This window comes from Salvia hispanica, chromosome 5 (assembly GCF_029641045.1).
Source record: "Salvia hispanica isolate PSC_SH4W2 chromosome 5, Shi_PSC_v1, whole genome shotgun sequence".
Lineage (NCBI taxonomy): Eukaryota > Viridiplantae > Streptophyta > Magnoliopsida > Lamiales > Lamiaceae > Salvia > Salvia hispanica.
This window is the reverse complement of record NC_142696.1, coordinates 11,930,876-12,056,987: the sequence shown is the minus strand read 5'-3', so window position 1 is coordinate 12,056,987 and position 126,112 is coordinate 11,930,876. Positions and strand designations below refer to the sequence as shown.

The window sequence follows — 126,112 nt, the reverse complement described above, 5'->3', positions numbered from 1 at the left end:
GCACCGGTGTTAACAATAGACGGGACTCACCTCCGAGGAAGATTTAAAGGTAAGTTGCTTGTTGCTTGTGGTTTTGATGCTAACAAGACATGCTTGCCTATTGCATATGTTGTGGTGGATGAAGAAACCAATGACAGTTGGTCGTGGTTTTTGGATCATGTAAGAACTCATGTGGTGAAATACGGGAGGAAGGTGTGCATTATATCAGATAGGCATAAAGGAATCTTCAAAGCAATGGAGTCTGAAATCATGACAAGGTCCCCGCAGATACACCACAAATTTTGTTTGGTCCATATGAGGGAAAATGTGTTGAAGAAGCACAAGGGCCCCAGTTTGAAGGCCATGATCTGGAAGTTGGGGGTCAGTACTCAGGTACGTAAATTTGACAGAAGAAGTCGAGCACTATCTGATGTCAGCCGTGGTGCGATGCGAATGCTTGATAGAATTACAAAAGAATGTTGGTCACTATGCTACGATGGCACACTTCGATGGGGGGTGGCCACAACAAACATGTTGGTCACAAAGGAATGACTCAAAGGAGCGAAAACATTATGCATAGCCTTCCCAATCTTACTTGATGAACTCTTCACTGTTGGTCGTGATGATCCCTCGGTGGGTGGTCGAGATATTACTACTTCATCATCTTCCTCACTCCCTGATTCCCCACCCTCTTCTTCCTCGCCCTCACCCTCTTCGTCCTCGCCTTCTTCTTCCCTAACCGGATCCACGAATTGATAATTCTGGAAGTATGGATCACGTCCTGCTAGCGCTGCGTTCCAATCAGACCCACCGCCAAAGAATGAGTCACATGATGATCGTGCTCCCCATTGCGAGTGCTCGTGGCTTGCAACACTCAATTGAGACTGTGACCCTGGGTAGACAGCCCAACCTGGTGGATCGTATTCTGGATGCAGTGGCGATGGTACCGTATACTCGGGCTGCGGCTGCGACAACCTATGCTGTAGTGTCCACCCGTGTCCACCCGTCCGAACACCCGACAATCCATGACGAAGAGATGTTGGTGGGCGTGGCGGCATGGCCACATTTCGCCGTTGCGAAGCTGGATACTCCATCACATCAGTGTGGTTCGTCGCACGAAGGGCCTCAGCAGCAATTTCTCGGATCTGCCGTAACCGAGGGTCGTTGTCATGTTCAGAGGTCAAATGCCATATCCCCTGAAGGGCCTCAACCTAGATAATACAAATATATAATCATTACAATCAATCTATACAATCAATCTATACAAACATCAAACTAAATAAATTTTTATATACAAAAACATAACATACCGTCAACTTCAACGAAGAGGCTGACTCGTTCATCCCAACTGTTGACTGCGTCCCAGGTTGAACTAGGTGCGACACTGTGATCCTATTGTACCAAGCCATATAGCCCGGATGACAGGAACCTTCCATGGACGCCGTTGCATGGTGAAAAGTTGATTGGGACCTGGCGTGTCTCAAATCCCATTCATCTATGTAGAATTTATGTATCTTTGCCCAATCAGCACCCTTCCTCCCACGGCGGTGACTTTTAGACAAATGTCCCGCATTACCTAGCATCCTATCACGATACTCAGGAATACCTTGGTAGCGGTTAAATTGTCGGCAAACTCGTCCAGCCTCGTGTGCCTCGACAAATGACCAACACACCAAGTAAGTGTCGCACAAGAAGGATGCAGTCGAATCAATGCAGTAATCAGGCAGGATACAATCTGTATACGGTGTCCACACAAACTACAAAAAAATAATATAAATATCAAAATTAATTTCATAGTTTAGAAAATAGTAAATTCATTAACTAACCCAACAAAAATAAATTTCACCTGACCGGGACGAATCAGTGATAACCGATCACGATAATGAGCTACTGAATATCGGGGAGCATTTCCAATTTCAGTAACTCCGTGCCACCTATACAAAACATTTATGTCAAAAGTTAACAAAGAAACATAGTTAAGTGAGTTAATGTAAAAAAATTCATTACTTGGCTCCAGACGGGGTATACGGCGTGTGCATAGGCGATATCAAAAAGGATGGCCTCAATGTGGGCATTCTTTCCCACGCCCATAGCTGCAAAAGAACCATAGGTCCACCCACATCTCTTTTCTGTCTGCCTATAGATGCCTCGCATAAATAATGATACAGAAACGCTAAGGCAGCGCTACCCCAACTGATACTAGACACGTCAAAGGCATCGTCAAAGGCATTCAACCACATAAAGGGGACCTTGCACCCTATGGTGTCCGGTATAATAAGACCCCCTAACAAGATCAGCGCATGAATACGTGCCCTTTGCATGTATACATAATCATACAACCCATCTTCCAAAGGTATCGTCGTTTGGTGGATAAGAGATGTCATTAACAAACCGCCCTGCTTCGTTTCATTTTCTACGCCAGGTATCCATCCTAACATATCTCGACACTTGCTGGGCCAATCGTCATATCCGATAGGGTAGTCACGGCCAGTGAAAACACGACCGTCTGCTCTCAAGCCCCACAAGCTTTGCACATCCTGTAAGGTTACAGTAACCTCTCCAACTGGTAGGTGGAAACAGTGTGTCTCAGGCCTCCAGCGCTCGATCAAGGCAGTGATAAGCTCGTTGTCTATCCTCATCGGCCTTCCACATTCCAACAAGCCTTTGAAACCCCATACATCAAGCCAATGTTTCACAGTTGGATGTATTTGCACTGTCCAGACCTTACTTTCCGTCCGACGAACTCTAAACACATTTGATGTACCATTCGCCAACAAGGAGGCTGAAATGTGTTCGTTTTGATGAAAGAGTAATGATGGATCCTCAGGTCCATAACATAACTGTTCTTCAGAACTTGAAGATGCCATCTGCTTCAAAATAATAACCCAAATTGAATCAACATTCCAACATAATCATAAACTCTAAACCCAGATTGAATCAACATTCCAACATTCTTAAGTTCAAAATAATCACCCAAAATAATCACCCAACTTAATCAACATTCAATTTTAATCATAAAAACTCAACAATCCAACTTAAATTGCAACTACAACTGAAAAACACACTTCAATTCAACTTAATCAAAAAATTCAACTTCATCAATCCAACTTCATAAAAAATTGAATCACTTCCTAATTATATACATGTGAAACACACAAATAGGCAACAAAACAACAAAAATCGTCCGAAATTTCATCCATTTCATCCTAAACCCTAACTTTGTTAAATTAGGGAAAACATACAAAAATTAAGCAATAAGGGATAAATGTAACCAAATTGAAGAACAAATACCGAAATATGTTTGAAATTCGTCGGAAAAGATGGACAATTGCGCCGGAGAAGATGGAAAATCGCGACTTTGCTCGCTGCCTGCCTCTGTTCTGCCGATTCTGTGTTTAAATCGCGACTGGAAGACGCATAACCCTTATGTGTCACTAATGAAAGACGCATAATGGTTATGCGTCACTAACTATAGACGCATAATGCTTATGCGTCACTAAATAAAGACGCATAATTGTTGTGTGTCACTCCAAAACGCTAATTTTTTGTGCGTTTTTACTCGACGACGCATAGCCCTTATGCGTCATTAAATAAAGACGCATAACAGATATGCGTTTTACTTATAAAGACGCATAACCTTTATGCGTCACTCCCTAACTGGGAACAAATCTATTGTTCTTCATTAAAATGGAATGCTATTACCAAGCTAGAACAAAAGAAGAATTATCCCAACGGTATGCTCTTATCTATCATGTGGTTGTGATTTTAGTAATCTCATTACTCTATTGATACCAATATCTTATTATTAAATACAGTGGAAAACTAAAAGGAGAATATAATAAGTTGAAGCATAAATTGATAGTTTCATTTCTAAGTAGATGAAAAGAGTAATGCATGAAATTTCATGCTAAAAAATAAATGTTTTATTTTCAATAGAACGAAGAGATTATATTTCTTCCATAAAAAGATAGTTTCTAAAATTGAATCTGGACCACACATTTTTGGATTGTTCAGTCCAAATTGAATTAAATGGTTATCTCCCAAATTCTAGTTGTGTTTATACCTCCTATCTTAATTTTTTATTCTTATTTGTTCTTTTATTTTTATACCATAATTCATACTTATTGATTATTTTTATATCTTATTCATAGGTATTTCCTCAGTCCCATAAAAATAAGGACAATGAAGCTACCTCTCGGTTGTGACAGTACAAGTGTGGTGTGTGTGCAGTGTTGCGATATTCAAATAAGGCAGGTTCCCCAGATCCAGCAAGTCCACTAGATCACTTGGTCTAGGAACTCGTAGGTTGCGTGGAATCCCGGTCGTCGGACACACAAGTACTTCCCCGCTTCAAAAACCCTCAACCACTTTACTAAACCTAGTATAGGGAAGTAGGGATCGATCCCACAGAGAAGGATGCGTAAGAATCGTAATCAAGGATTTGGGAGTATTTTTTTGGTGTTGGCTGCTGCCACGCATTTTCTTGGGTTGAGGAAAAATTAAAATTAACTTGACTTGGGAATATTAGAAAGAAACTTAACCTAACAGCTAGACCTAGGAAATAATTCTACGATGGGACCACATCTAAGAAAAAGCAGAGTACGACTGGAAAGTGGCAGAATAACTAACTCTAGTACTAACTGACAGTGACATCGTCTTCTACAACCAAATTCGCATAAAACTTCTTGAGAAAAAACACATAAGCAAATAAAAAACAGAGCTACTAACTTGGAATCAAATCTATGCATAAATAACGAAGAACTTACAGATCTGCATACCTAGACGAAGGGAAATAGAAAACAAGGGAAATAAAACAAGTCTATCCACTACTGTTTCTTTCACACGCCAAAACCAACTTCAGACGCTAAATCCACTCCGGATCCAAGCGTCCGACACGGACTCCAAACAGAAGAAATTCTCCATCACGTCAGATTTACAAATTTAAGCTCCAAACACTCAATCAACCACAGATCTGTCACCCAATTCCACATCAAACACCTCAATAACGAAATAAACAGAGATCGACATAGCAATTTAAGAATTACGCTAACAGTAGAGAGATCTAAGCAAAAGTAACTTGAAATTAAACAGCTAAACTCAGATCCATGAGCGATAAACAATTAAACATCATCAACATCAAAGTCGACTCCCAAAAGTGAAGTTCGACGGTGGAAACTAGCAAAAACAGCTGAAATTAAAACAAATGTATCTTCGCCCTCACTGGGACGGTGTTACCAAACTCGAGATATTTAGAAAGTACCTCCCTATTACGATTATCCCCCAGAATGTTTCCCAAGTGTGTGTAAAATGTATGAGCTAAGAAGAGTGAAAAACTATATCCATTACGCTAGGCACTTTAGTGGGTCCAGCGAGGTATTGATAATGACTTTGTTGCCCTCAGCTGTAGACTCCCCCGTCACGCCAATTTTCCTTGTAAATCCTGCTCATTTCGTCCTTTTCTTTCGCTAGACCATCTCCTTCCTTACTTCCTTGATCTAGCGATTTTCTTCACACACCTGGCTTAGGAAACGTGTTAGACCCAGCAATTTATAACATTTTTTTGCACATTACCGATGCATGAAATTAGCCTTATCAGACAATTTTTCATCATCCCATAAAAATATCTCATTTCCATTTAAAGAAAGGAGTATTACCCATCTGCTAATTTATTTTCTCCCATTTCTTGTCTCTCGATCGCATGTAAACCCTACTGCCATTCTTACATTTACTTTCGACAATGTCAACACCAAAAAATATCCCATAACTATTAACAGAATTTTTGGCCCCCCAACGTCCGATTCCCGGCTTCATCTCTCCAAGCTATAGATCGATGGTTCGAGTCATATTGTGTGCATGAGTATGTAAATACATATAACAAAAAAAGATTAGTGATAAAATGCAAACTTATATATTGTACAAACTCAAAACTCCTCAACATAGATCCAACACAGTTTCAATACAATATCAATATAGTGTAAAATTTCAAGATTTTAATGTCAACACAATATCAACACAACATCAATCATTGACTACCATTGAAATTCTGTTGACATTTTCCTGTTGATGCTTTTTTTTAATCTGTTGACATTTTTCAATGGTCTAGATCATAGTTTTGAGTTTGTACAATATTTAGAGTTTTCATTTGATTACTTCCCTGTATAAAGTATATATATTGGTGGATAAAATGAAATGCAAGAAACAATTAATATGAGTGAGGAGCTTAGCATAAAAATCTATGAGGGAAAATCTTTTTTGGTCCATGAACTTTGCCAAAGTATCATTTTAGGTCCGTAAACTTTGAAAATATCATTTCAGGTCCATCAACTATGGGTTAATATCATTTCAAGTACTTTTTTACTATTTCCAAGTTTTTTTAGACAAAAATACCCTTGATACCTTAAAGGGTATATATTTTTAATAAATTTATCCTATACTCATATTTTTTATAAATATTTTTACTATATATTTTTGATGAATTTTCTAAATATAATTTGACCTTCAATATTATCACTTAATTTTGTGACATGCAAGAATAGATCCTTATTTAATATTTTATTATTAAAGAAAAGTTCTTTATTCAATTTTAAAATTCTTTAATATAAAAAGTTGAAGAAAAACAATTTTACTTGCATGTCACATAATTAAGTGATAATATTGAAGGTCAAATTATATTTAGAAAATTTGTCAAAAATATATTGTAAAGATATTTATAAAAAATATGAGTATATGATAAGTTTATTAAAAATATATACCCTTTAAGTTATCGAGGGTATTTTCATCCTATAAAACTTGGAAGTAGTAAAAAAGTACTTCAAATGATATTAACCCATAGTTGATAGACCTGAAATGATATTTTCAAAGTTCACGGACCTAAAATGATACTTTGGCAAAGTTCGTAGACTAAAAAAGATATTCCCTCAAAATCTATTAGTAAACACAAACTGATGTGCAAGTCCCTTATAATCCACAGACAACATTAGCAAACTGAGTCACACAAAGCTCTACACAAGTGAAGCATTACCACCTTCGTGGTCAGATATCAAGCCACATCACAAGCTATGATTTCTCAGTTTTAACGAATACATCAAAACGCAGACGAAATGAAGTGATATGAACACTTAACCAGCTCCCAACACAAAAAAAAATGACAAACCTACAACACTAAGGGCCCTTCGGACTGCTGATTAAAACAACATGTTAATTCGAAAGAACGAAAAAATAATGAAAAAATGTGGACTGCTGATGATTCTGGATGTTAATCGCGGTGTCAGTCTATGAACAAGTAAACAAACAGATTTCTGGACCTTGGTGTGACAAAAAATAACCTGAAATCAGAATGTACTGCTGCTTTCACTTGCGGATATAGAGGGCCCTTCCGACTTCACATGAGTGCTCCCGTTGCTGATATCAAGACCTTGAAAACGCCCAAGAGGGTCTTGGTGCATTGAGTCGGAAAGCATGGGATGCTGCTGGTGATTTGACATGCCAGCTTGAAGTGTATGAAACTGCTGCATTTGCACGTTCAAGGATTCGTTTGAGCCAGCTTGAGGCTGGTTAGAAAAGAATGTCGTTTGGTTGTAGGGAAGATGCTGTGTAGTTAAATTGAACGTATCAGATGTGGTCGACATTTCTCCAGTTGCCACTCTGAGTCTTTCCACTTCCTGCCTCAGTGCTTCATTGAGTGCTGCATTTTAAAAGACAATTGTTCGAAAGTATTAATGACCGATGGCACAAATAGCTGGAAGGCGTTTGTACGGATTAAAAACTTCCTAAGTCAATGTATCACAGAAGATTTCGATTGTTTTACATTGATGAACCATTTAAGTTACTTGACACTAAAACATACCATCGCGCAGTTGAGCTTGCTGTTCCATGGCTTGCAACCGAAGCTTAAGCTCTGTATTCTCGTTACTGAGTCCAGTTGTGTCTCTCTGAAAGACGCGATATGTGTATCAGAAACATCAGGAGACTATGTTAACATAATTTGCTGGAGAAGTCTCAATGGATATACCTGGAACAGAGTCAGTTGCGCGGAGAGAGTAGTTGCTTCAGTTTGGAGGGTCTGAACTTTTCTCTCCAGTTCAGATATATACCGGGCCTTCCTTTCCTTCGATCGAGCAGCAGACTGCCGATTTGCCAGAATCCTGTATGACATACAGGTTGTGATTGCTAATAAAAGGAAATCACTGCCAAAATGCTGTCATGTCATCACATACTACAAAACAGGATAAGTAACTTCAAGCATACTAGAACATATAAAGAGCAAAAATCGAAAATTTTCAGACGAGCAGAGTAGATGCACGAGAAAATCGCAGAAAAGGCTGTTTATGTCATGGTACCCCCTCCGTTCCACCATAGTTGAGAGTCATTTTTCTATTTTGGGAATTTCCATCATAGTTGAGTCGGTTCCCTATCTGGTAGTAATAATTAACTTACTTTCTTTCCTACTCCATTCACTTTTCTACTTTATTCTGTATACTTTTTTTTCTCTCCGACTTTTCTCTTCCTCCATCACAATAAACATTTTTCTCTTAAATTCCGTGCGAAAAAGAAACGCTTCAACTATAGAGGAAAGAAGGGAGTAATAAGTAAAGCTCATACACAATATAGACATTGGCAGTAATAAGTAAAGCTCATACACAATATAGCCAACACCAAGAAACGATATCCAAAACCGAGAAAAAGTCAGGGAATATGATAAGAGAGTTCATTTAGTCTATATACCACACACCCACCAGTTGTTCTCACATCCGATGTTGGACATTGAGTCCGTAACAAAATATCTCAATCATCAACTAAATCCCAAATCAAGATCTTCACATCACAATGCTTGCCATCAAAGAACAACACAAACTAGTTGTGAATAAATGTCCGAGTTCACAGATCAATCCAGCTCAATCCTTACATAATTTCATCACAAATTCACCCATCAAAACTCAAGATCCATAGAGATGGATCAATCTCAAGATCCAATCTAAAAGTAACCTAGAAAACTCAGATCAAATTTGGAAACACAAGAGTTAAAAAAAGAAAAAGAAAAAAAGTAGTACCTTTTGGCGCGCTTGGGATCAATAGTCCAGAGCTCAGCGAGCTTATCCGGCGGCATAGCCTTCTTAGCTTCGATGGTGTTGTCATTGAAGAAGAAGCTGGAGCTGTCGACGGAATTGCTGTGGCGATGGCGAGGCCTGGTTTTGTCTGAGTCTTCGTCGGGAGGGGCAGATCCAGGGGCGGCGCTGAGCTTCTCTATGTCGATGTAGGTGGAGAAGGGATCGTCTTCCGATCCCATGTCGTCGGCCAGATCTAGGTCGTCGGGGAGGCGGAAATTGACCTCGGAGTGGGCGCGACGGTGGACTGCATTTGCGGTGGAGATTTGGGTGGACTTGGGATCTTGCATCCTGAATCACACACTCTCTCTCGCACACAATTGTTGTTGTGAGTGTGAGTTGAAATTAGAGGAAAGGAGGAGATGAGGGTGTTTGGAGTTGGGAGTGTGGTATATTGCAGTTGGGATGATGGCGAGTGGAATTAACTCTATCTGGTTGACGAGGAAAGAAAAAGGGAAATGTGGGAGGGAGTTGGGTGGACTTTTTACCGTTCAATCATTTCTTGGTGTGGGGTTGTGTGTAAGGGGATCAAGATCCAACACCTTCCATTGCTCATGCACTATATATTTTAGACAAAATTCGGAATAAGGGATTAATTTCACTGATCTTTCGAAATAAGGGATTAATTTCGCTGACCTTTCGTAATTTGGGATCGTGGCATGCATATTTTTCAGAATAAGGGATTTCTATTTTTTTCTTTTTTTTCTATTCTATTTTAGTACTCCCTCCGTCCCAAGATAAGTGACTTACTTCTTTTGGGCACGGGATTTAAGGAATGGTATTTAAATAAGTTAAAGTGGAGAGAGTAAAGTATGAGAGGGGAAAAAGTAGAGGAGAGAAGAGAGAATAAAGTAGGTGGAGAATAAAGTAAGAGAGATGACTTTTTGCTAAAAATGGAAATAGATCACTTATAGTGGAACACCCAAAAAGGAATACAAGTCACTTATCTGGGGACGGAGAGAGTATTATTTCCCTCCAATCATTTATCAATTGCCTAAATCACCCCTTTCAGATATTTTACTCCTAATTTCTACAAAATCACCGACCTTAATCACCCCCCTCTCCGTACGCTCCATCTCTCTTATCACGTCCTCATCTGGCAGTTGACGGCCCAGATGGTGCGGGTGTAGGTGGCGGCACCGAGGTGGGTGGTGTTATAAGCAAAAGTAGTATTTTGAGCAACTACTTGCTCCAATTGCTGAGCACCGTAATAATCAAAGTTTGGAAGAAAGCTAAAGGAAAGGAATAAGCACTTGATTGGAAAGTTTTCTGATGTCCTCCATTAAAGTTACATAAACTACTAACTGACAGAAACTACTTCAAACATAATCCTTTAAGTATGATGGTGTGCGAGTGGAGCGGTTGGACGCGGAGTGGTTGGAGCGATGAGTGGTAGTCTGGTTTTGGGTGGTGATAAGTCGTATTCTAAGCCTTGGTTACTGGTCAGTATGTCGTGAAATGCATGTATTATCTGCAAAACAGTTGCTTAAGTGTGCAGGATTAAAGTATCCAAGTCAGCAGGAGACGATTCAGGTGACGCAAGTGAAAAGGGCGCCAGAAGGGTGCGATACTGACCAGGATGCATGCCAGAGAAAAGGCTCGAGATGGAGAAGGAGGATAGCTGGGATGATCATTGACAAGGGCAAAAAGGTCAAAACGCGGGAGAAGTCTACCCTAAAAGCAAGGGCAAGCCTCCCTATAAAAGAAGCCACTTGGAGAGAGAGAAAGGGTTCGGATAGACGCCTCCTAAGAGTTCAGTTCGTAGTTTGACAATCACACTTAGTAGAATTCTCTCTAGAAGATCGATCCTTCAGCATTATCTTACCTCTCGTTCCTCGCCACAGCCATGGTTACTTGACGTCCAAGAGTCTGCCGGAGAAGTCATCAGTCCGCCGTTCCAGCCAGTTATCGTAGCAGTGTAGTAGTATCATCGCCCGGAGTGGCACAAACAATCTTAATCGCTTTCTTAGTTTAAAGTTTACTTTTGTTCGTCGCTAGTTATTTGCAAACACTCATCGCTGTTGCTCTTTTGAAGTACCTTGTTATTTTCCAACATTTACGTTATGAAGTTTCTATTTCGCATGTCACTTTGGTTTGAGTTCGCTTCATTCTGCCTAGGAAAGTCAGATTTAGTTATTGCATTTAATTTCTGAGTGCTTTCTTATCGGGAGTTGTTGATTCAAAAGTTGTAGCTATGTTTAGTCAAGTTTTCATGCATGAGTTTCCTTTCTGCGCCGTGATTACCACCTTGCATGTCAGTCAGTAGGAGTAAAGTTACAGTTTTACCGTTTAATTTGAGTTTAAGCATTTTAATCGATGGATCTTGAGTTTGAATTCATGAATCTGAAGTTTAGTTATGGTGTCTGTGTTCATATGATTTTTGTCAATACTTGGTGAGGAAGAAAACGTCAAAATCAACTTTATTTGGGCCACTTTTACTTTTAAGTTACTTTTACTTTTGTTCCCTACTTTTCAGATGTACTATCCAGACCTGTCAGAGAGCCCCAGCCAACAGATATACCTTGTAGCCTAAATTTCCTCTTTTAGTAACTGTCCACTTTCCATATGTCTCTGATACACCTTGTCCCCTATTTTCACGAACACTCCCACATGTCTGTTATTTTCCCGCCTACTAGTCAGTAGAGTACCACCTTTATTTCCCGTCTAGGTAAAATCTCAACCCAAGCGTGGTAGCTAACCAAAACACCCAGGAAAGTCACCACAGTTATCAAAACGTGTCCATCCTCGTGGGATTCGACCCTTACCTCCATTATACTAGCCAGTAGAAATGGGTTGAGGAAATTTGTTTGAAGCCAGGTCCCGGTTATCGTACCAACGACTCAGCTGGGTCGGGAATCACTTCCTGATCAGTTGGATACACTCAAATTTACATACGAAAACCACTAGGACAAAGAACCTGCACTTCAAACTGGCGCCGTTGCCGGGGATGGATGGCGTTCATACCTGTTATTGTGTGTGATCTTTTTGGTGTACATACTGTTTATAATTTTTCTTTTCTTTTTGTTTTCAGTTTATGAGAAGTGGCTCGGCTCCTGGCCAGTGGAGACCAAGGATACTTCCCCGAGGAACAATACTCGTTCCCACTCGTTCTGGCCTGTCGACGGCACTGTCTGACCTAGGCACGAGTAGCGACGAAGAGAAAGAGGAGCCAGAATACCAACTCCCGGAGCTTCCACCCCAACCAGTAAGAACACTAGTGAGAATGGCTGACCAAGGTGAGGACGATCCCGAGCTCGCAACGCTTACCGCGCACGCCGACGGAGATCCCCCACAAGCCATAGTAGTCACCCCAGGCCAGACCGCCTGTGATGTGAAACCCCACGTGATCGCAATCTTACCGACGTACTGTGGGAAGAGCTACGAGGGACCATACGAATTCTTAAATGAGTTCTGCAAAATCTGTAAGGCACAGAGGCGGCCAGCAGGAGCGAGCGAGGATGATTACAGATTGAAAGCCCTGCCTTTTGTCCTAAAGGGAGAGGCCAACACTTGGTTCATGCGCCTGCCAGCCGACTCTATCAATACATGGGCCGATTTCAAGTCAGTTTTCCTAGCCGAGTTTTTCCCGTCTTCAAAGACAAGTGCATTGAAGAGTAAAATATCGTGCATAAGGCAAGAATATGATGAAACTTTGAGCGAGTACTGGGAGAAGTACATGAGCCTTCTGGAGTCATGCCCCAACCATCGCATGAAGGAGATAGAGGTGCACCACACCTTCTATGAGGGGATGAACAGGCGAATTCATCATCTGGAGGCGATTTCACCCAGTTGAGAGTAAGTGAAGCCAAGAAGGTGTTACGTAAGCTGTTGAATGCAAAAAAGACATACGACAATGCTAGAGATGGGTACAGCAGAGAAAGGGTAGCGAGTGCTTCGGCTACTGACCAGGAGGAACGGATGGACTTGAAGATGGAGGAATTAAAGAAGGAATTGCTGACTGCAATCAAGCAGAACACTCCAACACCTTCTCCAACTGGAGGCCAAGAAGCCCCAGCACTACCATATGATCAGGCGGACAACTCGCTGGATGTGGAGCAAGCAAATGCCGCAGGATACTACAATTCCAACGGCAATTGGATTCCGGGGAAACAAAGAGATGCACCGTGGAGGGACCACCAAAATTTTCGATGGGGAGATGGAAATCAGAATCATAACCAAAATCAGGCTCCAAATCAACCCAACCCCCAACCTAACCAATATCCCAACCGCGGACCAACAAACCCTGACTACCAATCTAACTGGGTAGGAAGGAACCAGCATCCTCAGAACCAAAACTCTCAAAACCAGAACCCGAACCTTACTTATGTGCCACCCCATCAGCGAAACTCCCAAAACCAAAATCAAACCCAAATTAACCCAGGGCCGCAACATAACACCCACCACCAGAGCCAAAGTCAGTACCAGCACAATCACGACCAGTATAACCCTCCTGCCCAGTATAACCAGTATCCACAAAACCAAAACCAACAAAGTTTCTGAGGCTACCAGTCAAATCCACCACCCCAGTATAACAATCACCAAGGACCGAACCAGTTCCATCACCCGAACAGGCCAAGGAGGTCAATGGAGGACATGATGGGAGAGATGCTTGCCTCGCAGCAAAGCATTAAAAATGACTTGCAGTCCAGTAATGAAACAATGCAAGAAATGCAAAGTGCCCAGAAGGAACATAGGGCAAATATGGATATGATGACCAGGTAGCTGGCCCAGCTCGCTAACTCAGTGGGCGAAATGAAAGGGAACTCAGGAAAACTCCCATCTACAGTCCATGTACCTGAGAAGGCAAATGTGAGCAAGATTACACTGCGGTCCGGGACAGCCTATAATGGACCTCAGCTCAGAACCCTGTTGGGGAGTCTAATAGAGAAAGGGTGCTGAGCGACGTCATTCCAGCAGAAGAGCTCAAGAGGCCTCTGCCTCAGATGGAGGATCCGTTTTTTCTAAACGAGAAGCCTACCGTGGAGGGAAAGGAGGAAGAAACACAACCTGGGAATGAGCAACCGGAAGGAGTAATGCCCACATCGGAACCTCAAGCCCAGGAGGAGCCAAAGGGAATTCCACAAGGACTGACTGGAGAGGCTAAGGGAGAAAAACCGTTCCCATATCGGTTTGTGACGAAGAGGAAGAAAGAAAATCCGGTGGATTTCATGTCGATCTTTGGGAAGCTGGATGTCACTATACCATTCCTCCAAGCCGTGAGACTGCCCCCTCTGGGGAAGTTTATAAAGGAGTTCATAGCCGGGAAGGCCCAGGAAGATGGAAAGATCATGGTGGAGGGAATAGCATCGGCCATTGTACATGAGAAGCTACCACCCAAGAGAGCCGACCCAGGTATGTTTACCCTACCCATAACGATTGGAGATGTGAAAGTCGAGCATGCAATGTGTGATTTAGGAGCATCTATCAATGTTATGCCGTTATCCATTTATAATCGGTTAAAAGGGGTAAAATTGTCAAATACTAGGGTGTTAATCCAACTGGCTGATAGGTCATGTATCAATCCTGAGGGTGTGTTAGAAAATGTGTTGGTTAGGATACAGAACTTTACTTATCCCGCGGATTTTTATGTCATTAAAATGAGTGAACCAGAAGTTAGGGAGTCTAGCGGGATATTGTTAGGAAGACCATTTTTAAGAACGGCTAAGACAATTGTGGATATGGCCGAAGGGACAATATGCATTGACTTTAATGGCGAGAAATTTGTCTTTGACATCAATGAAGCCATGAAAAGACCAATAGATTATGAAAATCTATGTTATGTTGATGTAATTGACCCCCTAGTCCAAGAATTTCTTGAGACCGAATTATTGCAGGAAAAGCTCCAAGCCTTGGATGTGTATGCCCAGGCTGATGTGGAAGCAGCCGCATGGTGTGATCTGATCAGTAGCCGAGGGTTGACTGACGAAGAGATCGAAGAAGCAATTATGGAATTCTGTCAGAAGTCAGAACTAGCAGGATCCGTAGGGGCCGTGGTACCGGCCAGTATGGAGGAAAAATCAGATGCTGAACAAGAACAAGAGGAGGATTCAAAGAGAAACCCTCTACCTACAGACACACTACCCCCGCAAGTGGAGTTGAAAAAGTTACCAGCAACACTTAAGTATGCCTACCTAGGGGAGGAAGACTCATTCCCCGTAATCATCAACAGCGGGTTGACTGAAGAACAAGAGGCAAGACTACTGACCGTGCTGAGCAAAAACAAGAAGGCTATTGGATGGAGCCTTACGGACCTGGTAGGTATAAGCCCGGACGTCTGCATGCACCACATTAGGCTAGAGGATGGAGCCAAGGTGCATAGGGACTCTCAAAGAAAGGTGAACCCAAACATGCGAGAAGAGATACTGAAGGAAATCTTGAAGTTGCTCTCACTGGGCATTATATACTCGGTGCCAGACAGTGAATGGGTTAGCCCAATCCATATGGTCCCCAAGAAGTCAGGGATCCAGGTGATTAAGAATGAGAGGAATGAACTAGTGCCCACCAGACTAGTTACTGGTTGGCGAATGTGTATAGATTACCGAAAGCTGAACGCTGCAACCAGGAAGGACCACTTCCCCCTGCCATTCATCGATCAAATGCTGGAGCGACTGGCTGGGAGGAAGTACTTCTGCTTTTTAGATGGGTACAGTGGATACTTTCAAATTTATGTGAACCCGGAGGACCAGGATAAGACCACGTTCATGTGCCCGTTTGGAACCTATGCGTATAGGCGTATGCCATTTGGCCTATGCAACGCCCCCGGTACTTTCCAACGGTGCATGATGAGCATATTCTCGGACTTGATTGAAGATTGTATAGAGGTCTTTATGGATGATTTCACTGTCTATGGAGACTCTTTCGACTCGTGCTTGCAACATTTGGATATGGTGCTAGGAAGGTGTCAAGCAAAGAGTCTGGTCTTGAACTTTGAGAAATGCCACTTTATGGTTACAGAAGGAATTGTTCTAGGACACGTGGTGTCAGAAAAGGGAATCCAGGTGGATCAAGCTAAAGTGGATGTCATATCCAAACTACCCTTCCCTACTGATCAGAAAGGAATAAGAGGTTTCCTTGGCCATGCTGGATTTTATCGAAGATTTATCAAGGATTTCGCCAAGATTGCCCAACCTCTTACCAGGCTTCTCCAGAACGAAGTGGAGTTCGTCTTCGATGAGCATTGCAAGGCTGCTTTCAACCTCCTTAAGGAAAAATTGATTTCTGCACCGATCATTCAGGCTCCTGACTGGGATCACCCCTTCGAGGTAATGTGCGATGCTAGTGACTATGCAGTGGGGGCCGTACTGGGTCAGAAGATAGATGGGAAAAGGTATGTGATATTCTATGCATCAAAAACCCTGAATCAAGCCCAACGGAATTATGACACCACCGAGAAGGAGATGTTGGCGGTTGTCTATTCATTCGAGAAGTTCAGGCAGTACCTACTGGGATCCAGAGTCATCGTCTATACTGATCATGCGGCGATCAAGTATCTCATTGCGAAGAAGGAGTCAAAGCCCCGACTAATCAGATGGGTGCTGCTTTTACAAGAATTCGTCTGGGAGGTAGAAGACAAGAAGGGAGTTGAGAACAAGGTAGCGGACCACTTGAGCAGAATAATACAAGAAGGGAACAGTGAAGATGTAAGGGATCGATTCCCGGAAGAGCATTTATGTGAAGTAATTTTCTCCGCAAGGAAGATCAATTGGGAAGAAGTGATGAGACTTACTGGTCAGGACGCAACAACCAAGGGTAAGGAGAAAGTGGGACAGGAACCCTAGTATGCGGACTTGGCAAACTACTTAGTGACAGGAGAACTGCCAATGGTGCCAAACGTAACAAAGGCTCAGAGGATGAAGATCAAGAGCGAAGCAAGGTATTATTTCTGGGACGATCCATACTTGTGGAAGGCAGGAGCAGACCAGGTCATTAGAAGATGTGTTCCTGACTGGGAGCAACGGGATGTACTGACGCACTGCCACTCCTTGGCATGTGGAGGACATTTCGGGCCAAGAAAGACTGCCAGGAAGGTGCTAGATAGCGGATTCTACTAGCCAACCCTGAATAGAGATGCATACGAGTTCTGCAAGGGCTGTGACCGTTGCCAACTGACCGGTAGAATCTCCGCAAGAGATGAAATGCCGCAAGTTCCAGTAATAGTTTGTGAGGTGTTCGACATCTGGGGTATGGACTTCACGGGTCCTTTTCCCTCATCTTATGGGAACTCCTACATCTTAGTGGCAGTTGACTACGTGTCGAAATGGATAGAAGCCAAGGCCACAAGCACTTGTGAATCTAAAGAAGTCACCAAGTTCCTCAAGAGTCATATATTCAACCGATTTGGGATACCAAGAGCAATCATCTCCGATCAAGGGACTCACTTCTGCAACCGAACGGTCGAGGCATTGATGAAGAAGTACGGAGTTCATCACCGCCTATCCAGTCCTTACCACCCCCAAGCCAACGGGCAGGCGGAGATCTCAAACAGGGAAATAAAGAGCATTTTAGAGAAAACAGTCAACCCCTCCAGAAAAGATTGGAGCATAAGGTTGGAAGATGCTCTGTGGGCATATCGGACAACATACAAAACTCCTATAGGGATGTCCCCCTATCGCATCGTCTTTGGGAAAATGTGTCACTTGCCAGTGGGAATTGAGCACCGAGCATACTGGGCAGTACAACAGGTTAATGTGGATGCTAAGGCCTGCGAAGAGGAAAGGAAGCTACAACTACAAGAGCTGGAAGAACTCAGATTGGAGTCGTTCGACTCAGCCATGTGGTATAAAGAGAAAACAAAGATGTGGCACGACAAAAATCTGAGAACCAAGAATCTCCAAGTTGGTCAGAAAGTACTACTCTTCCAGTCAAGATTGAAGCTGATGCCTGGGAAGCTCAAATCCAAATGGGCAGGACCTTATATTATCACTGCATTACGTGCTAATGGAGCGGTCGAGATTTCAGGGAGTATCCCTAACTCTGAACCTTTTGTCGTTAATGGACATAGATTTAAAATATATAGGGAAAATGAAGAAGTGTGTGTAGTGTAAGAAATTCCACTACACTTTAAGAGCATCTAAATGACCAGTAGGAAAGGGATTTGAAGTTCCACCTGGTCAACGTCATATGTAATGTACTTACTGACCAGGTAAAACTTCAAATACCCTTAGTAATGATGTAAATATTGTAAATATTTGGTAATTTAATTTAAGTCAAGAAAGAAAAACAACAAAAAGATTAAAGAGCCATTTATTTACTTTTTCTATTTCTAGCTAATTGAGAGGAGGGAGTTGAGTAAAGTTTGAATTTTGGGTGTGTTGCAGCTTTGCAGGCGAGTGCAGAGACTGGGAGGCGCGTGAGGCAAGGACGTGACAAGCAACGTCCAATCGGCTGCCAGCAAGCACAACCACCTCCCACACGAAGCGTCTCAACCGAGCGACCACCTGCAACCGGTCAAAACCCTCAACTGCCCACCTCCCTATAAAACACCCCACCGCCTACTCCCCTTCACTTTACAAACCCTCACCTGCACTCTCTCTCCCACAACCGCAACCCCCACTCCGAAAAAACTACCACGCACTAAAGAAACCGCCGCAAACCACCACCGGTACAGCCATGGCAAAGAAGAAGGCAACCATCGACCGAGCATCTACTGCCGGCGGGGCCTCGTCTGAACCCCAGCCAGCAACCGAATCGAGGCCGCCAAGCCCACAACGATCACAACCACCGCCGACGACACAAATTCCGGCGATGGTTCCTTTAGACACACTGGCGGCGTTTCTAAGCCAACAGGACCCCAATAGAGACTGGACAGCAACCCTAGCCGGATTTGGCTTAACCGGAGGAGTGCCGGCGACATCAAACCCTACCCCAACCACAACCACAGAAAATCCACCCACCACCACCCCAAAAACCTCAATTCCAACGTCCGAAAATATTTCCCCAACAATTGCTGCACAAGCAGAACCCTCCCACCCTTTTCCCATACACCAACAAACAGAGCCGCTGGACGTCAGCCCTCTTTCCGCCTATCAAGATCCCAACTGGGGAGAAACAGAAGATAAGGAAGGTGGAGGGAGAGCAAGCGAGAGCAAGAAGGGTGAAGCAGAGGAGATTAGGGCCACTGAAGCAGAAATCGATGCAGCGGAGGAGGAGATAGATCTGAACGAAACGGCCAGGAAGCAAAGGTTAATGACGGGTGAAGAATTTCAAGCGGTTTTGGGCAAGGGGGATCAAATCGTGGTAAACCCTGAAGGGGTGGCTGAGGTACTGGACCTCGCATCCCAGGCAGTAGGGAATGAGGAAGCAACAAAGAAAGCAGAAAGGTCGGAAGGGGTAGCCCACCAGTCAGTGGAGGAGAAGACAGACGAACAACTAAAAGGGGCCGAACAACTTGAAGAGGAGAGACAAGACCCAGAAACACATCAAGAGGAAGCCTCAGTGATGACTAAACCCAAACCAGTAAAGAGGAGGCTAGTGTTAAAAAACAACCCCAAGGCGGAAAAGCAGAAACCCCAAAGAGTGTCACAGAGATGTTTAGGAAAGTGGACGTCCAACAAGGCAGGAGCAAACACTGCAGCAGATGCAGTGGAGGTTTCGAGTGATGACGAGAAGACTACTCCTACAAAACCTGGGGAGGAGCCCTCGAATGCTAGCCAGGAGGACACCCAATTGGCAACAGGGACAGTATCAGCAACGCCGACTGACCAGGAGGAGAATACTGACAAGGTGGCTGAGGGTCTGGACCTCGCATCAGAGTCAGTAGGTCGGGAGGAGGCAGCAAGAAGTAATACTAGTGCCCGCATGGTGGCCGAGCCTACCGCCCAGGAGGACACTTCAACACAAGCCGACGAGGAAGCAGAGACAATGGATGTCGAAGAGACTAAGTACATTCAAGAAAGGAAGAGGAAGGGGAAAGCCCCTGTCAAGAAGAAATAAGTAAAGAAGAAGCAGCGCACTGCCAATGCAAGCATAGTGATCAGAAAGCCAGAAGAGAAAGAGAGATCAAGTGACACAGACTACACTTCCAACGAGGATTCTGACTCAGAGAGTGATATCTCTCTGGAAGGAGAAGACTATCACGAGCAGCAGCTCCCAGACAACCACTTTGAACTAGTCCACCCTCCGGTAGAAAGGATCGTGTACCGGCGGTGGAGGGTAACGCTCAAAAGCTTCAAGATGCATTTGACGACAAGGATGACAGTAGCAAGCAAGTCAAGTGCGGAAAGGTACTCCATATACCCTCTTTGGATGAGTTGTCTGTTCGTGAATCATTCCTGGCTAGTATGGAAGCATTGGGTTTTGAATGGCTGCTAGAGAATAGGTGACAGGTCCCAAAGAGTGCAGTGCAGGTTTGTACTGTGATATGTGTCACTCGATCTAACAGGTCCAGAGGATTCGACTAGACTTCAGAGGCTAGAAGATCGTGAAACTTATCAGAAAGGGGTCGTTGGGTGCACTCTGTCCTTTCAAAAACCTCAACCCACTATACTATAACTTAGCACAGGGAAGTAAAGGATCGATCCCACGAGGAAGTAGGTGTTACGAAACTGCATTTGAGGATGTTTTGGAAAGGAAAGGGGTTGGCTGCTGCCACGCAATTTTTGTGGGTCGAGAACTTAAAACTACTGGGTCTTAGAGATAAGCGAAATTTTACTCTACCTATTGGGTCTAATAGATCAGAAGAACTTTACTCTACCTACTCGGTCTAACAAAACAAAAGCGTACGGAACATACACGACTCAGAGAAAAATGAGATATTTTAAAGTTCTAAGACAACTGGAGTAAACTTAACTAGAAGACTTTCCTAATTTGGACAGACAAGCATAAAGTGAAAAGCAAGAGACAAAGTAGATCGTACTGACAGGTCTAGCAGATATGCAGAAAAAAGTAAAGTACATGCAGAAAAGTACTGACATAAAGCAGATCTGTTCTAACTACCAACAACTTCATCTTCTTCAGGAATCAAACGAGAATAGCAGATAAAACAGAGTTTTAAAAACCATGAAAACAGAGCAAACTTTAGATCTAGACTTAAAACGAGAAATTAAAGCCTAAACTAACAGATCTACGCTACTGGACCTAAAGGATGCAGAAACAGAAAGTAAATAGCCATAATCATGCATAACGTAAACATCAAGCACCAAATATGCGAAACTCCAACTCCGAAACACCAAGATTCAACAAATCCAAACATCTTCATATGCAAATTCCCAACCTCCAACAACAAACACAGATATCAGCTCCAAACATCCAACAACAAACAAAAACGAGAGCTAAAAAACAAGAGATGAACATAAACTCAGAGATATTTAACCAAAAGCAAACATAAACTTCCATAATAACTTGAAATAGGTCTGAATCCAGTAGATCAAAGTGAGAAACTAGAGTGGTGAAACTTAGAAATCAACAAGTTTTAAACGAAAGCAGATAAGATTGTTTCTTCGCCTCCACAAGGCGGTGTTACACAGCAAAATAACAACGATGATGATGAGAACCACGGTGGCCAGAATCCTCCATGTCCAAGTGCGCAGCAGTCGAAGATAAAAATTTGAAGTAGAGAACTAGAATTAGAGCTAGGAGAGCGTAGAAGTGGCTGTTCACGGATTCCCTTGTTCTTCAAGGTTGAGCTCTTTATATATGTGAGGCTCTGATCACTAGGGTATCCCCTCTGGTGATTTTACGCTCCTGCTCTTGAGTAAGACTCTTTAAAATAATTTGCTCTCGCTCCATTCTGCTCCTGTCGCCAACTTTTGATTCTCCCAGGTTTGAACGACGACTTCTGATTTTTGCTTCAATTTCATCTCTTTTGCATCTGCCAGGTCAGGTAACAACAACTCCTGGGTCCGACAAATTTACTACGCACCTGAACTCAATAACGCACATTAGCGCCCCAAATGCACAGAATTTTAACCCTAAACCGATGCATGAAACGAGCCTTATCAAACTGCTCACACTTAAACCATACTTGCCCTCAAGTATGAAGACAAGAAAAAGGAATAAGGCACGTTTCAATGCATGGTTTCCCTTTAACCGACTCTACCAAAAGAAAAAGACTCAAAATACTAGACCTAGACGCTAAGGACTTAGACAAAGAAAACAGATAAAAACACATATCAACACATAAACATATAATTGCATAAACTGGTTTATTTTCTAGCAGCCATCCCCACAAGATTAAGGTCAATTCAAGAACCTACAGTCTCCGAATCCTCCGAATCTTCCCCTTCCCTTCTTCTATCTAATCGGTTTGTCAGTTTGTCAAGATAGCCCCTAACTTCACTAACTGTTGGATTCGCTCGATCACTCATTCCTCACCAGGGATGTTAGGATCGTTCGCTCTTTATATGCCATACCACTGATGCCTCGGGTCAGATAGTTCCCCTGTCTTAGCTCTTATTATAATTTTCTCCTTCCCTCCTGGACTTCGTCCAGCTTATACCTCCCTGGACTTCGTCCAGCTTATAACTCCAAATATATATATATATATATATATATATATATATATATATATATATATATATATATATATATTTTTATCTGGACCTTGTTCCAGTTTATTCCTCCCTTTTTTGACCCTGGACTTCGTCCAGCTTATACCTCCAGTACCCTTCCCCTAGGCCCGAGAGGTTACTTCTATCACCAAAAATTTTCTCCTTCTAAGTTCTTTCCCTAAGCATCAAGTGGCAGCCCTCTCATTTTGTGTTAGTATGAAGTGTTTAACGCTTATTACTCACTTTTGTGGAGGGCTTCACGGCTAGATTAGTCGAGGCATATTCTTTCGTCCTTACTTCATCCAAACCGATTTTGATTTATTAAGGAAAAGGGCATCAAAGTTGACATGCATTCTCTCTTTAATCACTCTCACTAAGGGGCTTTGCTTTCTATTCACCAGTTATGCATAAACACATAATTTCCTACTAACTGACTACTACTAACTCCTAGACCTAGTAAACAGACACATATAATTGACACTAACTTGCACTAACTCCCTCTCCCCTCCCACTTCACCATGCTTGTCCCCAAGCATTTTTTTGTGAAGTGGAAAACAGGGCTAAGTTAGTGCGACACCTAACAAACTCACAAAACACATATTATAAAAAAAACAAACTTCTCACACTTAGACCGAGCATCGGGCTAAGTGGGAGAAGATAGCTAACACATATATACATAGAGATAACACAAGTATTCACAGACACATAAAAAAACGGCATGCTTTGTAAAAAAAAACGAACTAAAACATAAAAAGATATAAAAAAAAACAGAAATTTAAAATTACTTGGTCTTGGGGGGAGGTCAATTCTGGCTCTGGTCCCCCGTGGCACCAGACTACTTGGGCATCGTCTTTGCTTTCTTCTAGCTGGGCTTGTTCATCATCCTTCTTGGCCTTCTGTTCCCCTGGCCTGGGGGTATCCTTCTTCACTGGTACGCTGGTGGTAGTCTCGCTGTCCTTTCTCTTCTTCTCTGGTGGCATTCCTTGGGTGCTGGGGGCTGGCTTTTCTGGGATAGCTCCTGGGGTCAGCTGCCTAGATTCTGTGGGCAACTTGGGAGGCATGCGCTACTGCTGGGCCCGAAGGATCTTTTGGTCAACCACAGTGACCATTTTCATCATTGTCTCCACGGCCTGGGCCATCTTGTCAGCTTGCGCGGCAATCATCTCCCTCTGAGCCACCGCCTCTTGGTGCAGCTTCAGCAAGATCTCTTGTTGCTAGCCAGGAGGACACCCAATTGGCAACAGGGACAGTATCAGCAACGCCGACTGAGGGTCTGGACCTCGCATCAGAGTCAGTAGGTCGGGAGGAGGCAGCAAGAAGTAATACTAGTGCCCACATGGTGGCCGAGCCTACCGCCCAGGAGGACACTTCAACACAAGCCGACGAGGAAGCAGAGGCAATGGATGTCGAAGAGACTAAGTACATTCAAGAAAGGAAGAGGAAGGGGAAAGCCCCTGTCCAGAAGAAACAAGTAAAGAAGAAGCAGCGCACTGCCAATGCAAGCATAGTGATCAGAGAGCCAGAAGAGAAAGAGAGATCAAGTGACACAGACTACACTTCCAGCGAGGATTCTGACTCAGAGAGTGATATCTCTCTGGAAGGAGAAGACTATCACGAGCAGCAGCTCCCAGACAACCACTTTGAACTAGTCCACCCTCCGGTAGAAAGGATCGTGTACCGGCGGTGGAGGGTAACGCTCAAAAGCTTCAAGATGCATTTGACGACAAGGATGACAGTAGCAAGCAAGTCAAGTGCGGAAAGGTACTCCATATACCCTCTTTGGATGAGTTGTCTGTTCGTGAATCATTCCTGGCTAGTATGGAAGCATTGGGTTTTGAATGGCTGCTAGAGAATAGGTGACAGGTCCCAAAGAGTGCAGTGCAGGTTTGTACTGTGATATGTGTCACTCGATCTAACAGGTCCAGAGGATTCGACTAGACTTCAGAGGCTAGAAGATCGTGAAACTTATCAGAAAGGGGTCGTTGGGTGCACTCTGTCCTTTCAAAAACCTCAACCCACTATACTATAACTTAGCACAGGGAAGTAAAGGATCGATCCCACGAGGAAGTAGGTGTTAGGAAACTGCATTTGAGGATGTTTTGGAAAGGAAAGGGGTTGGCTGCTGCCACGCAATTTTTGTGGGTCGAGAACTTAAAACTACTGGGTCTGAGAGATAAGCGAAATTTTACTCTACCTATTGGGTCTAATAGATCAGAAGAACTTTACTCTACCTACTCGGTCTAAGAAACAAAAGCGTACGGAACATACACGACTCAGAGAAAAATGAGATATTTTAAAGTTCTAAGACAACTGGAGTAAACTTAACTAGAAGACTTTCCTAATTTGGACAGACAAGCATAAAGTGAAAAGCAAGAGACAAAGTAGATCGTACTGACAGGTCTAGCAGATATGCAGAAAAAAGTAAAGTACATGCAGAAAAGTACTGACATAAAGCAGATCTGTTCTAACTACCAACAACTTCATCTTCTTCAGGAATCAAACGAGAATAGCAGATAAAACAGAGTTTTAAACACCATGAAAACAGAGCAAACTTTAGATCTAGACTTAAAATGAGAAATTAAAGCCTAAACTAACAGATCTACGCTACTGGACCTAAAGGATGCAGAAACAGAAAGTAAATAGCCATAATCATGCATAACGTAAACATCAAGCACCAAATATGCGAAACTCCAACTCCGAAACACCAAGATTCAACAAATCCAAACATCTTCATAGGCAGTCCAGTACCCGAGGTGGACCTTCACATTGTTCAGCATGCACCACATGAAATACAGCTCTAGAGTAGTGAGGGTTGCACCCACTTGACCCAAGAGATTGTACCCGATATATACTTGTGCTAATCGGAGTACAGGGTCAGTGATGTTCATCCCCTTCGATGCGCTTGTCTTGAACTTGGCCACCTTCTTGTGGGAAACCATCCTCCAGGCCTCCTCAGCATCGAAGCCAGCTGTATTCTTGGGCGCGCCGATCTCTCTCTCATTCCACGCTCCTTCTTCCTCCTCCTCAGGTGTCAGCAGTCCCAGTCTCAACGACCACTCCCTTATACTCATTTCCATCTCCTCGTTGAATATCCTGAAGGAGATTGTGTCCGCATCGAGATCCGTAGATTGTTTGAACTTGAATGACGTGAAGAACTCCTTGGCCAAAGCCACCGGCACCTCCGCATTGCTGTGGTTGAGAAGCCACTCATACCCGATGCTTTTGAAGTAGGAGATGAACTTCTTCTCCACTCCTAGTTCCTCCAGGTCCGAGAGGCACAACTTCTTTCCGGACTTCGCCGATTTTCCATTCGTGGCTCGGCCATCACATGCCTTCTGCAGCTTTGGGTCCTCAAACTGGACCATGGCTTCCAACAACCTCTTGGTCACAAGGACCTCCATCGTCTCAAATGGGCTCTCATCCACGGCTGGTATCTCAGCCTCCTCTTTGTCTGTTGGATGGGCAAACGACACACGGATCGCCTCTGGCTCGCTAATCACCACAGTGGTGTTCGCGGGGCGAGATTTCTTCTGCTGGGGCTTAGCAGTGTGCTTCCCCTTCCTTTTCCTCTCAGCCTCGTATCTCGTCTCCATAGCCTCTGGAGAGATCTCCTTCTCAGCTGCCACAGTCTCCTGGACCGGGGGAATACCTTCCTCAGTCTCCTCTATGTCTTCCAGCCTCAGGCGCTTGGATCTGCCCGCCTCTGCCTCATCCACTTGCTTTCTGTTCAGACGGAATTGCCTCCTCGTCATCCTCTCATCCGTCGGAGTCACTTGTTCATCAGTAGTCGTATCATCCACCACGACGATGTCAGTCTCGATTTCTTCACAAACATTATCGGCATCTTGCTCATCGCCTTCTCTTCCTTCCTCCTCATTTTCAACTTCCTTTTCGGTCTCCTCAACAGCAACTTCCTCATCAACACCTTCACCTTCTTTCTCAGCCTCCTTGTCAACACCCGTCTCACCTTCTTCACCTACGCTACCTTCACTACCCTTCCCATCATCCTCAGTCTCCTCCATACCCTGTTCTTCACTCGCTTCCACCTCCCCTGTTTCTTCTTGACCCACTTCCTCTGTTCTATCACTCTCCCCACCATCTCTACCCTCCTCCTGTTCCCTTCCATCCCCTGACCCAGCGGCCTCTAAATCCGGTGTATCTTCTTGCTCACCTAGACTACCCCCTCCCTCTTCTTTCTCCGATTCCTCCGTCTCCATCTTATCACCCTCCTCCTTTCCAGTTTCTTCTTTATTTACAGAGGGTTCGGCATGGGGCTCAGTTTCTTTTTGAGGACTTGTATGTGGGGGGTTTGTCTCTTGGGTTAGGGTTTCCGGTAAAATTTGGGGGTCTTCGGTGTGCGTGGGTAAGGCTTGTGCGGTGGGTGCTTCGATTAATGTGTGTGGTCTTGGTGGGATTGTAAGTGGGGTTAGGGCAGGAATTACCTCTTCTTGTTTTTGGCATGCCTCCGACATTTTTGCGAAGAATTTGCTCGCCTTCGGCCCCTTCCCGAACTTCCTCATGAATTCTTCTATAACTTCCTCGGGATCCGGTTCCACTTCTTCGGATTTTGCCTCGGCGGGGTTTTCTTGTCCCGTGTTTTGCTGTGGTTGCACTACAGTCGGTATGGGCTGCGGTGGCAGTTCCGGTGGGGTGGGGTTTTCTTCTGGTGGCGGCGTGGGTGTTTTCTCTACCATGGGAGCCGAACTCGTCGCCTCCGTCACCTTCTTTGTGGTCTTTTTCTTTGGTGGGTTTTTCCCGCGGGCTGTGCGCACCGATGGATTTCCCTGCATCTTTATCTACCGTGGTGGTTTACGGCGGTGTCTTTGTGGTGGTTGCTAACGGCGGTGATTAATGGCGGTGGGTTTGATGTTTCTCGGATCTGCAGAGAGAGAAAAAAAAAATTGGGAATGGTGAGTTATGAGAAAATAATTTTTTGGGGGGGGAAGGTTAATTAGTTTTCTTAGGGAAGTTATTTTAGGAAAAAGAAAATAAAAGGAAAATAAGATAATTAAAAGGAAAAGAAAAGGAAAAGGAAATAAAATAGAAAAAAGGAATATTATGATTGGCTGCAGGCGAACGGTCGCGTCTCTGACGCGAGCAACCGTACGCCTCGCCAGCTTTTTAAAATTCAAAATTCAAACTTCCCCCTGATTTTCCTCACTTCCCTCTGACCTGGTAATCCGAAACACTTAGTAAAAAAATAACGAAATTTGCTGAACGTCTGGGTCAAAGAGACGAGCCTTTCACACTTGTGCATTTCCACAGACGATCAGAATTTTCAAAAATCTTTTTGGGTTTTAGAAGTATATAATTTTTTTTGTATTTTCATAAAAAAAACTTATTCATGTTATTTACACCTAAATGTTTAAATATTCTTGGGAATTAACTGGTCCAGTCAGCTGATCGAAAACTTTACCCTATCTACCTGACCCAGTAATTCCCGAAGAATATTTAAACATGGCTTACTAGGCAATAGTGGAAGGTGTGTGGAGTGGAATTTCTTCCACTTCACACAACTCCGAACTATCCCTAAACACTTTCACTCTATGACCATTAACAAGGAACGGAACAGAGTTAGCATTGACTCCCTGAATTTCCACTGCTCCATGCGGTCGAATGCCAACGATTGTGTAAGGCCCTATCCATTTTGACTTCAGCTTCCCGAGCATGAGCTTGAGCTTTGATTGAAAAAGGAGTACTTTCTGCCCAACCTGCAGCTCCTTGACCCGGAGGTTTTTATCGTGCCAGAGTTTGGTCCTCTCCTTATACCACATGGCTGAGTCATATGACTCCATCCTCAATTCCTCCAGTTCCTGCAGTTGCATCTTCCTCTCTTCCTCACAGGCATGAGCCTTCATGTTCATTTCCTTGAATGCCCAGTATGCTTTGTGCTCTATCTCCACGGGCAGGTGGCACATTTTTCCAAATACCAATCTGTAGGGTGACATTCCTATTGGTGTCTCGTAAGCGGTTTCTGTAGGCCCAGAGAGCATCGTCTAGATGTTTTCTCCAGTCCTTTCTCGAGGTATTCATTGTCTTCTCTAGGATGCCCTTTATTTCTCGATTCGAGATTTCAACCTGCCCATTGGACTGGGGATGATACGGAGTAGATAACCGATGGTGGACTCCATACTTTCTCATCAGCGCTTCAATCGTCCTATTACAGAAGTGAGTCCCTTGATCGCTCGGGGCACGCCATACCGGTTGAATATATTGGCCTTTAGGAATCTTGAGACTTCCTTCGCGTCGCTTGAACTTGTAGCTTTGGCCTCGATCCACTTGGACACATAATCTACAGCAACCAATATGTACGTATTTCCATACGAAGATGGGAATGGGCCCATGAAGTCCATGCCCCAAACATCAAAGATCTCGCAAACTATTATTGGAGTCTGTGGCATCTCATCTCTCATAGAAATCCCTCCGGTCAGTTGGCACCTACTGCAGTTCTGGCAGAACTCATAAACATCTCTATTCAGCGAAGGCCAGTAGAAACCGCTATCCAGAACTTTTCTCGCCGTTTTTCTTGGGCCGAAATGTCCACCACACGCTAGTGCATGGCAATGGTTTAGCACGTCTCTTTGTTCCCACTCTGGAATACACCTTCTTATTACTTGATCTGGACCCATTTTCTAGAGGTATGGGTCATCCCAAAAGTAGTACTTGGAATCGCTTTTAATCTTCATCCTCTGGGCCCTAGTGATTTCTTGTGCGGTAGGTAATTCTCCAGTGACCAAATAATTCGCCAGGTCAGCGAACCAAGGCTCGTCATTCAGCTTGCCTTTCCGTTTCTCTGACTCCTCGGGCCCAGTTAATGCTAACACTGCTACCCATCTGATTGGTCTAGTGGATTCCCCTAAGTAGTACAAGTGCTACTCTGGAAAAGCATCAGGGACGGCTTCCTCATCTTCTCCCTGGGTAATTCTGCTTAAGTGGTCAGCCACTCTATTCTCGGTCCCTCTCTTATCTCTGACTTCCCAGTCGAACTCTTGCAATAGCAGCACCCATCGGATTAGCCTTGGCTTTGATTCCTTCTTGGCTAGAAGATACTTAATGGCTGCATGGTCAGTGAACACTATGGCCCTTGACCCCAGTAGATATGGTCGGAATTTTTCAAATGAGTACACCACAGCCAGCATCTCCTTCTCAGTGGTGTCATAGTTCTTCTGGGCCTGGTTGAGAGTCTTCGAGGCGTAAAATATGACATAACTTTTTCCTTCGATTCTCTGGCCTAAAACTGCTTCTATGGCAAAGTCACTCGCATCGCACATTACCTCAAAGGGGTAATCCCAGTTGGGCGAGCGGATTATCGGGGCTGTGACCAAACGATCCTTGAGTAGCTGGAAGGCTTCTTCACATTTATCATCAAATTTAAACTCCACCCTGCATGTCCCAAGAATCCACGAATTTCCTTCTGATTCGTTGGGTATGGAAGCTTAGAGATTACTTCCACCTTTACTTGATCTACCTCGATTCCCCTCTCTGATACAACATGTCCCAGCACTATCCCCTCCTTGACCATGAAGTGGCACTTCTCGTAGTTTAGCACCAGGTTCTTCTTCCTGCATCTCTCCAAAACAACATCTAGGTGCCCCAGGCAAGCCTCGAAAGAATCTCCATAGACGGTGAAATCATCCATAAAAATTTCTATGCAATCTTCCAGCAAATATGAGAAAATGCTCATCATGCATCTCTGAAATGTCCCAGGTGCGTTGCATAGACCAAAAGGCATTCTCCGGTAGGCATACGTTCCAAAGGGGCAGGTAAATGTGGTCTTCTCCTGATCCTCTGGGTTGACATAGATTTGAAAATACCCACTGTAACCATCTAGAAAGCAGAAGTATTGTTTTCCCGCCAACCTCTCCAGCATTTGGTCGATGAAGGGTAGTGGGAAATGATCCTTGCGTGTGGCTGCATTGAGTTTCCTGTAGTCTATGCACATTCTCCATCCCGTGACTAACCTTGTGGGCACAAGCTCGTTGCAGTCATTCTTGACTACTTGTATTCCTGATTTCTTCGGCACCATGTGGACAGGACTCACCCATTCACTATCGGGAATAGAGTAAATGATCCCCAGGGCTAGCAGCTTCAATATTTGCTTCAAGACTTCCTCCCTCATATTGGGGTTGAGTTTTCTTTGTGGATCTCGGTATGCTTTGGCTCCTTCTTCCAAACGGATGTGATGCATACATAAGTCGGGGCTGATCCCCACTAGGTCAGACAGAGTCCATCCTATTGCTTTCTGGTTCCTCCCCAGCACTTCTAATAGTTTAACTTCCTGCTCCTGGGTCAGAAGGCTGTTGATTATGACAGGCAGAGATTCGCCTTCTCCTAGGTAAGCATACTTCAGACCCGGAGGAAGATTCTTCAATTCCTTCTTTGGAGGGGGTACTTCAGGGGGTAATGGATTTTTCTCCATACCTTTCTTGACCAGCTCGTCCAACTCTGGCAACTTTTCCATACTGGCCAGTTGAACTGATTCCTTTGACCCAGGGGATCTTGCCTCACCACAGAAATCCATTATTGCCTTTGTGATTTCTCCGTCAGATAGCCCTTGTCCCATAATTGCTTCACACCATCCTGCAACTTCTTTCCTCATGGATTCAGTCATTTCCGAGGTGTCCACCTGTTCCTGCAATAGTTCGGTCTCAAGAAACTCCTGGACCAGGGGGTTAATGACATCAACAAAATGGAGGTTTTCCACGTCTAGTGGTTTCCTCATAGCTTCATCAATGCTGAAAGTGAATTTCTCCCCATTGTAATCCAAACAGATGGTGCCATCAAAAACATCGATTATAGTCTTAGCGGTCCTCATAAATGGTCTCCCTAAAAGAACGCCACTAGACTCAGCTGTTTCGTTGTCACTCATCTTTATCACATGAAAATCAGCAGGGTATAAAAAATTATGAACTTTTACTATCACATTTTCTAACACTCCTTCAGGGCTAATGCATGATCTATCAGCTAGTTGGATTACCACTTTCGTATCAGTCATTCTCGCTCCTACCAGTTTTTTGTATATGGAAAGCGGTAACACATTAATAGATGCACCTAAATCACACATTGCATGCTCGATTCTGACACCTCCTATAGTGATAGGTAAGGTAAACATACCTGGGTCAGTTTGCTTTGAAGGCATTATCATTTTCTGAATTACTGCAGATACATTCTCCCCGATCACGATCTTCCCGTCAGATTTTGCCTTGCCTGCAATGAATTCCTTAATGAATTTGCTGAACGGGGGAAGCTTCAAAGCCTCCAGGAACGGGAGGTTGATCTCCAGCTTTCCAAAGATCTCCATGAAATCCACGGGGTTGTCCTTTTTCTTCTTGGCATCTCCTCTGTAGGGAAAAGGTTTCACCCTCTTTATCGTGTTGGTAGGATCTTCCTTAGAGGGTTCTTCCGCCTCTCCTTCTTCTATTTTTTCAATTTCTACCTCAGGCTCTGGGTCTAAAAAAAATGGGTCTGCCATCCGAGGTAATGATCCTCCCAAGTCACCGGCTTGAAGATCATCCTCTGCTTCAACTTCTTCTTTTTGCTGGACCGGGTGGATAACATCCTCGCTCCTTGGCACTGACATTTCATCATTTTCCTTCAGCTTGGGTCCTTCATATGCTTTCCCAGATCTCAGGATAACCTGGCTGATGTTTGCCCTTTCTGGTGGCTTTACTGAGGCTGGAATCCTTCCCTCATTCCCTCGCATGTCGCTCAGGGACGTTGCGATCTGAGATAATTGCTTCGACATCAGATCCATCGCGGCCTTGTGTTCCTGCTGGGCATCCTGGAGTTTGTGAACCACGTCATTGTTTGCCACCAAGTTGTTTTGCATGTGTTGTTAAGAATTCACTAGGTCATGGACCATATCATCCAGATTCCTCTGGGTCCGAGTGTTCTGTTGACTTCCACTTGGCCCTTGACCATGATTTGGTCCACCCCCTTGATGCGGGCGAAAGTTTCCTTGACCTCCTTGGTTATTGTTGTACTGATTCCCTGGCCCTTAATAGTTGTTGTTCCTCTGGTGTGGGGGTACATATGAGCTTCCCTGGTTATTTTGGTTCCTATTGTTCCAGCTGGATTGATTTCCTTGACCTCCTTGGCTCCAATTACCTTGTACTCCTTGATTCCAGTTGCCTTGCCCCTCTTGACTCCTTCCGGACCAGTTGGGTTGGTTCCCTTGGTTTCCTTGGTTTCCTTCCGAGTTAGTAATCTGGAGTTGAGGGTTTTGATTCCCCTCGGACCACCTGAAGCATGGATTGTCCCTCCATGGAGCGTCTTTGATTCTCCACTGGTTCCAATTGTTGCCTTGATTATTTTGGTTCCAATTTCCTACTGCATTTATATGGGCTGGATAATCCATCCCTCCTTGAGGTCCGCAATAATTGTAACCATCCTCTGGACCCAGTGCTTGTTTTTCTTTCTCTGTTGGACCCGGTGAATCGTTCTTCCCCAGGGCAGTTAGGATAGTTTTCTCGAGCTGCTCCATTCTGACATCCATCCTTGCATCCACTCGGGCATCCACCCTTTCTTCATTTTGCACTGTGACTGCATCCGCATTCCCTCTCCTTAGAATGGTACGAGGTGAATCGTATGCCTTTTTTGCATCAATTAATCTTCCCAGTATCTCTCGGGCCTCGCTCACCTTCCTCTTGGTGAAATTTCCTCCACTAGCGGTGTTCATCAGATCTTTGGACTCAGGTTTCGCCCCTTCATAGAATAGATAGTAGGTTTCGGCTTCCATCATCCGGTGGTTTGGGCAAGCGTCGAGCAACCCCTTGAACCTGGACCAATACTGACTCAACGATTCATCATATTCTTGCTTACATTCTTGGATCTCCTTCTTGAGAGCATTCGTTTTGTTAGAAGGGAAGAAGTAATCCAAGAACTCCAACTTGAAGTCTTTCCACGTATTGATTGAGTCGGGTGGCAGCCTTAACAACCACGTGTTAGCCTCCCCCTTTAGCGCGAACGGGATCGCGCGTAATCGATAATCCTCCTCTGTTGCATCGTTGGGCCTCTTCTGAATGCTGCAAAGCTTACTGAATTCATTGAGGAACTCATAGGGGCACTCATTCCTCCGACCCGAGAAAGTGGGGAGAATGCCCAGCACATTAGTTTTGATGTCGATCGCCCTCTGGCGCTGGGTAGAGACGATGGCCTGGGCAGGCTCGCCATCTAAATGGGCAGTGAGCCAGCCGATCTCTGGGTCGTCGTCGCCTGCGTTAGCCATGCTCTCAACGCTTTCCTCCTCTGTTTTTGACTTTGGTTCCTTCTTAACTGACGAAGTTGACTCCTCGTCACTCTCCGAACTCAGGTGAACTGGATCCCCTGTTGTAAGCCCCGATCTGGTGGTAACTGGGAATATAGTTTCCTTGACCCGCCAACTAGTCTGGGCGCTTCTCCAACCAGGTGAGTTGTTCCAGTGTCCGAACCGGTAGCTCCTGTTCATAAACTGAAAAAAGAAATAAAAGAAAACATGTTAAACAAATTATTTACACCAAAACATTCGCAAGCACACTAATAACACCATGCATCCCCGGCAACGGCGCCATTTTGACAGGTCCCAAAGAGTGCAGTGCAGGTTTGTACTGTGATATGTGTCACTCGATCTAACAGGTCCAGAGGATTCGACTAGACTTCAGAGGCTAGAAGATCGTGAAACTTATCAGAAAGGGGTCGTTGGGTGCACTCTGTCCTTACAAAAACCTCAACCCACTATACTATAACTTAGCACAGGGAAGTAAAGGATCGATCCCACGAGGAAGTAGGTGTTACGAAACTGCATTTGAGGATGTTTTGGAAAGGAAAGGGGTTGGCTGCTGCCACGCAATTTTTGTGGGTCGAGAACTTAAAACTACTGGGTCTGAGAGATAAGCGAAATTTTACTCTACCTATTGGGTCTAATAGATCAGAAGAACTTTACTCTACCTACTCGGTCTAAGAAACGAAAGCGTACGGAACATACATGACTCAGAGAAAAATGAGATATTTTAAAGTTCTAAGACAACTGGAGTAAACTTAACTAGAAGACTTTTCTAATTTGGACAGACAAGCATAAAGTGAAAAGCAAGAGACAAAGTAGATCGTACTGACAGGTCTAGCAGATATGCAGAAAAAAGTAAAGTACATGTAGAAAAGTACTGACATAAAGCAGATCTGTTCTAACTACCAACAACTTCATCTTCTTCAGGAATCAAACGAGAATAGCAGATAAAACAGAGTTTTAAACACCATGAAAACAGAGCAAACTTTAGATCTAGACTTAAAACGAGAAATTAAAGCCTAAACTAACAGATCTACGCTACTGGACCTAAAGGATGCAGAAACAGAAAGTAAATAGCCATAATCATGCATAACGTAAACATCAAGCACCAAATATGCGAAACTCCAACTCCGAAACACCAAGATTCCCCTAGGGTATCCCCTCTGGTGATTTTACGCTCCTGCCCTTGAGTAAGACTCTTTAAAATAATTTGCTCTCGCTCCATTCTGCTCCTGTCGCCAACTTTTGATTCTCCCAGGTCTGAACGACGACTTCTGATTTTTGCTTCAATTTCATCTCTTTTGCATCTGCCAGGTCAGGTAACAACAACTCCTGGGTCCGACAGATTTACTACGCACCTGAACTCAATAACGCACATTAGCGCCCCAAATGCACAGAATTTTAACCCTAAACCGATGCATGAAACGAGCCTTATCAATAGGGACCCAGAGATATCTGTGAGATTAGCGAAGGAGTTCTTCACCACATTTAGGTTCCAACTCACTACGGACCTAGACGAGGTGTCAATCTCCTTTAGGATATTCGGTGGAGAACTATCGATGAGTCTGATAGAGTGGACTGTGCGATTGGGTATGTGTAGCCTGGAGGAGGCTATAGGTCCGGACTGGAGAAGCCGTGAGAGGGGGGTACCGAGGCGTCATATAGAATTTGAGCCCCAGGAAGCCTGGGAGGAGTTAACCCACCCCAATGCTGGCCAGTTCGCCTCAACAAAATCCAGATCCACCCACTTCAACAACTCCATGCTACGGTTGGTGCAGCTCTACTTAGGCTATAACCTACTGGGGCAGAGCAACTCCGCTGCAAGAACGTCCATGACCGAATTGTACTTGGTATGGTGCGCTAAGCATGGAAGGAAACTGCACCTAGGGTTTTGGACAGCCTACCAATGCCACCTGATAGCCACCTACCCAGCCAGAAACTTGTCGCTCTGCCACGTACTAGGAGCCTTCGTACGCAACAACATCATCATAACAGAGGCAGAGGACCTGTCTCCAATGTACATGGTCGACGCTCCTGGCCTATTTGATGTACCCTTCTTTGTCCGAACCAACTTGGTATACTACAGAGAAGGAGTACCCCAGTTCTACCCAATGGGAGAAGCCCCTGGGGGAAGGGCACAATAAGGCCAGGAGGTGCAAGCTGCCCCGATCGACCAAGCGCTGAGGCTGAGGCAAGAAAATCTGGAGCGGGCAGTGAATGAGCTGGCTGAGGAGAACAGACAATCGAGGGCAGAGATGGCGAAATTGACAGCCCTAATGGAGAGCGTACTAAAGGAGTTGGCAAGAGGAAAAGCAAGCAATGAAGCTGGACCAAGCGGACATGGAGGACAGGAAGCTAGAACCACCGGACCTGAGGAAGAGGAAGATGATGAGCAAGAGGAGGATGATGACAACCAAACCGGACCTACTGAAGAAGAACCAACGGACCCACCTGCACAGAACCCTGCCCCAAGAAGGAGCAGGAGGAACATCTGACCGAACCACCCCCAACTGACTAGTTAGTTTTCTTTTTAATTTTTTTTTAAGTCTTTCTTTTGTTTATGTTTTCGTACTTTTATTAAATAGGTAGATTTATGTGTTTTAATTGTATGCAAACCTCATTCATAACACTTAGCCCATTTAATAGTCTAAGTGTGAGAAGTAAAGGGTTTGCTACTTTTGGTGCATGTATGTTTAATTGTTTTTCTTTGTGTTTTGTCGTGAGCATGATACCTCACACTTAGCCTACTGCGTAGTCTAAGTGTGAGGAGTTATATGTTTTACTTCATGTTTGTAAATATATTGCTCTGTTTTGTTTATAGATCTAGGTATATATCTGGAACTATCCCACTTAGCCTATTGCATAGTCTAAGTGTGAGAAGTTTTTTAGATATAATATGTGTTTGTTATAAATATGTGACTGTCATACTAGCCATTCCCAATTTTCACTTCACATCCCGTATCTGGGGCAGACACTTGTGAAGTGAGGGGGGGGGGGGCAATGGCCAGTATGACATGTATATATGTGTTATTTGAGTCAGTGCATGTTAGTTTTTTTTTAGGTTTGTTTAGGTCTAGAAATTATGTGTTATGTTTTATGAATGGGCTTAAAACTCAACTGCCTCGAACTGACGGTGAGGGGAATTGAGGGAGATAAGGCATGCCGGAAAACAGAAACCACCCCCTCCAGTAACCCCTAGTCAGTGTAGATGATGCAAGTATGAAGGAAAAACCCATCCCTTAGGTTAGACACGAAAGTCCTCTTAAAAGGTGAGTTAGAAACCCTAAAGTGGAACTACTTTCCACTAAATACTGAAAAAAAAGAAGAGAGGCTACCACATGATGTCGGGGGCAAGGTGACCGCGTGTAGCAAACCCCGAAGGCAATAGGAAACCCCCCCTCCCATAAAAAAAAAAAAAAAAAAAAAAAAAAAAAAAAAAAAACTACCCTTAGAACCCCATTTTCTAGCCTAACTTATACCCCGAAATAACCCATCAGCCACTGGAACTGTGTACGTGCAAGGCATGAGGCAACTGCCCAGGAGGACATACAAAAGGAACCAGCTGAAGAAAAGAAAAACAAGAAAAAAGGAGAAAATCGATCTGAGGTTTCTAGATCCAAAAAAAATAGAAGAATGAATAAGGGTGGCAAAGCCACAAAAAGGAAAATTGAAGAAAATGGTCGCAGATACTTGACCACAAAAAGAGAAAGGAGGAAGAAGGAATAAGGGTGGCGAAGCCACAAAGAAGCTACTGACCAGTTGGAAGCCAATGTCAGAAATTGTCCAGCCGAAGAAGAAGCCCTAGCAAGAAGCCTGAATGCACACAGTTCTCCCTCATCAAATAAGTAGTTATTTTTGGACCTTAGAGCCTTAGAGACAACTACCCCAAACGCTACAAGCCACTAGCCCCATTACAAGCCTTAAAGACCTTCAGGAGCTGCATGTGAGATTTAAGTCCGAAACATCTGTGGTTTAGCATTGAGAGAAAAATCTCAACCCAAGCGTGGTAGCTAACCAAAACACCCAGGAAAGTCACCACAGTTATCAAAACGTGTCCATCCTCGTGGGAGTCGACCCTTACCTCCATTATACTAGCCAGTAGAAATGGGTTGAGGAAATTTGTTTGAAGCCAGGTCCCGGTTATTGTACCAACGACTCAGCTGGGTCGGGAATCACTTCCTGATCAGTTGGATACACTCAAATTTACATACGAAAACCACTAGGACAAAGAACCTGCACTTCAGGTGGTTACATCAGTCGTGGGTGGAGTTGTATCAGGTGGCGTCGGCGGGGGAGCTGCAGCGGTCGAGGGCGGAGGGGGAGAGGATGGAGATGGGAGGGTGAAGAGGATGAGGGAGGTGAGGATGGCGTTGGAGATCCAGCCAAGGATTCGTTTCTAGCTGAAGCATTTATTTTGCTGGCCGTGTTGTAGAGGGCAGGAAACTGTGTCGGTGATTTTGTAGAAATTAGGTAAAATATTTGAGAGGGGTGATTTAGGCAATTGATAAATGATTGGAGTGAAATAATATTAAAATAGAATAGAAAAAAGAGAAAAAATTAGAAATTCCTTATTCTGAAAAATACGCATTCCACGATCCCAAATTACGAAAGGTCGGCGAAATTAATCCCTCATTTCGAAAGGTCAGAAATTAATCCCTTATTCCGAATTCTCTCATATATTTTATGGCTAAAGGTCACAGCTCAGATATCGAACACGGTAAATTGGTTTTTGGGTAGGATTAGAGATGTCAAATGGGTCGGGCTGACCTAGGCCCGGTATGGGCCGGCCTTGGGCTGGGCCGCGTATATTAATTGGGCTCCAATTGGACCTTTTTACCAATCCAGGCCCTGGTCACTCAAATCCCGGTCCAGGCCCAGGACCGGCCCAAGCCCGGCGGAATCTGACTTATGCTGTTAATCCTGTAATGCATTTTGTTTCATATATTAGCTCTTTCAATACTATATTAGCTCTTTCAATAGTTGTTTATGCATGTATTATGTATATATATGAGTGAAGAATGAATACTCCATTATTCATTCTATAACATAATAACATTCGTATCTCATATTAATTTATTAGTATTAGATGTATGATTATACTATACTTATTAATAGTTAATAGCATTATATGTTACGCAAAATATTCGATCAATCAACTTAAATCAAAACATATAATGAATTTATTTCCATAATTATAGAGATTAGTTATTGACTAATTTTTTTTCAAAAATGGAGGATCCTACAATTGATTGTGTTATGATAATTTTGATTTGTATAATTATAGAGATTAGTTATTAAAGATTTATCTCTATCAAATATAGTTCTATAAATATAGTGATTGATTAGATGTGTAATAAGTATGCAGATTGTATTATGCTTAAGTATAGATATGTACTCCCTCCGGTCTATAGTAATGGAGGCAAAACTTTTCGGCACGGAGATTAAGAAAAATTGTGTTAGGTGAGTTAAGTAAAGAGAGAATAAAGTGGAAAATGAAAAAGGTAGAGAGATGAAGAGAGGAAAAAGTAAGAGAGAGTAAAGTAGGTGTGGAAAAATGTGTTGACTTTTACTAAAAAAGGAAATGACTCTATTACTATGGAACGGACGGAAATGGAAAAACGCCCCTATTACTATGGAACGGAGGGAGTATATGAGAATGAAGCTTGAGGGTTGTGCTAGCGTGCTAACTAATTTACAGTAATAACTAATAACTTTCAATTCAGTGTATTAAAATTATCAACACAAAGACATAATTATATCAATACAACATGTAAATTTAAATAATAACACAAAGACATAAGTTTATCAACACAAGAACATTTTAACATACAAAATTGAAATTAGTTATTAGTTATTACCGTAACTTAGTTAGTATTTGATCACACACCTGAAGCTTGATATTATTTCATACATACCTATATCTTTTCTATTAATATATTAATAAATGCATGATAATATTTTATTTATATGTTTCCAAGATAATCGTATCTTTTGTTAATGAAATTATGCAAAAAAATAATAATAAATCAATTCAATTACTCTACCTAAATAAAAGCTTATAACAAATTTGATTTCCTTAATTACATTTGTTTAGGATAATTATTGATATTGATTGTTTATATTTGCATGATTATAGATACCAGTTGTTAATTGATTTGTCTCTATTAAAAATAGTTCCATAATTATAGTATATTATGATTCCTAATTTTGTGGGATTATAAAATAAATATACGTGTGTAATCCATAACTAAAATACACAAATTTTGTGGGAATATATCTTCCCGTCTACAAAATCTTGTTTATACATTATTATACACTATACTATTCCAATATTGATCAATTAATGTTTAATTAGGACAATAAATATTTTGAACTTGGTCCAGGCGCCCTGGCCCGGCCCACTTACCATCTGGGCCCGGGCCCGGGTTGGGCTCATTATTTATGCCAAAACCCAGGCCCGGCCTGGCCCGGCACAGATATGGGTCTGGGCCGGGCTGGGCTCAAATCTCGCCGGGTCTCACTGGGCCCGGGCCCGGGCCCGGGCTGGGCCCATTATTTATGCCAAAACCCAGGCCCGGCCTGGCCCGGCATAGATATGGGTCTGGGCCGGGCTGGGCTCAAATCTCGCCGGGTCTCACTGGCCCGGGCTGGCCCAGGGTTGACACCTCTAGGTAGGATTTTGACACCTCTAGGTAGGATTAATTATAACTAATTACTCCATCTGTCTCTCTTTAGGAGTCTCATTTGATTTCGGCACGAGTTTTAAAAATGTAAATGAAAGTTGATAAAAAAAATAGTAGAATGTGAGTTTCATTTTTATATATTAAATTACTCCTTAAATGGGACGAACTTAAATGGAAAATAGAGACTCCTAAAATAGGACTATGAGAGTAGTAAGTAAAGTTACATGAAATAGTTAACAAAAAGCAAGTAAATAATGGTTTTAGAATTCAGAAGAACAAGAGAATTCTAGTTATATGATTTCATAGCTTAAGTTTATTTATGATATCTAAATAGCGACTACATGGTTAATAAGACAAGTCGCCTAGTTATTCTCATTGATTGGTGAACATAGATTACTAACTTAAGGTCGTCAATCAAAAGATAGTAACTCCAAACTGATTGTAATATGGATCTTCATGTTGAAATTCTTCCGTATTTACCTAAGCTGTACCAATTATGTTGATCTACAATAAACCAATCCATCTCACTTTAAGTGGAGCATTTCTATTTCGGCACGGAATATTATGTAGTCTTGGTTTGTGAGTAAAGTGGAGATAATAAAGTAAGAGAGAGAGAGAGAAAGCAGAGAGGCTAATGTTTCTACTTTTAGAAATGTGTCATTTAGAGCGGGGCATCCCAAACAAGAAAATGGTTCACTTAGGGTGGTATGGAGGGAGTAATAAATAGTACTCATTCGGTCCCACTCTAAGTGGGGCATTTATATTTCAGCACGCGATTTTATGTAGTGTTGTTTTGTTAGTTAAATGAATAGAGTAAAGTAAGTGAGAGAGAAAAAGTAGAGAGAATAATGTTTCTATTTTTAGAATGTCATTTTTAGAGTGGGACATTGAAGAGAGTTTGATTCTGACTAGACTCGTGTGTGAATACTTCCAACTGGCTAGGAGGGTACCTAGACCTAGTTGTGTTGGTTAGGTCTGTGTCTATCTTCTCTATTAAAAGCCTCAACCCACTTCTACTGGCTAGTATAGTAGTGTAAATAACGGTTGTGATGACATTCCGGAAGAGTTGGTTTGCTACCACGCTTTAGGATTGAGTTTTAACTATGCGTAAATTAAATTGGGACCTTGACCTATCCTAACCAGTAAGACACGGAATGATTCATACTGCGGAATGTGTACGTGAAAGTGAACGTTGTACTGCTAATGTGCATGTGAAAAGTGGGAACTTACTTAAAATGGATAGAAAAAAGTAAAGGGAATAACAGACAGGCTAACTAACTACCTAAAACTGCAGAAAGCTGAAAAGGCGGAACGACAAAAGCTTAAAGCAATAAAGTGGTCCCAACTTAGATTGTAACATTGTCTTCTTACCAAGAAATGATGATGGTCAGAAAATCAAAACTCCATTAATGAATAATTGGAATCAAACTCAAACAATTCAGATGTAACACAATTCAAGTCCCGAAATTCAGATTTAAGTTAGAAATTTAACTGCAACAACTAAATTAGGTAGAAAGCAGCAGTTGCCTAACTAACTAACATGCAAAGTGGTGAAATTGAGACAAATGTCAGATCCATGCATCTAAAAGAATGACCGATTGAAACATAGAGAAACTCGAAGGAATTCCAGATCTGAGCATGTAAACAATAGAATCAACGTAAAGCTACTAGATCTATCAACTAGGCGGAATAAAAAATATGATTGAGCTGGAACACGAAATAGAACCAAAACAAACTTCATTACATTCGAGATTATCAACCAAAAGATGCTCATACTAAGATACCTAATGGAATCTAAATCAAATGCAACAAAACAAGCACGCAAACTAGAAATTCTTAAAGACAAATCAAGTAAGATTGTTTGGCTCCTTAGAGCGATGAAACTAATAATACTTCTAAGACTACGGGGGTAAATGGCTGTGACGGACGCCAACTTCCCTTCGGTAGGCGGCCGAAGATTCTTAGTGAAATCTGGACCAAAGAGCGAGCTATGAGAGTGGATGTAGCTAGTGTCCAATTGTTCCTTCCTTCTTCATTTGATCTTCTATTTATATGGTGGATTGCTTAGGGTTTCTCTTCTTCTGAAATAACAGCTCTGCCCTTCCTAATAGTTGATCGTTTCCTAGCAAACCTTTCACTCTCCTGCTCAAGCTCTGTGGCGTCCATATTGGTCAGTATTGCACCCTTCTGACATCATTTTCACTTGAACCTTCTTCGACTCCCTCCTGGCTGACTTGAACCCTAACCTGCACACTTCAACAACTTTCTTGCTCATAATATTCGTTAAAGCGCATCATCCTGACCAGTAACCAAAGCTTAAAACACGACTTATCAGACATCCCAAAAAAAATGATTCACTTAGATTAATCAAAGTCATTAGCAGACTTAATGAATAAATCGAAATTGTAATATTAAACACATGAAATAAATTACACCAGTAAGGAAGCTTAAAGTCCAATAGATGCGCCCAATCTCCTTGAATCTCTGATATGACTCAAAATAAACTTTATAAATACTCCCCCGGTCCCACAATAAGAGTTTGTTTTGTCATTTTAGTTCGTCCCACAATAAGAGTCATATTTCACTTTTACCATAAATGGTAAGTAGGCCCTACACTCCACCAACTTATTCCACTCACATTTTTCTATAAAACCTAATATATATAAGTGGGACTCATTCCACTAACTTATTCAACTCACTTTTCTTTACACTTCTTAAAATCAGTGCCATAACTAAATAGGACTCATATTCTTGGACGGGTGGAGTAAGAGACTAGACAAGACACATATACATAGCCATCATAAAAGGGATTTTAAAAACTCTAGTTCTCCAACAATGAATTTTTAAAACCTCCCTATATACACTCTCAATTTTTGTCTCTTCTCTAGATAAAGTCCTATATGTGTGATCAGTTTTGTCTGCACAAAAGATCATACTATGAGTTTCAGAATATAACTATACAAGAAGATTCATGGTTGAGTACAAAATATTGTCACATGAAGAAACACAAGCAATCGTCGTTTCTCTGAAAAATCAAAACTATAAGTTATCTAGAATTTAAATTTTTTAGGTTGGTTAATTGCGCTCTTAGCATGCAGTTATTTGAATAATCATGAAAGCAGTTAAGTCTTCTGTTGCAAAACATAACGATTCGTTTGAGATACAGATTATTGTTTCATATCATAACCCATCATTGATCAAGCCATTTCAAGAAGTAATAGGATTGAATTCCTACTACTGGCAAGTAGTCCGAAAACTGTTCACGCAGATATTCACTTCGACGGTCAGATCATAGGCACTTGATAGTGCAAGTCTTACCATGAATATTCTCCACAAATGCCCTCAATTTCATAAAGAATTTTGACTAGTGACACATTGAATAGACATATCTAAATTTAGCGGAGTCGTTAATGAAAGAGATAAAGTACACTTTAGCATCTCTAGTTTGAGTTGACATTCGACAACATGCATTAGTATGAATGAACTCTAGTACTTCATTGGCTCTATTCCGCTTTTCCTTAAAAGGTTTCTTGATCATCTTTCCTTCCAAATAGGATTCACATCTATTTCTAGATTGATATTTTAATGAACCGTTTGTAAGCCATATCTCAACTTTAATGATTTCGATAATGAAATCTAATTCTAGATTTGAATTAATTCAACCACAACAATTATACTATAAAGTGGAGATAAAATCACCAACCTCCATCCATGCTTTCTTCATTTTGATGTAGAGGTTGAAATCCACCATTTGATGTTTATCCTGTCTTTCGACTGGATTCTCTAATTGATGTTATCCCCTCTTTCAACTCAAGCTTTAATGATTCTTTTAATGGACAAAGAATCAATAACTATATACATATAAATACCATAAATATATATATGTATATACATGTATTTTACTGCCGAGAACATACAATCTATTATTTTGTGAACGTCTCTTTCAGTTGCATGCATATAGCCTTTTATAGACTAAGAAGTCTGTTCATGAAAGAAGCTGACGGTTCACTTTTAACTAGAAAATAAATCAACCGACTCTACAACCAAAAGATACGTCGATTGGTAAATTAAAATGATGCATTGCTATTATATTATAATAGAAGTTACAACTTCTAATACAAATGCAAATGCCACCATTTCATATTAATTCTCGGCACCTATACACATACATATATAAATCCATTACTAATATATATTTAATGGGATCTATTCATATACTTTTTCTATCTTTTATGCTTTTTCCTTTTTAATCTCCACCATTCAATATTAAGATCTAAGGGCCGAAATTAAGGCCTGATCTAATCAATTTTATTCATTAAAAAAAATAGAAAAGGGCGTTTAAGGGAATTACATTAACGTCGGTTATGGTAAGTCCATGATTCTCTCCTTCACAAAATATTCTAGCGGTTTTATTCAACACATTACAGAATTCTTTCTTCTCTTACACGATTAATCTCTCATCATTCTCCATAGAACAAAATTCTGGTTTAAAAAAATCGTGCGGAAGTTTCATTTCGTAATTATCGTTTATAGAATATTTTTTGGGAGAGTACCGGGAATATTTTCTGTACAAGTAATTACTTCTAAAATGGAAGAAGGTTGTTCTGCAACAATGGACGAATCTTATGCTTCAACTATGGAAGAAGGTAAATTGTTTAGAACATTCTCTGATTATTGTTCTCTGAATATTATCGTTGGGCTTGGATTTTCTGTAACTGTAAATTGTTTAACGCAACCCTTTTCGATTTTCTGTAACTGTTAATTGTTTCTAGTTCTATAACCGACGTTAACAAGGAGCATTAGTTTACTTATGGGCTCGGCTAGGGTTTGGAATTGAGGCCGGCAGGGATGTCTTTATTGGATAAACTTAATGTACAATTTTTAAGTTTATAATGTAAAGTATTAAATAAATAATGCACATTTTATTTTGCATGGGCTAGGGTTTAGAAACGTGGCGGCTAGAGTGTTGTTTTATTTGATAATCTTAATGTACATTCATTAATGGATAATGTACAGTTGTGAATAAATAATTCAAGTTTTATTTTGTCATGGTTAGGGTTTAGACACGTGGCGGCTAGGGCTAGTGCACGTTTTATAATTTATAATGTTTATGTTAGCTGAGATTTTGTTTTTGTGATTGTGTACAATGGTTGTTTTACCTGATTGTTCGAAAGATTTGAAGCCTGTGGTTGGGCAGAAGTTCAAATCACTAGATTTTGATTTCGCGTTCTACGATGTGTATGCTCGTGTTGTTGGTTTTGATACGCGCAAATCACAAATGAGGAAAACCGATGGTGTAATTACTTGGTATAATGTGGTATGCAATAGGGAAGACAGCAAGAAGTCGAGCGAGGATGACCAAGCGAATGCACGGTCTGGTTTTTCGATAAAACGTCGACGGTTATCCAAGCGGTGTGGTTGTAAAACGAGTATCTCATTCAAGTTCTTCTCCGAAGGAGGAGTTTCAGGTTATACTATCGAGGATTTCAATGAGGTTCATAACCATTATATGGTTGAGACAGAGCATCAGCAGTTTATGTCAATCAATCGAAAGTTGGACGATGAACATCACCAATTTATTCTTGATTGTTCGAAGGCTAATATAGGCCCCACGCTTACGTTTAATGCGCTGAAGGAAATTCTCGGTGGTTTTCAGCTCCTTGGTGGCAATGTTGGGGTATAAGGAATGCTTCACGAGACATCAAAGCATACGCACATGGTATTGACGTACAAATGGTTTTGGATGATATGGCTAAGAAGAAGGAGATGTCCGAGGCATTCACATATGAGTACGAGGTTAATGCTAGCAACCAGCTGGTTGCTCTGTTCTGGTGTGATGGTTTGATGAAGAGGAATTACCACATGTTCGGTGATATTGTGGCTTTTGACACCACCTACAACACCAATAGGTATACCTGACGTGCATTATAACATTTTAATATGTGCATTATTGTATGCATTACAATTTACTTTATATGCATTATATCTGTCGTTTGATTGAATTATGTTGGCTTATGCTACGCAGGTATTGTATGATCTTCGCGCCATTCACGGGAAAGGACAATCATAGACGACCAGTAACTTTCGCTGCTCATTTGGTAAGCAACGAGAAGACAGGCGCTTTTGCATGGTTGTTTAGACATTTTGTCCAATGTATGGGGGTTGCTCCGAAGATGATCGTTACAGGTCAAGATTTGGGGATGAGATCGGCTATTGAAGAGATTCTTGTCGGGACTCTCCACAGATGGTGTATGTGGCATATCATGCATAAGTTGGCCAATAAAGTTCCTAGTCGGTTATTGAGGGACGAAGATTTCAAGAAAGAGTTCAATGCATGTGTCTGGTCGGACCTGCTTGAACCCGACGAGTTCGAAGAAGAGTGGAATGGAGTAATTGAGCATTATGGCCTGGATGTACGAGTATAGGCAATTATGGATAACTGCGTACTTCAGAGATTTCCCACTGGGCTCGATGATTAGGACCACCTCGATATCTGAGTCGGAGAACAGCTTCTATAAAAACTTTCTGAAGCCACGCAACAACCTTGTCGAATTCTACTTGAATTTCAAGCAAGCTATGGAATTTCAGCGGAATAGTAGAACAAAGCTGGACTACCAAGACGCTACTGCTCTGCCTATATTGGCCACTACTTTGCCTTTCGAGAAACATGCTTCTACTATGTACACAGATAGTATGTTCAAGAAAATATAAGAGGAGATTGTTGAGGGAAATGACAGATGCCGCGTTTTGGGGTTCTCATCTACAGACAGTGTTGACACCTACAAACTTGGAGACAGCCTTCGCAATTCCTACTTTATGAGACATGATAGGACTGACGAGTCATATTCTTGCGATTGCAAATTATTCAGTAGGTAGGGGTATCTGTGCAGCCATATCTTCTTTTTGTTCCGGAACAATGAAGTTAAAAAGATTCCGGATAGCTACTGCGCAAGTAGATGGATGAAGACTCCGCTAGCTAAGGTTGTCCATAGACATTTTGATGAGACTTTACTTACACAGTCTGTTGTTGATGAAAGGAAAAACGTTTCAAAGCAAGGGATCTCACTGTTCTAAGGTTTTCTTCGTGGATTTGAGACGGACATTGATGTGCTTCGTGCATTCGTAGGTGGACTGGAGGAACTTGGTAATTCAATTCAAGCTAGAACTGCTACAACATCCGCCTCTGAGAAGAGGCGAATGATTGAACAGTTTTATGGAATGGAAAGGCCGGAAGTCGTTGAGGTCCACCCTCCGGATGTGGTAAAGACGAAGGGGCACGCGAGCAGCTCCGCTAGTCATCTGATTTCCAAGAGAGAAAAGGCTATCAAGGATGCTACTAGGCCTCGTGTAAGGCGTGCGACGAGTTGTGACATCACGACTCTAGAAATTGTCCAATGCTTAAAGAGGTTGAAACGAAGAATGAGCTGCGTAAGGAAAAGAGGAAATGTTGATGTATTTTGATTATAACAACATTATTAGTTTTTGTTTTGCGTTTTATGTTGAGTATTGAGGTCGATGTCTTCCCACTGTAAACAAGGTTTTGGAAATAATTGCTCATTTTAAATTGGTTTTTGTGCATTATTGTTATCTATATGTTACATTATTTGTATTTAGTACTTAATACTTTTTCAGAATTATTACAGAAGACGGGCATTTTGGAGAAACAATATTTACCTTAATGTGAATAACCGTGCATTACATACATAGTTTCATACATTATAAATGTGGATTTATTACATTATTTTGTTATACACACTGGTATGTCACTGCATTAGTATCCCGGAAAAATGCATTATAAATGAATTTACTTACATTATTTGTTTACTTACATGCATTGATTATCGAGCTTGTTGTGAAACATTATTATATTCAATGGTTGTGTTCTACATTATCCCTATATATTTTACATTATTAAGCAATAAATTGTCATTATTAAGTTATTTGTAGTCATTATAAGTTTTATGCAGCAAAAATTTAGTACCAACATATCTAAAACATCCCAACCCACAAATTCGATGTTCACCCTTCCAGCATGAGTTATCATAAAAAACCATCTAGTTCATATCCAAATTAAAAAACATCTAGTTCACTCGATCCCATAATTCTCGACCCACTTTTCGAAGCTGAATTTAGGCAGCCAATCCATCCAATGCTTCGTGGCTTGTGTTTGGTTGGTCACAGTCTTCGAGTTATGTGGAGAAGTTAGCAGAGCCGTTGCAAACTTCATTCGCAATATTTCCAGGCTCTTTGTTCCTTTGGCAGTTAGTCCGCAGTCCCAATCTTTCTCCCTCTCTCCAAAGTACGTCTCCATATGCCTCATCACATACACCCCCGTGTCCACGGTGCCACTGTTGTTCCTCCACGGCATTGTCACGACATGCGCATTACATTTTTTGACCTGTGCCGCCATTTTTGAAACCTTGGACTTCGTAAGTGCTGCTGCAAAGAACTCTTTCTACATCCAAAGAAAAGAAAACTTTAACAATTGCATATAATGTACAATTTGTGGTATATAATGCATAATTGATGGAGTTGAATGTATAGTACCAGCACGGAGGGTGTGTCCCCATATTTTTCTCCGAATGACCCGTGTGTTTCAGCCAAGGTGTGGTCAATGATGTTCATCTTGGAATCTGGAAGATCAAAACAGACCACATACTGATGGGTCGTCCCCCAAACTGGGAAGAAGAACTGCACAACGAAAGGAGCATTACAACACATAATATTATGTCCACTACAACTAAAAATCAACTACATTATTTTACTATAACTCACCATTTCATATTTCTCCCACTGATAGCTGCCCGTTCCAATTGTTTACTCCAAAACCCTGGTCCAGAACGTATCAAACTGGAATTCTTCTGTCCATTCACGCATTGACTGAATCTGTAGTTTGTTTGTGTTAGCAGTTACAAACTTTAAGTTATTATAGTAACTTGACAGAAACATGGAGAGAACGGTGTACACTCACGCATGGTCTTGTAGAGAAGAAAAGCCTGGAAATCGTCTCTGGCGCCTTGTTCTTTTATCCTCTCTTTGACCTCAAGCTTTAACGATTCTTTAAATGGACAAAGAATCAATAACTTTATATACATATAAATACCGTAAATATATACATGTATATACATGTATTTTTCTGCCGAGAACATACAATCTATTATTTTGTGAACGTCTCTTTCAGTTGCATGCATATAGCCTTTTATAGACTAAAAAGTCTGTTCATGAAAGAAGCTAACGATTCACTTTTAACTAGAAAATAAATCAACCGACTCTACAACCAAAATATACGTCGATTGGTAAATTAAAATGATGCATTGCTATTATATTATAATAGAAGTTACAACTTCTAATACAAATGCAAATGCCACCATTTCATATTAATTCTCGGCACCTATACACATCCATATATACATCCATTACTAATATATATATTTAATACATACATGCGCCGCTTTACATATGTATATATGCACTGATGCATATATATATATAGAACATGTATTAAACTTATGAGGCAAGAGGGGAGGGTTATCAATACACCCGATTCTAATTCTTTAATCGAAACTGATCCATCACAGTGTCGTCTTTTATATTAGAATCCTTAACATTTAATATGAACTTAATCTTTAATATTAGACCAATAGATACATAGGTCACGTAAGAATAAAATATTCTTACACCGTTCACCAATCCTTTTTGGGTCAGCATAACCAAGTCTAAGGGCATGGTCAGTACATATATTCCTTCTTTCATGGCCACATTATAAGATTTCGTATTGCTATTGATTTAGCATCACGATTTTGCGTTTCAAATAGCTAATCAAGATTCTGTATAATGTTAGTGGCAGTCTGTATAACTTGATGACATTGAAGATAAAATGTAGCACTTTGTCATCTTATTAGTTTTGCTCCACTTGTTATATGAATCATAACCGCATTTGATACATTATTGAGAGTCAAAAAGAGTAGATTTAAATTCATTTTATTTGGGTTTGAGAAGAAATAAATGTAAATATCACGTAACATGCTCAAACCATAGTAAGACCAAAACTATTAAAAATCAATTGCACATCTTTCACATTGGTCAGATAGTCTATAGACCACTTAGTGACATGATTGACATTAACATAATACTCCCTCCGTCCAAAAAAAATAGGGCAATTGATGTATGACACGGGTTTTAATGTAGAATTGGTAAAGTAAGATAGAATGGAAAAAAGTAAGAGAGAAGGAGAAAAAGTAAGTAGAAATAGTGTTAGTGGAATGATGTATAGGGTTATTATTTGTTGAAAACTTTCCATAAATGAATGTGCTTTATTTTTTGTGAATGGCCAAAACTGATAAATGTGTCTTATTTTTTTTGGACGGGGGGAGTATATTTTACTAGTAGAATAATCGACATATAGTCTAGAAATTATTTGGATGACATAGAATACCTTTGAAGTAAAAATTTTATCGAGTTCAAATCTATAGAATATATAAAAGGGGAGTTTTGGGGGAGTTTTAGAGAATTTATTTGCTATTAAATTTAAATAATTATATTAAATTAAAAATGTTGAATTATAAAAGTCTACATGGAGTGAGTGGGAAGTTTTACAATGAAGGTGAGTGAGTGGGAGGTTATAAACATTAGATTAAAAGCTAAAATAAATAAATCTTACTTCAATCCAACTCCACAGAGTAAATAACAATTGTTTCCCCTCCAAACTCAGCCCCAATAAATCAATTGAGAAATATTGATAATATATGATTTTTGTTGTTATAGGTATATTTTATGCGAACTCACGACTTCAGTAAGACAGATGGGGTCGTCATCATCGTTGACGTTGGTGTCCCAATTACCAACTGCTAAGGAATTGAGGTATGAAATCTACTGGTTGTAAAAAATAATTTACTTTGATTTGTGGATCCATTGGAGTCTGAAACCTGCTGGTTGTAAATGATTTTTTACTTTGATTTGTGGATCCATTGGAGTACTTATTGTCAAATAAATATGCAATTGTAGTACTTCAAATTCCTCTCGGAATGACTTGATATTTGCATAATAGGTTGAGGAATCGATTACATGCATAATATTTTAGCCTATAAATATGTCATTTAAAGACTGGATATCCACACATATTCAAACATTCCATTTTTGCTCTTACCATAGGAGGAAAGCTTGACGCCATGAAACCATTCCACACCATGCTCAGTAAGCTCGAGACTTCCTCAATTTCTTTGATTGACTAATTTTATTCTTTTTAATTATGCTTTCGTTCCTTTTCATTTTATTAATTATATTTTTCTTTTTCTTAACATTATATTAATTATATATTTTTTTTTTTTCATTCATTTTTATATATAAAGTTTGATATAACATCGTATTTGTTTTATATATTATATGACTGTATCGGTATTTTTTTTCTTTTTAGTTATATTATTTGTTTCTTTCTGTTCATTTTTATCCATTACTATGTTTTTTTTAGATTGTTGTTGCCACCATTTTCTTTCTTTTGATTAAATTTTTAGTCCATTTATATTCCTGTATAGTTGAGCCATGTTAAAAAAATTATGTTGAAATTATAATTGGCTAATATTTTTTATACATATCTATAAGTATGTTGAGTCATATGAAAGGATTATTCTATAGGTAAATTTAATGTATAATTTAATTTGTCTTTAATTTTATTGAAAATTATAAAAATTGTTAGACGAAAGTAGCTATACATATTGATTATTGATTTTGTGCATTGGAAATTGATTTTGTTCCTTATTTTATTGTAGTTTTAGGTGAGGCGGACAACTTAATGATGACAAACTTTAATGATGACAAACGAGTTATTTTACCTATGAGTTCTGTTGAAGAGTGTGAAAATTGAAGGTTTTAGTTTATAATGATGAGGTTGATTTTAATTTTAAAGTTAATGTAGTGTATAAATTTTTTTTTAAAATGATGAGTTTAATTCTTTATTGTGTTTAATTCTTTATTGTGATAGAATTTTTATCTTCCTACTCCATGATTTAATGTTTAAACAATATATTTTATTATGCTGCAATGTTGATTTGTATAGGATTTTGATTCTCATATAACTAAAGTTTTACTTATATTGTTCATTGTTAATATTGATTATAATTTTGTTTAATTAATTTAAAATTTAAAATTATTATTTTAAAAATATATTGATATGTGCACAGATGTGATACTAGTTTTATTTAAAGTCATAGTTAATTGTCGTATAACATTATTAGAAACAAAATCAACTACTAATTAATTAAAGCTTGACAAGACTATGAATTAAGCTCCATGAAGGTGGAGATCGAGAGATAGAGAAGACGTAATATTTGGGAGAAGACGTAATATTTTGATATTGTTGAAAACGTGTAATATTTGAAAAGGCTTCAAGTTTTTCACCTTCAAGTCCTTTGGCTTTTCATGTTATGTAACCTCCAATTGGTTTATGGTGACCCTTAATGCCAAGACTTTTGAAATGGTCTCTCCTATCCTATAAATAGGTGGGTTTGAGAGATGAGAAACACACCAACAAAATGCATTCTCTCTTCTCTCTAGTTCTCTACATCATAGTAGCATTGCATAGCTCGATTCTCGGAACTTCATCAAGTTCGCCGGTGCCTAGCGGGTTTGAGGTGCTTCTACACGCTAGGAGGAAGTCGTTTTATCTTTGGGGGCAATACGACATTCCATGAGCACTAGCCAGGGCGTAATTTGTCTTGCGGAAAGAGGGCTTCCCTCGACTCGACTTATAGTTCGGTTTGTTTTATTATTTCCGTTGTAATTTTCATTCCACTTGTTGTTATTATTATTATCTTCCTTCGATTGTAATAGTTAGAGTACCGCCTGTAACGGCTTGGGAATTTTATCCCATTATTTCTAACAATCGCAAGACAAATTAGTGTACTCTTCTAAGACATGGTTATACCAATTGAAGTTGGAGGAAACATGAGCTCCAAACCTGGAATGAAGAAACGAACAGTCGCAATGTCGATGCGCACTAAAGTGGTTAATTCCTTGAGATCATTTTTCTTGAGAAATGTGTTTATCGTTTGTCATTTGACAAGCAAGACCAATTTAGACTTGGTAGTAATAATTGAGATGCATGTGGTGTTGAATATACCAATGCACATATGGTTCAATATAATTGTGTACTTATTGTTGGAGACAATATTGTGCAAATTATTTGAACGTGTTGTTATAAACAACAAAGATCACGAGGTGGTCGCAATGGTCTCCGACGTGGACCATGGTAATAATCCAAATGAATGGTTTGTTGATTCGGGCAGAGGCAGACCTATGTGGGGGTATGGGGGTTCCTTGGAACCCCCACCCATTTTGCTATTTACTATATTATGTATAGTTAGAAAATATTATTCAAGTATTTAGTTAGCTCGGTTGGTTGGTGGTCTGGTCATGGAGCTACTTGATTGTGTGTCGAATCCCCCTTGCTTGTATTTCTTTTGAATTCTAAAATGGCTCCTTTAGTTGATTTCTCTCTTTTTAATTGTGATCAATTTTTTCACCTAGACATCCAAAGCAAAAAAACGTAGGCTGGAATAAAAATAAGTAAGAGCATGATAGAAATCAAATAAAAATACTCCCTCTATCCACGAAAAATAATCTCATTTCCAACATAGAAACTTTCTTTCATGCTTTATCCACTTTTTCACCTTTTCTCTCTTATTTTTTTACATCCCTTCTTCTACTTTATTACTTTTTCTCTCATCTCTCTTACTTTCATCCACAGATGAGACTTCTTTTTTTATGGGCGGAGGGAATATAAAATGTATCGGAGAAGAGAAAATGTAATTGATAAATACGAAGCAACACATAAGAGGAGAAAAATGCATCTCAAACTATTCATCTCTCTCGCAACTTCATAATGTCTCGGGTTGTTTCTACAATCGTCGACCCTAAAAAATATGCAACTATCGTTAGTAATTTGGACCCCCCAGTATAAAAATCCTGCGTCCGCCACTGGATACGGGTGCCACATGTCATGTGTGCTCCGAGAGAAACGTTTTTTCTACTTACAAATCTGTTGGAGGTAGAAAAGTACGCATGGGAAACCAAGCCTCTTTTCTGAGGTAGTTGGTGTGGGTAATGTGTTCCTAAAACTAGGATCTGGAAAGGTTCTTACCCTTAAGGATGTGCTGCATGTCCCAGACATCCGAAATAATTTGGTGTCAGGCTCACTTCTAGTAAATCATGGATTTTCACTAGAATTTGAGTGTGAAAAGGTTATATTGACCAAGAATGGAAAATTCATAGGTGAAGGCCACCTAGTGAATGGGCTTTTTGAGCTGAATGTTACGGTAATTCACCGTGGAAAAGGAATATGCAATAAGGAAGATGACACATCCTCTTATTTGCTTGAGAGCTCTGATTTATGGCATAATAGATTGGGACATGTAAATCTAAATGCTATAAAAAGATTAGTAAATCTTAATTTACTAAAAGTTGATAAGTTTAACTCACAAGAAAGATGTGAAGTGTGTGTTGAAGCCAAAATGGCTAAGTTGTCGTTCCATTCGGTAGAGCGGAGTACAAAACCTCTTGAGTTGATCCATACAGACGTATGTGATTTGAAATTTGTGCAAACAAGAGGTGGTAAAAAGTATTTTATCACATTTATAGATGATTGCACAAGGTATTGTTACCTTTACTTATTAAGAAGTAAAGATGAGGCAATTGAAGCGTTTAAAGACTTCAAAAATGAAGCCGAAAATCAACTTAATTGTCGAATTAAGTGTGTTCGAAGTGATAGAGGTGGTGAATATGTGGCGCCTTTTGCAGAATTATGTCATGCAAGTGGTATAATTCACCAAACCACAGCTCCATATTCTCCTCAATCGAATGGTGTTGCTGAACGCAAAAATCGAACACTGAAAGAGATGATGAATGCTCTGTTGATTAATTCAGGTTTACCCCATAACATGTGGGGGGAGGCTGTGTTAACAGCAAATTATATCTTGAATAAGATTCCACTAAAAAGTAGGGATGTGACTCCCTATGAGTTGTGGAAAGGCAAGAAACCTTCGTACTCATACCTCAAAGTGTGGGGGTGCTTAGCGAAGGTAGAAGTACCACCTCCGAAGCAAGTTGCAATAGGACCTAAAACAGTTGATTGCATCTTTATTGGTCATGCACTTAATAGTAGTGCCTATCGTTTCCTAGTCCATAAGTCAGTTGTGCCTGGCGTGGCTGAAGGAACAACGATTGAGTCAAGGAATGCTATATTCTTTGAGAATGTTTACCCTTGCAAGAGGCAGGAGGATCGTTCTAGTGAAAGAATGATGGATGAATCCACTAGTTCCAATCCTCCAAAAAGGACGAGGTCAAGTCCTGAGGATGTAGAACCAAGACGTGGTAAAAGAGTTAAAGTTGCTAAGACATTTGGTCCCGACTTCATAACTTTTATGTTGGATGACGAACCAAAGTCGTTGGCAGAAGCGTTGTCTGGCCTAGATGCGCCATTCTGGCAAGAAGCAATCAATAGTGAAATTGAATCAATTATGAGAAATAACACATGGGTGTTAGTAGACTTGCCAGAAGGTTGTAAGACCTTAGGGTGCAAGTGGATCTTGAGAAGGAAATATAAAACTGATGGTACTATTGAAAAGTACAAAGCTCGTCTAGTTGTGAAAGGCTTTAAGCAGCAAGAAGGATATGACTTCTTCGACACGTATTCACCCGTTATGAGAATCACTTCTATTCGGGTGCTTCTTGCAATTGCTGCTTTGCACAATCTTGAAATTCACCAAATGGATGTGAAAACTGCATTTCTGAATGGTGAATTGGAGGAGGAAATTTATATGGAGCAACCTGAAGGGTTTGTAGTACCTGGCCAAGAAAGGAAGGTATGCAAACTAGTGAGGTCTCTATATGGATTAATACAAGCGTCTTTGCAATGGCACTTGAAGTTTGACAATGTGATGATGTCAAATGGGTTCACTATCAATGAGTGTGATAAGTGTGTTTACATTAAGAACACAAATAATGGGTTCGTTATTGTGTGTCTTTATGTGGATGATATGTTGATTATGGGCAGCAATAGTGTCATTATCAACGAGACCAAAAATATGTTGAGGAGAAATTTCGACATGAAAGATATGGGTCTAGCTAATGTGATTCTCGGAATCAAGATTAAAAGGAATCCTGAGGGAATAGCTTTGACATAATCTCATTACATTGAGAAAGTGCTTAAGAAGTTTCACTCCTTTAATTGTGAGCCAGCTAAGACTCCATTGGAACTCAATGTGCATTTGAATAAGCACACGGGAGAGCCAGTAGCTCAAGAAGAATACGCAAGGATCATAGGGAGTTTGATGTTTATCACAAACTGCACCCGACCAGATCTTGCGTGTACGGTGAATAAGCTGAGCCGATATGCGAGCAACCCAAGCAAGGAACATTGGAAAGCTCTGCGTAGGGTTTTGAGATACATGAAGTATACTCTTAACTTTGAGCTGCAATACACAAACTATCCCCAAGTACTTGAAGGGTACTGTGATGCAAATTGGATCTCTGATTCAAAAGACTCGTTCTCGACGAGTGGGTATGTGTTCACCGTGGGGGGTGGAGTTGTTTCATGGAAGTCAACGAAACATACATGTATAGCTAGATCCACCATGAAATCTGAGTTTATCGCTTTAGACAAAGCAGGGGAAGAAGCCGAGTGGCTTAGAAACTTCCTAGAAGATATTCCATGTTGGAAGAAGCCAGTGCCGACAGTAGTGATACACTGTGATAGCCAAGCGGCTATAGGGAGAGCACATAGTGGCTTATACAATGGTAAGTCTTGACACATTCGTCGGCGACATAATACCGTGAGGCAGTTGATCACAAGTGGTGTTATCGCAGTTGACTATGTAAGGTCAGTGGATAACTTAGCGGATCCGTTAACGAAAAGTTTAAACCGTGATCAAATGCATAAATTGCTAAAAGGAATGGGACTGAAAACCATATTTTAAAAGATGATTATAGTGGTAACCCAACCATACGATTGGAGATCCCATGGGCTTGGTTCAATGGGAAAACAAAGCTATATGACTCTAGTTGTAACACTCGGAAGATATTTTATCTTCGCCCATTCGTTTGAAAGCATTGAGTGTTGTAACCTGCATGTGGTAAGAGGCTAAGTTTTGACTTTTAATGATTCTTAGAAGCTTCGAGGAGGTGGGTATTGCAGGATACCTGGAAAAGAATCACCTATGTAAGTGAAGAAGTGTGGGCCGCTTCAACATGTGAATCACTTATGAATCCAAAGTGGTGTTCCATGGCCAGTAAAGGACACAAACGCGAGAACTGATGAGTTTGTAAATAGTATTGTGTCAATATTATTGTCTCGGTATACACCAAGGAGGAATGGTTCAAGGCATCACGTCCACCAGGCCGCCGGTATGCCCGATAGTATTGACTATGGAAAGTTCAAAGCCCCAAGCTACTATTCCAAATGCAATATTGTTTCTCGAGGATTGAGCGAAGAGTCTGCATGCATGCATACACGTCTTGTGTTGGTTTGAGCTTGCAGTGCTCTAACCAATGTGGGGGATTGTTGAAAACGTGTAATATTTGGAAAGGCTTCAAGCTTTTCACCTTCAAGTCCTTTGGCTTTTCATGTTATGTAACCTCCAATTGGTTTATGGTGACCCTTAATGCCAAGACTTTTGAAGTGGTCTCTCCTATCCTTAAATAGGTGGGTTTGAGAGATGAGAGACACACCAACAAAAAGCATTCTCTCTTCTCTCTAGTTCTCTACATCATAGTAGCATTGCATAGCTCGATTCTCAGAACTTCATCAAGTTCGCCGGTGCCTAGCGGGTTTGAGGTGCTTCTACACGCTAGGAGGAAGTCGTTTTATCTTTGGGGGCAATACGCCATTCCGTGAGCACTAGCCGGGGCGTAATTTGTCTTGCGGAAAGAGGGCTTCCCTCGACTCGACTTATAGTTCGGTTTATTTTATTATTTCCGTTGTAATTTTCATTCCATTTATTGTTATTATCTTCCTTCGATTGTAATAGTTAGAGTACCGCCTGTAACGGCTTGGGAATTTTATCTCATTATTTCTAACAGATATATTGCAAGACAGAGAAAACCATCACCTTATACTATGGGTGTATGGTGTAGGTACATAAAGAGCATACAATAAAAACTCCCAAAAATGACTAACAAATGAAACCTAACTAAGTGACAGCTGGCTCAAGTATCAGCAAGTATATGACTGACTATATTTCATGCCTTATTCTAATAGGCCCTCTCAAGATGGACTATAAACGGTTGTGAAGTCCATCTTGGACAGCAAATTCTAAAAATGAGAAGCAGCCAAGGGCTTAGTGAAGATATCAGCAAGCTGTAGAGTGTTGATAACATGGACTATTCTGATCACACCCTCAAGTATCTTGTCCTGAACTGTATGACAATCAACCTCTATATACTTAGTACGTTCATGGAAAACAGGGTTGGAACTAATATGAATTGCCGCCTGGCTATCACAATATAAAGGAACTGACTTGGTCACCCCCAATCCAAAGTCCTTGAGTAAGGCAACAATCCACACCACTTCACAAGAAGCAAGGGCCATCGCCCTATGTTTTGCCTCCGCTGAAGATCTGGAGACTGTATGCTGCTTCTTCGAACGCCAAGAAATCAGACATGTGCCAAGAAACAAGCAAAAACCAGAGATTGATCTTCTTGTATCAGGGCAAGCTCCCCAATCCGCATCAGAAAAGATGCTCAAATGAGGTTCTCCCTTAGCAGAGTAGAAAAGACCGTGGCCCAAAGTACCATTCAAATATCTTAGAACTCTCTCACCAGCAAGCATGTGCTCCGAGCACGGTTTTGACAGAAATTGACTAAGCTTGTTTACAACAAAGGTGATGTCAGGCCGTGTGATACAAAGATACACAAGGCGGCCTATCAATCTTCTATAAGGAGTGGGATCAGAAAGTGGATCCCTTGCATCTTGATGGAGAGACTTGGTAGAATCCATGGGTGTAGAAGATGGCTTGCAGCCAAGTAGACCAACATCCGAGACCAAATCCAAGGCATATTTGTGCTGAGAAAGAAACACACCAAATTGATTTCTAGAAATCTCAATCCCAAGAAAATACTTACGGGTGCCCAGATCTTTGAGCTTGAAGTGAGCTTGCAGAAAAATCTTGAACTCAGTAATCAGATCATTCTCAATACTAGCCACTAAAATGTCATCAACATAGATAACCACACCAAAGAACTTCTCATCTGCTGAATATTTATAAAAATAGGAATGGTCAGAAGCAGATTGAATCAGACAAAAACCAGCCAAAACCTGAGAGAACTTTAGGTACCACTGTCTTGAAGCCTGCTTAAGGCCATACAAAGACTTCTTGAGTTTACAAACCAGCTGACCAGATCTAACCGGTGGATTTTCAATAACCAAACTAGGAGGCAGAGTCATATATATCTCCTCCTCTAGATCACCATACAAAAAGGCATTGTTGATGTCAAGATGAGCTAATTTCCAAACTTTTATGGCTGCCAATGCTAACATTAATTTCACTGTGGTGAGTTTTGCAACAGGTGAGAAGGTATCATGAAAATAACCCCAGCCTGTTGAGTGAAGTCCTTAGCCACCAAACGAGCTTTATACCTTTCTACAGTAGCATCAGCCTTGAACTTGATCTTGTAAATCCATTTACAAGATATAGGAATCTTTCCAGAAGGTAGGAAAGTGATCAACCATGTAGCAGTCCTTATCAGAGCCTGCAGTTCATCTTGCATACCCAACACCCACTCTGGATGTTGTGCTGCTTGTTTATAGGTGGATGGTTCAGTGAGAATGGAAAGAAGAATGATGAATTTGAGATAAGGTTGTGACAGCTTGGCTAAAGAAAAATAGTTTGAGGTAGAAGTTACTGAATTACAAATGTAATCAGAAAGGTGTGTAGGAGTGTGTATAGTTGTTCCAGATTTTGACTTATACGAAGTAGAGGCGGAATCTGGAGTATCGGAAGTATTTTGAGGAATGAGAGTATGGTTAGTATGAGAGGAAGATGTATTATGGTCAGTATGAGGGGAAGATGTACTTGGAGGATGAGAAATATCAGTAGGAAAGTGAGATGGTGACTGATGTTCAAGAGGAAATTCTGACTCATGAAATGTCACATTTCTACCGATAAAAATTTCATGTGTATCCAAGTTCATGACTTTGTACCCTTTATAGCCAGGAGGGTAACCAAGAAACAAGCAATTTACAACTCTTGGAGTGAACTTGTGCTTGCTTTTATCCAATGTGGAAGCAAAGCAACTATTGCAACTAATCCATGGCTGATAGAGAAGATCTTCAAGGCCAGGACGCAAAATCGAACCATCAACAAACACCAGCTTGTTTTTGGCAAGGAGAGCAGTGGTGAAAGATCGACTCCAAGCAGGATAATTAGAGCCATTGAGCTGCTGCGAAACAAGGATAGCTCCCGGGCTATCACTTGGATGAAGATAGTACGGACTAGATGTGTCCTCAGCTGGTGGAGGACGACCACGATCGCCGCGATTGTTCATCGGAGATCGGGAAGAAGATCGGAAAAATAGAGATGTAAAGGAAGATCAAAGAAAATCAGAGATAAATCGCGGAAAAATTTCCACTAATACCATAACAAGACTATGAATTAAGCTCCATGAAGGTGGAGATCGAGAGATAGAGAAGACGTCATATTTGGTAGAAAAGAATATTATTTTCTGATATATTGCAAGACAGAGAAAACCATCACCTTATATACTAAGGGTGTAGGTACATGAAGAGCATACAATAAAAACTCCCAAAAATGACTAACAAGTTGGCTCAAGTATCAGCCAGTATATGACTGACTATATTTCATGCCTTATTCTAATAAAGCTTGAAGCTCATTTGGATAACTCAGCGGAGAGAGCGGCGGCCAAGGAGGTGACGGTGGTCGGAGACACTCCACGGCTTCCACCCAAGTACCATTTCTGTATCATCTCCGCCACGTTCGCGTTCTTCACCTCCATCTTCGATTCTTCATTTCCATCCGTTGTAAATACAATCTATATATAACCCAAACATCAATTTCCGATTTACAAATAATAATGTAACAAGTTGTATTTGTGAGAATTGTTACCTCGACAGTTTGAGCAGCAGTAGGTGGGAAATAAAATGTTATAACTGAATGATGGTTGAAATATTTGGATTGGAAGAAATGAACAACTTGTTCCAAAGCTTCTTCCTCTTCTTCCTCGTACTTATCCTCTTCAGCCAAACGATCCCTAACAGAACCCTCCAACTGCACTCCATATTGCGACCCTTTTATCTCCTTAATCACAACCACGCGCACTAATTTCTCCACCGGAGCTGCCAATTTTTTGCCATATCCAAATTTATTTAAGATATGTCTACAAAGAATAGTAATCAAATAATAACTCAATCTTCCATGATAACTAATAAATATCCTAATGATAAACTGAATAGGAAAAAATGTTTCATCAATAAAGATCTCATATGAAATGAAAAATAACATTCCATACAAAGTTTGCTTTTGATCTAAAAAAAGAAATTAATGTTATCTTCATTAACTGTAATACTATATCGAATTAAAAATGATATTAAGTTTTGTTATTGATCTATCTTCAGCACTAATGTTTGTATTGATTAGCAAATGATGTTGTAAACTTTATCTCCTATAATAATTACAAATTTGTCTTAGTCGCGAGACCAATTTTCGTCAAGAAAGTGTGCGGGCGGGCGTCGGTTGACTAGCCGAACGCCTGGTCGGGCGATTTTCCTGGGATGGCTTTTTTCTACCAAAACTTGTTTTATTTTACTCTTTAACTTCTAGTATATGTACGCGTATTACAGTTTTTTCATGGCAGCTTTGATTTGAACACTCATATTTATTTTTGAATATTTATTAAAATCTCTTGTGGTTGCATTCCAATCTTTTGTTGGGCTAAGGTTGAATGGTAAGGTATGTTTTATTAGTTCTTGTGTTGCTAGTTTTGTGGAGTATTATGTTATTGTTTAAGTGAAAGTAGTCATTGGATTATTTATTGTTCTATCATCTTCTTCTTCTTTTTCACCATTTTTATTGTTCTATTTCTTGTTTGGTTTGTTGAATTTGTTGAAATATTTGTAAGAACAAATTCGGAACATCATATGTGTCTTGAATCCCTAACGTTCATATTAACAGTTTTACACAAATATTTGCATTAGTGTAATATGTGTTTCATCTTAGAGTATAGTAAAATAGAGTCCTTTTGTCTATCTATCGCTGAGTCATATTCATATTTACTTTATACACTTTTTACATTTATGTTTTAACACAAGTTTCTTAAATCGTATACTCACAAAAAATAGCTTTACAACATAGGGACGAAGGGAGTATTGATCTATTTGATTCATTTGGAATTTAAGTTGAAAAAAGAGACTAGAGAGATGGTTACCGGAAACTAGGGCGTCGAAGAAGTCATCGTCTTCGGCTAAGTCGGCGGGTGACTTGCCTTTCCATTTTTGGAGGTGAGCCCCAATTTGAGGATCAATGTAAACTCCAATTGCTGTAAACTTAATCTGTAGGAAGTGTATCTCTATGTCCGTAATCCCTTATTACATCAAACAAATTCAATTAATTACTTATTCATAATTCAATAAAAAAACGAAGCAAATATAACTTACATTAAATAAAAATAAAAATATAGTTACATAAAATATGTAGCATCATATTATTTTAATACAAATGGAAGTTACTATTCCCTCCGTCACATAAAAATACGGTCAATGTGTATGCACGGGTATAAATTAGTAAAGTAAGAGAGTGGAGGAAAATGATATGATAAAGTGAGAGAGAGGAGGAAAATGACAGTTAAAGTAGTGTTAGCGAATAGTGGACCTACATTATTAAATTGATATAACTTTACAAAAATGGAATGCACATATTTTTATAGGACGGACGAAAATAGAAAGTGCACAGGGGAGTATAAATTTCCAAGACTATTAGTAGTACTATATTCTGTATTATTGCTACCACCTACCATGCACCATTGGAATTTATTTGGAGATGGAAATGCAGTTTTATTTAATATTTTAGTGTTCTTTAATGATTCTACAAACTAAACATCATTTTGGTGTTCAATATTCCATTTAATACGAAGGCACCGATTGGGTTAAGTTTAAAGGAGTGCTTCCAACTGCCCATTCGAACACATTTCCAGATCACTTTACAGTGTGCGTTATCTGTTTAAACTTATCAAATCAAATCAAATCAAATCAAGAAACTAATTACATCCACATAATAGTATTCCATGAAATGCAATCAAAATTAAATATCGCAAATTTAATGTTTGTTTTACTTTGGCATTTCCTATGCACATCATAAATGCAAACATTTCCATCCAAAAAGTAATGATCTTCACATGATAAGTAATCAAGTATACCTAAAATTATAGGCTTAATACCTCAGAAAATATGGTTTTATTAAGTTATATCAAGAAAAAGAATTTTTGAATAGATTTTATAATTGTTTATTTTGTAAGTGATAAATTTTAATAGACCCTCAAAACGAACTCGGGCCTAAGCCTTTTCTATATTATAATAAAGCTTCAAACCAAATATGTCTATAAAAAAATTTATATATACTGTAAAAATAGTTATAAAATCTAACACCATCTTTATAGTCATATCTATCATCCAAAGTAAGCAAACTGAGAAATGAGAAATGATCTGAAAGATTATAGTATAAGAATTAAGGAAAAAAAGTACAATTGAGAATGAATATATGTATTTTATACTTTACTTACCATGAGCCACTAAAGGCAATGGCTTGGTGATGGATATTTGTGGAGGAAATGAAACTTCATCCACCATCACAGCATCATTACTACCCACTGCATAAACAATCCATAATAACTATTATCACCTCAACACAAAGTATTAAATAATAATTAAATAGATAAAAAAATGTTGGAGAGAATTCCTACTCTGTGATATCGGCTCGGATTTTGGGAGAGATTTCTAATCGATTAGATGGAGATAGAGAGAGAGCGTCAAAATTGTATTCTTTATAGCATGTAGGAGCCAAGCATTTAAGCTACCTTCCAACTTGACTTAGAGGGTAGGTAGTTGAGTAATTTAAATAATACGGATGAATTTATTTAGTTTGATATTATCCGCTTTGAAATTAAGCCTGCGCGAATTTGTACTAATTTATTTTTAGGTCATTTGAAAAGGCCTCAAATTAATTGGGTTGGACAACACTTATATACTGCTTTCAACTTCCTCACTTATCCGATGTGAGATGAGTTTGTACACAACAAGTTTTTAGTACTTCCTTCGTCCCGCCATAAGCAAGCCACTTCTTTTGTCACATGATTTAAGAAATTGATATTTAAAGAGTTACGTAGAGAGAGTAAAGTATAAGAAAGACAAAAAGTAGAGGAGTGAAAAGAATGAAGTAGGTGGGAAAATAAAGTAAGAGAGATGATTTTTTGCTTAAAATGAAAATGACTCACTTATGATGGAACATCACAAAAAGGAAAGTGACTCACTTATGATGAGATGGGGGAGTACCTTATATTTATATTACTACATCCGTCTCCAAAGAGTATGAACATTTGATTCGGCACGATTTTTAATATATAATTGAAAAAGTAAGAGAGAGATAGAGAAAATAGTTATTAAAGTATTGTTAGTAGAGAATGAGTCGCACCTTATTAGAGAGAAAAAAGCTTCCAAAATTAGAAATTCACTTTTTAGGGACGAATCAAATAGAAAATAGTTCATAATTTTTAGGAACGGAGAGAGTACTATAATTATTTTAAAGTTTATTAATGTACATATGTTTATTGACTTTTGTTGTAATTAATTTTGTAGCAACTAAATTGCTCTTAATTGGTATGAGGTGTGTTTTTATACTCGAGTAGGAATGGTGTGTAATTTATTTATCTATAAGAAATTAATTAAAAATTAGGTAGGGGAAAAACTAGGAATATTCGTTGGATGACATGGATGCATGAACACCGCTAGATTTACCAAACAAGACCCTGCCCTCGTTGGTCCAAAAATCATCGTTTTCTGAATTTATGCTGCTCTTCTTTTATTGAAATGGTTGGTGCTATAATCAATGTTTAATTTAATGAATTATGCAGCTCTTTTATTGGAATGGTTGATGCTAAAAATCAGTGAATTATGAATTACCTCCGTCCCGCGCTAGGAGCTACGTTTACTTCTCTGCACTCGTTTTATAATAATGATATTCCTTCGTCGTTACAAGAATATGCACTCTTTCTTTTTTAGTTTGTTCCACAAGAATATGTACTTTCTAATTTCGGAACTCTTTTCTCTCTAATAAGGTGGGACCCATTCTCCACTAATAATAATTTATTTACTTTTTCTCTCTATCTCTCTCTTACTTTACCAATTTTGCAATAAAACTCGTGCCGAACACAAAGTGCATATTCTATGGGGACGGAGGGAGGGAGCAGTATATAAGCCCTCATTTCACTTACATGTCATGTAAAACTAATAATCCTAAACATATGAGTTATGACCGAAATATAAATTTGATTCAGAATATTCATTTTTCAAAAATCGAGTCCTAAAACAAATGAAATTGTCGTCAAATTGGTCATTTTTTATAGTTCAATCAAAAACTAACGATTAACGGACGATTAGTAAAATTTTGACTAAATTAAAATATTAATTCATAATTAATAATTAAAGTGAAGTCTCCTCTTCTCGGTTGATGCTCCTTGGCCTGGCCCATTCCCAATCAGAAATCAGTTCCCCACCATCAGAAATCAGTTCCCCACCATCAGAAATCAGATGAGGAAATCTGTTGTGCTCTTTTTGATATGAAACCGCTACAAGCTCCTGGTGTAGACGGACTTCATGCTCAACTTTTCCAGTCTCAATGGAAAATTGTAGGCCCCTCAATTTGTAAGATGATTCGTAATTTTTTTGAAGGGGTTGCGATAGACAAGGCTCTTAACAAGACAACCTTGGTCTTGATCCCTAAAGTGGATAATCTTGAAGTAATAACAGAATTCTGGCATATTAGCTTGTGTTGAGTGGTGTATAAAGTCACTACTAAGATCATCGTCAATCGAATGACGAACCTTATAAATTTGTTGTCTCTCCCAATCAAGTGAGTTTTATCAAAGGAAGGAGCATCACAGACAACATTATTATTGCTCAAGAATGCGTTCACTCGATGAATAATTGTAAAACTAAGGCAGGTTGGATGACTATCAAAGTTGATTTAGAAAAGGCCTATGACAAAATTCGGTGGGAGTTCGTTGAGGATTCACTTAAAGATTTGGAGCTGCCACAAAAAATAATTTTGATAATTATGGAATGAGTGTCTACTACTTCTATGCAAATTTCTTGGAAAGGAGTTTTAACGGAAGAATTTAGACCGAAAAAGAGGGATTAGACAAGGTGACCCTCTCTTTCCATATCTCTTTGTTATAGGCATGGAGAGACTAAGTTACACAATAAACAAGGCGGTCGATGAAGGAAGATGGGTCTAGATGAGATTCAGTAGAGGTGGATCTCCAATCTCTCACCTCTTCTTTGCGGATGACCTCGTTCTTTTCAGTATGGCTGACTGCTCTAATGCGAAGGCTATCAAAGAGCTCCTACATCAATTTAGCTAATACTCAGGTCATCGGGTTAGCATTAACAAAACTCAACTCTACTTTAGATGCTGACACTGCTAAGGAAATTGAGAGCATTTTTCACTTCAAGGTTGTGGATAATCTAGGCATGTATTTGGGTATTCCTTTTCTTCATGGTAGAGTCACATGTGCTAATTTCAAGTATATTATTGACAAGGTCCAAAGAAGGTTAAATGGGTGGTCGGCGGCTTCACTATCCTTGGCAGCGAGAGTCACTTTAGCCAAGGCTGTCCTTTCTGCCATTCCAACCTATTGTATGCATGTAGTCATGTTACCTGCTAATGTAATTGATGAAGTTGATCCGACGATTTGTATGGGGTGGTTCTGAGCAACAACCAAAACTCTCATTGGTTAATTGGAAGACCGTTTGCAAACCTATTAGCTCGGGGGGGTGGGGGGGTAGGTCTACGCGATCTAAAAACACATAACCAGACATTCATGATAAAGCTTGTGGTTCGTCTAGTTTCAGAAGAGAAATCACTATGGGCTCGGATTCTTAGAGATAAATATAATGTTAGCTGTGCATGCCCATCAATGATCAAAAGGAGCTCAAGTTCTTTTGTGTGGCGTTCCTTATCGAAGATTTGGGACCGTGTCTACGACAGCATTTGTTGGGCTATTAGCAATGGTGTTTGTACTAACTTCGTGTGTGATACTTGGATCCCGTCTCTTGGGCCTCTCGTCGCTCATAAAGTTAATGATCTTCCAGCATTTGTGGATGCTTCTGTTTCCAATATGGTAAATGATGATGGGGAGTGAGACTGGTCTATGTTTCAAGATCTACTCCCCCGGGCCTGATGTGTGCACTTGGCGTTGGGCCTCCAATGTTAAATTTTCAGTTGCAGGCGCTTATGAACTTTTATCTGCCGACCTAATGATTTCCACGGAATAGAAATGGGTGGCGGCGTGGAGTTTCAGAGGTCCCCAAAGAGTGAGACTCTTTTTGTGGCTTGTTATGCATGGTCGTCTTCTTACTAATGCTGAGAGATGTCGTAGACATATGGCTGATGATTCATCTTGCAGCAGTTGTGGTGCTTGTGAAGAAAATATGGAACATATCTTCTGTTCCTGTCCCAATGCAGCAGCAGTTTGGGGCTCTCTTGTTCCCCCCAGCATACGCAACAGGTTTTTCTCCCTGCCTTTTGATATTTGGCTCATGGAAAACCTTAGTGATAAGAATAGAACTGTTGACGGTGATTGGGGCTGCTTATTTGGTTTGGTGGTGTGGAAATTATGGTCTTCTAGGAATGATATTGTATTTCAGGATGCGAGCTTCAATGGTTCAACAATTATAGCTCAGTGTCGAGCTTGGGGAAGGGTTGTTAGATCTAATGAGATTAAGAAGCAGACCGTTAAGAATAGATTCGCTAAGCTCATTCATTGGTTTGCTCCCGCCCCGGGCTACAGGAAATTGAACTCTGATGGTGCAGCTCGACAAAAGAAGCATCTGTTGGTGGGGTTATTAGGAACTCAAATGGAGAGTGGTTTTTGGGATATGCCTGACGCCTTGGGAAAAGCTCTGTGTTGACTGCCGAGTTGTGGGCTATATACGATGTGTGACATCCCTAACCCGAAACTTGCATTATTTTGCATATTATCATATTATTTTGTCATTGCATAATAAATTATCATTTATACTATATAGATATTAAGTGTGCCATAAAGGATATATTTATGGTTATGATCGACTCACTATAATCGAATATATAGATAGTTTTCATATACGGAAATCATTAAATAGATGTATATATATATTGTATTATAGTATAAAATACCACGTATATATAAATAATTATGTAAATGTGTGTGCATGTGTACTACATAGTACTACTAATTATGTACGTACAGATATATATTAGTACATAGAAAATGATAGTAATCCTAAATCAATATAATATAAATAATAGTTGTAACATTGCTTGAAATAAAATGTGTTAGTATGTACGTGGCTACTAAGTAATAGTGCCACTAATCTTATAGGACAAATGTCAAATAAATGGACTATAATTTGCATGTTGCTATTTATTTTAATATTTATAATTATTATCAGTAGCTTTAAGTTATTACTTTTCAATAACCACTTTTGCCTACTTATATAATCACACGTATAGTCAGTGAGCAAAGAAAAAAATAAAAAGAGAAAGGGAAACAGAATGATGCATAGTTAGTAGAGGAAAATTAGAAGAAGAAAGGAAATAAGAATTGTGGATCGCAAAACCAGAATCAGAATTTAGTTCAATTATTTATCAGGTGTGTATAAATCACACTTTTAATTTTATATGTGATATTTGAGTGATTGCTAATTGTTGAATTTGATTGAGTAATTGAAGTATATGGTGTGAAATTTACATGGATATGTTTTATATATTATGTTGGAATTATTTGATTGAATATAATATAGATATGTAGTTGATGACATTGATATATGTTACATGTGGTTTTGAAAGTACATGAATCATGTGATTAAAGAGGATCTGTGACAGCCTTGCACTGGATCTGAAATATTAGAGGGACCTATGAGTCCAAATACAGAGGGACCTATGAGTCCAATACAGAGGGACCTTCGGGTCAAATACAGAGGGACCTATGAGTCCAATTACAGAGGGACCTTCGGGTCATAGAGGAATCCCGGGCAGATACCAGACTTGATTTGTCACAGAATAATAAACTGCGCAAAGTGGCATAATGCATATTTATATGAATTATTTTTAATATATGTTGTTTATTGTTAAATATTTTGGCTAGAGAATATGTTTGATTTTCGTGATGTGAAATTAAAGGTATGGTTTATATATACTGAGTTGTGGCTCATATAAACCACTAATATTTTTCAGGAATAAGAGATTAGTGAAGTTTTTGGTTGACGTTGGTCGTAGGAACTGCACGTGTTATCAGGTTCGGCGGCTGACGCGTTTTGACAACCTTCTCCTCCTCATCAGTTTTGCATGTAGATAAATGTATATTCTATAGAGTGGTGAGAAGGTCCTACTATAGTTTAGAAAGTTTAAAATATGTACTTGATCAATAGGGGTTTTGAAACTATATAATATGTGTGCTTTATGTACTCGAAATGTGGTTATTTGTTTTAAAGTTTGAATTTTTTTATAGTAAGTGCATACGTCATAAGAGTTGAGGTTTGACAGTTTAGGTGGTATCAGAGCGGGGATAGAATCCCGATGGGACATAGCATTCATGCATATCATATGATAAGTTTTAGTTATAAGTTGCATCACATTTGAATTATCAGGAACATGGGCATTCATGAACATGTGTCACCGAGGAGAGAAGGGTCAGCCGCCTTGCATCATTCATTAACTGTTCAAGGATCTCATATACCTGCTGCATCATCTGGGGATAACCAGCAAATACCTAGAGTGGTTGAACAAGAAGTACAAGGGCCAATGATGAGGCAAAGAGGTAGAAACTTTAAAGAGCTCCGAAAAATGGGTGCGGTTGACTTTTATGGGACTACTGATCCAGCTGAGGCTGAGATATGGCTGAAGAGGGTAGAACGTGTGTTCAATCAGATGGATTGTATTCTAGAAGAACGTTTTGATTATGCAGTGTCTCTTCTTCAATGCGATGCTTACTATTGGTGGGAGACAGTCCCACAAGCCATGATACAACCTCCCGTACTTAGTTGGGATGACTTTCTTAGAGAATTCAGTAATAAATATATACCGGCGGTGTATTGTGATGAGAAGCAGAAAGAGTTTTTGTCCCTTAAGCAAGGAGCTATGTCTGTTGCTGACTATGAAGTGAAGTTTACTCAGCTTTCTCGATATGCATCTGCATTGTTGCCTACAGAACAAGATAAGTGCAGACGTTTTGAAGATGGACTGATATACGAGATAAGAAGTAAGATTACACCTTCAGATCTTCACACTTATAATGATTTACGGGCAGCAGCTATTCGAGCTGAGAGACTGGTGAAAGAAAGACAAGTTTATCTTCAGAGACAGAAGAGAGGACCACCACCGTATGTTGGCGAGTCATATTCTAGAATTCCAAGGCGACAAGGTTCCTTTTCATCAATGTCGAATTTTAGTAGAGTAAGTCCATCTGCTAAGAGAGGTGGACGTGTACCATCTTTTAATCCCGAGTGGGGATAGGGATCTGCTATGACAGCACATGCACGACCTTTATGCACGCATTGTGGGCGACCACATACAGGGGAGTGTCGAACAGTTACAGGGGCTTGCTATCACTGCGGACAACAAGGACATTATTATAGAGAATGCACACTTCAACCTGACAGAATATTAGGTGGTAGAGCAATGACGGAACCAACAGTACAAAATGGGCGACTAGCAGCATCAAGTAGAGGTTTTGGTCGAGGTCGTGGACAAGGACATGCTATAAATGCTATTATAGGCAGAGGACGATGACAGTCAGAGGCACAAGGATCTACGCTCCAGGGACATGCCCGTGTGTTTGCTATAACTCAAGATGAGGCGTCTAGAGCACCCGAGGTCATTACTGGTACACTTTATTTATTTGACGTCTTGATATATGCATTGATAGATCCGGGATCTACGCATTCATTTATATCACCTGTCATAGCATCGCATATGCATAAAGCATCTGAACCTCTGGAACATAGCTTAGGTGTACACACACCTTTGGGTGAAGTTATTTCAGTATATACAGTTTATCGAGATTGCGTTGTAAAAGTAAATTCAGTGGAACTGCTAGCAGATTTGATTCCCTTGTTTATACATGAGTTTGATATTATACTGGGTATGGATTGGTTGTCGCGCCACAGGGCTAAGGTTGACTTTTATGCTAAAGAAGTGATAATAGAATCTTCAGGACGAGATCGTGTGATATTTTATGGCAATCGACAAATTGTTCCAACTTGTCTTATTTTAGCTACATCGGCTTTTCGATTAATATGTGGTGGATGTGAGGCATACCTTGCTCATGTTATAGAGTGTGCTACAGTTCTTGATAATGTGAAAGATATTCTTGTTGTTAAAGATTTTCCTGATGTTTTTCCGGAAGATTTACCTGGATTGCCACCTGATCGAGAGACAGAGTTTACTATTGAGTTGCTACCTGGAACTGCATCTATTTCGATTCCTCCTTATCGGATGTCTCTATTGGAGTTGCAAGAGTTGAAGAAACAATTACAAGAATTGTTAGATAAGGGATTTGTACGACCTAGTGTTTCACCTTGGGGAGCACCAGTATTATTTGTAAAGAAGAAAGATGGCACATTGCGACTTTGTATAGACTATCGAAAGTTGAATCAAGTGACGGTGAAGAATAAATATCCATTGCCGAGAATAGAAGATCTGTTTGATCAGCTTCAAGGTGCACAAGTGTTTTCAAAGATAGATCTTCGATCAGGATACCATCAGCTGAAGATAGCTAAAGAGGATATTCCGAAGACGGCTTTTCGGACACGATATGGCCATTATGAATTTTTGGTAATGCCTTTCGGACTGACAAATGCACCTGCAGCTTTTATGGCACTAATGAACAAAGTATTTCAACCATTTCTGGATCAGTTTGTGATTGTTTTTATCGATGACATATTGGTTTACTCGCGAAGTAAGGAAGATCATGTCAATCACTTGCAATTAGTATTACAAGTTCTGCGAGATAAACAGCTTTTTGCAAAGTTGAGTAAATGCGAGTTTTGGCTAGATCATGTGTTATTCTTGGGACACGTGGTGTCAGGACGAGGAATAGAAGTGGATCCTCGAAAGATTGAAGCAGTCGTGAACTGGAAAGTGCCAACTACTGTCACAGAGGTTCGAAGTTTCCTAGGTATGGCTGGATATTACAGACATTTTGTGGAAGGATTCTCAATTATTGCAGGACCAATGACGAAGTTGTTACGAAAGAATGCTCCTTTCTCATGGAATACAGAATGTCAGAAGAGTTTTGATGAGTTGAAGCATCGATTGACTACAGCACCTATATTAACTATTCCCACAGGTACAGGAGGATTTGTTGTTTATAGTGACGCTTCTCAACATGGACTCGGTTGTGTTTTAATGCAAAATGGAAAGGTAATCGCTTATGCCTCGCGACAACTATGAGTACATGAAGTTTCTTACCCTGTTCATGATCTAGAGTTGGCTGCTGTTTTTTTTGCTTTGAAGATTTGGCGTCATTACCTTTATGGAGAAACGTTTCGAATTTTGACTGATCATAAGAGTCTGAAATATTTAAGGAGCCAGAAAGAGTTGAATATGAGACAAAGACGCTGGATTGAGTTGCTTAAAGATTATGATTGCACCATTGAATACCATCCGGGGAAGGCGAATGTTGTCGCAGATGCGCTAAGTCGAAAGTCAGGCAGTTTAATAGCACATATGCAGGTAACACCATTACCAGAATTGATTACTCTTCGAAATTTGAATGCAAGATTACAGCTAGACATGAGTGAAGGTTTGATAGCTACTTTGGAGATTCGCCCAGTACTGAGACAACGAATTCAAGATGCTCAACCAAGGGATGAAATATTTGTGGAAATCATAAATGGAGTACGACAAGGTAAAGATACATCGTTTACTCTACAAGATGATATTTTAATGTTTGGCAGTAGACGGTGCGTACCAGATGTTGATAATCTTCGGCAAGAGATTCTAGATGAGGCACATAATGCACCTTATGCAATGCACCCAGGAACGACAAAAATGTATCATACTATGAGACAACATTATTGGTGGCCGAGGATGAAGAAAGAGGTGGCAGAGTTTGTTTCAAAGTGCCTGACGTGTCAACAGGTTAAGGCAGAACATCAGGCACCAGCAGGTTTGCTGAAACCTTTAACGATTCCGGTATGGAAATGGGAACGCATTACGATGGATTTTGTTACAGGGTTACCGAGAACACAAAAGGGGAACGATGCTGTATGGATGGTTGTAGATAGACTAACAAAATCAGCACACTTCTTGCCTATACGATGGGGTTGTTCGTTAGATCAGTTAGTTGAGATGTATGTGAAGGAAGTGGTACGTTTGCATGGTATTCCAGTTTCTATTGTGTCTGATAGAGATCCACGATTTACTTCTCGATTTTGGGAAAGTTTTCAGACAGCTATGGGAACTCGCCTACATTTTAGTACAGCTTTTCATCCTCAAACAGATGGTCAGTCAGAGAGAACTATACAAACGTTGGAAGAAATGCTTCGTGCGTGTGTAATTGAATTTCAGGGCTCATGGGATAAGTATATTCCGCTGATGGAGTTTGCGTATAATAATCAATTTCACAGCAGTATTGGAATGGCACCATATGAAGCATTGTATGGCAGAAAATGTAGAACTCCAGTATATTGGGACAAAGAAGGTTTGGAGATTATAGAAGGACCAGAGATTGTTCAAGAAACTATTTCCAAGATTGACATCATTAAAGGTAGGTTGAAGGCAACACAAGACAGACAGAAGAGTTATTATGACAAGCATCGAAAAGAGATGGAATATGAAGTGGGAGATAAAGTGTTTCTACGAGTTTCACCATGGAAAGGAGTCATGCGATTCGGACAAAAAGGTAAGTTGAGTCCTCGTTACATTGGGCCTTATGATATTGTCGAAAGAGTTGGGCCATTGGCGTACAGGTTAGCACTGTCTCCGGAATTAGCACAGATTCATAATGTTTTTCATGTCAGTATGCTTCGACGTTATCGATCTGATCCTTCTCATGTTCTGAAAGATCCTGATATACAGATTTGTGAAAATTTGAGTTATATAGAAGAACGTGTCAACATAGTAGATTGCCAAATAAAACAACTACGAAGAAAAGATATCCCAATGGTGAAAATTATTTGGAAAAATCACGGAGTTGAAGAAGCGACTTGGGAGACAGAGGAAAAGATGAGAAAGAACTATCCACATCTGTTTACGGGTTAGCAATTTCATTGACTATGTCAACTTAGAAAGAAATGAATTTTGTGGACAAAATTCTTAAAGAGGGGAAGAGTTGTGACATCCCTAACCCGAAACTTGCATTATTTTGCATATTATCATATTATTTTGTCATTGCATAATAAATTATCATTTATACTATATAGATATTAAGTGTGCCATAAAGGATATATTTATGGTTATGATCGACTCACTATAATCGAATATATAGATAGTTTTCATATACGGAAATCATTAAATAGATGTATATATATATTGTATTATAGTATAAAATACCACGTATATATAAATAATTATGTAAATGTGTGTGCATGTGTACTACATAGTACTACTAATTATGTACGTACAGATATATATTAGTACATAGAAAATGATAGTAATCCTAAATCAATATAATATAAATAATAGTTGTAACATTGCTTGAAATAAAATGTGTTAGTATGTACGTGGCTACTAAGTAATAGTGCCACTAATCTTATAGGACAAATGTCAAATAAATGGACTATAATTTGCATGTTGCTATTTATTTTAATATTTATAATTATTATCAGTAGCTTTAAGTTATTACTTTTCAATAACCACTTTTGCCTACTTATATAATCACACGTATAGTCAGTGAGCAAAGAAAAAAATAAAAAGAGAAAGGGAAACAGAATGATGCATAGTTAGTAGAGGAAAATTAGAAGAAGAAAGGAAATAAGAATTGTGGATCGCAAAACCAGAATCAGAATTTAGTTCAATTATTTATCAGGTGTGTATAAATCACACTTTTAATTTTATATGTGATATTTGAGTGATTGCTAATTGTTGAATTTGATTGAGTAATTGAAGTATATGGTGTGAAATTTACATGGATATGTTTTATATATTATGTTGGAATTATTTGATTGAATATAATATAGATATGTAGTTGATGACATTGATATATGTTACATGTGGTTTTGAAAGTACATGAATCATGTGATTAAAAAGGATCTGTGACAGCCTTGCACTGGATCTGAAATTTTAGAGGGACCTATGAGTCCAAATACAGAGGGACCTATGAGTCCAATACAGAGGGACCTTCGGGTCGAATACAGAGGGACCTATGAGTCCAATTACAGAGGGACCTTCGGGTCATAGAGGAATCCCGGGCAGATACCAGACTTGATTTGTCACAGAATAATAAACTGCGCAAAGTGGCATAATGCATATTTATATGAATTATTTTTAATATATGTTGTTTATTGTTAAATATTTTGGCTAGAGAATATGTTTGATTTTCGTGATGTGAAATTAAAGGTATGGTTTATATATACTGAGTTGTGGCTCATATAAACCACTAATATTTTTCAGGAATAAGAGATTAGTGAAGTTTTTGGTTGACGTTGGTCGTAGGAACTGCACGTGTTATCAGGTTCGGCGGCTGACGCGTTTTGACAACCTTCTCCTCCTCCTCATCAGTTTTGCATGTAGATAAATGTATATTCTATAGAGTGGTGAGAAGGTCCTACTACAGTTTAGAAAGTTTAAAATATGTACTTGATCAATAGGGGTTTTGAAACTATATAATATGTGCGCTTTATGTACTCGAAATGTGGTTATTTGTTTTAAAGTTTGAATTTATTTATAGTAAGTGCATACGTCATAAGAGTTGAGGTTTGACACGATGGCTTAAAGCTTGCATGAGAATACAAACTTCAAAATGTTGTTGTGGAATGTGACAATATAACCGTAGTGCTCATGGTTAACTAAAAGAGAAATGAAGGTTGCAACTATAACATTGTTAGACACATTTGGGCTTTGATTGATAAAGAGTGGCATGTAGAGGTTAAGCATGCCTATCGCGAAGCAAACCGGGTGGCAGACTTGATTTATAGCTAACTGGGGTTTGAAGATGCACGGATCTTTCGACTGCTAAACGATCCTCCAGGAGACGTCGGCCATCTACTTCAGCTAAATAAGATAGGTGAGCCCGTCTCATGATCTGTTGCTGCCTAAGCATTTGTATCCCTAGAGCTTTGGCTCTCCTCTTGTAACAAAAAAAAAAGTGAAGTCTTCTCTATATTATTATCTCTCTTACTTTACTATTTCTACATTTTAGTTATTTATTATTATTTTTATAAAACAAGTGCAAAATAATAAATGTGACTATTAATGCGAACACGAAGTAGTATGAATTATGGAGTTCTTTTATTGAAATGGCTGATGCCAATAAAAGATAACAATATAGAAATCCCCAAAAAAATGGGATTAGTTTCCAAAATCTCACCCTCTCGTTAATGTCGATAAAATTAATAAACAAAGTCAACATAGATCTCTATGTTACAAACCCTAGGGTAAATATGTTTGATTCAACTTATTTTAACACGAGTAATACTCATAAGTGTACGGGACTAGTGAACAAATAATAAACAAGAGTATCGTATCTCAAAAGACTAATAGTATCAACTTAACTACCGTAAATCAATTTTAACTTCTATGCTAACGAATATGCTCTCAAATCATGCCTCATGCAATGTCTTTCTCCAAATTTAAATCACTATCTACTTAATTTGATTAAAAAAGGTCTTTTATTTTTATTGTAATGTAAGCTCTTTGTTAAGGTGGAGAAAAATTGGCTAAAAGAATGCCTAAAATCTCAAAGCAAAGATTATTACAAAAATCAACTTTTAGACTATTGCCATCGAACTCGAGGGGACAGCTAACGGATCGTTGGATCTCTGTCGATCACTGACTCGTTCGGCAGCTGTTAACTTAAGCCTGTTTCCTTTGATTTTCAATTTCGGCATCGTTTCCTAATTCTATTTTACATTTTCTCACAAACGATGTCAAAATACCAATTTGTACTCCCCCCGTCCTATTAAATATGCAACATTTGAGAATGAGCATGGATTTTTATGTAGTGTTGTTTTGTGAGTTAATGAAGAGAGAGTAAGGTAAGAGAGATGAAAAAGTAGAGATAGAGATGTTTCCATTTTAGGAAACGTTTCATTTTTAATGAGACAATCTAAAAAGGAAAACATTTCATTTTTAATAGGATAGAGGAAGTATAAAATAAGCAATTAAAGATATATTTTGCATGTATGACATTCAAAACGAGCTAAATCTAGCTCTTAAAAACATTTAAATTTTTTTATCATTAATATTCCCCTCGTCCCACAAAAGATGTTACACTTGTGGAACGACATGTTATATGAGGTTTTGTTTTGTGTGTTGGGTGGAAAAAGAAAAATATAATATTTATTTTATTGTGAGAGAGAACTTTTTCTGAAAATGAAATTGTGACGTCTTTAATGGGACAACTAAAAAGGAGAGCGTGACATCTTTTTATGGGACGGAAGGAGTACACGGTAAGTGTATAAATGCCATTGTCGAGCCGTTAAAAACAATTTATTGGACACACCTGCTCATAGTTCCATATGAATATATGATATGTCTATACTAGTGAATAATACATCCGTTCTAAAATATAGACAAACTTGTAAATGATACACATTTTAATGTGCAATTGGTAAAATAAAAAAAGATAGAAAAAATAGTAAGAGAGAGGAAAAAGATAGTAGAAGTGGTGTTTATGGATTATGATATCCACATTAATATATTATTAAAAACTTTTCATTTTTAAATTTGGTCTAATTTTAACACGAAACAAATCTATGTTTTGAAAATTGGAGTATTTTCTTAGTGTTTATTTAGAAAAACAAATAAAACAAAAAATCGTAATTAATCAATTAGATTCAAGTGCAGTCTGCAAAGCGCTTCTTTTTGTTTTCTCAGCGCGCTTCCTCTGCAATTCAAATCCAATACAGACGAAGAGATACAGTCGTAACCCTGTTGACTTATTTTCAAATTTTCCACTCACATACCTTAATCAACAAATCTTTAATCCATCCATAGCCTTCTTTTTCTCTCATTCCTTTTTCCAATTTTGCAGTCATTTCCCTTGTCCGGCTGATTAAAGCTGAAACCTTTCAGTTTCAATTTGAGGTTTTTCTCAAAAAGAGGCGTCTATCAAAATCTTGCAATTAAACTGACAGATCTTTTCCAAAAAAGTTAAGCATTTCATGGATGGTGAGGATTGGGTTCAGAATCAGTCTCCAAACCACAGATCTGAATCAAAGGTTGGATTTTTCTTTATCTTCGAAATTGATATTTGTTTTAATAGAGCTTTTGGTTTTGATTTGATTGGAACAGAAAAGGGGTAGCGTTGAAATTCAAGAAACATCCGAAACTTCTCAAAAGAGTGTTAAAATGGGCGATCTTGAACCAGTTTTTCGAGCCGAAGGTATATTTGTTGTTGTATTTTCTTCAACTAATTTTACTGTTTTATTTGGATTTGGATATTGTATTACTGATTATGATTAACCTTTTACATTCGATAAAATCAATTACTTCCCCTCTTTTGTTTGTTTGTGTTGATTTAAGTGAACAATATGTTTCGTTCTGTTCTGTTGTATGTACTAGCATCTATTGAACTCTTTGCCATTTGTTGGATTAAATTAAAACTAAAACATGAAATTGATCAATTCAGCAATTCCAGATTCCAGAGAGCTTGATCTGAATGTTCGTGTTGGCTCCACCAGTTATGTGGTTACTGGCGATGATCCAGCACGTGTTGATGAATCAAACAACCTTCCTGCGTCTGAGAAGGAAGATGTCCTAACTAAGGCTAGAGGGTTTGATTTGGACCTAAATGCTGCAGATGTTTCGAGTTCTATCAATGAGTCCATCTATCCTTGTAAAATGAACAAGCATTTGAGGTCGAGGGAGGACTCGGACTGTGTCAGTTCAGTAGGCCCATTGGATACAAAGGATCCAATGAGAGTCTGGAAGGGCTTGAAGCAAAATAATTACTTGTCTGCACCTTATGGGGCTCCACCGGGTACCCTGTCAAAGACGCGTGGAAGGAAGAAATCTAGCAACGATGTAATGAAGAAGAAAATTGAACGTGCAATGAAAGAACAGGTTGATAGATTTGCTAGAGTTGCTGCACCAAGTGGTTTGCTTAATGGGCTTAATCCTGGGATCATTAACCATGTGAGAAACAGTAAACAGGTTCACTCTATTATAGAGGCATTAGTGAGATCAGAAAAGGACGAAAGTCTAATTTCAGGAAGCAAGAGACATAATCAGATCAAGACTGGTGCACATGAACTCTCTGATAGAAGAGAAGCTATAGATGTGCGTGGTTTTGGAAAACAGATCGCTGGGCTTGATCATGGGGATGCTTTACTAGGAAGAAGGCAGATGAGTGATTATGCATTCTTCTCGAAATCTTTATATCCAAATACGGGGATCACAAGAGGCGACGGTGAATCACATATGGGGTACGCAAGAACATCATCCGTAGCAATTGGCATGGAGAATGCCAGTTGCTTGTCAAGTGATGAATCTGCAAACATTAGCAGTGTTACTTCGCTTTCTCTAAAAGGTTGCTTACTTGTGTTCTTCTTTTTGTGGTTTGAGACATGTTAGTTTCGAGGCTCAAGGAGGTGATGCTTTTAGCACGAGCTTGCGTTACACATTCAGTCTTAACTATTTTAGCAAAATACAGAAAGCTCTATAGCTTATGTTGATTTTGTTTCGTTTTCAGCTGCCAATATAGCTTCACAATGGTTGGAACTTCTACATCAAGATATAAGAGGGCGTCTTGCAGGCAGGGTTTTTCTTTTCAATAAAATTAAGTTTCATAGTGGCTGTTTAGGCTTTAGATATATTTTCTAATCGAGATTGGTCTCTCCATGCAGCATTAAGACGAAGTAAAAAAAGAGTTCGTGCAGTTATTACCACGGAATTACCCCTCCTAATATCCAGAGAGTTTTTGTCTGACCAAGAAAATGATTTACAAATGATTAATTCTACTGCTGATGCTCACTCTGATAGATGGAGCACTCTCTTTGGGCAAATGGATAAAGCACTTTCCGAAGAAGAGCGCCATCTGGTGAGGTTTCTTATATGTACTAGAATAATCCATGTTTGGGATCTGTATTTGCAACTGCTTCAGGCATTCCCAACTTTACCGGCTATCATGTCTAAGCTATTAGTTCTTTGTATTTCGGTGATTTGACATATTTGTCGCTCTGTTTGATTGGATGTATATTTGAATGTTGCCTAGTTATCGTGGGTCCTTCTCTGCACTTATATTATGCTATCATTATTTGGTGAATTATAGTTATTTTCCTCCTAATTTTGATGTCCTCCCGTTCGTTGATGCATTTCTTATTTTTTTCCCCTATTTTTTCGAGAGTTTTAAATTCTTTGATAGACTATTTGGCCACCTCTAGACCACCCAGCATGTGTGATCTGAATCATGGCTTTATTTCTTTGGATCGATCGTGTTCTTCACAAATGCACGGCTTTTAATCTTTCATGTATAAAGTTACTGTCTTATATCCTCGTCATAAGAGCTATATATGAATATGATCTCTTATCTCTTCGAATATATTATCAGGAGAATTGGCTGAACCAAGTGAAGGAAATGCAGTCACATTGTGAAATTGGTCTCAGCGCAAATGGTTCGCATCACCCTTCGGAGCAGGCACTTCCTCACAGCAGGTAAGAATATCTGTGTGACCGGCAATGATATCTTTCATGTTAAATCAAAGCCAGAAGCAGTTATTAGCTAAACTGTTGAAAATGCAGATCGGGAGCAGCGGAAGATTCGGAGAAGGATTTAGCTGTAAGGGCTGCTGCTGCTTCGATATATTCGACTTGCAACTTCGTGTTGTCAAGAGAAAACTTGCCTTGTTGCTAGTTACTCATGAGCTTGCTAACTGACATTGATATATTCTTGACTGGACTTGGATAAATATGTTATATGCAGTCCTGTTGAATTTCTTTTAGCATTACTACCATACTAATCTGCAATTTCTAAAATTTTCATTCATGTTTACTAGGATTGTCAAATGAGGTGTTAACAACAACAAATAGCCTACAATAATGTTAATTCACAGCTATTTCTCCCATTACTCAATTTTATCTTCAGGTAAAACCCAGATTCAATCTTGCATACCTCAAAATATTCAAGAGCATGTTGTAGTTTCTCCGTCCCAATTAAGATGAGTCTATTTTTGGGCATGGAAATTAAGAAATTGCATTGAAAAGTGAAAGTGGGGAATAAAATAGGAAAAATAATGAGATTAAAGTACGTGATGGAATAAAATAAGAGAGATTGAATGTTTTGTTGTGTAACAAAAAGGAAATGATTCAATTTAGTTGAGATATTCCAAACAAAATACAATTCAATTTAGTTGGTACCTCTCACCGAGAGGGTATAAAACTGTTTTGAATGGAAATTTATTTACACGAGAAAGACAATGGTATGACTTACAGTATCATATAATCACCATCTTCACTTTTTTTGAGATGTACTCCCTCCGTTCATAGTAATAGGGTCGTTTTTCCATTTCTGTCCGTTCCATAGTAATAGAGTCATTTACCTTTTTAGTAAAAGTCAACACATTTTTCCACATCTACTTTACTTTCTCTTACTTTTTTCTATCTTCATCTCTTTACCTTTTTCATTTTCCACTTTATTCTCTATTTACTTAATTCACCTAACACAATTTTTCTTAATCTCTGTGCCGAAAAGTTTTGCCTCCATTACTATAGAACGGATGGAGTATTTAATTATCACCATCATTATTTTAATTATGCAATTGGTTAGAAATAATTTCCTTGTAACCAAGTTCCGAGTTACAAGCCGATTCAACCATTTGATCTGACATTTCTGTCCGTTCCATAGTAATAGAGTCATTTACCTTTTTAGTAAAAGTCAACACATTTTTCCACATCTACTTTACTTTCTCTTACTTTTTTCTATCTTCATCTCTTTACCTTTTTCATTTTCCACTTTATTCTCTATTTACTTAATTCACCTAACACAATTTTTCTTAATCTCTGTGCCGAAAAGTTTTGCCTCCATTACTATAGAACGGATGGAGTATTTAATTATCACCATCATTATTTTAATTATGCAATTGGTTAGAAATAATTTCCTTGTAACCAAGTTCCGAGTTACAAGCCGATTCAACCATTTGATCTGACATTTTGGAAGAGGTTGAAATCGGTGTAATCACTGAATCACATTTTCACTTCATTTCAATTCGTATAGACTATACTGTTCAGTAAAATTTGAGATTTTCTATATAACATGAAATCTCATATCAACCTCACCAGAACGAGGTTTTATTCTTTTAAAATTGTCACATTTGCCAAAAATTCCAATAAAAATGAACAAATTATTTCTCAAAAATATAAATTAAGAAAACAATTTTGTGGCTGCTGCTGGGATTCGAGCCCAGGTCTCCACGGCCACAACGTGGAATTCTTACCACTAAACTACAGCCACATTATTGGTAAATGTTTCTACCATTATATAATTTAGGCAAAACTGGTGAGGGTTTGTGTTCTCTTTAGTCTTTACAATCTGTCTCTATATTAAAGTGAAGTGGATGACTCACCTAATCTAACTACGTAACACACACACACAGATAGTTATTATTTTTAAATGAAATAAGTGCAAGATCGATTAACATTGTGATCACAGTTGGTTTTGATCGACAAATCCCATTAGCCTCTTAAAACTCAAAGAACATGAATAAAACTGCAGGCCGGACCGCACCCGCCCACAACCTAGCGCATTAGGGGGGGATGTCTGGGCCGCGCCTGGGGACAAGACAACAGCCTAAGGCCGGGCCTGGTTGCGGCCCAGACCGGCGTTACACAATCCCTGGACGGGATGCGTCGCCGTCCGGCCCATTGTTGGAGGGGGTTCGGGCCGGACCCAAGCCGCAATTTTGAAAGTTTTTTTTTTAAATTCAAAATTTTCTTATAAATAACATCTAAATTTCACACCATTTTCATTTCCAATCTACTTCATTTATCTCCCTCTCAAATTAAATCACTCAAATACATCCGTCAAAATGCCTCCTCGACCTGATCAAAGAGTAATCGAAGCTGACATTGCAAGAATGTTAGAGGAGGCGATGCATGGAATCCAAAAGGAAATAAACAATGTGGTTGCTCGCTACCAAGCTGCTATTCAAGCATGGAATGAACAACACGTCCGCGTACCACGGAATGTCGGACTCCGATGTATATCCACCGAGACCATGAACAAGCTCATTTGCGGCTATTCACCGATTATTTCTCTAGAGATCCTCGATGGAGTGGTCAGATGTTCCACCGTCGGTTCCGGATGCGGAAGCCTTTATTCCTGCGGATCATCAACGCAATTGCAGCTCATGACTCCTATTTCAAGCAAACCACCGATGCTGTTGGCCGGCAAAGTATATCGACTTTGCAGAAATGCACATCTGCCATATGTCAACTCTCTTACGAAACTACTTCAGATATGTTCGACGAGTATCTCCATGTAAGCGATCACACTGGACGAGAGTGCCTAGCTAAATTATGTCTGGCAGTCGTCGAAGCATTCAAGGATACGTACTTGAGAAAGCCAACGACCGATGACACCCGGATGATGGTGAACATGCACGAGCTGCAGGTCCACGACTTCCCTGGGATGCTGGGCAGCATCAACTGTTTGCACTGGCAGTGTAAGAATTGCCCAACAACATGGAGAGAACAGTACACTAGCGGGCACAAGGGCTCATATGTTGGAAAAAACGTGTGGTGAAGGCAAGACTTTTGGCCTCTCATATGGCTAAGTCCTTTGGCCTTTCATCTTGTGTAACCCCCAAAATCTTTATGTGGTGTCTTTATGTATTGATCTTTCATGTCTCCATCTCTAGCCTATATAGGGCATGGATTTATATAGATGGAAAACACATCAAGAAATCATTTTCTATTCTCTCTAGTTCTATACTTCATAGTGTGCATCATAAGAGCATTGTCTAGCTCGATTCTCGGAGCTCTATCAAGTTCGCATGTGCCTAGCGGGTTTGAGGTGTTTCTACACGCTAGGAGGAAGTCGTGTTATCTTTGGGGGCAATACGCCATTCCGTGAGCACTAACCAGGGGCGTAATTTGTCTTGCAGAAAGATGGCTTCCCTCGACTCGACTTATTGTTGGATTGTTATATTTTTATTTTCTTTGTAATTTTTATTACTGTTATTGTTGTTAGTTTCCTTTAGCTTGTAATAGTTAGAGTACCGCCTGTACACGGCTTGAGAATTTCATCCCATTATTTTTAACATCACATTCGACGATCGTGTTGGAGGTTGTTGCCTATCAAAGATTGTGTATCTGACATGCCTACTTTAGTATCGCTGGGTCGAACAACGACTTGAATGTGTGAACGAATCTCTACTATTCAACGATTTATGTGTTAGGCGAACGCCAAACGTAGAGTTCATGGCCAACACCGTCAGTACAGTATGGGCTACTATCTGGCTGATGAGATCTACCCACGATGACTCGTGTTCGTGAAGACAACGTCGAAGACACCCAAAAGCAAGAGGCGGCTCGGAAAGATGTAGAGCGTGCATTCAGAGTCCTCCAAGCACGGTGGAGTATAGTGAAAGGAGCTGCCCGTGGATGAAAACGTCATTCAATCGCCGACATCATGTATGCATAACATGATCGTTGAGGAAGAAGGAGACAACGTCACGACATGGTGCGCCGATGAAAGCTCGAGCACCACCAGTTCATTCGTTGTAAACGACCCTCTAGTGCAGGTTGTTTCTCTCGACATGCGCAATGTTGTGGCCCGTTCAACTGAGATGGGTGATGAAGAAGCACACACTCGCCTCCAAGAGGATCTAATTGAAGAAATTTGGATGCGCGCCAACGTTTTTCAACATTGATGTTATGTTTTAATGTTTTTTTTTTTATTTTAAATTTTTATGTTTTTAATTTTCAATTTTTGAATGAATTATGAATTTCCTGTGATATGATTGCTCAACGTTTTCAATTTTTATGAGTAAAATAGGTTGTAGTTGTGGATAGTACAATTTAATAGTTGGTGCCTGGATGAGGCCTGCAGGGTTAGAGCACTCCCAATGGAGTTCCCTAAAAACTCCCTTATTTCTCCCTAACTCCTGCCACATCAGCGCCACATCAGCACCAAAATTTATCCCCAGTTTTTAGCCAAGTGCTACATTGGTTTCTCCCTTATTTCTCCCTTATTTCTCCCTAACTCAACATTTCATTTTTACATCATTATTTTTTATATTATTTAATTTTCCCTACAAATGTATTTAATAAATAGACTAATAATGAACAATTCATCGTTGTATTAATCATTGGAAAATATAATACAACGAGAAAAAAAAAACTACAAATAAAAAACGCAAATAAACAAAGATTTAAAAAAAAAAAATCTAAGACGGAGGGGCCGGAGGGGCGTCGGGATCGAGCCCCAGCGTACTCTGCAGGTGTTGGATGCATTTCCAGAGGGCCGCCTTTTCTTCAGGGGTCCCGCCGCCGGTGAAGTACAGCGTGTACATCTGGGTCAGATTGGCGACATTGCTCGAATAAGTGGCTTTTTCTAAGTCGATGACGGATTCCGACGCGACTTCCGACGTTGCGCCCTTCCCCTTCCGCCTCCCCTTCGCCTTCTTCACTCCCTCCGGGCGCTCGTGCGGACCATCCCCACTCAAGTCGATGTGGGCCGCGCTCCCCTCGCTCTCCGAAACGCTAAGTCGCGAGCGCACCGATTTCCCGTGCAGCGCGTCGTGCATTCCCGTCCGGAATTTGGGGAGATCCTTCAGCTTATCGTAGATGTTCCAATACTTGAAGCCCTTCGTCGACAAGTACTGGCTACTATACATCCGGATGGCCTCATCTCGGACCATGTGCTCGTTCTGGCCACTCGTCATGTGAGTCATCAAGTTAGAATAAATACCGTTGAAGTGCCCGCAGTCCCTCATGAGGCGCTCCCAATGCCGACGGATCGCCTCGCTGCCATGGTCCTTCATTGAGGCAGTCTTGTGGCTCCTGTACTTCGCGGCAATCCGCTCCCAGAATATGATCTCAGTCTGGTAGTTGCTGCGCTCCGCGTCCTGTGACGTGTCCGCCCAGCAGTCGGCTATCAGCTCGGACTCTTGCAGAGTGTAAGTAGTCCTTACCCGCTTCGGCCTCTCATCGGAACCCGTATCAGTCGCAGCCGACGACGCCGGCGCCTTCCCCCTCCCGCTCCTAGAAGGCGGCTCGGTGGGCGTTTCTTCCACCTCGAAGTCCTCCGCGCTCAGTGTCGCGGCCTGAGATTCTTGGTCGCCTGGGGTTGATCCGGGGGTGTCGAACTGGGGCCGATACACATCGTCGGCTGGAAAGGGCATTCTGCCGGCAGAGTTGAAGTACGGAGAAAGTCTCCGCGCCGGAGGAGTCTGCAAAGGAGACGGACCCCCGTATGGAAGTTGGCCGGGAGGAGAACCCATCGCCAACAACGACTGCATCCACTGCTAGTTTGCTTCATCCGTGTTGGGAATTTGTGAACTCGACTCTTTCCCCTTACCCTTATCCTTACCCGATCGGGAACTTTTCTTCCAAAAGCTCATAATTTTGATGAAAATTGAAGATTGGGAGAAGAGATTGAAAATGGAGAGAATGAAGATTGTGGGTGATGAATGGAGGAAGTGGAGGAAATATTTATAGGGGTGGAATGTAAAATAGCCGTTGGGTTCAAAAAAAAAAAAAAAAAATTTTAATTATCGCCGATTATCGCCGAGCGTCGCCACAGTGGCCGGCGATCGCTCGGCGATAATCCGGCGTTAGAACGCCACTCGGCGAAGCAACGGCAACATTATCGCCGAATTATCGCCGACTTCGCCACAATGGCCGGCGATAATTCGGCGATAACCGGCGATTTATCGCCGAGAATTCGCCACCTCCATTGGGAATGCTCTTATGGGAGTTGTAGCCTGACCCTGAAAATTAGGGAAATGATGACGTGGAGGGGACTTGGGGCCTGGATTCGGGCCAGGGTTAATGATGCTATTAGGATCATGATGGGTTTGTAATATAGTTAATTCTTTAACCTTTCACATGTACTCCCTCCGTCCACGATTTAAAGAACCTTTTTGGCTTGTTAACGATTTATAGAAACTATTTGCTTTATTCCACTTTTAGTATGTGGATCTCACATTCTACCAACTTTTTATACTCACAATTCAATATAAAACTAATGCTTTAAATGAGTATCACATTCCACTCACTTTCTCTCTTTACTTTTATTTACAAAGTTAAACAATTTCTTAAAACCTGTGTCGAATCAAAATGACACTTTAAATGGTGGACGGAGGGAGTAAAAAAAAAATTACAGATAGCGTTTTGATTGGATATCATGGATAAATCATTCAAATTAATATGACTACGTTTGGGATAAATATTGATGATTTGTTTAGAAAAATTAAATACTACTCCCTCCGTTTTAGGTAGTAGAGACACTTCTTTTTTGCACGGAGATTAAGAAAAATTGTGTTAAGTGGGTTAAGCAAAGGAAGAATAAAGTAGGAAATGAAAAAAGGCAAAGAGATAGAGATAGAATAAAGAGAGAATAAAGTAAGTGAGAAGAAATGTGTTGACTTTTACTAAAAAAGAAAATAATTCCACTACTATAAAACTAACCAAAATGGTAAAATGACTCCACTATTATAAAACGGAGGAGTACTGTACAAGTGCCACAAATTATATAAAACTAGTATGAGCTGCACAACCCATTAAATTTTCTTCACACAAAATTGAAAAGACCTTATTAGGTCCGACTTGAATATCACCAACTTTTTTTTTGAAAAGTTGAACACTTTCTCGATAAAAGATGCACATCTATTAGTATCATCAACAACATTCATTATAATCTAAGCCTGAATATGACATAAATCAAAATAGTCAAATATAGAATGATATTCCTTTCCGTATGTACAATAAATTGATACTTTCGGTCGGTATAAAAAGATGCTAGTAATTAATAAAATGATATTTTATTTGTATAAAATGATACTCACTCTGTCCCCGATTTAGCCTTACACTTTTCCATTTCGGCCCGTTCCCAATTAAGAGTCACACTTCATTTTTATTATAAATAGTAAATAGGTTCCACATTCCACTAACTCAATTCACTCACATTTTATTATAAAATCAATATAAAAAAATAGGTCCCACATTCCACAAACTTTTTTAACCAATTTTTCTTTTACATTTCTTAAAACCCGTATCCGGTCAAAGTGTGACTCCTAATCGGGGACGGAGGGAGTATATTTTATTTATAGAATGATAGTTTGAAGATGATTTAAATTCAGCATACTATGACATTTTAGCGAAAATGATATATTTTATTTGTAAAATGATAGTTTCAAGATGATATAAATTCAGCATATAATGATATTTTAGTGAAAATAATATATTTCGTCTATAAAATACTAGCTCCGTCCCTCAAATTTTGACATACTTTGACCCGGCACGGGTTTGAAGAAAGTAATGGAAAGTGAGATGAAAAAGTTGATGGGATGTGGGTCCTACTTTTAAAGTATTAGTTTTATAATAAAATGTGAGTAAGAATGAGTTAGTGGAATATAGGGTCCACTACCAAAAATGGTAAAAGTGAAGTGTGTCAAATTTTTAGGGACGGACCGAAATGTTAACTGTGTCAAAATTTGGGGGACAGAGATAGTAATAATTTCGGAAGGATTATTATGGTTATCACCCTAATTAGATTTATCATTCTAATGCACTCATGTTATATCCTGAATTTTTCATTTGAGAATTTTTATTAGCTCTATCATATTAAATTGAGAAACAAATCTTGGTAAAACTATATACAAGTATATGGAATATTATATATATACTATATGAATGACTCTTTCAGTCTTATTAACGTTTATATACCTAATTATAATGGGTTAAAAATCAATTTTCGAATTCCTATTTTTCTTGTTGTTTCTCTTTTTCTTGTAACCTTTTGACTTAGTATTTCTTTTGTCTAGAAAGAGGCGACATATAGTGTCACGTGAAGGTTGAATATTATTTGGAGATGATGAATAATACAAGTTCCAGTACGACAAAAAATTAATACACCATAATAACCCCTCAAACAATTCCCCCTACGCAACAATTAATTTAATAGTAAGTCATTAATTCTAGTAGTAATATTTTTAATATGATATTTTTTCAAGGGCGACCTAGCTAAGTCATGAATTCTCCGATAATGGGCCCAAAAGCGACAATTTCTTAGACTACATGGGCGACCTAGCTAAGCTATTTTCGGGGGCTTCGCTTACCGACAATACCATGACCAGTGTCGTTAAGCTAGGCGATGGGCGAGTCCTATGCTTGACCGAGACCCAAAAAGGCTCTATTCTCATCGACCCTGACACGTTAGACACGTTGGGGAAGTTCGAATACACTGACAATTTGGGGGGCCTCATCCAAGCGGCCCACCCAATTGTCACTGATACCGAGTATATTACTTTGTTACCCGACCTAATCAACCCAGGCCACCAAGTCGTCAGGATGAACCCTGGCACCAATGAGAGGAAACTCATGGGGCGTGTCAATTGTCGGGGCAGGCCATCCCCTGGTTGGGTCCATTCCTTCCCGGTCACCGAGAACTATGTGGTGGTCCCGGAGATGCCACTTAGGTATTGTCCACAGAATTTGCTAAAGGCTGAGCCCACAGAATTGTATAAGTTTCAATGGCTCCCTGACTCCAAAGCCTACATGCATGTTATGTGCAAAGCTACTGGCAAGACTGTAAGCTTTTTTTAATAAATTTTTCCTTTTTTATTTATTAAAAATAGTAATTAATGTTTTCTTGTTTAATTAATTATAAGGTGGCGAGTGTGGAGGTTCCTCCGTTTGTGACGTTTCATTTCATCAATGCTTACGAAGAGACAGATGAAGATGGAAGAGTGACGGCTGTTATTGCTGATTGTTGTGAACATAATGCTGATCCTGCCATTCTTCCAAACCTTTCACTCCATAATCTTCGCTCGTTACACAGCCAAGATGTGTTCCCTGGTGCAAAGTCTGATTAATATCTTTTTATATCTATTTAATTCTTTAATTAATTTGTTGTTTTATGGAGTACTAACTACTACATTAAAATGTGTTGTATATGAAGGGTTGGGAGATTTAGGATTCCAATTGATGGGAGCCCTAATGGGACATTAGAGGCAGCATTGGATCCAAATGAGCATGGGAGAGGCATGGATATGTGTAGCATTAACCCTAACTTTTTGGGGAAGAAATATCGCTATGCATATGCAACTGGTGCAAAAAGGCCTTGCAACTTCCCAAATACCATTACTAAGGTATTCATTCATTAATTAATTTATCCTAATTTCCCATAACACTTCACTTTTGTTTAACATAATTTTGTTTTCTTCATGTATGTAGCTTGATTTAGTGGACAAGAAGGCTAAGAGCTGGTGTGAGGAAGGCTCTATCCCATCCGAGCCCTTCTTCGTTGCTAAGCCGGGTGCCACTGAGGAAGATGATGGTTAGTTTTCTCTTTTTTATGAGAATGCAATCTCATTGTTGTATACTAATAACATATGTACGATTGCAGGTGTTGTGATCTCAATGGTTAGTCAGAAGAATGGTGATGGATTTGCCTTGGTGTTAGATGGAACTACTTTTGAAGAGATTGCTAGAGCTAAATTTCCCTATGGTCTTCCTTATGGGCTGCATGGATGCTGGGTTCCCAAGAATTGATCATTTACCTAATCTACTAGTATTTGGATTTCACAATTATGTATATTGTGAAATTGTTTTTCCTCCATTATATCTGAAATATGAAAAAGAATCTTGAGTTTTGTCATTTGCATTGATTCTGTGTCATTTCTAATTTGATTGTATTGAATAAGTCCAGTAATTTATTATAAACTTTATACTATTAGTAATATATCGATGATAATACTTATGGTTATATTTCTTAGACGATATTATATACCACGTTTAAAGTTGACGGGAAAGACCAGAAAATGCGGAAAGTGTATGATTTTTGGGAAAAAAACACCCTATTTTCAATTAGTTAAAATGAAAATGTTTTGTTTATGCCACATCTTTTAGAGACATTTTTATTTAGTGAAATGTTAGAAGTTAAAACTGTTCTTTCTGTTTAGGAATTACCAAACGGAAAATTGCAACACTACATCGGAGTAATGTTATTTTTAGATATATTATTTATTGAGTTTTATTATATTTCCAATCTGCGTGACATGTTGATTAGAACAATTAAATGAACGACACAAAACCAGCCCAAAATCTGCTACAACATGTTTTTCAGCAAGTAAAAATTCCATAGTACATCAATACCAAGTTAGTATAGTGAATTGGTATACCTCACTAATAAATCATTGACAATTGGAAATAAAGAAATGGTACATATGCCACATTAATTAAACACCAATTCAATAAAAATAATTGCACAAAATAGACATTTATTAATTATAGAAAGGGAGATTATATTACTACTATTAAATATGAAAATTATAATCACAAAATATTAGAATAGGCGTGTAATATATAAGTATATTGACTTTTTAATGTAATACTTAATATTTCACACATAAAATTTTAATCAGACTATATTACATTACTTTTCATGCCAAAGAAAAAAAATTATATTAAAACTCCTTGATAGTACTATTTTGAGATTTTAAAAATAAGACCTTTTTTTCTTGTTTTATAAGTATTTATTTATAAACAAAAACTTTACAAAAATAAAAATTAAGAAATCCATTATAATTTTCAATATTTTTTTATTATCATTTAAAAATTTTCATGAAATTTTTAAAATAAGAAAATAAAAAATCAAACTGAAAAATATTACTCCCTCCGTCCCATTTAATATGCAATATTTTTTTTTCGGCACGAGATTTTATGTAATGTTGTTTTGTGAGTTAATGAAAAGTGAGTAAAGTAAGAGAGAAAAAAAAGTAAAGAAAGTATTGTTTCCAGTTTTAGAAACGTTTCATTTTTAATAAGACAGACTAAAAAGTAAAATGTTTCAATTCTAACGGGACAAAGGGAATATTATTTTATATAGAATAGCTTGATGATTACCGAAAATTTTAGTTACATAAAAAATAGTACTACTATCAAAGAATTGTAATATGATTTTTTTTCTTGGCATGACAAATAATGTAATATGATTACTTTTTATGTTTAAAATATTTAGTACTTACATTAATAGGTCAATATACATATCTATTGTAATTATATTGCACGCCTATTTTATGATGATATTTTCTAATTTAATAGTAGTAATATAATGTCACTTTCCATGAATAATGCATGTCTATTTTGTGCAATTAGATTTATTGAATTTATATTCATTTGATGTGGCACGTGGGCATCCATTTGTCAACTCACTATGCCAACTTGGTATGGAACTATGGATGTACCATGGAATTTCTACTCGTTTTTCAGCTGGCATGTTAACATTCTAAATTTCAAACTGATAAGACTAATTTCATGCATTGGTTATGAGGTTAAATTCTATAATTTTCCGGGTCTGACAAGGTTTTGTAAGCCAGGTGTGTAGAGAAAAGGTCAGATCCAAGAAGAAGAAGAAATCGCCTGGAGCAGGGAGCTGGCAGAGGAAGCGAGCAGAAAAGGGAAGAAATTCACTAGACGGATGAGCATTCTGGACAAGGGCAGAATGGGAAGCACAAGGAAGAATCTAGAAGCTCCGTCCCTTATAAATAAGAGCACACGACCCACATGATCATCATCATTTTCTTAGCTCTTAGCTCAGCCTTTCTCATTCTCTACACACACACTTGGGGGAAATTAGTTGGGGGGTTCACGGTTAGAAAGTTCATCGGAGTTGTGTAACACCGTCACCACGGGAGGCGAAGATACTATCTATTTCCTGCTTTCAGTTTATGTTTCTGAATTTCCCGAGACTTCGCTGTTCGAAGCTCGACTGTATTTTGTTAATTTTCTGTTTGATCCGCATTTGATCGGCTATGGAAGTTGTTATCCTGTTTTCGTTACATGTTATTGCTGCTTTTCCGTTTACTTTTGATGCTTTTTGCAATTGATCTGAGTTTGGAGTCGAATTGTGTAGAGATTGTAGTTGATCGGTTGAATCTGTGTGATTGGAGATGGAATTTGTTGTGGAATGTTGTGGATGGCTTGGATCCGGAGTGGATGAAGCGTTCAGAGTTTGGATCTGTTCATGTTTGCATGGTCTTGATGTTTAAATTCTGTTTCCTTATTTACTTCGTCTAGTGATAGTAGATCTGTTTAAATTTCAGTAGTTAATTGTAGTAATTGGTTTAATTTAGCTTGCTCTGTTTTCATTTCGCGTTTTGCTCTGTATTTCCTCTACACTCCGTGATCAAGGATTTTGGGAAAATGAAGTCATTGTTAGTTAATCCTTTAGTTAGTTAATCTGCAGCTTTACGTTCGTACTTTGCCAATTTGGGAAAATGGTCCCCACGATTTATCTTTCCTCTGTCTAGGTTAGTTTTAGGAAGTCGTTTACCGGGTCTAGTAGTTGTTTCCGCTCTGGTAAATTCGAGTATGTCGTGTTTTTCGTCATGCATGTTCTGTTATTCCTCCCTAGATCTAGCTGTTAGGATAGAGCATTTTGTTTCCCCAGTCTAGTAGTTAAATCTCAACCCCAAAAATGCGTGGCAGCAGCCACAAACAGTACTCAGGTCGCCTTACATGTTTACTTACGCCTCCATCTCTGTGGGATTCGATCCCTACTTCCATGTACTAATCCTTTTTAGCATAGCGGGTTGAAGCTTTTGAAAAGCAAGGGGTAAGATTGTGCGCACCAAAGACCAAGGTTTTGAGGGTTCCTTGAATTCCTCTGGATCTGAGAAGTCTGATTTTATTTTGCCCTACACGTCACTCTCCTACTCACTCTCTTTTCACAAACCCAACAAATGCTATAGCGCTCACCCCAAAATTCAACTTATTTCACCATTTTTCATATTTTGTTTTTTCAATTGTCGATTTAGAAAATAAATAACATAGATTAAAATACCAATACAATAGAAGAATAAAGATATTTAAATACGAACAATGTAAGAATTGAAAAAAGAAAATAGTCTTGCTGGAAAGCCTGCGATAGCATCACGGAACCTGCCGCTTGCGCTCCACCGTTTTCCCACAAGCAATATAGCCCCAAAAACCGCATCACGCGGCTGGCCGATTTTGAGACTCTATTATGGATACTCTCAACTTAAAACTGAGCAATCACACTCTAAAAACATCTAATATTCAAACATTAATTATTCGAAATCTAGTATGCATATGCACGTTTTTAACAAATACTTCATATGTCCCTAAATAAATAAACTCTTTCCTTTTTGAACTGTTCCCTAAAAATAGAAATTTTCTATTTAAGGAAATTTCTTTCTCTAATGAGGTGAGATCCATTTTCGGCTAACACACTTCTCTTTCTATCTCTCTCTTACTTACTAATTTTTTATTAAAACCCGTGCCATTTCAAAAGTTCCTATTTTTAGGAGACGGAGAGAGTAATATACTACTAGTGTATTCTCATTAACTTAATAATTTATTATTATTTAAATATTCTGTGTAAAAGTTCTCTATTCTAAACTTGCGAATTAATGTGTTTAGCTAATAATTTTTTGATAAATGTAATTATATATAAAATGAATTGCATCTGCAATATGATAATTTTCTCATTTTTTTATCATAATTTAAATTTTGTTGACATATTAATTAATTAATTACTTAATTAATTAATAGTATTAAATATATTTTGCAACATATTAATATAATTTAAGAAACTTCAAAGTAAGAAAAAAAAATTTAATTGGAAGAAGACTTTTAATTTAGTCGTTGAATTTTTAATTTTTTTTTAAATAAATTCTGAAAATTTGAAAAAAAGTAAAAAATTATTAAAATTTTCCTACTTCCCCAAATATTACCAGTTTTATCAATTTTTTTTATCATCAACTTATCATAAAATAATCAATAAATACCCATTCATGACATTATTGTTTTTCACACCAAAAATAATTCCTAATACGAATGGAATAATTGGTTGAACAAGGATAATACGAATAGAATAATTGGTCGAACAATCATTTTCACAACTTTTCCTCACTCATTTTTCTCTCAAAATATCAATTCTTAATTGTGCAAATATGTTCGGCCAAGGATAATACGAATGGAATAATTGGTTTAACAATCTCAACATCGACAATGTATCATCGTCAAATAACCCAACGTTCGTCGACGCCCGTCTACCAAAGGCCTGCCCTCCATCTGAGAAGTGGTCTGCCGATCCTCCATGTCGCACTTGCTGCACGGTTCCTACTGGTCTATGCAATGTTATCCCAAATTAGGGAGAAAGAAAATTCGGAGGTCGGTGGCCAATATGATTGTCGGGAACCAATAAACTTGGAATGCTTTTTGGGCGAGGGTTACAGAAAACTACAACAATGCGCACCCGAGAGGAACGTCCCTCGTAGTCTGAAGGTGCTCCATAGTCTGAAAAACTGCGTTGCCAAATCAAAATGAATGCCAACAACATTTTGAGGGCGGCTATGATGCGGGAGGACCTTCAAGTATGTCAATACTTGGAATAGTGTTCGATATCGATAAGTGCGCGGGTGGCACCTAGTCCAACACAGGCTCAAGTTCAATAAAGGCGAAGCACATGACGGGTAGCCAAGTACTTGTTAAGTGGCGGCTGTTGTGGTGGTCGATCCGAGCCCGGCGATGAGGAGGTCGCAAGCTAGTTTGTGGGAGCCAATGCAGGGGCCTCGAGCTCTGGTGCGAGTTTGCGACATAGTGTGATTGGGGCGAAGACGACAAAAGCAGCTAGAGCTAGAGGCAAGGGACAAGGCGAACCAAACCAAGCACCCAACACCGCCCCATCTAAGGGCCGGGATAAACTTTAATGTCCTTGTTGTTCAACGACTGACGTCGCCCGTATGACGTCGTCCCAATTAAGAAAACATTACCAATGAATTCACCTTCTCATCTATACTACTAAAAGGGAGAGTTGGATGGAAAGTCAATATTGTCTTTTTTGGAGGGAAAATGTGAAGCTAGTTTGTTTACCCTTTTGGTCATTTTGAGAATGACAACCATTGGATAGAAAATTGGTCCAATTAAATGATAGCTTCCGTATCAAGATTTGGAACAATTATAAAGGAATATTGAATCTGCAAAATGAAAAATAGAGAGAGAAGGGTGAGAAGAAGAAAGAGGAAGGAGAAAGACTGAAAGAGTGCATCGAGGTGGCTGTGCAGATCCCCAATCATCGCCGGAGCGGCGGCGGACGGCAGCAGCGGCTGTGGCGTGATAATGATAGAGAAAGGTGAGAAGGAGAAAGAGAGAATTGCGGCGACGCAGCACAACCGGGACAACACAGTGGTGCGCTGGGTGAGACAGCGAGAGAGATGCCGGAGATGCGGAGTAGGAGGCGGCGATGCAGCTTTGCAGGAGGGGTGACGACGGGCGTGAAGCACGCGGACTAACAAGCGAGGCACGGCGGAAGGAGCGGCGGGGCGGGCGGTGGTCGTGGCGGCGCTGATTTGGGAGAGAAAAATGGCGGCTAGCGAGGGAGGGAGTAGTAAATTCTTCATTTAGAGTTTATATTTTCTACATATTTATTATATTTTGTATTCATTATTTGAAATTCTTATGTCCTGTGCTATGCATAACACATGTGTTAATACTAGTGGCTCAAATGGGATTCCCGCTGAATACGACCTGCTATTTGCGCCGCAATCGCAAACTCCACAACGATTGAAAGTCGCGCCTCTTTTAATTTGTAGGATTTAATTATGTATATTTCAATTAATTTTTTTTTAATTATGCAATATTTAATTTTTAAGATTTTAATTTTAATTTTCAGTTTTTTAATTAAGTATTTTTGATGAAATATTTTTTTGGTTGCATTTTTAAACTGAAAAAATTAAATTGTGTGTCCCATTAATAGTTAACAGAAGAGATGGTTAAGTGCATCTAAGAAAAATTGGAGTAAAAGGTACTCCCTCCGTTCTATAGTAATAGAGACGTTTCTTTTCGGAACGGAGATTAAGAAAAATTTTATTAGGTGAGTTAAGTAAAGGGAGAATAAAGTGGAAAATGAAAAAGGTAGAGAGATGAAGAGAGAAAAAAGTAAGAGAGAGTAAAGTAGGTATGCAAAAATGTATTGACTTTTACTTAAAAGGGAAATGACTCTATTACTAAGGAACGTACCAAAATGGTAAAATGACTTTATTACTCCTATTATGGAACGGAGAGAGTAGTATAGATCCCTGAATAGCATAGTTAAGTGATGCATAAAAGACATGATTGTTGGTGACCTCAATGTCATCAAAAGATTTTTTACACCTTTTAAGATATTTTTTATTTTTTCTCACCTTTTTTATTCAAGGATATTTTTCTGACAATTTATCTTTATTCTTTTTAGGGGTACTTAAACGGTTCCCAGGTTCTCGGTTAACCAGAATCGGAACCAGAACCGGCCAGTTAATTGAGGAATCGGAAACTAGAAAACCGGTTCCGGTACCAGTTCCAACTTTTTATATAAAACCGGTTCCAGTTGAACCGAAACCGACCTATTCTTAACCGGGAAGCGGATTACAATTCAATTTTATTTTTTTTATAATTTAATTTACTAATAAATCTAACTTAATTGAATAAATATTGAATTGTAATACATTAATCTGAAACATTGAGTGCTTTTAAGATTTAAAAAGTGTTAAATTTGCGAGCTCTGTTTTCTGAAGTATTTAAAATGTTTAAACCGTGATGCTTTGAATCTACAATTATTTCCCCAATCCAATTTTTATGAACTAACTACTATGAGTAGAACATCATAAGTTTGGTTTTAATTTCCTAAATAACTAGCTAAAATAAACTAGTCTGACCTACTATACTAGGCATCACTCTTACTCATATATGAATATTATTGTATTGCTGGTTTGTATTTTTTGTGTATTTATTTAAATTTTTAGATGTTATTTGTTATGTTTCCAGATGTTGGATTATTATTTTATTAGTATTGAATCATTTAAAATTATAAATATATTTGAATTAAAATTACACATCGGTTCTGGTTCCGGTCTAGTTTCGGTTCTAGGATTTATAAAAAATTGAAATCGGTTAGCCAGTCAACAGGTACGATTAGAACCGGAACATGCCGAATATCAGGCCTAATTAAGTGTATGGAATATTCATCTTAAATCGAAGACCACAAAGTACAAATGTTACTTTCTTTCATTTTTGTGTTTTCATTTTTATCCTTGTGTTCCCTATTATTTCTCTATTTTTATGTTTGGTCTTTATATTATTATTAATATTTTCATGTCTAACTATTAACTATTTTTATATCTCTGATAGAATAAAGGACAATTTTGGTACTAAACATATGACCAAAATACAAAGTTAGTCCAAAACATTCACTTTTTAAAAATCGGGTTCGTAACAAATAAAATCGTTGTCGATCCGGTCCCTTTTTACGGTTTCGTCAATTTCTGACAGTCAACCATGGATTATCGATTTTTTGAGCGATTAGGCTTAATCTGGGATTATTAATCACCTAATTACTTTCTAATTAAATTGTTTTCTAATTATTTTTCCATTCCTAACAAAATCAAAATAATAGGCGCAACTTTTAATTGTTAAATGTTCAGGACCTATTTGATCTTGTTTATGAATATGGTGGACTAGTTTGATGTTTATTATGTTGTACTAGTTTGATGTTTAGAATATTTTTTTCTTCTTCTCCAATGAAGTCCCATAATGTAGCAAAATCAAACGCAAAAATTCTGTTTCAAAATCCAGATTCAAAACATACATGCATTTCAACATACATTGTCCAACATTTAAAATTGAAAATTCAGAAATTTCAACAAAAATTAGGAATTTCACTCAAATCCAACAAATTACTTGAATATACAAACAAGTGTTACAACAACAACAATAATAGACAAGACCACACAACATTCATTATTTTTTCAACATTATGCTATATTTCTGATAATTCAAGGCTAAACAATCAAAATCGGAACCGGCCACTAAGGTTGACGAATTGACGGCTTCGTCTTCGTCGATGGGCTCGCACCACTTAAAGAAAAAACATTCCTTTCTCTCACATGCAAACTAAAGCTTCCCCTTATCGGTTTTGCATGGTTGGTGACAATACAAAGCGATGCCACCATCTTGCAATTCCAGAAAGCAAAGCTAAATCGGAGGTCTCAGACGGCGCCAGCGTCGCCGAAACCCCTGCTCTACCTCGACTCGGCCATATCCGACGGGTTTTGTGGTTGTTGCCGTTAGAGTTTGTATACTAGAAATCACCTTTCGAGTGATTGAATACTGTTAAAACTCTTATTTTATTTTCCAAAAGAATAAACAGATTATGTTTGTCATAATGTTGTTATGTTTTACATTTAATGGATGTTTATTACATGTATAAATGTATAAGTAACTTAACAAAGTCTAAGTCTTTGTTTTAGTAGACCGGTTGTGGGCGTCGTTCACTTTAAGGTAACACGGTCAGTTCTAAACAAAGAAAAAGAAGAATTTCACAACCTAGATAGGCTTAGACTACCTATCGTGAAAGGTTGCAATGTCAGTCCGATTATTTCTAAGCCTTACTGAAATAAGATGACATTGGTGTGGTATAGCACTGAATAGATCTAACAGCGAGACAGTCTTTATGCTATCTACAGAAAGACGAGGTCATATTGTTGTTTCTTAATCAATGTACGTTAGCATTGAGCATACGGTATTAATTATGCACTACTTTGACTTACCAAATGGTGTGGGTTTTTCGCAACCCAATAAGCCTGGTATATTGGGTAGTGGTGATTAATATCTAGCGGTGCTAGGATTGCTATTATGTTGAATCGTGCGCGAGGTGAGTCTCGTTTGATAACATCCTCAAGAGAAGCTTGAAATAAGGTTTTATTATTTGGAACCTAGCTAGTTGGAGTTTAATTACTCTATGAATAATAAATAAGATTTTCTTGCTGAGTCCTTTCTTGGAATAAATAAGATATTAATTAATTAAGTCCATAGCAGACAATAATTAATTAATTGATGTTTCAATCTTAAGCGCGGGAAATAAATATCAAGTAATGGAAATCTGAAGTACTTATATTTTCGGATTTGGATGGGGAATGCAATATTACTTCTGTAGTGGCTGCTCGTAATATTCCAATTATAAGCTTATATTAAATTGGGTTTAATTTAATTAGTAAAAAGCTAATTGGAGGAGCCCATATCCAAAGCCTTCCATAGATCCCTGTTTGGGCCCAATATGTGACTTAATATAAATAGAAGAATAAAGGAGACAGAAAATATACTTATTATTTTCTCAAAATTTTCGGCCCTCTCTCTCTCTAGAAAGGGGCGATTTTTCTTCTCCTCCGTGGGAAAGGATTTCTGACTTCTTTATTTAAGTCCTAGTACACTGGTGAGATCATCCCACCCTGATATCAGTTTACAGTCCGCGAACCAGACAGAAGATCCGTGGTTTTGTACTAAAAATCTTCACGTGGAGAAGGCGCTAGCTATCTTCGATTCTTTGGAGAATCATCAAGGTATAATGGCTAAACCGTAGAAAAGCATGTTTTAGGTTTCAATTAAATTAAAGCATGTTTTATTTGAGTTATGAGCATGATGCATGTGATAATTACGCGAATAGAATTTGTCTAAATAATCTACTAAATAGATCAGAATTATTATGTAATTGATTTATGTGAGTGCTTCGGCTGCCAACCCCCTTCAATTGGTATCAGAGCCAGTCTTTGGCTCTGATTATTTAGATTTAAATTTCGTGAAATTCCTGTATGCATGCGTTTTTGTTTTCGAAGCATGTTCTTGTTTTTAGTTCATATATTTTTATGCATGATGAACTCAAGAACAATCGAAACAAAGAACTCAAGTATTTGGAACGCACGAGACGTGCGATTCGTCGGCGCTTGCGCCGAGACGAATCGCGCGACATGCGATCCAATTAGGGTTGTCGAGCGAGTGGGAGTAGGGATGGCGATCGACCGGCGACGCGCGAACGAGGGTGGACTCATGCACGCCGCCGGTGTGACCACCGGTACCGGCGATCTCCGAGCAATCACGCCGAACGAGTGGGAGTATCGAAGCGATCACGCGGCAGCGTGAATATGAGCATGGGCTCGTCCACGCTGCCGGCGAGACCGTGGTTTCGGCTTCTCTCCAGAACATGCGTCGGTCGACGGCGGTGGAACGAGACGGAGCTCGCTGCTCGTCCGAGAGCAGCGGCTGTCTTCTCCGCCGCATGAAACCCTAACCCTAGTCGGATTCCGGGATGTGCGACGCCGAGCCTAGAGCTTCGCCGCCATGAGCGGTCGTTGCTGGCTTAGGGCGCATCGTCGTCGGTGTAAGTATGACGCCGGAGCAGCGCGGTGGACGCCGCGCGATCGGCGACGTCGACCGAGGGAGTTTCGCTGCGCTTAAGCGCCAAAGAGGGAGAAAGAAAGCAGCCGCGATGTTGATCGCGGGATTCCGGCTAGAGTTGGACGGCAAATCGTCGTTCCGGCGAGTCCTACGCCAGAAATTTCGTCGTCGTTGATCGTGCGAACCTCGATCACGAGATAACGATGAAATATTATTTTAATGATTATTTGATTCCATAATTAAAAGATATCATTAAAACATTATTATTTAATGTAAATAAAATATTTAGGGAAGATTTCCCTAGATTTTAGGAATATTTAGATTATTGACTATATCTATGAAAATAAATATATTTATTTCATTCCTAGATGATATGGACAAGAATAATTTAATAGTTTCCTAATTATATTATATATCTAGAATCCTAATAAGGATAAGATATGTAGGATCTCATTAAATAATAAAATATATTATTCTCTTCCCAATCTTAAATAAAGAATTAATTTAAGTTTATTTATTCATGTCAGTCAAAGATATAAATAATTAATTATTTTAAATTTAATCTTATAGAAGACATGAATATGGATTAAACTTTAGTAATTAATATATTATCCTTTAATAAGATGTTTAAAAGATTATAAAAGATTTAATTATCCAGTCAATTAAATACCAACAGAATTTAATTAAGCTTTTAATCTGCACTAAGGCTAAGGATAATTAATGAAACACCATAACTTAAATATCTAAGCAATAATTACGAACTAAGTTTGTATATGGTCTCCATCAATTGGTCCACAACTTATGAAGCTAATTTTTGAATCTTATCGCCACCCATGCTGTGGGGACAATAATCCTAAGAAATAGCGAGTTCATATAGGTGGACTTCTCATATGTGAATAGTATGGACTAGAAAGTAGTTTCCAATATTATCGCCACCCATGCTGTGGGACAATAATCCTAAGAAATTACAAGTTTCAGAAGTCCAAACAGAATTTACGAGATAGCTTGGTCTTGTTATCAACGCATGAGCATTGTTATGGGAGTGCGTTGTAGAAACGAGATTCTGTAATGCTAAATCTGATGGTCATGCTTAGGCAACATTTGGCGGCCATGCCGTGCTGCGGTCTCTGGACTATTCGTCGGTGTTGTGACCAGTTAAAATGTTAAAATTTTAATGCGTATTGACCTCTGCTTGAGGGTACAAAATTTTAATTTTACAGTTGTGAGATTTGAAAAGTTTTATGGTTAATCTCCTCAATTTCATCACATAAGTTTATGACAAATAGTAAATATTCTGTTTTGCAGTGCAAACTAAATCGTCAACATGTCACTCAATCCTCTTTCTGCAATTCTTAAAGAAAACAAACTCGAGGGCCAAAATTACATAGAATGGAAACAAAATTTGGACATCGTTCTCACGGCTGATGAGTACAAGTTTGTGCTCACTACTCCACGGCCCCCAGTGCCGGCGGCTAACGCCGTACAGGCAGTGAGAGATGCGCATAGATGGTGGTATAAGGCGAATGAGATGGCTAAGTGTTATATGTTGGCCTCCATGTCAACAGTGCTTAGACATCAGCATGCCGCCATGACTACTGCCGCCGATATTATGCAAAATCTCACAAATCTCTTTGGTACTCAGAATCGAACGGCTAAGTCTCAGGCCTTTCGGAGTATCATGTGCAAGACTATGAAGGAAGGCTCGTCTGTGAGGGACCATGTCCTCGAGATGATGAGCCACCTCAATCAAATTGAGGTTTTGGGAGGTGTCATTGATGCCGAGTCCCAAGTTACTATCATCCTTCAGAGTCTGCCCCCTAGCTTTCAGCAGTTTAAGCTCAATTTTGAGATGAACAAGAGAAATTACACCTTGGTTGAGTTGTTGACTGAACTTCAGTCGGCAGAAGATCTCATGAACCAAGCTAAGGCTGCGATGGTCAGTTCGTCACATCGTTCCTCTGGCCCTAGGCCTGGCGCAGGAAAGAAGAAAGTGACGAACCAGGTCGCACCTAAGGAAGCTAAGGGAAAGAGAAAGAGGAGGTCGGGAAAGAAACAAACCGGAAAGTGTTTCAAGTGTGGATAGAAGGGGCATTGGAAGCCAGACTTCCCTAAAAAGGGCAAGGCTACAGGTATGCACCAAGCTCTAGTTGTCGAGGTATGTTTGGCTTCGACTTCATCTCATACTTGGGTTATAGACACTGGAGCTACTGATCATATTTGTTTTGATCCTGACTTAATGCAGGTGACAAGACGGCTATATGATGGAGAGATCGACGTCCAGCTGGGCCACGCTACTAAAGTGGCGACCGTTGCAATGGGAGACGTTTATTTGCGTTTTAGTAGTGATAGATTTTTGGTTATGAAGAATGTTTTGTTGATACCTTCTTTTAGAAGAAATTTAATTTCAGTTTCTAAATTGGTTTTTGATGGATATTCGATTTCTTTTAATGACAGTTGTGTTATTAAGAAAGATGGTTCTTGTATCTATCGTGGTATCATTGAAAACAATCTGTACACAATCATATCTACACAATTTAATAATCGCAAATTAGAACTCTATAATGCATCGAAAATTTCAAAGAAAAGAAAGGAACCTTCAAGTTCAATGAACGAAACGTACTTATGGCACCTTAGACTTGGTCATGCCAACCAAAGGAGGATTCAAACTCTCTTGGATCAAGACCTTCTTAAAGGACTAGATACTGAATCATTTTCCACGTGTGAATCCTGCTTGGAAGGCAAGATGACTAAGAAACCTTTTAGGATGAAAGGTAATAGGGCCAAGGAAGTACTAGAACTCGTTCATACTGATGTGTGTGGACCAATGTCAACCGAGGCAAGAGGCGGCTTTCGCTATTTCATCACTTTTATTGATGATTACTCGAAAGTTGGATATGTTTATTTGATGCGCTTTAATTCTGAAGCTTTTGTCAAGTTCAACGAGTTTAAGGCTTATGCTGAGACGCATCATTGAAAAAACGTATCAAAAGCCTGCGATCTGATCGCGGAGGCGAATACCTCGGTGCCGAGTTTTTGGACTACTTATCGGTAAAGGGAATTGAATCCCAACTGACTGCGCCGGGCACACCCCAGCAGAATGGCGTAGCTGAAAGAAGGAACATGACCTTGTTAAACATGGTCCGATCGATGATGAGTTATGCACGACTGCCTATTTCGTTTTGGGGACATGCCTTGCTTTCCGCGAGCCATATTTTAGACAATTTACCGTCAAAATCTGTTCCTGCCACTCCATATGAGTTGTGGAATGGGCGCAAGCCCAATTTTGAGCATCTCAAGATATGGGGGTGTCCAGCTCATGTTTTGGAAAAGGATCCAACTGAGTTGGACTTAAGGACAAAGGTATGTTTGTTTATAGGATACCCCAAAGGATCGAAAGCTTATGAATTCTATAGTCTCCGAGACAAGAAAGTCATTGTGAGTACACACGCGACATTCTTAGAGGAAGACTTTGTTATGAATCATAAACCCAGCAGTGAGGTGGCTCTTGAAGAGCTCACTTCAGTCACAAGTTCCATTAACCAAGAACAAGTACCAATAGTACAACCAATTCCCGAACCTTCAACTTCTACACCTAATGTTGTAGTACCGCGCCGCAGTGGGAGGGTCTCTCATGAGCCCGAAAGGTACATTGGTTTGGGAGAATCTATGGATCACTCTTCGGACAACAATGTACTAGATCCCTGAAATTTTGCAGAGGCGCGGACGGATGTCGATCATTGCCAATGGGTAAGTGTAATGGATTCGGAACTACAATCTATGATAGACAAAGACGTCTACGATTTATCTGTCCTACCTGAAGGCTGTACTGCCATTGGAGTAAGTGGATATACAAACGTAAACGTGGACCCGATGGACGAGTTAAAGTCTTTAAAGCAAGACTAGTGGCTAAGGGGCATACCCAAAAGGAAGGTGTCGATTACGACAAGACCTTCTCCCCGGTGGTCATGCTCAAATCGATCTGGATACTATTGTCGATAGCAACTTACATGGATTGGGATGTGTGGCAGATGGACGTTAAGACTGCGTTCTTGAACGGTAGTCTTGAGGAGACCATCTACATGGAACAACCCGAGGGTTATGCCGTCAAGGGCAAAGAGCACATGGTTTGGAAGCTTAAGAAGGTCATTTATGGTCTCAAGCAAGTATCTTGATCACAGAATCAGTGTTTCGATCAGACTGTTCATAAGTTTGGATTCGAAAAATGCCCTAACAAAAGCTGCGTGTACAAGAAGGTTGAGAAGGAGAATGTGGTGTTCTTAGTTTTATATGTAGATGACATTCTTCTAATTGGAAACAATAAAAAGATGTTGTCATCAGTATGAAAGTGAAATAAATTGGTTGAATGTAAGATCTACTTATCATTTATAAGGAAAATGAAATAAGACTCTTAATAGGGACATATAGAAATGATAAAAAATACTACATCCGTTCACCAAAATTTGTCTCATTTTTCCATTTCTGTCCGTCCCCCAAAATTTGCCTCATTTCACTTTTACCATTTTTCGTAGTGAACCTCATATTCCACTAACTCATTCCTACTCACATTTTATTATAAAATTAATAGGACCCACAATCCACTAACTTTTTCTAACTCACTTTTCATTACATTTCTTAAAACTCGTGCCGGATTAAAATGAGACAAATTTTGGTGGACGGAGGTAGTACGACTTTAGGGGACTGAGGAGTAAAACTTACTGACATATATTTTGTGTTGGATGTATAGCTTCATTTCCATTTATAATCACAATCCATAAAAATATGTAAATGCTCCTACCAAGTCAACTCGAGAAGAATTTAACAAAAAGCTAAATTCTACATTATGTATATTGGTAGGTACAATACATTAAATATGCAAAGAAATATAGTAGAAAAGAAGAGAACGAACACCTAAGCAAATAAAGCAATACAGTAGAAAACATAATCAACTAAAGAGAAAAAAATATCAGTAACAATGGTGGTGGTGGTGGTGGTGGTTGTGTCTGTGGTCATCAAAACCGAAGCACTGCAACAAAGGATAGCCGGCGACAAACACGCACTGTCCGATCATTCTGAACACCGACGAAACAAGAATGCAAGGGCAACAACAACAAGCCAACAATGGATCATCATATGGCCCTCCGCTGTGGTGGTGCTGATGGTGGTGATGATGCCCCATTTCTTCTTCAAATCAACTAATCGATCATCACAAACAATAGCAATTAGCTCAATTTCTTATCACTAAAACATGATTGGGAGGATAGATAAGTACCTAGCCCAGATAAATGGAAGTGGAGCTTTTTTCCTTGGAGATCTAAATCAAGTAAATGGACAGCCAAAAAATTATTTTAAAGATATTTCGAGGCGTGTGATAGGCGCGTCATGCTCGTGGCCCCCTCATTATTCATCAGGTTAAGTAATCCCTCTGTCTCAAGGAAGATGACCCATTTCTTGGGTGGCACGAGATTTTATACAGTTATATTTTGTGTGGTAAGAGAGAGAGAATAAAGTAGAGATAAAGGTGTTTCCATTTTAAGTAATGGGTCATCTTGATTGGGACAAATTAAAAAGAAAAGTAGGTCATCTTCAATGGGACGGAGGGAGTAACATGTATGAATTTTTTAGAGACAACCAATCTATTTTAATTTGCAAAGTGGGCATCTTTATTAAATTAAGGTTGCCTTTTATTTGATAAAAGGATTTTCTCCTTCGATTATATTTATTTTGTTCTTTTATATAATAATCTAGATCCAGAATGAAATTTTATGGGTGCCAAGTTGCAATTTCTTAACCATTAAGATACTCATTTCGTTTCTTGTTAATAGAGGCATTTGTTACACAGAGAATAATAATATTGAATTAAGTGGATGGTGAACAAAGTAAGAGACATGAAGAGAGAATAAAGTAAAAGAGAATGTGATTTTTTTCCAAAAATAGAAATAACTCAATTATCTTCAAACTTCCCATAATAGAAAAATGACTTAATTAACATGAAACGGAGGAAATACAATGAAGGAAGACAAAGATTTTTTTTTTAGCAAGATGTGAATTAGTAATTTTATTGTTGACGCGAACCCAAGTGTTTATTGGGTTCTGAAGAGAGGGCAAAGGCATGACAAGGAGTCAAGTCAGAGTTAGGGTATGGTTCAAACAGTAATTGGCCTATTAAGATGATTTCCAAATGCTGTTTTTAGACCACTATTGTCTTAATCTTCGAAGAGCTTCACGTGAGTACCTTGTATGCATCAATCAGAGTTCGGATGAGAGAGTCGAGCGGTTTACAAAGACTACGTAGAGTAGTGCCAAACCAGCGACTTGCTGGCTCAGAACTGACTCCAGGACGGTCCTAGCGAGTCGTTGCGACTCGCCGGCAAGTCCAGACTCGTTTTAGCCTCTAGTTGACTCTAGGGGTGAGCATTCAGGTTTCGGTTCGGGTTTTTGCCAAAACCGAACCAAACCCGAAAAAACCGAATTTAGTTCAAAATTCGAACCGAAAAATCAAAAAATCGAAAACCGAAAACCAAACTTCAAAACCGAACAAAACCGAAAAACTGAAATTTAAAAAAAAAACCGAAAAACCGGAAAAAAATAGTATATACTCCCTCCGTCCCGCTTAAGATGACACGTTTTCCTTTTTAGTTTGTCCCAACTAAGATGACACATTTCCTTTTTTGGTAACTTTCTCTCTCCAATTAATACACTCAACCACTTTTTCTCACTCCTATTAAAATATTCATCTTCCTTTATCTCTCTACTTTAATACTTACACCCACCTTTTCTCTCTCCAATTAAACACTTTAACCAATTACTCCTAAAATCCCGTGCCGGCTAAGCAATGTGTCATCTTAGCCGGGACGGAGGGAGTATTAATATATACTCCCTCTGTCCAATTAAAAATGAAACGTTTTCTTTTTTAGTTTGTCCTATTAAAATGAAACGTTTCCTAAAATGGAAACATCTCTATCTCTACTTTTTCATCCCTCTTACTTTACTCTCTCTACATTAACTCACAAAACAACACTACATAAAAACACGTGCCGATTCCCAAATGTTGCATATTTAATGGGACGGAGGGAGTATAATTTAATTTATTTTATATATACTAATAGAATATAAATATATATAATATAAAATTAATAGAATATATATAATACATATTATATAAAAATATATTAAAAGAATATATATATATGATATAATATATTAAATTTATAGAATAAATATATATAATTTTATATTTAAAATATAATTCAATTTTTTGGTTATTTTTTCGCCCGAACCGAACCGAACCGAACCGAAAAACCAAAATTTTTGTATTTTTAAAACCGAACCGAACCGAAAAACCGAAAAACCAAAAAAATCGAACCGAATTTCAAAATTTCAATTTGGTTCAGTTCGGATATTCGATTTTCAGTTTTTTTGCTCACCCCTAGTTTACTCGAACTACTTTTACCTCAAGAAATTAACCGCAAGCGTACGGGCCTAAGTATAGTTGATGGCAACTGAAGTTATCGTATCCACAAGGACTAGATTGCCGGCTTAAGTGTCATGACTTGATTTCAAACACTATTTAGACTACGAAAGGTTGTTTTTTGGTTTTCATCTAATTAAAGTACTCCCTCCGTTCCATAGTAATAGGAGCGTTTTTCCATTTCCGTCCGTTCCATAGTAATAGAGTCATTTCCCTTTTTAGTAAAAGTCAACACATTTTTCTACACCTACTATACTCTCTCTTACTTTTTTCTATCTTCATCTCTCTACCTTTTTCATTTTCCACTTTATTCCCTCTTTACTTAACTCACCTAACACATTTTTCCACACCTACTTTACTCTCTCTTACTTTTTTCTATCTTCATCTCTCTACCTTTTTCATTTTCCACTTTATTCTCTCTTTACTTAACTCACCTAACACAATTTTTCTTAATCACCTTGCCGAAAAGTTTTGCCTCCATTACTATGAACCGGAGGGAGTAATAAAGTAAGTACAGGTACATATTCTCATTTTGGTGTCATCTTCTCCACATTTTGGTGCTCCATACATTCATTTCATCGCAAATCCACCCTCAACAGTATCCTCCGAGTGAAGTTGCTTCGACGGCTTCAAAAGGAAAGCCTCTGTGGCATGGACCTGCTGAGATTGTAGCTCAAAAATGGCTTTCCCTTCCTCATAGCTTCTCCCAAAAGTAGCTCTTGTGATCACATCCTCAACCAAATTCTGGAACCAATCAGAAACATCCACCTCCACTTCCCCACCATTGCACATTTCCTCACTCCATTTCATCACCGCTGCTTCCATGCTCTTTTCCATCATTGGCATCATCAACTACCATATTCCACATTCCAAATTAAAGGTTTGATTTTTAGGCAGTGGAGATTCAATTGCTTCGAAGGCTTCGATGGTCCATCCCTCTCCACCCTCACCTTCTCCAACTGCCCCGTCTCCCCCATCCGTCGACCTCTCCGCTAATCACATCAAGGGCAAGATTCCCGTCTCCCTCACCCTCCTCGAGAACATCGCCCATCTCAATCTCTCCTCCAATTCCCTCAACGAAACGATCCCGCCCACCATCGGCAACTTGACCTCTCTCCAGAATCTCTCCCTCGCCTCCAATTCGCTAACCGGCCCGATTCTGGAATCCCTAGCGGCATTGCCTTCGCTGACGCATCTTGACTTGAGCAGCTTCATCTGAAGCCTGTTTTCAGATAAGAGACGCCGGTACCGACATACCTGTGGTGGTTGGAAACCTGGGTTCGCCGCTGCCAATGGGTGTCTGGTGATGGGTATGTGCTTCTAAAGGTCGAAAACTGGGAGGGCAATTTGGGCATAAAGCTCCAAAACACGAAGTCGGAGAAGCGGAGAAAAATTTATACCACAACTTTTCTCCGATAGTGAAATGCAAGAATCGTCATTTCTATTGTGTATTTCACCGAGATCCAGGAAATCTGTCCCGGGTCCACCGACAAAATGGAGCTCTACCAAACGGTAGAGAAGATGGGATAACGAGCCATTTTATGGGCTTTTACAAGTTTTTATGGCTACCAATCACACCCTAGGTGTATTGTATTTTTAACAACACATGCATTTCAATTTGCACTACCAAATCTAAGTTAGTCTTGCATGTAAATGACAAACGATAAACACAATTATTAAGAGAATAAATCATAAAGAATTTTAACCATTTCGTAGCACAAGAACATTTCTACTATTCGTTGCTTCATTCCAGCTTCAGAGTTAATGTTTCTTTGATTGACATAATAGTGTCTTAAAATAACACAACAATTTGGCTTGAGATTGTTAGAAATATTGGAAAAATTTCCCAAGCCGTTTACAATTGGTACTCTAACTATACAATCAAATGAAAAATAATAGCAATAAGTGGAAAGGAAATTACAACAGAAATAATAAAACAAACCAACAAAAGTCGAGTTGGGGAAAGCCCTATTTCCACAAGATAAATTACGCTCTGACTAGTGGTCACAAATTGATGTATTGTCCCCAAATATTAAACAACTTCCTCCTAACGTGTATAAGTACCTCAAACCCGCTAGACAATGACGAACTTGACGGAGTTCCTAGAATTGAGCCAACAATGCTCTAAAATGCAAACTAAGATGCTAGAGAACAAAAGAGAGAATATAGGGAAATACTTTGAATTGTGGTTTATTTTTCTCTTAACAACTTATGCCTTTTATTGGCACAAAATGTGGAATTGAAAGGCCATGGAACTAAAACACCATACACCACAACTTTAAAACAATGGAGGTTACAAGAGGTAAAAAGCCCAAAAGCCTTAAGAATAAAAAAGGCCAAAGGCCTCTGTTTGATTACCACGTTTCCAACAATCTTACCTTTTTTTTCTTGCAAATGAAGTACAACATTCTGTAGGATTCAAGTCTTGGAGCACCCACTACAACCATTTCTTCTTTCACATGGATAATTAATCGAGGTGCTCAACATATTCACGTGTGATCCAACTCTTCAAAAACTAGGACAAAATATGGAGGAAGAAGAAGAAGAAAGTTTAGGGGAAAAAATGGGAAGAAGCATGTCATTTTTAAAGGAAAAACACAGAGTATGAAATACAGACAATATAGTGAAAATATGAAGTTGAACAAATGTAAAGAATTGTACTCCCTTCGTTCTATAGTAGTGGAGTAATTTCGCTATTTTAATACGTTCCATAGTAGTGGAGTCGTTTCCCTTTTTTAGTAAAAGTTAACACATTTCTTCTCACTTACTTTAATCTCTCTTACTTTATTCTCTCCCCATCCCTCTATCTTTTTTTTTTCTACTTTATTCTTCCTTTACTTAAATCACTTAACACAATTTGTCTGAATCTCTGTTTTGAAAAGAAATGCATCCACTATTATGAAACGAAGGAAGTAGAGTAAAGAAAAGTACACAAATGCTCTCAACGGCTTGAGGGCATTCAAGTAAAAAAACATAGAGAAAAATGCAAAATACCAAAAACACGAAATTTAAAGAATTTAAGGAATTGATATTTAAAGAGTTAAAATGGATATAGTAAGATATGCGAGAGGACAAAATAGAGGAGTGAAAAGAATAGAGTTAGTGAAAAAATAAAGTAAGAGAGATGGTTTTTTGCTTAAAGATGAAAGGACTCACTTATAGTGGAACATCCCAGAAAGGAAAGTGATTCGCTTATGGTAGAACAGATGGAGTAGTATTTTTGTTCTCTCTCTGTACTAATTAAGTGGAGTAATATTCCTTTTTCAAAAGTTCCAATTAAGTTGAATAATTTTTTTTTTTGACAAAAATAAAAATTAAATCAATGTTACTTTATTTTCTTTTTATCTATCCTAATTTATTAATCCTATCCACTTTTTAACACAATTTTTTAATATTTACGTTAAAAAATTTGCCTAGTTGGAACTTGGAGATCCTATCCACTTTTTAACACAATTTTTTAATATTTACGTTAAAAAATTTGCCTAGTTGGAACTTGGAAGAGTAAGAGTGTCCACTATACAGGAGCCGCGGCCGGGCCAGGGGAGAGCCGCGAGCCGCGGCTCCCTATAGTGAGAGGGGTGGGCAGTCGCGGCGGGGGGGGTGGACGTGGCTCCCCTTTTCCGATTTTTTTTTTTTTTTTAATTTCTTCTACAAATATACCCACTTTTCCCCAATTTTTTACACCATTCCAATCTCCACTCTTTTCATTTTATCACCAATTATACTTTTGAAAAATGAGTTCCGGCGATGAGTTCCAACAATTGGTGGATAGGGAGTTCGATGAACTCGTTCAAGAGGTGCAACGGGAAGCAGAAGAGGAGGAGGCGGCGGCGGCGGCGGCGTTCGTTCGCCCGTTCTATCATCGGCGGACCATCTGGCGTGACCGTGTCGGGGCACACCAGCGGTTGGTAGAAGACTACTTTGGCGATAACCTCAGTTACCCAGCAGAGATTTTCCGTCGCCGCTTCAGAATGTCGCAACGGCTATTCATCCATATAGCGAATACATTGGCGCAGCAGTACAGGTGCTTCACATTGCGCAATGATGCTACCGGCCGACCCGGGTTGTCGACATATCAGAAGTGTACCGCTGCAATTAGGCAGCTTGCCTATGCTGGACCCGCTGATATGTTCGACGAATACCTACAGTTGGGTGAAACAACTGCTCTGACGGCGCTGAGGCAGTTTTGTAATTGTATCCAGACCATCTTCGGTCCGGAGTATGTACGGAAGCCAAATGCCGATGAGTGCCAGAGATTGATAGATATGCACGGGCGAGTGCATAATTTTCCAGGGATGATGGGCAGCATCGATTGCATGCACTGGGAGTGGAGGAACTGCCCGGTTGCTTGGAAGGGGCAGTTCACATCTGGATTCAAAGGAAGACACCCAACAATGATACTGGAAGCTGTTGCTGACTACCGACTGCGAATCTGGCATGCCTCTTTTGGTGTCGCAGGGTCGAACAACGACATCAACGTACTAGATTCGTCCCATCTCTTCAATGATGAGTGTCGGGGTGAGGGTCCGACGGTCAGATTCATGGCCAACGGGACGCAGTACAACAGGGCATACTACTTAGCCGATGGGATATACCTTCGTTGGCCCGTGTTTGTCAAGACGATCCGGCAGCCGGTTGGGCCGAAACAATCCTATTTTGCGGCCAAACAAGAGAGTGCTAGGAAGGACGTTGAGCGTGCTTTTGGTGTCCTCCAATCGCGATGGGCCATTCTTCGGTGCCCGGTTCGACAATGGCACGAAAATGATGTCGCCTCCATCATGTATGAGAACTGGGCACCGGAAGAGGGTGCAAGTACGAGTCACGGTGTTGCAACTTCCCCACTGCAGATGGGTGTACCGCGTAGTGATGCATACTTGATCCAACGGTTCGCCGATATGCGGAGGGAAACATCACATACGACACTGCAGGCTGATATGGTAGAAGAGGTTTGGAATCGTAGGGAAGGAGGGCGTAGAGCGTGATATGCGTTGGGAAAGTAGTTTATTAGAAGTCGAGAATTTTCGTTGTATAATTTTACTCATTTGTATAATACAACGAAGATTTTGTTTTAATTTTAGTTCGTATGCATTTTTTCAATTATTATTATAGTAGAATTAAAATATAAACAAAATGAAAAAAATTAAATTTTTGGTAGCTTGGCCATGTCCACTATAGTGGGAAACATGGGCATTGGTGGTCCGGCCACGATTTTGTGGCTTGGCCCGGCCATGTACAGTGGACACTCTAATTCACATTTGGCAAAGACGGCGAAAGAGAAGGGATTTGTGAGCGGCGGACACGTGGAGTGCAGATATTGGATAAAAGAAGGCACATGAATTCGGTTGAAGAAGTGCAATCAGAAACTGAAAAAAAAGGTGTTGCCGTGCTGCGCTTCAAATGGCTGCTTCACTCTTCGAGCCGCCATTTTCACCCAACAATTCCTTCTCTTCTTTCCCAACAATCAGACCCAATCCCAATAGCTTCTTTCTCCGCCTCCCCACCGCCGCGTCTCCTATCTGTCTCTGCGCCGCCGATGATATCACCGCCGCGGAGGAGCAGAGCCAGAGGAGCACAGACCGAAGAGAGGTGGTACGTGTGGCGTGGGAAAAGCTCCTCCGCTGGTCCCGCTCGTTGCGCTCTAAGGCCAAAACCGATGTTCTTGAACGCACCAATAAGGTCTCCTTTCTCTTTCTTGTAAAATTGGTGCTATTAATTTGTGGAATCAATTTCCTAAAATGGAGAGTTTCTAAATTTAGGAAATGGATTGAAAACAAAAGAATTTCTATTTTTAGGATTAGGAAACGAATGAAGTATTACTTCCTCCGCTCCGCTCCTTGTTAATAGATACCCTTCTTTTTGGCATGAGAATTAACAATAGTATGTCAAGTGAATAGTGAATAAAGTAAAAGAAAACAAAGAGAGAATAAAATAAGCGAGATGGCTATTTTTTTGTCAAAAATAGAAATGTCTCAATTATCTTGGAATTTTCCAAAATAGATGAATTAACATGAAACGGGGGGTGTATATAAATGAATTCCTTTGATTATACTTATTTTCTTGTTTGTTGGTTGCTGCTGTATTTTGGTCTTTTTCCTTGTTTGGCAAAGTTATGTAATAGTAGTAATATGGTTGGTGGGCTTAGGTTGTGGTGCTTGGAGGTGGTTCTTTTGGAACTGCTATGGCAGCTCATGTTGCTGATAGAAAATCTCAGTTGCAAGTTCATTTGCTTGTAAGAGATGCTCAAGTTTGTCAATCCATTAATCAGACTCATCTTAATTGGTATCACTACTACATAATTCTTATTCATTCAGTTTTGTGAAGCTATTGTTATACATATGTATGTGTGTTCCTCTTTTGCTCTAGTAAGTATTTTCCAACACACAAGCTGCCAGAGAATGTTGTTGCCACCACAGATGCTAGAGAAGCTTTACAGGGTGCTGACTTTTGCTTCCATGCTGTGCCTGTCCAGGTTGTTGCATTTCTTCTTCTTTTTGCAATTAGATTGTCTTTCTTCTTATCGAATGTCTCTTGCTGCAGTTCAGTGCCTCGTTCCTTGAGGGCATTGCTGAATTTGTTCATCCAACCCTTCCTTTTATTTCCCTCAGCAAAGGCTTGGAGCTTAATACATATAGAATGATGTCTCAAATAATTCCTCGAGCATTGAGAAATCCTCGCCAGCCCTATGTGGTTCTATCTGGCCCTTCATTTTCACTCGAGCTGATGAACAAGTTGCCCACAGGTGCGTACCTTGCTTTAGGTGCTACATATTACATGATCTCGACTGACTTAAACTTGTGTTCGTGTATGTGCAGCTATGGTGGTGGCATCCAAGGACAAAAATATGGCAAATGCTGTTCAGCAACTTCTTGCTTCTAGGAACATGAGAATCAACACTTCAAGGTTGTAATAGTACTAATGATTTGATCTCACGCGCAAGCTTCAGAGAGTGTGTGAAGCATATGTATGCGCAGCAGTAACACCTGGTGTTACAGTGATGTTACAGGGGTTGAAATTGCAGGTGCTCTTAAGAACGTACTTGCTATAGCTGCTGGGATTGTAGAAGGGCTTAATCTCGGGAATAACTCCATGGCAGCTCTGGTCACACAAGGGTGCTCTGAGATAAGATGGCTGGCAACAAAGGTTTGTTAATATATAAAACTTCACATTCAATGGATTTGTTGAAGGCTTTTGAATCTTGGAGTTCTAGTCCTATGTTCATGTGTTTTTCAATCGATCTCTTGATTCTTATTAATCTCCAATCAGATGGGAGCCAAGTCCACAACACTGACTGGTTTGTCTGGAAATGGAGACATCATGCTCACGTGTTTTGTGAATCTTTCAAGAAACAGAAGGGTTGGTGTTCGTCTTGGATCCGGTGAAAAACTTGATGACATTCTCAGTTCTATGAACCAGGTGCCTTGAGAACTACCACTTGAACTCAAATTTGGAGTGATTTCCTAACAAGTTGAGCAACTGTGGTTTTCAGGTGGCTGAAGGCATATCCACAGCAGGAGCTGTGATTGCATTAGCACAGAAATATAAGGTTAAGCTGCCGGTGTTGACAGCAGTTGCTCGCATTGTTGATAACGAACTGACTCCAACAAAGGCTGTCTATGAACTAATGAATCTGCCACAGGTTGGTTGGTTGGTTGGTTGGTTTATTTAATTGTTGTGAGAGATGGGATTTTTAGGATAATCCTTTGATTTCATGGTGTGTAGGTTGAAGAAGTTTAGGTGTTGGTGAAGATCACACATATACTACATTCACACATTATTTGACATGAGAAGATAGGCTGCAGAGTTTTGGCTTCTTGATGATTACTTGTTTTTTGGGTTGTATAGAAGAAGCAAGTTTTACTGAGAATCATCAATTGGGCATTAAGTTTCGAGATTCCAGATGTTCATAAAGGGATGTTATGTAGTACGACCTTCAGTTGAGCTGGTATCCATGTGGATGTTGTAGAAGTAGTTGTAGTTGTAGTTGTAGGTAATATGCACATAACTAAAGCATCCATCATCATTCTCGTTTGTCTTCCTCAACATCTTCCCCTTAAACAAAAACATGATCCAATTGCCTTCCTTAGTTTCCTTTCCTCTTTTAATACCAACTCTCCAGCAACTACTACTGCGGCACCAGTCACTGATATACCATCCTCACCGTCCTAACCCTTCTCGTATGCATACCTAATATGATCCAATCCTCATCTTGATATCAAATTTTAACTGTTCACTAATTTCCAGCCTTGGCCAACTATTGTGAAATGATCAAATGTGTCAACTCAACATTCAAGTCTATCAATTGCTGCTTATGAGTAAATTCACTACCATCTCATTGACACACCACAATCATAAAAGAAGTGTGAACATGTTCTTGAACTGCATTTTTGGGGCTACAAATTTGAGAGGCCTCTTAACATAAAGACTTTGACATAATGAATGGCGATCAAATAATTTTGGGCCTAATTTCTTATCTCTGTTACTCACATAAGGTTTTTTTGTATTTTTATAGTGCAAATCATGTTCTATTTTTTTGAATGTTTTAAGTTATGCTTACAACTTCTGTGAACTGCTGACCACTTTTTGCATTCTTAAACGCAGACTAATTTTATTTACCAAGTAGGTTGGTTGAAGGTTCAGGCTTTGTAGAAGTATAGCACAAACACATAATAGAGTTAACAAAGAAAAATAGCTGTATTACATTACTTGACAAGTCACCTGAAGCAATGAGCAAAACTTCTCGAGTTGAAAGAATAGTAGCAGTGTTTTTACAAGGTAAAAAGAATATGCTTTTCCTTGAAATGCATTCTATTACAGATGACAAATGGTTAAAAGGAGACAAATACAACACAAAATCGTCTGAATAAAAAAAAAACACACAATTTACAGACTCGTCTAAACCGAGGCACCTAATTTGGATTACCTGATGATGTTCTGTTTATCCTTTGAGCACCTAGCCTTGGGGCAGCAGGTTTAGCCCCTCGGCCTCGTCCGCCTGACACTTGTGCCCGGCTGTAGGTGGAGGCGCAGCAATGGATGCCCAAAGGTCATCGCTGGAAGAACCACTCGATTTCAGATTCAAAGACTTGGAAGATGATTTCGGAACAGGCGCAGCGATTGCTCCCCAAGGATCATCCTCATCCACTACTTTGCTGGATTTTGTATTCGAAGCTACATCATCCCACGAGTCGTCGTCGTCATCTTTACTCTCCTTGAATGTGCTCTTTGGTCTTGAATTTATAGCTGAAAACATACCACACTTCAAAAGTTAACTTCTGTAATGTTCTCAGAAGTTTAACAGGAGAGAAGCGTGGAGAAGGCAGGATAAAGTCGCTATGCCTATTTCGGATTTCTATTAACATAATTCCTGTCTAGGGCACATTGTATGTCATCTCTCATTCGTTATTTTATTTATTTATTTAAAGGCCACACCACGGTGAACGTTAACCCCTCTACCGCTTCGCCAACACACACACACTTATTATTTTCGTTAATGATGGATGTAGAGATGAGGATATTACCTTGTGTTTTTGGTGCGGAAACAGGTCGTTTTTGAGCTGCTTGAATACTTGCAAGAGCTGCTGATGGTCTGGCCTCTTCCAATGGTTCAATGTCATCCCAGCCATCTTTGTCATTATCCTGCTCTCCACGAATCCCATTATCAAGGTCTCCCCAACCATCTGTCGACGTAGGTGATGCAGGTTGAGGGTTATCAGATAAATCAGCTAAATCTGTCCTGGAATTTACTCGGATTTGTGCTATGTTTGCATCATCAGTCACTGTGACATCCAAATACAAGTATCAGCAATGACCATGTCCACCCAAGAAATGCACAAGGACATGCTTAGGTAAAAAAAGAATTTTCCATAATGATCCAAAATCACACGCACCGGAGCTGGCATTGGAGATTGAAGATGAAAGAGGCACGGTTGAGCTTGTTGAAACAAGGGTACTCTGTTCAGAAGGTTTGCCTTTCAGAGTCAAAGAACTCATCGCCCATCTGCATCACCATTTTAAAATAATGACTATAAGGTCCAAGTATAAACACATAAAAACTAAAATACTTAGGTAAAATTTCTGCCAGGGTGGAAGATGAACATGTATTATATGTTTCACTTACTAGCCAAGCATTACTTTATAGTAAGGGCAATCTACGCGAACATGAGAATAAGATCGAGACAGAAAAGCTAATATCTCAATGAAAAAGAAACAGAAGGTGCACAGGTCTTTACTGAACCCAGTGCCAATGGCAACCAGCCATTTGAATTAGAAAATGACATGTGGCTGCATATCTTTAGAAGAGTTGCAGGAGCAACAACTTAAAGGTCATGGATGAGACTACATATTCTAAGTTCAAAACCACTTGCATTTACATATGGCACCAGAGAAATTTTTACAACAAACTAACAAAGCACATCGTTATACCACGAGCATAATAATTTATTTGCCCTAAATTTAAAATGTGCATATAGATATCAAAACTCAATTAACTTTTCCCTTTTCCCATTCTTTATTCATAATTTAGTAACTTTACGGCTCCCCATTTAATTGATTGACGTGATAGTCATCCTTATATCATTCACCATTTGATGTTTTATTTATAGTTATCTGTTATTTCCTTTATATATATATAGTTATTTGGGATTACGTTACTTAGGGCCAGAACAAAGAGATGGATCAGACTTTTGCGTGGGGTTCAAGTGTTTAGGTCTTTAAATAGTTATTAGTTAGCGTTGTGATTGTCCGTTGAGTATTGTTTTGGGACAGCATCAGCTGTAGGCCTCACAAGAGGAATTTGGGGCAGCAGGTCACTGTAGGGCCTCGCAAGATGAGGATTTCTTTCTGTTTCCTCGTTCAATATTCATTTCATTCAATTTCTTTCTGCTTCCTAGTTCCTTATTTTATCGTAATCACCATTTTTACTCCTATTACAACCATAATTGCGCTAAAAAATAAAGATATCATATAATGAGGATTTTTTACTTTTCTTCCACTTCATTGTACTCTGTTTTGTCGTTCCATTTACAAAAGCCAATTATGCAATGTATTAATAAATCCCTGTAACCTTAAGCCTCATAGCTCCGATTAAAATGATTTATCTCTTAGCATATTCATTTCAGGTTCTAATGCTTAATGTAACGATATATAGATGTGCATTATGCACGTCTACAGCTGTAGTTTCAAGAAAAACATAAGAGAAAGGGGCGTTCAATGAGAAATGGTGGAATGAGCTCCAATTGCTATTCGGCACTGATGCTTATCAGACTCAGCAAAGGTGGTTTCAGGATCATTGATATATTAAAACAGAGATTTGGAAAAAGCTCACTAACTCAAGTAAACTAGCATTTGCAGGCAGAGATGAAAGTGTTGCAGCTGCACCTGTGGCATCCCCAGATGTCTGCAAAGAATCATAAGAGTAAATAAATACTCAATAAATACATCTAAAAGAAAAGAGGGGCGAGGAAGGGGGTACAAACCTTCTCATGGAATTGTTTCACTAATTGCAGAAATTGTTCTACAGCTTGGAATGCTTTTAACCGGACATCACTGCAACAAGCAAATGAATAACAGCACATGCAGCTCGATTACATATCGTAATTAAGCAGGACGAAATGAAGAAGACAACAAACAAGTCTATATGAAACTCTTGCTGATATTATTACAAGCCCAAAAGGTATCAGGAATGATGGTGAATCATATAATGTAGAAGACAGAACCATGGAAAATTTTATAAATTCAATTTTTATTAACCTAACATCACTCACATATGTTCAAGGAATTCTGGTAGCATAAAGTATAAATAGAACCCTAAGGCATATCAAGACATGAACCCCAGCAAGGCACGAGGTATGAAATTGATAAAAGAATATAAGCAATATATTGGGGAGAGAGAGAGCGATTGGGTAAATGATACTGATCAAGGATCCAACAAATAGATTAATCAATTAGAAGAGAATAATACTACCTGTCAGGGTCAATTGTCAGCACAACAATGTTAGGTAAAATGCGAGTTGCAATCTCAGTTGCATCGTAATAAGAACTAGTGGCAGACAAGGCCATAATACCTGACAAGAAAAGAGGTACACGAATGTCGTGAATGCAGAGGAGGGGACACGAAAAAAAGAGGGGAACCTTAAGTCCATGGGCATGAACATGCTGAGGAACTTGCCCTAGCCAAAAAGGCTAAAGACAAATACAAGACTGGAAGAGGCTAACTCAAAAGTTGCCTTATTACAGAGCCTGATAATATAAGGTCCAAGTAAAGCTCTACCTGCTCCACGGGCCGGAGAGGATGTATCACGCAAAGCTCGAACTGTGAATGCATTTATCAACACCCTTTTCCTTGTCTGCTTTCCAACAAATCAATGGAATCAAAGAACCAGCAAAATGGTCAAAAAGTAAGGTTTAACTTCTTACTTCTTAGAAGTCTACAAAGGATAATCAGGATGGAAACTTAGTACTGACCCCGTCATTATGGTGACTAGCAATATTACCAAGTATAATGGTAGTATTTGTACGAATGGCAGGTTCTTCATCAACCTGCATCCCAAACAAATACAGAAACTAAAATCCTACCCCAACACTTTAAAGACAATATTATAGGATATAGGCAAAAGTAAGGAAGAAAGTGGTTGTCAAACACAGAGAGTGCAAACCTGTAGCTTCGAAAGAAACTTCAACAATGACCCTGATACTGTTCTTTGCGACAGCTGCATAGAAAGTAGATAGAAGATTAATAAATTAACAGGTGGAAAAAGTCAATGAACCATGGAAAGTAAATAATCCTTGTTTAACTCCTATTATCAGTGCATATTAAATATTGTAATGATTCGAATTGATATGTCTGTGCTACACTTAAATGCAAAACCATTGTACCCTCATATTGGTATGTTAAACTGCTCAGAAATTAAATTACTATATATATATGACAATATCATACTACTCCCTCCGTCCCAAGGTAGTTGAGGCATTTCTTTTGGGCTTGGGATTTAAGAAACTGATGTGTTAAAGGTTAAAGTAGAGAGAGTAAAGTAAAAGATGGAATAAAGTAAGAGAGATAAAGAGAGTAAAGTATGAGAGAGGATAAAGTTTTTGCCAATAAAGGAAATGACTCAACTACCTTGGGACAACCCAAAGGGAATACGAATCAACTACCTTGGGGCGGAGGGAGTATAAGTTCACGGCATAGCAATCAAGCTTCAACAAAAAATCCTTGACAACCAAACAGTATATCATGGACTTCAGGGTATTGTATCTACTCAAGAGTGGAATAGGGGATACAGAAAAAAATTATCAAATAGTAACACTGAATGAGCATGAGAGGGAACATTCATCCACAAGTTTGTGATTAACCTTAAACAGACCCTACAAGTAGCAGGTGCTACTGGACACAATGTAGTTATGTATGAGTTAACCATGTACACAGAAGTTGCACTTACCTTTGGAGCCAGGACAAGCATGGACTTTAGTGTCAGTTCCCTTAGGAAAGCAGATGTATCGGAAAATCCATTCGCAACATGAGGGTAAACCTAGAACAGAAAAACGATCTTCTTCACTTCCTAATCTTCTATATAGCATATTTGAACTGTGCGCATTACACTATTGGGTTGTAGTTTATAAATAATCACATAAAAGCTTACTTGCTCATCGACCATTTGTGCAGATAATGATTCTCCATATTGATCAATGTGTTGAAGAAGACCGACACGAATAGCACGGTCATTTGAAGCAAAAAGTTTGATAATTGTTGGTAATATCTGAAAAGGAATAAAGTGATAATAAATTTAATTACAGGAAATTGTGTACCCCATTTTTAGATAATACAGCTCACACAAACCAAAGCGAGATACAAGAACCTCCCACAGGAGTATTAAGAAATAGAAACCTTAGCACCATATTCTTCTGGTGAAAGGCAAGAGCCCATTTTTAACAATGCCGTCAAAGCGGGTGCAGTAGCTGAACCAAACTCTAACGCTGATGCTAGCAACGGAAGCAGCTAGAGAAAACAAAAAATTGCAGTAAGTCACGAGACAGGGACAAGATTAAACATTAAAAGATTTCAGAATTAATAAGATACCTTCTTCTGAACTATCGGGCGGGGCAGCTGGTCCGCAAGATTTGGAAGCTTACGGAAAAAGTTATCCTTTTCTACGCTATCCTTCAAGTTAAGGATTTCCATAAACTGTATCGTGTCCACCAACTTATTTTGGAAATATTCTGTCAATACATAGCCAGACTTCAGTTCATGAAAAAGATTCTACATTACGAAGTAACGAAAGAATATGCAAAGTCATATGCAAGAATATTCTTTGTTGCGGTAATTGGGATTGCTAATCTTGTAAGAGAAGAAAAAAAAAGAATAAGCACCATAAAGGAAACATCATCTATGAACATTCCAAGAATACAAATTTTAAGCTTAGTGGAAAACACAAGAGAAAACAGAATGATCAATATCGATTGTTGGGTTCATAAGAAAAATCTAACTTATATAACATCTCCATTAGCATGTGATGTGATGTCAGCCAAGGCTACTATGTTGATAAAAAGCAGGCTCCAGATGGCATCAAAGGCAAATGTAAAATGTATATCCAGTAATGAAATAAAAGACATTGGAAAAATTGTAGTAGATCTCAAAGAAAACAGAACAGGGTTTACAGGTCAGTCACAAACTTAAAAAGAAAATAAGATGGGGCCCGAGCATAAGAGGGCCCGATGACATTAGAAGGTCCAGGATATGTGGTGGAAGTGCCATTGCTACGCCGGTTTGTAGTATTTTTTGACTTTTTTATCTCCAATTTTGACTTTTTATTCCAATTTTCACTATTCAGCCCAATAGTAACCGGCTCAAATTATCCCTTATAGACCGACCCATAAACCCATACCCAGCCCAATTTTTAATAAAAGAGATAATTAATTAAATTAAAAGTTAAAATCTGAAGTAAACCCTATTTCCAGCCACTTGTCGTCAATGGCCAGCCACTTGGCGCCATCACCCAGCAACGCCCCCGCCCTTCTGCCTTCGCCCAGCACCGCAACGCATACCATATTGATGAGGGTGAAGATGACTATGTTGGGAATGATAATTAATGACTATTGAGTATTGATGACATTTTAATGTAGACATTATTATTATTATTAAATATGATGGCTTTATGTTTTGTTGAACTAAAGACTTTAATTACTATTAGACTTGAATGATTAGACTTTTATATAATTGCTTGTGATTTTATTTCTTATTGATTGTTTTAAGAATTTTAGATGTTACTATATTTTTATTATTTTCTAACTTTTTGAATTATATATAAATATATAAAGACTCTATAAGTATTATATTATTTATTTAATTAATAGACCGCCATACCGACACGCCATATCACTATGGCGGTAATAGGGCGGACCGCCATGAGGGATTGACAATTGTCCAGGATCCAATCAACCAGAAAAGGATATCATTTCTATCACTATATAGCTAAAATACTGAATTAAGCATCTAGGAGGTTTTGGCAGGGCAAGTGCCTCCAACCAACTTGTTTGGAAGATAACCTAATATGGTTTCCAGAAGCAAACCCGAACAAGAAATAAACCCATAACATATCAAGTTGCAGAATTTTTTTGTGGAGGGGGCATAGGTTCACAACTTGCAATACTTGGCAAACTATAAGGATAATCAAGCACATTATAGGATCATGATACAAAAAGATTTTCAAAAATTCCAAGCTACATCATATGCTGAAATGATTAAAACAAATAGTAGTAACCTACAAAGCAACAGGTAGAATAAGGAAGATGATATCTCATTTAAGTATAATAAAATTGGTAGGTTCCAAACATTAATATTGCATGCAGGAGTAAGAGAAAAAGTAATGGCTAGAGCTATGATAAACTGCATCCCATGAGATCACAAAATATCGGAAAGCAAAAAAATGCATCCATCAACATGCAGAGTACAAAGGCAAAATGAAACAAACTTAATTATAACAGGACTAAACTGAAAGATGAAATCTAGATCTCAAAGGCAAAGGAACTCACCACTATTCTCTAGAAGCTTTGATGGATTCAACCTGCGAGAAAGTATAGAACTCAAGAGACGCTGATAATCTTGAAGTAAGGACTGTCATCAAAGGAAGAATAAACAATTGCTAAATGAAAATCAAACTATCAAATTAAATGGATGCTAAAACAACTAAAATAAGGCTTGCTTTTTCATTAAAGACAAACAATAGCTCAAATAAGTTTCAATATGACACTGAAGTTGGAAGAATGATATGGTAAGGTAATGTAAATAAACAATCTCTCACCTTTGGAATATTAGTTGTATTCCTCAATTCC

General features: G+C 39.3%; 10 protein-coding genes, 2 long non-coding RNA genes, 1 other non-coding gene and 2 pseudogenes across 16 annotated transcripts in view; 8 read left to right on the top strand and 7 right to left on the bottom strand.

Annotated features, from left to right (window-relative positions):
• Window positions 1-6,877: 6,877 nt before the first annotated feature.
• LOC148926291 (transcription factor RF2b-like) lies at window positions 6,878-9,575 on the bottom strand. Its single transcript, XM_089057979.1, has 4 exons — window positions 9,030-9,575; window positions 7,991-8,123; window positions 7,826-7,910; window positions 6,878-7,663 (listed from the first exon to the last, which is right to left on the bottom strand). The coding sequence occupies exons 1-4, from the start codon at window positions 9,371-9,373 to the stop codon at window positions 7,311-7,313; spliced, it is 915 nt and encodes a 304-aa protein (XP_088914105.1). The 5' UTR covers window positions 9,374-9,575; the 3' UTR covers window positions 6,878-7,310.
• Window positions 9,576-45,659: 36,084 nt separating this feature from the next.
• On the top strand, window positions 45,660-46,196 carry LOC148926290 (protein FAR1-RELATED SEQUENCE 5-like). Its single transcript, XM_089059066.1, has one exon. It carries the CDS (start codon window positions 45,660-45,662, stop codon window positions 46,194-46,196), a length of 537 nt encoding a protein of 178 aa, XP_088915192.1.
• Window positions 46,197-46,246: 50 nt separating this feature from the next.
• Window positions 46,247-47,974, top strand: LOC125221454 (protein FAR1-RELATED SEQUENCE 5-like). Its single transcript, XM_089059065.1, has 4 exons — window positions 46,247-46,422; window positions 46,539-46,926; window positions 47,045-47,204; window positions 47,640-47,974. Exons 1-4 carry the CDS (start codon window positions 46,247-46,249, stop codon window positions 47,972-47,974), a joined length of 1,059 nt encoding a protein of 352 aa, XP_088915191.1.
• A 625-nt stretch (window positions 47,975-48,599) lies between these two features.
• On the bottom strand, window positions 48,600-49,138 carry LOC148926289 (uncharacterized). The gene is made up of 2 exons (XM_089058388.1): window positions 49,061-49,138; window positions 48,600-48,968 (listed from the first exon to the last, which is right to left on the bottom strand). The coding sequence occupies exons 1-2, from the start codon at window positions 49,136-49,138 to the stop codon at window positions 48,600-48,602; spliced, it is 447 nt and encodes a 148-aa protein (XP_088914514.1).
• Window positions 49,139-60,028: 10,890 nt separating this feature from the next.
• Window positions 60,029-61,064, bottom strand: LOC148926288 (uncharacterized). The gene has a single exon (XM_089059495.1). It carries the CDS (start codon window positions 61,043-61,045, stop codon window positions 60,044-60,046), a length of 1,002 nt encoding a protein of 333 aa, XP_088915621.1. The 5' UTR covers window positions 61,046-61,064; the 3' UTR covers window positions 60,029-60,043.
• A 134-nt stretch (window positions 61,065-61,198) lies between these two features.
• CHIL (Chalcone-flavanone isomerase family protein) lies at window positions 61,199-64,604 on the bottom strand. Its single transcript, XM_048083418.1, has 5 exons — window positions 64,472-64,604; window positions 64,292-64,378; window positions 62,942-63,097; window positions 61,624-61,853; window positions 61,199-61,549 (listed from the first exon to the last, which is right to left on the bottom strand). Coding segments are annotated over exons 1-5 (636 nt in total). The 5' UTR covers window positions 64,473-64,604; the 3' UTR covers window positions 61,199-61,387.
• A 4,679-nt stretch (window positions 64,605-69,283) lies between these two features.
• Window positions 69,284-70,250, top strand: LOC125191270 (uncharacterized). Its single transcript, XR_007171073.2, has 2 exons — window positions 69,284-69,418; window positions 70,003-70,250. It is a non-coding gene; the product is annotated as an uncharacterized LOC125191270 (long non-coding RNA).
• Window positions 70,251-70,419: 169 nt separating this feature from the next.
• LOC125189854 (uncharacterized) lies at window positions 70,420-71,556 on the top strand (annotated as a pseudogene).
• A 7,244-nt stretch (window positions 71,557-78,800) lies between these two features.
• Window positions 78,801-81,869, top strand: LOC125187458 (uncharacterized). 3 transcript variants are annotated; one of them, XM_048084055.2, is made up of 7 exons: window positions 78,801-79,148; window positions 79,222-79,312; window positions 79,568-80,458; window positions 80,621-80,683; window positions 80,775-80,968; window positions 81,479-81,582; window positions 81,670-81,869. In XM_048084055.2, exons 1-7 carry the CDS (start codon window positions 79,092-79,094, stop codon window positions 81,779-81,781), a joined length of 1,512 nt encoding a protein of 503 aa, XP_047940012.1. In that variant the 5' UTR covers window positions 78,801-79,091; the 3' UTR covers window positions 81,782-81,869. The 3 variants fall into 3 exon arrangements, with proteins under 3 accessions (XP_047940012.1, XP_047940011.1, XP_047940013.1); XM_048084054.2 differs by having other exon boundaries at window positions 79,559-80,458; XM_048084056.2 differs by having other exon boundaries at window positions 79,193-79,312; window positions 79,559-80,458.
• Window positions 81,870-83,302: 1,433 nt separating this feature from the next.
• TRNAH-GUG (transfer RNA histidin (anticodon GUG)) lies at window positions 83,303-83,377 on the bottom strand. The gene has a single exon. It is a non-coding gene; the product is annotated as a tRNA-His (tRNA).
• A 744-nt stretch (window positions 83,378-84,121) lies between these two features.
• Window positions 84,122-84,667, top strand: LOC125189855 (uncharacterized). Its single transcript, XM_048087082.1, has one exon. The coding sequence runs from the start codon at window positions 84,122-84,124 to the stop codon at window positions 84,665-84,667; it is 546 nt and encodes a 181-aa protein (XP_047943039.1).
• Window positions 84,668-90,165: 5,498 nt separating this feature from the next.
• Window positions 90,166-91,641, top strand: LOC125189856 (carotenoid cleavage dioxygenase 8 homolog B, chloroplastic-like). Its single transcript, XM_048087085.2, has 5 exons — window positions 90,166-90,678; window positions 90,759-90,952; window positions 91,049-91,238; window positions 91,324-91,426; window positions 91,496-91,641. The coding sequence occupies exons 1-5, from the start codon at window positions 90,166-90,168 to the stop codon at window positions 91,639-91,641; spliced, it is 1,146 nt and encodes a 381-aa protein (XP_047943042.2).
• A 15,491-nt stretch (window positions 91,642-107,132) lies between these two features.
• Window positions 107,133-107,655, bottom strand: LOC125191314 (uncharacterized). The gene is made up of 2 exons (XR_007171083.2): window positions 107,588-107,655; window positions 107,133-107,510 (listed from the first exon to the last, which is right to left on the bottom strand). It is a non-coding gene; the product is annotated as an uncharacterized LOC125191314 (long non-coding RNA).
• A 7,423-nt stretch (window positions 107,656-115,078) lies between these two features.
• On the top strand, window positions 115,079-117,751 carry GLY1 (NAD-dependent glycerol-3-phosphate dehydrogenase family protein). Its single transcript, XM_048083151.2, has 9 exons — window positions 115,079-115,462; window positions 115,929-116,065; window positions 116,150-116,255; window positions 116,324-116,525; window positions 116,599-116,686; window positions 116,779-116,926; window positions 117,050-117,199; window positions 117,273-117,422; window positions 117,506-117,751. Exons 1-9 carry the CDS (start codon window positions 115,184-115,186, stop codon window positions 117,518-117,520), a joined length of 1,275 nt encoding a protein of 424 aa, XP_047939108.1. The 5' UTR covers window positions 115,079-115,183; the 3' UTR covers window positions 117,521-117,751.
• Window positions 117,752-118,502: 751 nt separating this feature from the next.
• The window catches only part of LOC125187313 (uncharacterized), a 20,437-nt pseudogene continuing 12,827 nt past the window's right edge, over window positions 118,503-126,112 (bottom strand). Inside the window, exons 7-20 of the transcript XR_016130813.1 lie at window positions 125,813-125,938; window positions 123,861-124,000; window positions 123,669-123,779; window positions 123,424-123,540; window positions 123,223-123,312; window positions 122,440-122,493; window positions 122,249-122,323; window positions 122,055-122,130; window positions 121,749-121,848; window positions 121,261-121,330; window positions 121,114-121,181; window positions 119,674-119,783; window positions 119,305-119,562; window positions 118,503-119,026 (exon numbers count right to left, since the gene is read on the bottom strand). The product of XR_016130813.1 is annotated as an uncharacterized LOC125187313 (transcript). The remainder of the gene's footprint in view (window positions 119,027-119,304; window positions 119,563-119,673; window positions 119,784-121,113; window positions 121,182-121,260; window positions 121,331-121,748; window positions 121,849-122,054; window positions 122,131-122,248; window positions 122,324-122,439; window positions 122,494-123,222; window positions 123,313-123,423; window positions 123,541-123,668; window positions 123,780-123,860; window positions 124,001-125,812; window positions 125,939-126,112) is intronic.

What these genes read in the sequence shown, in the direction of transcription:
- LOC148926291 (XM_089057979.1), bottom strand. Translation starts at nt 9,373, where the DNA reads ATGCAAGATCCCAAGTCCACCCAAATCTCCACCGCAAATGCAGTCCAC. An exon ending in CGCAACTGACTCTGTTCCAG is followed by an intron (nt 7,911 to 7,990) that starts GTATATCCATTG and finishes CGCGTCTTTCAG; the next exon opens with AGAGACACAACTGGACTCAG. An exon ending in GCAAGCTCAACTGCGCGATG is followed by an intron (nt 7,664 to 7,825) that starts GTATGTTTTAGT and finishes TTTAAAATGCAG; the next exon opens with CACTCAATGAAGCACTGAGG.
- LOC148926290 (XM_089059066.1), top strand. Translation starts at nt 45,660, where the DNA reads ATGGTTGTTTTACCTGATTGTTCGAAAGATTTGAAGCCTGTGGTTGGG.
- LOC125221454 (XM_089059065.1), top strand. Translation starts at nt 46,247, where the DNA reads ATGGTTTTGGATGATATGGCTAAGAAGAAGGAGATGTCCGAGGCATTC. An exon ending in ACCACCTACAACACCAATAG is followed by an intron (nt 46,423 to 46,538) that starts GTATACCTGACG and finishes TATGCTACGCAG; the next exon opens with GTATTGTATGATCTTCGCGC. An exon ending in TTGAGCATTATGGCCTGGAT is followed by an intron (nt 46,927 to 47,044) that starts GTACGAGTATAG and finishes AACTTTCTGAAG; the next exon opens with CCACGCAACAACCTTGTCGA.
- LOC148926289 (XM_089058388.1), bottom strand. Translation starts at nt 49,138, where the DNA reads ATGAACATCATTGACCACACCTTGGCTGAAACACACGGGTCATTCGGA. An exon ending in GGGACACACCCTCCGTGCTG is followed by an intron (nt 48,969 to 49,060) that starts GTACTATACATT and finishes CTTTGGATGTAG; the next exon opens with AAAGAGTTCTTTGCAGCAGC.
- LOC148926288 (XM_089059495.1), bottom strand. Translation starts at nt 61,045, where the DNA reads ATGAACAATCGCGGCGATCGTGGTCGTCCTCCACCAGCTGAGGACACA.
- CHIL (XM_048083418.1), bottom strand. An exon ending in ATTGCCTTTAGTGGCTCATG is followed by an intron (nt 63,098 to 64,291) that starts GTAAGTAAAGTA and finishes TGATGTAATAAG; the next exon opens with GGATTACGGACATAGAGATA. An exon ending in CTGCTGCTCAAACTGTCGAG is followed by an intron (nt 61,550 to 61,623) that starts GTAACAATTCTC and finishes GGTTATATATAG; the next exon opens with ATTGTATTTACAACGGATGG.
- LOC125187458 (XM_048084054.2), top strand. Translation starts at nt 79,092, where the DNA reads ATGGATGGTGAGGATTGGGTTCAGAATCAGTCTCCAAACCACAGATCT. An exon ending in TACTTCGCTTTCTCTAAAAG is followed by an intron (nt 80,459 to 80,620) that starts GTTGCTTACTTG and finishes TTTCGTTTTCAG; the next exon opens with CTGCCAATATAGCTTCACAA. An exon ending in TATAAGAGGGCGTCTTGCAG is followed by an intron (nt 80,684 to 80,774) that starts GCAGGGTTTTTC and finishes CTCTCCATGCAG; the next exon opens with CATTAAGACGAAGTAAAAAA.
- LOC125189855 (XM_048087082.1), top strand. Translation starts at nt 84,122, where the DNA reads ATGTATATCCACCGAGACCATGAACAAGCTCATTTGCGGCTATTCACC.
- LOC125189856 (XM_048087085.2), top strand. Translation starts at nt 90,166, where the DNA reads ATGGGCGACCTAGCTAAGCTATTTTCGGGGGCTTCGCTTACCGACAAT. An exon ending in TCCCAAATACCATTACTAAG is followed by an intron (nt 91,239 to 91,323) that starts GTATTCATTCAT and finishes TCATGTATGTAG; the next exon opens with CTTGATTTAGTGGACAAGAA. An exon ending in TGCCACTGAGGAAGATGATG is followed by an intron (nt 91,427 to 91,495) that starts GTTAGTTTTCTC and finishes GTACGATTGCAG; the next exon opens with GTGTTGTGATCTCAATGGTT.
- GLY1 (XM_048083151.2), top strand. Translation starts at nt 115,184, where the DNA reads ATGGCTGCTTCACTCTTCGAGCCGCCATTTTCACCCAACAATTCCTTC. An exon ending in TCCATGCTGTGCCTGTCCAG is followed by an intron (nt 116,256 to 116,323) that starts GTTGTTGCATTT and finishes CTCTTGCTGCAG; the next exon opens with TTCAGTGCCTCGTTCCTTGA. An exon ending in GATGAACAAGTTGCCCACAG is followed by an intron (nt 116,526 to 116,598) that starts GTGCGTACCTTG and finishes GTGTATGTGCAG; the next exon opens with CTATGGTGGTGGCATCCAAG.